The sequence below is a fragment of the Syngnathus acus genome, chromosome 12 (assembly GCF_901709675.1).
Source record: "Syngnathus acus chromosome 12, fSynAcu1.2, whole genome shotgun sequence".
Taxonomy (NCBI): Eukaryota; Metazoa; Chordata; class Actinopteri; order Syngnathiformes; family Syngnathidae; genus Syngnathus; species Syngnathus acus.
In genome coordinates, this window is record NC_051097.1 from 10,551,795 (window position 1) to 10,672,128 (window position 120,334).

A 120,334-nucleotide genomic window follows, 5' to 3' on the forward strand; every position below is an offset into this window, starting at 1 on the left:
TCAAACCAGCAATCTAATGTTAAATTGCAGTAGATATATTGGATAACAATATTTGGGCGTATATATGCATACACGTTATTTAAAAATTTCTATAAATGTTATAAAATCAAGATTACCCAAAGAGAAGCATAATCTCCCCGTTGTTGCATAACGGCGCATGCCTTCATGCAATAAAGTTAGCCGTTACCTTGGAGAAAACGTGCATAAAAGAAGTGGTGTTTCAGTGAACGGTTCTTTCTTTCCTTGAAAATCGTAAATCTACATTCTGGCTTACATAGTTCACGCCAGGAGGGAGACGCAACACGTTCACTGACGCACGGGAAGAAGGCAGTTCACCCATTGACTCGTTCGCGAACGGGAAAGTCCGGATTCGTTCCCTCACTGATCCCTTCTCGCGATGAACTGGAAATGCAACTCACTCACTCACTCACTCACTCACTCACTCACTCACTCACTCACTCACTCACTCACTCACTCACTCACTCACTCACTCACTCACTCACTCACTCACTCACTCACTCAGTTTTCTTCATTTAGTTTTACGGCGAGGTGGCACCAACTTCAATGCGCATTACCGACACCAACTGGTTGAAGTCATGAACTGGAAAAAAAACCCCGAATCACTTTAGAAAGTTATTCGTTCACTGAAAAGATTCGTTCTTTTTATCGTTCACTCACGAGCAAACACTACATATGACTTTAACTATCTCTCTGATAGGCGCGCCGCCACACCGGTAGTACCAAAAAAACAAAACAAAAAAAAAAACAGAGACGCAGGCCAACAGGCCGGCGCTTCGGGAATTCTCCCAGTTCTCCCTATGGTCAGTCCGGGCGTGCATGTCTAAATAAACATCTCTACAACCCCACCAAATGTACAGTATTTTTGCTCTTCTGTTAATGCAGTAAATACTGATTCTAAAGATTCAGTTCACTTAAAAGAACTGGAATGCACAGGCTACGTCTGTCCATCATCTTCTTCGCCAGCAATCACTCAAATGTGCTTTATGTACGCCGTGCCATCTCGCTTACGACACTATGATCCATAAAGAGAAAACAGAAAGTACATTAAGTGTTCATAAATTGTCAACAAAAGGTATACATGAGCTCTGGGTCCCACCCCATACAAAGAGTCCAGTGGACGCTAACCCTAACCCCAAACCTTATCCTTAATCCAAAAGATCAGCTCACACTGCACCAAAGTTTCCACAAAAATCTCAAAAACAGATTTTAGGTAATCAAATGTCTGTTCATTCATTTATTTATTTATTTATTTATTTGTGTGTAACATAACCAGTATACTTTATCGGCGACGTAGTTAAAGTAATGGTAGAAACTGGTGAACACTGCCACCTAGTGGCTATCAATGGAAATGACATGCACTTTTCTTTGACATTCTACAGTGCCTCCTACTCAGTAAATAAAGCTCAATTTAACGATCACTAATGCAGAGTTCAGGTTCAAATTTAACATTACAGGCCAATGATGATCATGTGGATAATGTACCAAATAGATGGCGAACAAATATATGGTGAACAAATAAGCCCTTTGTCCCTGGAGGGATGGGCCCGAGCGTCGAACTGAATGTGGATGTGTGTGTTTTAGGCAAGGAGCTGAGTCCTCACGTGCGACTCTACGATCTTTTCCTCCTGCTCTCAGGATTCCCAAAGTTGGCCGGTCGGAGTTTCATCTCGGCAAACTCGATGGAGGTTTCGTGGCCCTTCCAGTGGAACCAGTTGACGCCCTGTGGACCGCAACCATCACAACAAAATCATTAGTCAACTTAAGGAGCTTGCGTGCTCACCGCTCGTACGTCTCTGCGAGTTGACGCACCTTACTGTGACTTTTGTCTCCATATTTTCCCATCAGGTTGACACGATGGCAGTTTTTGTACCAGAAGGCTCCCTTGTAGGACAAAGCGCAGTTGGTGACGGCGATGTCATTATCGTTGTCGAAAGTGGAGAAAGGACGGCCCTGGTGGTACGTCATGGAGTCACCTGATGAGGGAAGACACTTGTAAGCTTCTTATATTGATGAAAAGAAAAAAAAAAAGCTTACCTGCTGTCCCACTGTAGGCGCCGATGTAAAGCTTATAGCGCGTTCTGGGCTCGGCAATGGAGAACTTGTCATATTGAGCGTAGGCTATGTCTCCGGCGTCCCTCAGGTCCACGCGCAGCACATACTGGCCAGCGGCGGTGATCTTGTGAAGGTTGCCCAGACCTGCAACGGTCGAGCTGATCTGGCAACACCATCGAGCAGTAACACCCTCAACAAGTCGGAGGGAGAAGAAACGTACCCAGCCAGAACTCGTCGTTCATGTTCCCAAAACCAGCGGTATAGTTCTTCCAGTTCCTGAAGAACTCGAGCCTTCCATTTTGCCGTCTCAAGAAGACCTGTGGAAGTGAGCAACATGGTTTGGTTCCTTGTCAGAGAAGAGAAATGAATGCAAAAATTCACTGGCATTGCTGCTCAAATGCTCACCAGCCATCCGCCGCCATCCGTCTCCATGTCGCAATAGACCTGGATGAGCTGGCTCTCGACGCCGGCCACGTAGATGGCATACACGCCAGATGTGTTTTCCCCATTCTGGAAGAGCTCAGCGCAGTCTCTGGGGTAATTATGCAGATGGCCCACTGGAAACAAGCAAAAAATAAAAATCAAACAGTTTGAAACAGTTTTCCACCAGAATGCAGCACTGACAGGACTTTGGGATCGTGATGGCGAAGACCTGTGCTAAAGACTGTGGTCCCGTGTTGGCTCCGCCCAGCTGTGGCGATGGCTTGCAGGTGTACCGTGTACTCTGTGGACCTGGCCAGCTGGGCCATGTTGTACGAAGAGGCGGTGGAACTCAGCATGACTTCCTACAAAATCATTTGCGACAAATTATTACCGGTAAGTGTGTCAAAGGCCACTTGCGGCATACCCGGGTGGTGCCATCTGCTGCGGAGAAGGTGAGCGAGTAACCGCTAATGGCCGTTTGCGGGGGTCTCCATGTCAGAGTGGCGCAGTCCGTTTGAATGTTGACGGCCACCAGATCTCGAGGGGGGTCCACCTCTGGGAACAAATCTGGGTTAGCAAAGTTGCAACAAGATTGATTTGATTTCCATCCGAGCCTACTGGTGGTGAATTGTGTCAGCACAGACGCGCTCATCTGCGCCTCCCTGGTGGCGAAGAGTTCCACTGAGTAGAGAGTGCCTGGAAGCAGCGAGCCTATCTGCAACTCGGTTCCAGAAACACGCTCCACGATCGGGGCCGCTGATGGGGGGGGGGGGGCACAAATCAACACGGAGACATTTTCAAGTCAAGCAGCACAACAGACAAACCTGACTCGGAATTGTACGTTATCACGTATCCGTCCACCGCAGCCACGGGGGGTTCCCATCGCAACCGGGCCGAGCTGTCTGTGATGTTAAGCGCCGTCAGACTTTGAGGTCGGTCCAAAGCTGTCGGGGTAATCCATAGCAACGGTCTCATTGGAAGATCTTCTCAGGGGCCCGAGGGCTGCGTAGACTAACCAGTGGTTATGACGTCGCCGCTCGGCTCGCTCTCCTCCAGGCCCTTCACCGCGTTGATGGTCACCTGGTACATCCTGCCGGGACTCATGTTGGGCAGCAGAGCCTGCAGCACCCCGCCGTCCACAGTTACGCTCATCGGGTTTCCTGCGGACAAGAAAGGATTAGGACTCGAGTCCTCATCCCTGTCCGAGACTCACGAGCCTCACCTCCTTCAAATGGCGCGTAGGTGATATGATAATTGTCGACTGCGGACTGAGGCGTGGACCAGTGGACCACGGCTGACGAGTCGGTCACGTCGGAGAAACGAAGGCCCTTTGGAGTAGTCAGGCCTGGTGGAGGGAAAAGGAGTTATAAGCACTTGAGAAAAAGTCCAAGGACTCAAAGTGGTCCGGGCTCAGCAAGCCTCCACCAAAGAAAACCAATTGGTAACTTGATCCAGAGGTTAGCGGAAAACCAAAGGATGAGACCAGAGGATTCCGAAAGATTAGTAGACGAGCAGTGGATCTGGTTTGGAAGGGTTCCAGAGTTTAGTACAAACCATCCAGTTCTGAGAGGTCCCAAAAAGTTCAAATAAGGCATTGGAACAAGTTTCGAAGAGGTTAGTTATAAGAATGAGGTTCCAGAGGCTGATGTAAAACCATTGGATCCAGTTCTAAGCAGAGGTTAGTAGAGAAAAAAACAGATCAAGTTCTGAGGTCTTCAAGGAGTTAGTTTGAATCATTTTTGAGAGGTTCCAGAGGTAACAGATCCAGTTCTGGGAGGTCTGAGAGTTTAGTATGCAAAACGCAGATCCAGGTTCAAGGGGTTAGTGTGGAGCAGCAGATCTAGTTTTGAGAGGTGTGTATTTCGGGTCGGGTACCTGTCTGAGCAACCCCAATGATCGGTTGGGAGCGGTGGTCCAAAGAAAGGCCGTAAAGTTCAATTTCGTACTCTGTGCCTGCCATGAGTCCAGTGATTAGCCTGGTCCGCTCAGCACCGTGGACAATGTGCTCCTGAGGACGGGCCAATCTTTTGCTGTCCCGTAGTTTGATGACAAATCTGTCAAAGAGGTCTTCGTCCGCCGCCCACGACACGCGGAAACTGTCGGCCGTGATGTCGGAGACAAAGAGGTGCTCCACCTCGGGTTCTGCCTCTGGGCCGGAAAGGAAAGTTTGTTGGTTGGTTCATCCACTGGGGATCTTCAGACAGACACATTAGAAGGTTCCTCGGAGGTCACCGATCGGGATGCAAGTGCAAGTTAGTCCGAGCGGAAGTAAGGAAAAATGGAAGAGCCAAAAAAGCTTGTCGGAGAGTTTCAATTGAGTCATTTTCAGACGGGAGGAACCCAGTTTGGTGCCATGCGTCCTCCCTCCCTCCCGCCAGACACGCTTGCAGCACATTCAAAGACAATGAAAGAGATTGACGCAAACGTCATGCTCAATGTTTTCCTTCCTCTGACAGTTTGGCTCCTTTTATTCGATTTCAGAGGTTCAATATTTTTTGTTACATCCAATTGTAGCTCAGGTTCAATGATAGCCCCGGGTTAGTAGAATGGAACAAGCTCCAGCTCCCATCGTACGCTGATGCCGAGAATAGAAGCACAAGTGTCCCTTTCAAACCATCGGAAGGAAAACACGCTGTCAAATACGCACGCAAACCAACCAGCTGGCCCGCATTTGATTTGGGGGGAAAGGAAAAAAAAAAAAAAAAAAAAAAAGGGACAGGAGCGCCACAATGCCTGCTCCTGCCAAGACCGCGTCATAGACGCTTGAAAGCAAATGACAAGCGGAAACCAGTCTTCGTCATAAATCAGGTCGGGCGGCAATACGAAGAAGCCTCAGCAGCAAAACATGGCAACATGGCAGGGCCCAGTGACCGGCGTCTTCCATGACTTCAAAACAAATAAATCAACGGAGGCGTTGCCGTGTGGCGAGCTTGAAACAAAGAAACAAAAACTGAGCAAGCAACGACTCAGAGGTCACAGAACTTGAACTGGAAGTCAAGGTAGTTGCTTTCCCTGCGGTTGGTACCTGTGAGGGCAAGCGCGGTGAGGGGCCGAGAGAGGAGCCCCGCCTTTGACACGCCCGTCAGCCTGACCTCATAGCCTATCCCGGTGATGAGCCCCCCGACGTCCAGGTGGCTCTGGCTTCCCGGAACCTTGAACTCCTGAGGCTCCAGAAGCCATCCCGAGTCAGTCACCACTAGGTTAAAGTGGCTGAAAGCCCCGGAGGAGGACCACGCCGAGTCTTCCCGCGGCTGCCGCTGCTTCACGCTCCACGACGCACGGAAGCCGAAGGGGGTGACGTTGGAAATGGTCAGGTTTTCCACTTTGGGTAAAGGTGCTGGAGGGAGGTGCGAGGAGGTTGTTTTTGTCACTTAAGTTGTCTTGGGAAAGGCCTGTTCTGGTTCTCTCTGATTTTGTGGATTTTGGTTTCATGCAGTGAGCAAGGCGTGAAGCCGGAGGGTACCTGTGACGGCGTGGACAAGCGTGGAGGGCGTGCGGCGGCCGTGGGAAAAGCCGTAAACTTCCACGTTATAGCTCGTGGCGTCCATCAGGTCAGAGACGGTAAGGTTTGTGGCGGTGCCGGGCAAACTGAACTCTCGCGCCTCAGACTGTTGCTCGGCGTCACCGACACGGACAACAAAGCCGTCAAAGTGGCCGGACGCGATAGTCCAGCTCACGCTGAGGTTATGCGGACCGCTAGACAGCGCGCTCACCGGGCCCAACACGGGGGCATCCTCTGAACACAAAGAAGAAGATGGCGGTTGAGGGGCGGCTCGGTGGTGGTGGTGGTGGGAGGGGCCTACCTGTCGTGGCCTCAGCGAATAGGGGCGGCGTGTTGCTGCCGCCGGTGCTGGCGTACAGCTTTATATTGTAGTGTGTACGGGCTTTAAGGCCGGCCATGAGCGTGGAGCGCGCGTGGCCCGGCAGAACCTGACCCATGGCCTGCGAGGGCAAAGCAGACTCTCTGACTTCTACGACAAAGTTATCAAACGTCTTGGCAGCCGCCCGCCACGTCAGAGACACTCGGTCCGAGGTAACGTTAGCGACAACTAGCTGGGACAAATCTGGCTCTTCCGCTACGAGAGGGGAGAAAGAGATATACAGGAGATGCTTGTTAAACTAAAGCTTTTTTTTTTTTTTTTTTTACATCACTGTGATGTCGTCCCCGCAAGGCCGTCAAAGGACTTTCTCACGCGACCCAAAAACTGCTGATGTCAGCAATACGATGCAAGCCCAGAAGTCAGGAAGACGATTGATTTGAAGCGTACGAGATCCTTCGCAGGGACGACAGCACCATTTTTTTCTTCGAAAATCTCACTGGCGATTATTTTAAAAAATACCTGTGGTCGCAACGACACTGACAGCGCTCGTTCGGGCTCCTTTGTACGTCCCGTAGAGGAAGGTTACATAGTCCGAGGCGGGCCGCAGCCCCGACACCTGATGTGCCGTTGCGAAGCGGGACAGGTTGTACTCCCTCGGCTTCATCAGCCAATCGGAGTCAATAATCTCCAGGACAAACCCGTCCAAGGGGCCCTCGGTGTGGTTCCAGACCACCGAGAAGCTCTCGGACGTCACGTTGGACACGTTAATTTCACCGAGCGACGGCTGAGACGCTGAAGGGAGAAAGCGTCGTTAGATCAAAATTTGATCCAGCTCTGTGTTGACTTTGGTTAGTTTTGGATTTCTGTTCTTTGTCACGTTGCAATGGTCTCCGTTTCCAAGGGGGTGCGGCTTAGCAAAAGGAGACTGAACCAATCATGCTCTCGAGTTGTTCAAACGATTGCGACAAGATGCTTTTGAGAAACGAGATCGATTTGCTTTGGCAGTCCTCGCAGCGTATCGATGCAGGGGGCGGGGCTGAGCGTCATGCACTTTGATAGAAGAATGGGACGCTTTGGGCTTTCTCTCTGCGGTTGTGGTTAGGCAGACGCGTGATTCAATGAGGTTAGGGCCATGTATGCGCGGCATGCGCCACAACAAAAGACAAAGTTGGAAGGAAAATCAGTCAAAGCTGTTTGAGCAGCTCAGCAAATAGTTAGACTTCACAAAACGTTAGCGAGACTCAGCTTTGAGCTGACATTTCTGAAAGGCAAGCATATCTTCCCTTTTCTTGAGGGGCATGCTCGCGATGATCGCCATGCACTGACGCTCATTCCAAGCTTCATGAATGTTGATGACATCATTGAGCAATTTGTTAGGGGAATAAAAAGCTAGCGTGGCAAGGCACGGGAATGGACCTGGTACCTGTGGTGGCTTGACCGTACACGGGCTCCAGAAAGGTGTCCCGGTAGAGGGGGTACAGGACCACCATGTAGGTGGTGTTGGTGTTCAGGCCCCACAGGCCCAGGCTGAGCGCGCCGCCCGACACGCTCAGGTTCTGGCTCTGCGCCATATCGTCCAAGTTTGTTACCTCCACCACAAAGCTGTCGAAGTCGCCGCCCGAGGGGCTCCAGGAGGCCGTGAAGCCGTCCCAGGTTATGTCGGAGAAGGTGAGGTTGGCCACGGAGGGCCTCGCTGAGGGCCTCGCTGAGGGCCTCGCTGAGGGCCTCGCTGAGGGCCCCGCTGAGGGCCCCGCTGAGGGCCCCGCTGAGGGCCCCGCTGAGGGGCCCGCTGAGGGGCCCGCTGAGGGGCCCGCTGAGGGGCCCGCTGAGGGGCTCGCTGAGGGCCTGGCTGCCTCTGCTGGCCAACAAAACCACAATCACTGCAATTTTTGCACGCTTGAGTTGACTTCTTGGGAGCCTCGACCAGGGATGAACAATCCATTCAGTGACCTCCATTCAAGTTTTACGAATTCAAATCATGGCTAGAAATGTTTCTTCCCCCAAGTTCAAAGGGCTCCAAGAGTACCTGTGAGGAAATCAATGGGTTACGGTGCCCCCCCGGTACCTGTGGATGCCACCAGAGTGACCGGCGAGCTCATCCTGTGGCCTCGTTCGGCCGTCAAGGTGACGGTGTAACTCGTTGCTGGCGTTAGGTCGGGCAAGACGAAGGTCGTCTCCGAGGCGGGGATCTCCGCCTCCTCCACTTGTCCGTCTCTGGAGACGTACACCAGCCGGTATCGGGACACCTTGGCGTGCGGCTTCTCCCATCTGATGCGGATGGACGTCTCCGTAGACTCGGCTTGCTCCAGACCTTGGGGAGGGTCCAGATCTGAAAGGAAACCATCAGTCATGAATCTGATTTTTCGTCAGGATCATGATGTCACTCACCCGTCGCTGCGTTTATGGTGGTTGGGAGGCTTTCCCGCTCATTCTTCACGCTGGTCACGCCGATCCCGTACTCGGTCCCTGGCTTTAGCCCTGGGCAGCCACCAGAGGTGAAAAAAATAAATAAAAAAGTGTTGTCCTCCCCTCTACACTTACCCGTGATTGTGGCCGTGGTGCTTTGTCCCGGTCCTCGCGGGAACACTTCCTCGCCGTGGGCAGCGCCAGACAGCGGGCTGTATTTCACACGATAGTTGTCCACGTCGGCCTGATTGTTGCGCCACGTCAGGGTGATGCTGTTTTCTGTCTGCAGCACGGCCAGCAACTCCCGGGGGGCGTCCAGAGCTTCACGCCATACCACACCCTCACGTTAGTCATCCGAGTAGCACGGAAGCAAAGCTTCGGGATGGAGCCCACCTGTGGTAAAGGTGACGGTGGCCGGCTCACTGCTGACATTTTTGCTGCGGGCCACCAGTGACACCGTGTACTCGGTGTCGGGCTTCAGGCCTTCCAGGCTGTGCTGCTTGTCCGGCAGGAAGATCTCCACTTCGGCGCCCTCGGAGGAGGCTCGGCTGGGCTTGTAAAGCAGCGTCACCCGGTCCGTCGGCGCCGCGGGCTCAGACCAGCCGATCAGCGCCGAGGAATCGCTCACGTCCAACACTTGGAGCCGCTGCGGGGCGTCAATGTCTGCAGACGGGAAGAGTCGCGTCATTAGAGACCGTCGGGTGAGGTCAACACTTTGAAGGGGTGAGTCAAGACTTTAAAGAGCCAAGGCAAACACTTTGTTCAAAGTTGACAAAATGGAATCCAAAAGACACAGTTAATAGTTCCAGACAAAAGTCTGACGACAGACTTGAGCTCAGGCGTGACCTTGAAGTTATTTCGGAATGCTCCGGGGAATATTCAGGAAGTTCAAATGTCACGGAGCTAATTCCCCAAATTACAAAAAAAAAAAAAAAGTAAAAAATAACTCACTGGTTGTGACTCGTTGGATCGTCGGTGGACCCCTGGTGTTGTTCTTTATAACGCTGATGGACACCTCGTAGTCCTGACCCGGGCCCAGGCCAGACTGGAGGAAGCGGTTTTGAGATGAGGGAACTGTGCTCACCACCTTTCCATTTTCTTCTTTCTTAAAAAAGAAAGAACACCCAAAAACATGCAAAAATCAGACAAGTGAATGCGAAATCATTTTCCATATGTTAAAAGAAACGCTGGCGACTAAATCAAAGGCATATTGTGCTGAGCAAAGATTTCCATGAAAAGGGCACGCTTTAGCACCTCGCACTCATAAAATCCCGGGAAAGCTTTCAAAGGAAACCCACCATGTTGCGGAAGTGGATCTCCCAGCCATCGTAGGGAAAGTTGAGCTGCTCCCACACCAGCTCGACGGAGGTCTCGTTCACAGACTTGAATCTCAAAGCTTTTGGTTTCGGAAGAGCTGCGAAGATTCAAACCAAAACCATCGGAAAAACATTTGGGAATTTTCCTAAATGAGCTGAACAGGCTAAATTTAGAATAGGTTGAATTGATGGGAACTGGTCTTTTTTTTTTTTTTTTCCACATAATAGCTTTTGGGTACCTGTGGCCACGCTGGCGCTAACCGGCACACTCCTCTCGTTGCTCAGAATGGCGTAGACCTTGATGCTGTACTCCAAACCCGGCTCCAGCTCGTTGAGCGTGGCCGTGCTTTTGTCTCCGGGCACGGTCAAGTCCAAAAGGAGCCCGCCGGGTTGGGTGGGCACATACGTGACCAGGTATTGGGTCACCAGCATGTCGTTGATCCAGGATAAGTCCACCGTCTCCGTGGTGATTTCACCCACGGTGAGATTCTTAGGACGAGACACTGGGAGGAAGAAAAAAAAAAAAAAAAGGTTCTCATGGTCCAGTGCGCACAAGCTAATGCAAGCTCCAGAGAAACATCTGGAAGTAGTGAAAGAGATGCCGAAGACAAAAAAAAAAAAAAAGTGCTCACAAGAATATATTTGGGGGGAGCGATTTTAAAAAGACTTCCAACCATATATTAGGCAAGACAATTTAAAGCAGTGGTTATGAAAGTGGCTTCAAGGAGCCGTAAAGTGATTTGCAATAAATTACAGAATGTGGAGTTATTTAAAAGTGCCTACCTACATATGGGAATGTGACAATAAAAGGAAGACACGAAACCTTGGTTACCTTCAGAGCAGTCTTCTCCGATGTAGCCTTCGTCGCAGATGCACTGACCCTGGACACAGAGTCCTCTGTTGTGGCAGCCGTTGAGGCAGCTCCTCTCTGCACAGCTTACCCCTTCGTACCCGCTTTCACACTGGCACTTTCCCTTGACGCAGCGCCCCCTGCCGTTGCACTTCTCCGGACAGGTGAGCCGGGAGCAGTCGCGGCCCGAGTAGCCGTCTTGACAGACGCACACGCCGTCGCGGCAGTGGCCTCGAGCCAGGCAGTCGTTGGGGCAAGCCTTACGACCGCAGTCGTCGCCGGCAAAGCCTTCATTGCACACGCACTGTCCGTCCAGGCAGCGCCCGCGATTGCGACAGTTGCGGGGGCAGCTCAGCAGGGCGCAGTCGTCGCCGGTGAAGCCGGCGTGGCACGCGCAGCGGCCCTCCACGCAGTCCCCGCGACCGTAGCAGTTGGCCGGGCAGGTTTTGACGCCGCAGTCCTCGCCGCCGAAGCCTTCGTCGCACACGCACTGCCCGTTGACGCAGCGCCCCCTCTGCAGGCAATCGTTGGGACAGGAAAGGTCGCCGCAGTTGTCTCCTCGGAAGCCGAGGTCGCAGGCGCAGCGCCCGTCCACGCACTGGCCTCGGCCGTTGCAGTCGTCGGGACACGCCAAGCGGGCGCAGTCGTCGCCTCGGTAGGCGTCGTCGCAGACGCACATTCCGTTGAAGCAGGCGCCTCGATTGTTGCAGTCATTCAGGCAAGCGAAGCGGGAGCAGTCGTCGCCGCCGTAACCCGCCGCGCATGCGCAACGGCCATCCGCGCAGATGCCGTTACCGTGGCAGTCGGCGGGACAGCTGAGCTGTCCGCAGTCCTCGCCGGTAAATCCGGGCTCGCAGCGGCAGCTTCCATTGACGCACAGCCCGTGACCCAGGCAATCGTTGAGGCAGAGCAGCTCGGAGCAGTCGGAACCGGTCCAGGGCTCGTCGCAGACACACTTGCCGTCCTCACAATGGCCGTGGTCTTCGCAGTTTTCAGGGCACTCCATGTCGGTGCAGTTGCTGCCCTTCCAGCCGGGCTCGCACGTGCATCGGCACGTCTCGGCGCTGTAGTTTCCGTGGCCACCGCACAGCGGACCGCTCCTCGCGTTCCTCGCTGCCTGGGCTTCGCAGCAGACGCTCGCGCCGCCCCCGCACTGGCTCCTCAACGCCGACACTTCGCCCTCCAGCATCTCGATGCGGCTCAGCAGGTCTCGGACTCGCGGCAGGTCGGCGGCGCAGCCGCAGGCCCGGCGAGGTATGTTGATGCGGTGGGTGAAGACGATCTGGCTCTCACCGTCGGCGGGAAGGTAGCGGCCGGAGGTGACGGCCGTTTCCGTAGGCGCTGTGCTCTCCGTGGCGTCCAGGTCGACAGAGCACAGGTGGCCAGCGGGGACGTTGATGTTGTAGACATGGTTAAAGACCACCGGCTGGCGGTCCGCACCAGATGAGGTGACGTTGTTCTCCTGAGGCAAGTGGCGGCGATGCCGGAGTATTTTTGTCACAAGGCCGGCGGACGAGAAGCCGAGCAAGGCGCTCACGAGGAGGCAGAACGTGTGAACTCTTGGGACCATGATGCTTCACCTTCACGTAGATCGATCTGGAATGGAAAATCAGGCTGAATTTGAAAAAAGAAAATGGATGGTCAAGAACATTTTTCTAGCCAAATCCAGCCACAAAATAATCGTTTCTGAAAGAGCATCAAACCATTCTCCGGCGTCTCGGACTGCCGCACTGTTTGACGGAGGGCCTGTCAGCGCTCCCCTTTGTCACCCCGCTAAACGCGGCCGGTAATTTCTTCCAAACAGTCGGAGCCGAGGCGCAGGTATGCGGCCGGGGCCTCTCTGGATTTTATTGTCTTGGCCTTTCACCCCATCGCTGGCTTGAACCTCTCTGTGACTCTGTCTAACAAATTTAGTGGGATGAACCCACCCTATGACGCCGACAGTGTGGTCAAAGTCCAGTCAGGTGCTGGCTGGTGCTGAAGATTTGGACTGGCGAACGCTGAAATGGCAAATCCACGAGGCTAACGATGCATGAAAAGCAGACATGCGGCTGCTCGACTTCAGTAAGCTACAATCCAGAGATTGCCGTCGCTTCCCACACTCTGGCAGACGGACGAGAACTTTCCAGCCTGGAAAGGAGATGCCGGGAATGTTGGAGCTGCAAAGGTTGGAGCCGGCAAACGGTGCGACTCGCCCCATCCGCCATCTGCATCCGATCTCCCGTTTTTAAAAAGTGACAAAGAGCTTGTGATTGCCAATCGGCCGAATTGCATCTGGAAGTCATTTGAATGCCATTCAGTGAGGCAACGCAAGAGCTCATTAACAGATTTCTCCATTTCCTGCTAAATGTAGTCAAATAGTAATAAATTCTGTTCATGCGCAGGTTCTGGACCATAACAAAACTGTTTCATTGGCTAAAATGCACTCGGTAGAACATTGTATTCCAAAGCATGGACGCACGTTTACCCAAAGCAGATTTACCTTTATTTTGATTTTTAAACAAATGTATTCATTATAATTAGTTTGAAAGTTTCATAGAGCGTTGAGAGAAATATCATAATCATATTTGTATAAAGAATTGCTGCACTGCAAATTAAATGGTGTTCTTTAAAGCAAAAAAACATGCATTGCTCTATGGAAAATCAAGTTGTAAAATGATATTTAACATTTTTATTCATTCAATTTTGAAAAATTCAATTCATTTCAAAACACACATTTCAAGATTAGGTGTTCATGAAATGGTTGCTGTCCTACCATGCAGCCTTTTTGTCCCTGGCGGTAAAGTCTCCCTCACACGTGGACGGACGACGACGACAGCATGATGGTCCCTCCGCGGCAAGGTGTCGGCTCCTCGCTGTTGCCGCTCGGCTGCTTTGCCACTGAGAGCGGGATGCAGAAATACTAGAGAGAGGCGAGAGAGTGGGAGTGAGTGTCTTTCAAAAGTGAGGTCAGAGAGCCGCTGCCTCCACACTTCAAGCGTCCCCCACCCCCCTCCCCTCCCCACTGAAGCTGGGATGTGTTCAGAACATCATACAGTACATCCTCGATGCACTTTCGATGCTTTGCCGATTATTCTTTGTCTTGTTACAGACTATGGTAAATAAATGATTCGTGGCTCCACACTCCAAGCTTTAATAGCGCCATTCGCTGGTCTCCTCGCTTAGCGACTACACCGCAGCGTTCCTGGGAATCGTGAGAGAGCGAGGAGCGCTTGCGGTCGAGAGGGGGAAAACACAAGAATGGCAGGAGAGTGATGTCAGATTTCGCTTGTTCCGCATCTGACACATTAATTAACTCCACACCCAGGATCTTCACTAAGCGGCTCGCCATGTCCTGTCCATGCCAGATGAGGCGTGGTGGGCAAAGTATGGCTGGTGGGCCGTAGACTGCCTTTTGCTACTGTCAAAAATGTCTAAACACACACTGCTCACTTGGTTGAAGATAATTTGTTGAAATTTGTTCAGGCCAAAAGACTTACTGTACGAGGTTCCACAAGGGACCCTCCGATTGAGCTGATTCCAGACCACCAGCTGCCGCCATGTTGTTCAACTTAATGCGATTAGCACCAACAATTAGCATCAATGTTTTTAATGCATCTGCTTTGCATTTGCACAGAAGACACCCCTCTGGGAAAATCCTCATTTGATCACCAGACTTTTAAATCGGTAGGAAAGAGCAGATTAAGTGGATTTGTCACTTTTCATTGCAGGAGGGCCAACAAACGCAAAGCAAACAACATGTCTGGATTTGATTAGCTTTCACAGCAAAAAAAAGCCGCATGCGTTTGAAAAGAGAGTTGAGGCAACCTAAATTTGCTGTCACTGTACGTCACCGTTCATCAAGTCAAATGTTCTCCGCGGGCTCTGGTGACGCCAGCCCAAGCAGGCAAACGGGTCACACGCTACTTTAAAGCACCACGTAGCCTGAAGCAAGAAAAAAAAGGCCGACTTGAGAAGCACAAGTCAAAGTAAAATATGTAAAATATATAGCAAACAAAAATGCCTCCAAATATTTTAATAATCAAAACAATAAGCAAGCAAGTTTCAAAGTTGCAGTAGCCGTGGCAGCGTAACAAAGAGACAGTAAGACCTTTTGGTCTCAGTCCCCCTTGGGCCATAAAGCACAAGAGAGATGAAGCCAGAGCGGCCCCAAACGCCGCCCCACACCCCGACAGGTCAAAGGTCACCACTGTGAGGCCGTTCCAACTACTTCCAGCTGAGCAACAACGCCGGACGGTGACGAGAGATGACCTCATGCTTCGGCAAAGGCGAGTCACGGACATCAAGCTGGGCTCTTGAAACCACTGGAGCTTATATAAATAGTATTGGCAAGGCACAAGCTACAAATACTTTTGTCAGGTATCGGTACTTCTACTAGAGTGACGAAGCACAGCAGTGACACAAATAAAGTCGATGGAGCACTCATTTAGGCATTGGCTTTTCCATCTGGACTTTGTTGAAATATTTACTAAGATTCTCTTTAATTATGCAGCCGCCACAAAAAGGCCCGGAGGCCACACACACAAACACGCTCTTTGCAATTGACTCGTTTATACTGTAATTGATTGAATTGACTTTGACATCACCTATGGGGCTAAAATATTACAACTGAGAATGAGAGCGTAACAATGCTACAAGGGAAATAGTTTCAATAAATTGTTAAATTGCGTCGCATTCAATTTTTTTTTTCCCCCACATGGCTGGCAGCGAGGCGTAAACACTGAGCAGAAGCAGAGCCGCAAACATGAACTAATATGGATCTCTTTTGTGTTTAAAGATATGAGGAATAATCCGCCGCAGACACTTGAACGATGGCTCTGGGCTGCAAAGTGTTTGTTTAAGAGCTTGGCAAAGCGACCGTTCCTCAACAAGATTGAATTCTGTATAAAAATGAAATGTCGTATTGATCTTAGTGACGGGGATTTTCCAATGACAAATCATTCAACACGGTGGCCCGAGGCGCACTGGTGCCGACCCCGTGGCCCGAGAGTTTAACGGGCCTCGGAAACTGTCACTGAACCAAATGTATTTATTTATAGAGAATTACAAGATTTTTTTTTTTTTTTTTTTTTTACATTGTCGTCTCAGAATTTCACGTGTCGCGGGTTGGTCTGGAACGCATCCCCCACGATTTCCTTTCCAAGTAATAACATCCAGCTGACAAGTGTCACGGATGAATTATAACTGCAACGTTCCCCCTGATGCTCGCCTCATTCAATCCAGCTGACGTCGCCATGGGAGATGTCCGGCTGGGCCGGCCAGCGTGGCGACTACTCCGGCTGGCCCAGGTTAGTGGCGACTCAGCACTTTTCAGCCAGCAGCTGTAAAAGCCTGCGGTCTGATTTGGAAGCGGACTTGGAAAAATTTGAGCAGGAACGTCAAGTGATTGTTGTGTGGGGTCCACCGTTTGTCAAATAAAAATATTTGTGGGGGGGAAAATATCCCAAGGATGAGTGAGGACGAATGCTAATGCTAACACGGTGAGGGACGATTTATGGAGGGCAAATGTTTTTCGCAGTCAAACACGATCCGCTGGAGTTGCAGCGCAAACATAAGACTTGAAATTGATTTTCTTTTTTCCAACAGAATTTCACTTGTGTGTGTGTGTGTGTGGTGTTCTTCAACAATGCCATCATAAATTAACTCGACATGACACATTACCGTGCAACCTACAAGCAAATGTTTACTGCATGAGTTCATGGAAATCTGGAAAGCTCCGTTAGAGGCAAAGAAAAACAAAACAAAAAAAGACAAATGGGATTCAACTTAATAGTCGTCAAATGGATTTAGCCGACAACATACAAGAAGAACTTAACAGACGTATGAGAGAGAAAAAAAGAACTATCGGGGTGTTTAAAGTTAGCAGCTGCACGGACGGGACGCCTCTGCCAAGCAGCTGGGGGGATTTCGGGTGATGTCACACTAGTCGGGCTACTGGAGGCCTCGCCGCATAAACACGTCTGGTGTTAGCTTAAACAACGTACGCCTCTCCATCAGAAGGAATTATTGGCGGGAGGTGAGCGGAACGTAACCAAATGCTCTGCAAAAACAGTTGCTGGGCGCCTCCACTGAAGCATCCACTTTGTTTTCATTACTTGACTAGCCAACAATAGCAAGACACTTTTTAAGAAGGTCATGTGATTTGAAGCTGGGGGGGTTGCCTTTAGGCCTTAGCTGTAAAAACGTCATATTGTTGTAGTTAGCGCCTGCTAAATGAGTGCTTATTGGTCAGATGTCTAGTCATGGATTATGACACGCATCAAGATTGGGATTATCACAATCAGATTATCAGTCAAAGTCATACTTACGAGTGAAATCCGGCTTTGAGTGTGAATTTTAATCTCTTGAGATGAGAAAGAGCCAACCCCCAAAACGATCCAGAATGATACAAGTGCTAATCTGTCCGTGGAGGATTCGTTGATGTTAGTTGGCGTACGGACAAAGCTGATATGCGAACATCCACCCCCACTTTAACTGGGTTGAGGCTGGATTGTAAAAAAATCAATAGTGCTAATAAAGCATCAAATGAGGTCAGGACTTCCAGACAGATTAAGTTTCATTAGCCCAGTGATCATTGTTACGAGCTACGTGTTAATAAACCGCCCTTATTTGGAGTCTTTTATTAGCTCTACTGCCACAAGCCTTTATTTAGACCCATGTAATCACTATTTGTTCCACTTTTACAACCTCCGTTTATGTTACACGTTTTCATTAATTGTTTGAAACCCTCAGACGCAGTTAGCGGCTAGGTTGCTCCATCATGCACTAAAGCTCACAGTCCAGGTGGAGGATGAATCAGTGGAATTGACAAGCTGGTCACGCAAAATCCAATCCAGACTGTCTGTGAAACGTAATCAGGCACCGTTATTTGGCCTTTAGGCTTTAAATGGAATGACGGACGCCAATTTGAACGAGTGCTAATGCTACGTGGGATCCGGCGTTGAACAAAAGGCCCACTTAATGGTTTGGACATATGTTATATGGAGCACGGCGCGGGGAGGCCGACCGCCTGTATCCTGTTTTTAATTATGTATCGACAAGACCTCGGGGACTGTCCTGCTTTTATTGCAAACGGGTCAGAATGGGAAAACTTTAAACATGGTCGGGAGAATGGTAGGGTAACGCGTGATACCATATCACGTGGATTCAAAGTTACTGATAGCTGCGCATACTGAAATTTGAATAGATGCTAAGGTAATTATTAGGACCTGACTGATGGACTTAGCCTTTGATGCTTCTTGGGTGTGTAAATCTGCAAATGCAGAAAGCTATCACTAGAGTTTTCCAGTTAAATGTAACATGATGTAACCACCAAGAAATATCACGCTTTTCAACTTGCATCACCAAAAATTACATTTCCTCTGACCCATTCCTGAATTGGCTGCCTTTGAATGGAAACGTGGGTCGAATTTGATCAGAAAATATTTAATGTGGAAACATTCCTGCCAATCGGAGAATAATACAGCTGCTGTTTACCTGTAAATTGTTCTGTGTACAGTTGGACAGCACGACTGGCGAGGGCTCCTGCTGAACCATTGAGACGTTCATAGCGCCCTCTGGCGGACAAAGCTGGAAGATCACTGATACCGCACATGTTAAATCGTCTGGTCGCCATGTACATCTTGGGTACCTAGGACTTGGGATAGGAAAACAATTGTTACTTTAATTTGTATTTCCATGATGCAAAAACTGTTCAAGCATGTTTGGTGTCAGAAGAGATATAATAATAGATAGAATGACTCTGTTGTCGACATGGTCGCCAGGGATGGAGATTGAACCCACAACATGCAAGTTGAGAGATAAACACTCTACCAGAGGTACACCGCTCATACATCGAAGTCATACAAAACATAATCGTGTTATTGCGATTATTTCGAAACGGCGAGGAAAATGGTGAAGAAAATCTAACATTAGATGCGATTTTTTTTAGGGTTGGGCAGAAAATGTAACAGTAAGGTCATAACGTCTTTTTGACAAGCCCTTTAAATTTGACAGCGAAGTGAAATAGGTAAAACTTCCTTTCTTCCTGTGAACAATTGAACAAAAATTAAACGATATTTACTCACATTCCTTGGAGTAAATGCGGTAATTTTGGCTACTCTTACGTCAGAAGTCGTTTTATTTCGGTGTGAAGTTGTCGTAGCTTTAAATGGCGACCTTTTAGATAAAACGAGGCTAGCAGTTGATTATATGAGCAAATTTTAACGCCTAACCGTTGTAATTTATTCCGTTTCAAAGATTCAAATATGCTAAACGCGACAATTTCATCACTCATACCGCATGCTAACTCACCTGCCATTTGATTGTGGTAACCGGTGACTTTAGTCATTAGCTGTTGTCAATCAGTGTGCATGTTCGTCATTGGCTGCGTAGCAATGTTCGCTGTCATTGGTTGTTCTAGTAAGTGTCCTTTGCGCTCATTGGTTGTTAACTTATAGCTGAAAAGTTCATCCAAAATAAAAAGGAACAATAAAGCGTGGTCAAATCACCAAACTTTATTACAGACTGCGAGTTTCTTTTGAGCGTTAAAACACATCAAATGTCAACAGCGGAATATTTGTATGGCTCTTCACTTCAAGGTACACCAATAAAAATACCCTGTTTGAACATGGAATTAATGCAAAGTGCACAAATAATTCTTTCCAGTCAACTGCATCACATTTAACACGCACACGAGTGTTTTCTTTCAATGGTGTAAAGGGTTTACATTCAGATTACATGGGAGTAAATATGAGGACATTTTGTTAGTGGGCACTTTTTTTTTTTTTTTAAATATCCTCGAGCACTCGTAGTGACCCATGCACACGTACACACACACACACACACACACACGCGCGCGCTAACTCACAAACAGCAGCTCAAGTTGAAATAACAATTTGGCAACACATGTCGAAGCATATAACACACAAATAAAACAGCTTGCAATACAACATGGAGGTAATATTTTGAGTTTGGCACAACACAAAAGCTTATTATTTCCTTTTTTCACACTGGAAATGGGACTACTTACATGCTTGTTTTTCTGCAGCTAAGAATATAATAAACCCACACAGAGCACAAGATGAAAAGTCATTTGCGTCATTTCCGCTGGCTTCGCAACCATATTTATATGGGAAAAGTACAAAGTTGCTTGCCGCAGTGTAAACAAATAGCGCTAAATAAGTCACGCGTAACCCCTGTAAACCCTTAAAATGTCATATTGCACTCGAGAAGAATTTGCAATGCGCCTACGGAATCAGCTCTGGCCTGTTTAAACCATCTTTAGCAAACAAAAAAAAACCTGATATATAGATATAGAATTATTAGGGTATTCGGTAATACTATTTTTATTATAACAGCTTGTGAGCATCCACACGGATATATAGCTTTAATATATAGATTTATGATATGAAATATACATATTTATACATTGCTTTAACAACTATAGGCCGGTGCCTTGCGACGGGCACAGCCGGATATAACATAATAGCTATTCTACCGTATTCTCCTCCAAACAAATAGAAATAAACGCGGCCACAACGGCGTGGAGCCGCTTGACGTGATCTACCAATTAAAGTCTCCCATGCACAGAGAGGCTTCAATACTGGTTGAGACTGGTTTGAAAACAGGCCAGCGGACCCCTCCAGAGAGTCAAAAATCAGCCAAGCCCGCAAGCTTGAGTGGCTATTTAGTCAGCGCAACGGGAGCAATTTCTATACATTTGCACCCCCAAGTCAGTGTACAGTGAACCCCTGCCTATTGCTGTGAGTGGAGGCGCTTCATTCAGACAAAAGTAGTGCTTCGCCGCCATCCTGGTGTGGAGGATTTATGTTAGTTGAGTTGCTTCATTTAAACAAAAGCAGTGCTATGCTGCCATCTTGGTGCCGAGGAACTATGTTGAAGTAAGTTGAGGAGCATCATTAGAAAAAAGTAGCGGGGAAGGGGGGTGAGTATTATTCGCCAATTTTAGCTATTTGTGGCGGTTCTTGGTCCTGACCCCCCCGTGAATAGCCAGGGTTCACTGTACAACAATGTTGAGCATCTCTTTCTGTACACAACAAAACAGTACACACTATTAGAATCATATCGGGGCGCCAGCTCGGCTAGCAGCGCACACATCACATATCGGACGTACAAGAAAACAACGTTCCTTCTCTCGGTGAGCGGGGGGCAGGCGTGGGAGGGGAGGGAACAGCGCCACCTGTCGAGATGCCGGCCAGCGAGTGCAAACGCGAGGAAGGGGGTGGGGGGGACTCAAGAAAAAACACAATGTCAGACACCTCGCTAACTCCACTGTATCTTCCACAGATGTACCAAAGCCCCGGTCACAACCCCCCACCCCCACCCGAGTCGGAACGAGCACAAACTTTACATAAAAAGGAACGCCTGCTTCTAAATCAAGGGTTCTCAAACTTTGAGGGGCTACGGACCCCTTACAAGGATGCATTTAACCAAATTCACTCAGTTTAACTCAATACTTATTGGTCGCAGTTGAGGTGTGGTGCTAATATGAAGAAAATGGCTGCCAAACTTAAAGGGAAAGTCAAGCCAAAAATGTTGTTGACAAAATGTTTTATGCGCCCTCACTAGTCTAAACACGGCATTCTGATTACAATCGCGTTTGTGGAATAGGAATTAAGCGGCAAATTCATCCTGTATTTTTTTACTATCTCAGAGGGCGGCCATTTTGCCACTTCATCAATTGATTGACAAAATAATTGACAGATTAAAATAATTAGTTCATGGTTTGTATAATTCCAACTTGATGGTGGTGCTGAGAGGTGAATCAAGTATGTTCCTACCTTGTTACTGGCCATGGGCCCCCAGGGGTCCGAGGACCGCAGTTTGAGAACCACTGTAATCTAAACAACTAACCACAGCGTCCTCTTCAAACTTGAGTGGACATCGGACGCCAGCGAGCATGCACATGGCGCCAAGGGGACAAAAGGGGGAAGCCTTGTTGATCACACAACTCCACGTTTGTCTATGCAAAATTTACTCAACACGAGACCAGAAAGGCTCACGACAACGACAATCTCAAGACAAAGAAGCAGAAGACCCCCCCCTCCCTCCCTCGAATTAGCCACGATGATAACCCCGAACCCGACGCGCAACTTTCCCGCTCAGTCCTTGGCGTCCCATCGGGTGTCGTCCTACTCGTGCCGCGTCCAAAACAAACAGGTGGCGGACATTTTCACCGCAATAAAAGCGGCGCCCGGGCACACCTTTGTAACCCCCCCCAAAGCGGCAGAAGGACGCTGTATAGCGGCAGCCTGGAGGGGTTGCCTCGGAGCTAAAATGAAGACCCCGGTGGTCTGGTCATGAAAACTGAGCACCTTGCGTGGCTCCGCCTCCTCTAGAGCCCGGTGAGGTCCACGATGGCCTTGATGAAGATGGCGTCGTCGCGGATGTAGGAGTTTTTGGCATCCAGCTTGGAGAACGGGCAAAATAGTGGGCAGCCACTGGCGATGTTCATCTCGCTTACCGGGCGCTGGAAAGATGACGAGGTGACGTCGGGCCGGAAGGCGTCGATGATGTGCTCCCGGTTGCTCTGGTCCAGAAGCATCAGGGTCACCTGAAGGGGAGAAAAGCAAAGCGAACTTAGTCTTGACTGAGATGCCACAAGATAGTGATGGGCGGGTCTCGCTCATGGATGATTGATTTTTTTTTTTTTTTTTTTTACTGGACCTTCTGGTTGAAGGGCCACTTGAGCAAGGCGTCGCTCAATCCCCGCATCACCACAAAGAACAAGGACAAGTGGCTGCCGCGCCCCGTCCCGTCCCCATTCAGATAGATCCGCAGACACATCCTGTAGCCGTACTTGCTGGTGTAGAAGGCTGCAAAGGAACCAGGCAGGATTTGGGCTTCCTGTCCTATACAATCATCTTGAATATTTTCTTACCTGGCGAGAACATGGCGGGAGCGCGACCGGCGACGGCGTCCTGCCTCTTTTTAGCAAAATCGGAGATCCTCCACACAAAGACGCCGTCGAAGGTCGAAGCGGACATTTCCCGAAGCCGACCTTCCATCTCTGCTACCGTCAGGTCCTTCAGGCCGACCGTCCTCTCCAGCTGCCGCACCTGCAAGAGCAGTTAGTTCAGTACTGCGCGTTTCTCTGAATTCCCGTTTTAACAATCCCCTTCCAAACGCCACCGGCAGGCTGACCTTGTTACTCAGAGCTTCGATCTTGTCTTGGTCCAGCTTGTGCTGGCGGTTACTGGCTTCCATGGTGGTGGCAAAGCGCTCCACTTCTCGGTTCAAAACACACACCACGTTCTCAAAGGTGCCCGCCTTCACCTCCAGCTCGGTGCAGCGGCGGCCCAGCTCGACGACCTTGGTCTTCTCGCTGTGGAGCTGCAGCTCCAGGGCCGCGCCCACCGAGCTGGGCAGCGGCGTGAAGGAGGTAGACACGGACAGGGTGGGGGCCAAGGTGGGAGGCAGGGGCAGGGGAGCCGGTGCCGGCGGGCCCGAGCCGGAGGACGAGGAGGCGGCGGCTCCCTGCACGGGAGGCCCGGAGGAGGTGGTGCTGAGCTGGGAGACCCGGGCCTCCAGTTCTCGGAGGGACTGCTGCAGTTCCACCAGTTTGTGTCCCGCCACCTCCAGACCCTGCGGCTGCAGCCCCTCCATGCTCACCTTCATGCCCATAATGTAGTGCAGCAGCAGGTTGAGGTGTTCGTAGGCAAAAGCCCGTTCGTGGTCGTGGGTCTTCTCCTTCTCCACCTGCCGACGGAAGTGACTTAAGAAGTCTGAAGAGCAAAATAAACGAGCCATCAAAAAGGTGACTCACCGACATGTCACAGCCCACCACGTGAAAGCGACACGGCATCCTGAATTTGCTGCAGAACTTGATGTGGTCCACGTACTGGAAGATGTGACAAGTGTCAGTTGTGGGATGAGTTGGAGAGACGCGCACCGTCCTCAAGCTCACCTTCTCTCTGGGTATCTTCTTTTTGGCACAGCCCTCGCAGATCATCGGGTATTTGGGGCAGATCTCATCGTGGGCCTGGTGAGCAATAATTCATCGGTTTGATAAGCATCAAGTCTATTGAGTATTGTGCTTTGTATTTATTTTTGAAATTTTCTTTGCTCACCTTGATGTTCTTGAAGTGAAAAGGTTCTTTGCAGTACTTGCAATTGAGCGTCCTCTCCGGGCACTCGCGCTCACTGTGCCGCTCCTGCTCGTTGAAGCGAATGCGCTCTTTGCAGGAAGGGCACGGCACGATCATGAACTCGCACTTGCCCTCGTGGCTCATCTGACACGTGCACAAAAAAAAAAAAATCCAATTTTATATCCGCCAACCAGAAGAGACCAACAGAACCGAACCGCTCAGTGAACTTCAGCTCACTTTGCCCGACTTTTGTGACTCACCTCATATTCTTTGATGGACCCTCTCCAAGAGCAACTTTCATTAACACAGACAGCCGTGAGGTTTTCCACTTCTCGCCGAACCGCATTGTCGGGAAAAGCCTTTAAAACGAAAAATGTGTGTTTAAATTAAATAGATGTATTTAAATAAATGTAAAACATTTGGTACAATGGTACTCACACATCCTTGTTTCAGGATTGATGTGGTCTCCTCAAAAATATCCTCCTTGATGCAAGCGTTGCATTTCTGCGGTCCGTTACTGCAACGACAAAAGGTAGACATGTCTAGTATGAACGGAACTACAACATTTTTTTTTCTCCATTTCCAATTTGAACCAACGACTTGCCGACCTGATGGCCAGGTTGAAGCAGTACGAGCAGAAGCGATGGCCGCACTGCGCCTGGAAGGGTCGTCTGAGGATGTTGTGGCAGCACTTGCACAGGTGCTTGTCCTCCAGCTTGTTGCCCAGGATCTTCTTAGGGAAGCCCGGCTTGTTGCTCTCCATGGACGAGGGAGGCGATGGTTCCTGGGCGGCCATGCTGTCCAATCACAAGCGTTCACACCTAGGTGGGGCAGACGGCGTGGTCATTCAATTTTGCATCATCGCAAAAAAGTCAGGAAAATCTGATATCAAACAGTTTTTCAAATTTGTTGGAATTTCCCATCCCTAGTTATTTGTTGTTCAATATTAAGTGTAGAAGTATCAATAAAGTTGTCCCGATTGAATTACGCTCCTGGCGTTTAAATGTAAAGACGGAGGAAATGGAGCCCAATATTGTGTTGCTAGCATCGTTCTAGCATCTACCAGCGAGGCCCCCGCGGCCTTTTTGTTTACATGACGATCCACTGACTGGCTGGCTGCTGCCTCCCTGCCTCGCCTCCATTGTCTCCTTGTTGCTAAGCCGTCACAGCATCCTCGAGTCAGAAGAGGAAGAGAAGTGGTACCCGGAGGAGAGAGAGAGAAAGGGGGGGGGGGGGGGCGGACTCCCCCACTCCTACCCCCGCACTTACCAGCAGCCCGCTCCGGTCTTCCTTGTCTTAATGAGCCGCCATGGCCTGGCTGTCCTTGTCCCGAGACTCGACTCGACGTTGTTTACAGGCGCGACGTAGGCGGGTTTCTTCCATCCGCCACATAACAACAACACGGACGGGCTCTCCGGCAGCGGCGGCTGTTTTCGTCCAGCGACGCCATTGCTTCCCTCTCAACGCGACCACCGGTGACGTAACACGGGGGCGGGGCTGACGATGGGCGAAATGACACACGCGCGAGTCAAAAATGACAAAACAAAAGTGGCGGAGGATAGGAACTGCGAATAGTGAATGAAAAGTGCACAGAAATGCAGCTAATCGAAAATGCATTGATATGCCAAATTACGCAGGGGTCCAATTTTGTCACTTTTTTCCTGAAACTAATATCGCTTTGTTGTGATAATAAAGTTGTATTTCTTTGGGGCATTTATATTCTGTTTATAAACACCACCCACCCGTCTGACACTTTTAATAGACACATTGAGCACAGAACTGAACAATGTATGAAAACACTACATAAAGTTGCACTCAAAATGATTTAATTCCTTACTGTAAATTAATTTTCAAAATATAATCTACAATGGGGATTATTCAGAAATGACAGACTGGAGTTTTGGACAAGAAATGCTGGTATAAAAATATATGTGAAAGAGCACGGACAAGCTATCTGAGTAATTTTTAAAATACGAGTATATACATAAATATAATTTAAAGGCACTTTTTTAAAAGTTACATAAAAACAGTACAAACTGTGGAGCCTCTTTTTTTAAAGTGCTTGAATACTACTGGTGAGCACTACTACATTGCCTGCTGGAGTCACATGATCCTGAGTGGAGAAGATGATCATCATCTTTTTTTAGGTGTCATCCAGAAGCTTCCGAAGGTTTCTTTGAATCTAAGCATACAAACAGTAACAGTGTGACGCCAAAACAACATTTGAACTCATTCAACAAAATCCGCACAAACCTTTTCGAGTTTAAGCAGGCTGGCGGAGAGCTCACCAAAGATCTCGGCATCCTGGACAGTCACTGTGTTTCTGCAAAGCAATTGGAGTCATATTTCATGCAATAATGAAAATCTAATTCTTGGCAATTTCGTATGTGTGGTTCAAAGTTGGGAGCAATCAGGTAAAATCTCTAGAACATCTCTAGATAGCAAATATCATTCTAAAATGGCCGCTTTTCAGACACGGCTACTTTTTTTGTGGGTCTACTCATGATAGACATGCCTTCCAAATTCCATACCGCAAAGTGAAACTATCTTCCATGCCGATGGCTGAAATCTTCCCAAAAATTCTTTTTGGATCCTCATACCCTGCATGCACACGATCCCGGGCGGACAGTATGACATTCAAGCGATGCTCGAGGGCAGCCATCTTCAAAGCCATGTAACACGAGGACATCACCAGGACGCCGACTCTGTTTATGGAGGAAACACAAGCGTCTTAAAACAACCTGGACAACAATGGCCTCTCGTGTTGCACGTGGTGAACGGAGCACTCACAAGAACAAATAGATTAGCAGGACGGGGAGCAAGGTGGTGTGGGGCCAGGCTTTGTCCGCTTGCGTGGCCCCCACAACAGACTTCGATGGCCCTTTGTGGCAAAACAGATACGTTTTTAAATTCCGGCCTCGAGGAGGGATCGCATTAATTACAGCGACAAGAAAAAGTCGACACACCCTTGTACACCAAAACGAAAGACAAAGGAGCGTGACAGTACCGTTCTTGGCTCGGCTCTTTTGGCCCGGCTGAAGGTGCACGTCTGCGTGCACAGACACCTCTCTGCTCAGAAAAGTGTTGGGGACGCTGGCGAATTCTGTTTGATGAAATGCGGCGTGAGAGAGAGAGACAAAGAAATGTTTAACGCAGGATTCTGCCTTGCAAAGCAGCAGGACGAGCCTTCTGAAATACTTGTCAAACCAAGCCAGTCTAAACTCTCACTTGCTATTTACTCAAACGTTTTGTCAACAAGTCTGTGCGAAACCTGACACCCGCCGCGCCTTTGCAACCTCATCCATGTTCCGTCACCCACCGGCCATTTTGTCACAATCCGGAGTCTGCGATCCAGAGCTGCTACTACTCTCCGCCTCCATTTCCTGTCGCCTCTGTCGCACCACGCCGTCCAGATCAGAGAAGGTCCGGGCCAAGTCCTGCCGAGCACGCACAGGAATATATACAATGGCACTACTGCTGAGAACAAGGGCCTCGCTTTCTATAGATGAAAACAAAAAACATTCCAGACCAGAGGAAGAGATGGTGGGCGCTTGACTCCAAAGCCATTCTCACAGGAGGAGGCCACATGACTGCTGCACGTCTTCTCCACCTGAAAAGTTGTCACGCGTTGTACTTAGCAAGTACGGGCTTTCTATTTGATGCGAGCTATTCAAATAATGACGGGGCAATTTTTAGGCCCCACGCAAAATGTGTTTGTTTGAACTGACCTCCAGATGGACGCACACGGACCTCAGAAACTTGTAGGTGGTGTTCCGGGACAGGAAGGACACAAAGACGTGCTGGAAAAACACAACCTGGGCTAAAGTTAAGATGAATTTGTACTTGGGTTATTTAAACTGTTGACACCCACAATCTGGTACTTTTTTTCAGAGCTCCTATGACACATACACACACGCACTCTCATTCGGTGGTATTACCTGCTCCCGTGTGCTTTCGATCACCAGGGCATTGGGCACCAGCAGAGCCGTTTTTGTCTTCTTGATGAATGTCACAGACGCTGCCCGGATGGCGATCTACAGACCAGGTTTTTGAGTTGTTAAGCTAGTTTCTGCGAGAACGCCCGCCATACCTTCGTATCCCTGCCAAAGACTTTAGAGTGGAAGCAGATCCAGTTTGGTGAGACGAACATTTTGCCCTGATATAAGATGTCTCTCTGCACGGCGCATGTGTAACCTGGCAATGTAAAGCAATCAACATGTTAAAAAAAAAAAGAACGTTTTTTCCAATATGGCGGCAGACGTACTTTGCGTGAGCGCCTCCTCCCTGCTCACTTCCTTGAACAACTTGTGAAACTGCAAGTTCGTCTTGGACAGCTGAAAGAAACGAGACAACTGGAATACCTGCGTCAGGCATGTTGAACCCATTAATTTGTTTTCAATGTTAACATTTTTGTTGATCATTTCCCCATCACATCCCCCCACAGACATAAATAAAAAATGTTTAAATCTAATTTTAATGTGGACGATGAGTAAGAGAGGAATATTCAAAACAAATCCATGGACAGGTAAACCAGCGGATGTCCAACCCCAAGTACCGTCTAAGTGGAGAAACGCACCTGAGTGGACGGTGACTTCTTTACTTCCGATTTTGACAAACGGAGGTGAGTGGGCCTCCTCCGGGCACTGGGGACATCGTCGTCCACCTCAAAACTGCCACAAAAAGTTAAAATATGAAAGACTTCTTGTACTAAACTTTTCATCAAGCGTCTCATAACAGAATTGAAGTGAACCAGAGCCTCCGTTAGCGCAACACACCGGGACTTGAGCGCCAGCTGGCCCGAACTCACCTACTCCCGCTGGGGTACTCGGTCGTCCGGCACGGCGGAGTCAACGGTCGCTCGGCCTGCTCGCCCATCACCACCACCGTGTCGTCCTCCCCCTCCTCCCTAGCCGCCCGCTACCGCCGCGAGGAGACATATGCGGTAACCGGGGATTTGGACCGATCGAGGGGAGAAAATATGGGAAAAGTGGCTGGAGAAAGGAGGAGGAGGAACCGGGGAGGAGTCGGCGGAGAGGCCGAAAAAGGGGAGCGAGAAGACGGGAGCGCTGAAAACCGCCCGCTTTTTGGGTGCCGGAAAGAAATCCATAATTTAATTCCTTGACACTTTATTCACAAATTCTAATCACTATTAGAACAACAAATGATAAAAAAGGGAAGAAATCCAGACTTTTCCCCGACTTTTTGGGCCACGTCAATGTGATTGACCAACATGTCCACAAGAGGGCAGCATCATCACTTATAGTCAACATTCACCTCATTTCTATGACAGGAGAGGTTATAATTTCCTTCAATATTTAAAGAAGCTAAAGTTGTTTGACTTGGGCAAGTAAATATTTAAACTTTAAAAGAACAAATTTGAAATTAAATTTGGCTTTTAGACACGGGCTTTAGGTTTTCAAAAACAGGGTTCGAGCCTGGGTTAGGGTTTAAAGCAAGGCTTAGTGTTGCAAATTAGGGTTTTAAGACTTCCAAAGTATGTTTTTTTAGTCAGGGTTACTGTGTGTCTGTTCTGTCTCTTTAATTCTCCGTTCAATGAGTCATGTTGCATATTTTCTGCGTTTGTTTATTTGTGGCTGCCTGATGACAGCTTCATGACGGTTGCAAAACATTACGGCCCACATCTGGGCGCTTCTTATGTAGGGCACTGCCACCTCTCCTCCCCCCCTCCACCCACATACACTCAAAGGCCTCATTTGTGGGCCCAGTGATGGATGAAGTGATAAAGCCTGGAGACACCACAGAACACGTACCACTTTCTGGGATTAAGAACGTCAAGAACTATCTTTTAAAAGAAAAAATATTGATACAAAAGTAGAAAATGAACACATTGACGGATATGGATCAGATACCCATGAGGAAATCCAGCTGCGATGGTCATGTGACTAACAAAGAGATGCTTGATAAAATCTTCCCACATGTCCTTTGGAGACTATTCATTCTTGACACACACACAATGGAGTCAGTGTGTGTGGGCGCGCAAGTTGCCCTCCTGAGAGGAATCTGCGATGAAAAAACAGACAAGAGAGTGGGAATCGTATTTTTGATTTATTTAACAAAATATTAGTCGCTGCATTACAACCCTACAGAGGCCCTAAAGTGAACCCCCCCCTTCCCAATAAAAAGTAGTAGAAGCATTGATTCAACTGCTGTGGATTAGGAAGAAGTAGACTCAGAAATATAATTAGTCTACTACCTGGTATGCTTTGGTAGCAAGATAAAAAAAAGGACACGGTCGATTTCCCGAGGGGTGTAACGTGACAGGCAACAAAATTCTGTGAATCCAAATGAGGGTGCAAAAGTACAAGGATTTATTTTCTCTTTTTTCCTCGTACATTCCGAATGAACTGGGTGCTCAAGGTTTGAAGTCGGACACAGGAGGTGGATCTCGTTGGTCAAAGAGACAAAAATCAATTGCAGATTCAGTGGTTGTCGGGGTGCTGAAAAGCAAATCTTGACAATTCCTCAGTGGTGTCAACATTGATCCAAAAAGTCTCCCCCCCTGCTAAAAATATCCCCTGAAGGCATCATTGGTAGTCCAGAGTCGATGGAGGTTCCAGTCTTTGGTTGTAGAAGGCATAGTGCGGGTAGCATGGGCCTGTGGTTGGCCAAGAGCGCACGGCCATGGTGTAGGGTCCGGATGGCAAAGTACTGTAGGGGTGATAGCGAGCTATTCCCATACTGTGCGGCGCTCGGACGGAGCCCCCCGAGCCACTCAAGTGGGGCAAGTGCTGATGACAACGGGCAGGTGTCGAGGACGGAACCTTGGGGTCCGCCTCCATGGCCATGTGTGCCCGCAGGTGAACCAGCTCATCAGGCGCAGTAAAGTGCTTGTCACCCGGAGCCCTGGCTGACTCCCAGTTGCACGTGTGGGGGTCGCTCGGCAATATGTAGGAGTAGAGGGGGTGTGGAGGGTGGGCAGGGTATACCAAAGGAAAGCTGCAATTGAGACTTGAGAGCTCTTGGATGCAGGGGCCGCTGCTGACATGGGGAAGGCTTGGGTAGCTGAGGCAGTAGGGATCCCGGCACAGACCCTGCATGAAGAAAGGTGGCGAGGCTCTCGCGTGTGGGATGGAGCTGGGATGCTTGGGACCCAACTGAGGCGGGTAGCCAGCGTAGGAGCCCACCATTGAGCCGTGGTAGACCACATTGGACGGTGGCAAGGGGAAGTGACGGTGCGCCGTCTTGTAGGGCGAAATGGGCGTAAGGCGCCCGGGGCCAGAACCTGCTTGGCTGCCACCTGAGCTGCTCACGCCGCAGATGGCGCTGGCTCGGGGGTGGCCAGAGTTGGCGAGGTGCAGACCCTCTGAGGTCAGCCTGCTTGCGTCAATGTCTTTTTGGGACTGTCCGCCGCTCGTACCACAGTCGCTACTTGTGCTGCTCGGGCTTCCAGTTTCACGCTCGCTATTTGGCGAGTGGCGCAGCGGGTTGGGCGTCGTGCCACCTGATCGTTGGGTGGATCCTTTCTCACCGCAGCTCGGCGAGAAAGGGTGGGGCGCGTACAACGGTGTGTTGGCTATGTGCCCACGAGCGCCGCCAAGGGCCCCGACTCCTACTTTCTCGGACAAACTGCTGCTGCTCACTTCATCATCGCCACCTCTACCAATGCCACCGCTTCCTTTGAGGTAGGGCTTGACGCTGCACTTGTCCGCCAAAGGTGGACGCTGCTCTCCCACTTTAAAGCTGGAGCGCGTGGTGCTTTCCTTGGAGGAGGCCGGAGGATCTGCTTTCCCAATCTGCGAGCATGTCTGGGCCAGCATAGCCAGAGGGCTCTTCTTCACGTCCAGCTAAAATCAAGCAACAAGAGATGTTTAAAATATTCAGTTTGTGTACTGGGTCACTTATAATAAAACATCTCTTTAAAAAAAAGCCATAAAAAAGAGAAACGGTGTGAGCAACATTCATTTTTTTGGATTGTACAGGTAATATGCAAAATAGCATCTTGCAATTCACTATTTACTACTGAGCCCAAAGCCAGAAAAGCAATGTCACACTTTGCAACTTTTTCTAAACATACTTTAAAAAAAATACATTATAAATGTAGTTTACAGTATGTAAAATATTTAAAATGACATTTATGTCATGCAAGAAGTCAAACACTTTTTAACTTTAGCAGATATTATTTTGGAATCTCTAGCCTGTGAATTATTTCCATAAACATGTTAATTATTTGCTGCAATCAATCATGCAGCCTACCTCAATGGTGACAGAGGCGGGCGTGAGCGGTTGCAAGTATTCCGGGTGGGTCAAGTTGCCCGTATGCGCGCTCAACATGTTGACCACGTGCACCGCGAGCCGTCTCGCCTCGCCTCGCCTGCCGAACGGCACGGAGGTCCGGATGAGGCGACGACTGACAGAAGACGTGCGGCGCTCGGCTCGCTGCTCAACTTCCACCGCTCAGTGGCTCTCCGCGAAGGGGGAGATTTCGTCGGACGCAGCGTAATGCATCCACAGTCCTGCCGGTGTCTTCCGGGATAACGACGAGTCGCGGGTGGTGAGTTTACTTGTGCATGTTGAACGGCTCCAATGTAAAGTTCCGAGCCCGACGAGTCCCTCATGCACGCCTGTGCTGCGTGCACTCTCGCAGCCGATCGCAGGCAGGAGGAGGCAGGCGTGACTTCGAAGCAGCCAGTGGGCGGGGCGATACGAAGCGCAATATCAGCGATACAAGTAACGATACGGTTTTGACGTGGTTTGTTTTCTATAGTTTCCCCCCCCCAAAATTAGTCCAGCTCTATTCCTGGCTGCGTTGTACTTTTCGAAGCATTTTTTTTTTCTCAACAAATAAAATAATGTAATCTACAACTAATAATACAAATTGCAGGCTATATAAATGCTGGTCATTGATTTTAGAGCATCAAAATGACCACATTTGTACAATGACTATATGTATTAGCAGAAAAGTCCAATGAAATGTAATCCAGATCCAAATGACCCATTTGTGGCAATCCAACCATTGACGACATTCTTAAATTTAGGGTGGGAAAAAATGTAGAAAGTAGAAAAACCTCACCCCCATTTTTTTTGGGGATAGATTTTATGACGCACAACCCCGGCAGGCTTTCCCCTTGTGATGAAGGCCTTTCACTAGCATTTTTATTACAGCTCGTAACCCTCCCGATGGGTTGTGCGTATTCTCCCCAAACGGACACATTTACAACACGTTTATGAGTCGTCTGTGTTGTCGGAACAGCGAGACACGGCGGGCCGCTTTTATGCGGGGAAAAGTCTGACAGGGATAATCATTGCCTGGGCAAAAGCAGTGCACCCTTGGGGGGGAAAAACTCCCTGGTGACGCTCAGTTTTTAGCATCGGGTCAAGGACACACATCCCACAAAAGTGGCAGTAGCCGAGGTTTGTTTTTTTTAGCGCACCCCCCCAAAAAAAGAAAAAAAATTCAGTACACGGTTGACAGTAGCACTGAGCCAAGTGAGCTCAAATTTCAAGCGCCTGTCAAAACCTTCACTTTACATTTCAGCTGCGCACCGCCGGCGGCTTGTGAACTTTTCACTCTTTCAGGGGGCTCATTGTGAAAAGAGCCATCATTAGCGTATCGTTAGCATCATCATGTGCTCTACATCAAAGTCAGCTCCCGTGACACATCTCATCGGAATCTGTCATGTGCTGCTTTTACCGATCTGTCACACTTCAAACAACCTCCCAAAAACCAAGCCGCCAAGAACAATAAAAGCAGTCAACCATAAGCTAGGAGGGGAAAAATATCGCAAGGGCGTGAACGCCGTTCGGGTACTCTATGTACTGCTCGGGTAGGGTGGCGCTGCCCCGGGGGGGTGCACGGCCCGAGTGAACATGCCGGCATCGTCGACCAGATTTTCCACTTCCTGTGCCAAGATGGCGGCTGTGGCCTTTTATCCGCCGCCTTTTCCTTTGAAACAAATATTACTATCAGGACAGTTTCACACAGAGACCTGGCCATTTCCTGATTGAAGCACAATGAATACTTTCTTAGCGATTTCAACGTCGTCAAAGCGCAATCTGTCGTTCTGTCTCACACACATACAGCGTCTTGTTCTTTCGCTGACCTCTTTACCTCAGCAAGGCCAAATTATACCCGGCGTGCGTTTTGATTGACAGGCGAGGCAGCGATACGAGAGGAGGGGCGTCGTCCGTTGCCGTCAACAGGTCGCAATTAGTTTACAGCTGTCTGTGAAAAAAAAAAAATACTCACTTGCCGTCGCGACCCAGCAATTACGCGCCCTGACAGCATTCTTGACTCGCCTTTTTTTTGTGTGGTTTCGAAAAACTATGGTCGGTCGATCATTATGAGATTATCGCAGTTGAGCTGTCTTGTGTGTGAAGTTCCGACCGTTGCTTTGACTTTGCAAGAGGAAGCAGATTGATGAAATCTAAATCGATATTTAGCGTCAGACATTTGTCTAGTGGACACGGTTTTAAGTTGGCAGCCGGCGGACTAAAATTCGTTTGCTTTGGAAGAGAAATTGCCTACATCGCCCTATAATCCACGCTTAAAAAAGACAAACAAGTTTTTGCCTATACAGCAGCTCAGAAGTGGACACGGCATTTTCGCTGCCACAGAGAATTACGCCATAAAACATCAAAGATGAAAGAAAAATGACATGAAAAGCCACCGCAGCTGCCATCTTTCACTCGCCAAGCGCATGTGGCTGCGACGCCTCCGAGCCAATCGGTCACGCAGCACTCGTGAACCCATAAATCTATCGCGACAGGAAGCGAGGGGATCGGCGGCGTAAATCAACGCCGCAGATGAAAAACAGACGAAAGAGGAGGCCGGACGGGAGAGAGTTCGTGGCGGGACACAAAAACATTCCAGATTGTCCGTGAAGTCCGCGGGGCACTGAACTGAGACTTTAGAGCAAGACTTGAAAATGCCAGGACTGTCTAACCTCGCTTACTCAGCGACTTGTCAACATGTGTGTCCTGGTGGCTATGTCCCAGCATCTTTGTATCCTAGTGTACTTGTGTCCTACCATCCTTGCACATGCGTATTTTCTTTCGACATGGAATTCTTGTGTCCTAGTAGACTTCTGTCCTCATGACCTACTGTGACCTATTATTCTCATGTCCAACTGGACTTGTGTCTTTGTGGATTTAAGTTCTATGCACTTGACAACTTGTGTCCTACTCGGGTCCTCGTGTCCGAGCAGCTATCTAAATCGCGCATGAAAGCGTCGTTCTGAAAGCTCGCGTCTACGGACAGGAAGTGGTCATGACCTTACTTGCTGTCCGGCACGAATGAGAGGAAGGGGATCAAGAGGACGGCAACAGCGGCGACGGGATTCCAAGCTGTTGTCGTGGAAACGGCGATGACGGCTTTGTCGGTGTCACGGCCGCTTTGCTTGAACAAAGGAAGTGGAAAGGACTTATGTCACGACAGCTACATTTGATTTCAATTAATTGACAATAACATATTCCGATGATGTGACGATTCACTCCAATTCTGATCAAACTATGACCCAATTTACTCAAATTTCAGCGCAGATTTGCTGCAAATACAAATAATTAAATACATTTGAAATGATGACAAATGAAATGATCCGCGGATTCCTCCGAGGTAAAAACACGCCACTATGGAGGTCAGTGTGAAGCCAAGAGGAATTAACACTCGTCACTCAGCCGCCGCTGGGAGGAAGGTGGAAGCTTTGACAGAAAGCGACGAGCGAGAGAGAAATAGAACATCAGCGTTGGGCTGGCGACCTTGGCAGCCTGGAAGCACCACTTTACAGCGGAAAATCCAAACGGGAATATTTGATCCCGCCGCTCTTCGCCACAAACTTATTTTAGGAACTGCGCCTGACCAACACCACATCTCGGAACGGGATGTTCTCAAAAGTGTGTACTAGTTACAGTCGGCTCTTTACCCGCCGTGGCACTCCACAAAGCGAACAAACTAAATGTATTTGTCAGCATCTCATTGAGGCGCTGACAACAGGAGTGGGATAAGTCAACTTCTGTTCAGTCATTTTTCAGATGAATACTGTCACATGACAAGGGGAGCGCATTCCTGCCTTTAGGACTTTTCTCGATTGAGCATAGAAACACTGGGCCATAAAAAAAACAGATCATCAAGTTGCTGGGCAGAATTAAAGTATGGTTCATTGATGCTGTTTTTTGAGCTAATATGAGAGGGTAAAAAATAACCGGCTTTAGCGCAAACATTATTCACAAGCGTAATCTCCCTCTTTAACTGAGCGCCCAAATAAAAATGATACAGCCCGTGTCGGCACTTTTACAGCGTGCTATAAAGCAGAACGGCACAGTTAGCGCAAACACACACACGTGCATGCGCGCACACACAACCTGCAAAAACACTTTTACTGCAGCCTGCAAATGGACTATAGTGATTTTACTATTTAAGAAAAAAAAAAAAGAGGAGGAGGGAGTTTAATGAGCGACTTTGATGTCAAACAGACAGAAGGTGATTAAACATGGCCGCCATCTGTCCTCATAAACACCGCCCGGTCAGAGGGGTTCTCGTAAAGCAGACGTTACGCAGTCCCAAAACACGTCACGACACCTGTCGTAAACGTTGAAGGCCATTCATGAACAATGGTGACCAATCAGATGGGGAAGTATGCCAGGGTAAATAGATTTTAGCAAGAAAAAGTCGAACAGGAAATTTCTCAGCGATGCTGACAGCAAAGTGTCTGCTCGTGACGTAGTTGTACAATCCACGAATCAAATGTCAATTTTTTATTTTTGCGTGAAGAAGGAAAGAGAATTATAGGACCTGGGGGTCGCCATCGATTGGCCACCATTTGTGATGGATGACGCAATAAGCGGCGAAGGAGGAGTAGTTGAATGATTGATGCTGGTCAACGCGCTGGCCAATCAGCAAGCGGGAAGACATAACATGATGGAGGACCGAGAAAGTGGATAAGATGGACGGTGGCTGGGGGGGAAGGCACACTTGTCTCTAGAATGGACCGGTAGTTATCATTTAAACCTTTGATGACAACACTTAAGTCACATTTTTGACATTCTTAATTGTCAGACGGACAATCATAGTTTGACAGCAAAGTTATTGTGCAAGCTAAATGTGCTACATTCTAACATGTCAATCAAGTACCATCTGTCAACACAAAGTGCATGAAAGAACAGGATAGTGGCGCTACCTGCTGGCGAGATCTGAAACTACCATAAATTGTCAGGATCTTACTGGGAAGACTTGATTTTAAACATTTAAACATACAAAACCACACACATTTTAATATCCCTTTTTACTGGTCATGAAGCCAAAAGAGTAATTGAATCATAATCAATTTATGTTTGAGCTTTTTCTGCACTGTTATGACCTATTTATGAATAAATAGAAATTATCATTTTTAAAATCTGTTTTGTTGCTTGATCAGTAAAATAATTGGCAGATTAATTAATTAACTATTTGTTAGTTGTAGGTAACAGTATATATTTATTCATCTATATATTTTATTTTTTTATTTGAAGACGGTGGCTCACCTTTGACGTGTCCTGTTGTGCTGTGACCATCCTTCTCTCCACATTCCACCGGCTGTCCGCTCTGCTGGTGTCCAAACTGGTAGAGGATCCTCAGCTCGCCCATGTGGCAGCGTGGGAGCACGTCGGGGGTCCACTCAATGACAAAGGGGCCGGGTTCTTCTGGGTCATCCGAGCCGGGCCCTGCTCAGGCCGGAGACAAAGGTCAAGTGCATGCTGGGGATGCTAATGCTAATTGGAATACGAGCAACTCACCAACTTTGAGGAAGGTTTGGAGCTCCATGGGCCGAATGGGCAACGTCCTATCCGTTCTAATCCCGTCCGCCGGCGCAGGTTCAGGCGGAGGTTGAGGACAGTGAAAGCGGGAGTAGGAACCGTCCATGTTGCGGACAAAACTCTGAGTGAGCTCTAACTGCAACTGGTAGACAGACGATGATAGTCCAGGCCTCAGACGCGGGGAATGTAGACCACGCGGGTTGGAATTGAGGGGTCTTACCTCAGGCGTGTCAAAGATGCGTTTGACCAGTGCGAGGTTGGTGATGTGCCAAGTATATTTGGACAGGGAGCCCTGAGGGACGCCGTCATTGTTCTCCAGCACTAAAGCCATCGAGACACATTGAGTTTGAGCTAACTTCGGTCAGCAATTAGCCTGGTGAAAAACGCAGACCATGTGGTCCCACCTGTGGTGAAGTTGGGCAGCCGCCTCTTGGAGCCCAGAGACAGGCGATGCTGCAGAGCATTGAAGAATTGCTGAGGAATGTAGTATACCAGAGGCTCGGGTTTCCCTGTGGGGTTAAAAAAAAAAAGATTCCAATTACACATAATTCGAATCTCTGTTGGGAGTCACATGAAAAATAAATATGTCTTCTCTTTGTCACAGTGACGTGCGTGCAATATCGGCCACATGCTAGCTGTCACGTTGGACTTTTGAAAAAGGAAAAAAAAATACATTTCCTACCGTCAAACTGGTAGTGCATGGTTTGCTGAATCCTCTCTGTGACGCCGGCCAACCACTGGTAGAAACTCAAGGACATTGAGCCCTCATCCACCATCTGAGTGCCAGCTGAGACACGGCAGTTCAAGTACCAGGAAAAAGTCACGGAACAATAAGTAGAAGCCATAAAATGTTTTGGACTAGTACCTGAGGGAGCTTCATCCGGGCGTGGTTTCTTGGCTTTGTGAAGATATCTGAGAGGTTCCGTGGGAAGGGGAGGGGGCCTCTCGCAGGGAACGAGGACTTTGCCGGTTGGGGTAGGTACAATGCCTGAAAGACAAAGGCGTGAAAGGGTTAATGATGTTGCATTATTGAAGATGAGGTCATCATCACATAGTACTGTACAACTTTAAAAGGCTGGACCAATCAGATGACCACTCTTACCTGTTGTCGCCGAGCTGATAAAGGTGGCAAATTCTGCCGCCAGTTTCTCATCGCTGGCAAAGGCACAAACGCAGGCATAGAAGTGCAGGCAGGGGTGTGAAGGGTCTGGGTGGTCAGTGGCGCACGACGCCTCAGCCGTCTGCGGGCGGCAGGCGCAGTGAAATGCCGCCTGCTGCTGCGTCGCCCGCCGGGTCCTTCTGCCGCCTTTCGCCACATTGGACGGTCCTACGCCGCCACCGACCGTCAGGTGTAGAAGGCCCAGGGGGTGCGCAGAATCGGGGCGGCACTTGACCACCAGCGTGTCCTTGGACACCCGTTGCACCAGGGGCCCCGGGGACTCGGTGGCCAGGCCCCACAGTTCCTCTTTGTCCTGCATTGAGGCTGTCAATGCCTCTAGGGCAGAGCTCTTGACGCTCAGAGGGGCGGCGGAGCGGCGGCACTCGATGGCAGTCTTGATATGGACGCAGAGGGTGTCGGGTAAGCCGGACTCAGACCGGTCGGACCTCGAACCCTGCTTGCAGGCCGGCATGAAGCAGCGGCCCATGTTGATCTGAGACAGCATGGGGTGCCGCTCGCCCGTGGAGATAGCGGTGTCGGTGGGAGACAGCCCCACAAAGCCCAGCTGGGCGGATCCTCGTTCTCGGTGGCACACGGAAAACACCTGTGTTGGAGGGAAAATGACCGAGATAATATCTAAGACGATTCAATACTCATGCAAGAAGATACCTTCTTTATATTTCCCACCAACCTGAACACCGCCCCCTTCGTTGTTATCCTGCTCCTTCCCCGCTCGCTCCTCGCTGTCGATGATCACTCTGACCGCCTCCACGCCACCCTTCCGGCTCCCCCTGTTCCCCGAGGTGGCGTTCCGGAGTGATATCCCGCACAGTTTGTTCTTGCAGCTGAGCCCCCGGGTGCCGTTGTAGACGCCACAGCGGGGACACTTGCGGATGCCGCGCAGGGTGGCCCTCCCCAGGTTGGAGAGGAAGGCTGGGGTTACAGCGGACCCCGCCTTGGTGTGAACGTCCTGCTGTTTGGCGGCGAGCGGGGTGGCAGACAATGGTGGGATGATGGAAGGGGACATGCCTTCCATTTTCTGACTAGTCAAGAAGGAAGGGGGGGTCAAAATAAACACATAGTGGGCTGTGTTTGGAATCATTCAGCAACCCACTACTCCATAAACACTATACAGTGAACTTTCAACATTATATATATCTAGATTCATTCAATAACAAAAATCCACGAACACGTAACCCCCACCCACCCCATTCACTTGGCGGGTTTTGTAATCCTGTATCGGTGCCACTAGATGGTGGTAAAGCAGTAAATCCGGAAATGATTCGAAACGATAAACCTGTCACACATATTAGGACTGTTCAATATTTAAAATGTTCAACTGCAACAAACCACCTTCACACGAAGGTCATGAGTAGTATTAGCTTACACAAATTGATGTACCATCACAAGTATGCGGACTAGCATGTTATTGTTAAGTCATTAATAAAACTCATTTTGATATTTGAATATAAATTAATTGCTATGAAATACAAACAAAGTGTAATGGTTGAATAAGACTACGCGGGCTCTCCACAGCAGTGGAAGCATATTTTTAAACTTAGGAAAGCACCGAGAACATGCAAATGAGACTCGAACCCCGGACCAAGGAACTTCTGTTTGAAGTGCCAACCACTATAGTGTCTAACAGCTATAGAGGAAAAACATATTCACACCCTCTTGAGCCGTTACAAAATACTTATTAAATACAAGCATTTAACGTGACAAAATGAATAAATGTCTCATCAAGTACCTGGGAAGGTTCTCTTCGGTCAAATAGGGCTATTTTACCTCCAGAACCGCTCGACCGTCGCCATTGCTTCTTACATCCCAACACCGCATTGCGCCTGTAACGACACTGCCGATAGGTCGGACAAAGTCACGTGAGATAATGTGGGCGGCAATTTCTCCTGCGTGAGGCATCATGGGACTTGTAGTAAATATCAATAGACGAGTGGCAAAATTTGTTCTTGTGTGACTGCCGTGTTTTCCTCGGTGACATCTGCTTTGGGCATACAAATATTAAACGTTTTTCTCACTAAGGGATCCTTTTAAGGGATTGTACGTTTTCACCAGTCTACACACTCAATCACAAACTTACATTCACTCACATATTCACACATACAAGTGTCCTGAATGAACGTCATTCTTTATACAGATACAATTGAACAGAGCGCTCAGTTATTTACAATAAGACTTCAAAAATGATATTACAAAAGAAGGTGGAATGCAAAACAAAACAAAAACACTTCAAATTGAGTGAACTTTTTTTAAAGTAGTTGTGCAATATTTGTCTGCCTGGTAAGTAAAGACGAGCGTGGCAGTTGTGTTCCCTGCAAGACATTGTTGGAAATCCAATTCAAACAATAAAAAAAAAAAGTCGACAGCCACTCGGTGCTTTCTAATCAAAACCTTGGTGTCGCTGCAGTCAATTCCCCCGAAATGGGGGGAAAAAAATAAAAAAAGGCAAAAAGCTCACAAGCTGAAAAAGACGAAAAATTACTAAATTAAAAACACGATGTAGTCCTTTCGTATTGAGAGGGAAGTGGGAGCGGGTGGGGTGGGGGGGCCTGACTTGTGTGTCAAAGTAGCAGTTCATGCACACCAAATCGTTCAGGCTGCTAAGTTCGTACTCTTTGCTTCTTCCTCAGTGATTTCCTACATTTCACAGAATGACTTCTGCACCCTGAGAACTGGCCAGGACTAACGGGGCGGCGAGAGAGACAGCACGGATGTGGGGCGGGGGGGAATTCAGATCTCTTTGGCTCTGCAAACAAAACATGGCGACGGCAAAGACTTTAAGCAACGTCGCCTTTCCCTAATCTAAACCATAGCTGTGCTCAACTTGTCATGTACATGTTGGTTGGTGATGGCGTAAAGGATGCGAGGTGCAAAAAAAAAAAAAAAAAAGCAAAATGGATGTCCCTAACCAGAGTGTAATGAGGCGCGTCCAGCGGGCGAGATCAGTGGGTGTGGAAGCCGGTCGTGCCGGCCATGCCGGCTTGGTTGGCGAGCATGGTGCCGTTGACACCCTGGCCGGGCTCTACCATGCCGCCGTTGCTGACGGCGCCCACGCCGGTCCACCCGGCGGCGGAAGGAAGAGGACTGAACACAAGTCAAAATTCAGGAAGTCATTTTAAGATCTTCTCAATGATAATATTTAGCTGAAAAAATGTGGTGAAACGTTAATGTGTTGTGTCGGTCTACTCACTTGTAGCACTGCTGATCCCAGCTCTGGCCGTAGACGCCGTAGCTGGGCACCTGCCAGCCGTTGTGCACGTACTGGCCCATCTGCTGCGTGTTGCCGTACCACTGCCCCCATTGGTTGTAGGGCTGCGCCGCAAAGCTCACCGTGCTCTGAGGCAACTGGACCTGCTGGATGGGGCCCACCATGTCGGTGGTCTCCTTGCCCCAGTAGCACTTGACCACAAAGCCCTCCACCGACGTGCCGTTGACCGAGACGATGGCGTGGGCGGCCGCCTCGTGAGAGTTGAACCTAGGCGGGCGAGTCGCACTTTTGAGCTAATGTTACACAATTTTGTTTTTAAAAAACTGACCTCACAAACGAGTAGCCCTTGTCGGGGAAAACGCGGATTTCCATGATTTGACCAAAAGGCGAGAAGGTCTGCCTCATGATTTGCTCTGTGAAGAGACAAGCATTCGTGCATGTGTTTGTAAAATAGTTTCTTTGAACGGTGATGATGGGTTGATAACTTTGCAAAAGTTACTGTCCCCACACACACTACAAAAATCAATTTTGGACAAAAAATGACATCCTCACCGGTGAGACCTGCCGTGACTCCACCGCAGTAGACTGTGCAGTTACTGGGACTGGACTGATTGACCACCTCGTCGAAGGACAGCTGCTTGGTGGTGCTCGCTGTCAGACACAACGCGGCATCGATGATTTTTATGACAATTTAGAATGTTCAAAAGTCACCTAAGAACCTTTTCCGTGCAACCGAGAAAGGTTTTTAGCCTTTTTGGGTTTCAATTGTTTAAACTTGAAGTGTGACTAAATAGCAATGGAATCTGATTGCATACAAGCTTGCGCATGTTGAACTTGGCCAATTTGTTTTCAATCAAGCGTCCATTTGATCTTACTTTCATTAGTTGTTTTGGGCGTGGGCTTTCTTGTGGCCCAGTTGGTTCTAATCTGCCTCCCTCCAAGCCACTGGCCTCCCATCTGCTGGATGGCGTTCTCGGCATCCTGAATGCGGCAACGACAAAGTACGTCAAGCTGGTGGCTCCGCGAATCGTCTGCAGCGATGGGAGGGGACGGAGCGGAGCGCTCACCCATTTGTTGAAGAAGGACACAAAGCCGTAGCCTTTGGACTTGCCGGTGGCCATGTCCTTCACCACCCGACAGTCACTGCACGCAGTAGCGGAAATCCAAATGTAAGCGTTTCTTGTAATAAGCAGCATGTCACTGCTTACGTTAGCATTAGGCTAGCAGGACCAACATGGCAAAGCACTAAAAGAGGTGAAAATGAACAAGAGTATTCCACTTACGATATTTTCCCAAAGGGCCCGAAAGCGGCCTTGATGTCATCCGTGGTGATCTCAGGACTGAGGTCTCCGACAAAGACGTGGAAGTGACCTAAAAGACGTTTTCAAGATTTGTACATTCCCATAGTACACAAGTGTCTTTACGATGTATCGATTTGGTTTTCTCATTTTTATGCCCATCCCTAAAGACAACGTTGGTATCTTATTTACGGTATCGATTTGCACATACTGCTTGTGTCCTTCTTTTGGCTGGTCGGCGTGGTGGCCCAGTTGACCTTGACCTCCTGTAAAGAGACACAACATGGCGAGGAGACAAGTGTGAGACATTCTCAAGGCGGAGGAGGCTGCTCATGTTCTGATTAGACCACTGGTGGTCTCACACCACTTTTACTTCTATTTGCTGATTTTGAGGTTGTTGTTTTGAATGCGGTGGCTTTCTCTTGTGCATCATTACACACCACTGCTGATTTATATCATGGTACAAACCTTTTCAGAAACTAAACACACAGTAAGAATTTAAGAATGGGCTATTCAAGATGTCACACCCTCAGAAATCAGGAAAAAAGTCAGGCAAAAAAATTTGGAGCAAAAACTGAAGGAAGTAAGGTCCAAATAACAAGGGACTTACAAACAAGTGAATTTTACGAACTTGTTATACTCCTCAAACGCTCCTTCAATACCTGTTGAGGAATAGAATATTTTCAACTGAATGTTTGTCTCGCTACAAGTGTGGCGTCTAGTGGAAAGCAGGTAGTACAGCAAATGAATTAAAAAAAAAAAAACACACGCACACACACAGCCATACGAGGCAGAAGAGCATCACCCAACACAATCAAACACTCCCGGCTTTCAAAGTTGAAAATATTTTTCTTTGCCTTTAACACACCAAGAGTGGCCCACCCAGCCCGGTCTGAGAGGCCCGCGCCAAAGGAGACAGGATCGCTTACCTTACCCAGAATTTTCCGACCGTTCATGGCCGCAATGGTGGCCATGGCGTGTCTATGCTCATAGAATTCCACAAAGCAGTACGGATCGTGACCCGCCGTCTGGATGGAGCAGGAAAAAAAAGTGGAAATACATGAAGAGATGTGCAAATCAACATGTTCAACAAAGTGGTGAATTTAGTGCTGCATGCTCAGCTATTCCATTTGAATGCCATTTATAGAGTGTCAATCGTGAAAGTTGCCATGTGCTGTTTTGTTCCATAGAGGGGGGAAAAAAACACAGGAGTCCATTCACGGTGCGGTGTTTATTCAAGTGGACAACGCAGCCTTGCGATAAATTGGACTGCCATGTCAATTACAGTATATGAGGAAATACCCCCCCCAAGCTGAATCAACAGTTAACACAACAAGGTAAGTTGACTCACTGAACTCACATCTACGATCATTTTACAGCTCTTGCAGGGTCCGATCTGGCCAAATAACTCCAGGATGAGGGCTTCCGTCACATCCCGCGACAGGTTGCCCACATACCTGCAAAAAAAGACAGCAACGTGAGATGCCTTTTTTTTTTTTTTTTAAACTAATGGGTGATGGTCGCCAACAAGTGGGCCGTGCTGAAAATGGTTTAGCGTGTCGCACATTTTGGTGTTTGAGTGCTTGGAGTGTCTGCACATTGTGTCTGCACCCCAACTGTCCTACATCTAATCACCTGAAATGACTGATGATGATGATTATAAATATCCACAACCTAACTTGAGGTTCAGGTTAATTTTCTGTCAAATTGCATGCGCCAAACACGCTCAGCCTAATTTGTGGTGATAGGCTTGCAAATAAGACAATGAAGCCATCCCAGAGAACCCAGGTTGAAGTCAAACAAGCATTTGCAAAGTAAATTTAATACGTGATAAACAGGTTTGCTACACTAGTCTGTTCGGATGTCATAAAAATGACTATAAAATTCCTAGACCAATTTGATTTCTTAGTCATTGCATTACTTAAACGTTGCGAGGTTTTAATGTACTCTGTGCATCTAATTTGACCTGAACTTACCTCGAGTTGGAAGATTTAAAAATAGCACCGAGCTAATCTTAAAACAGGAAATACAGAGCAGACATGCGGTTTTTCTCGTTAACGTCACTTTGACGTCTGGTATGTAAATGATTTAAACCGCGTATGCACGAAGGAGCAAACAATGCAGAGATGTGGCCATAAAACGGAATTTCAAGGCCTAAAATGCTCGATTTTTAATTGGACGCTTATTGAATTGAGCTCGTAAACACGCAACATTGTTCTTAGTCCGGCGGTAAAACCGTGAAATTTCGCTCCATATTTTCGGGCAACCCCTTCAACAAACGACGTTACATATGCTTGTGTCATTTTAATATGCGTCAGAATGCATTTTTAGTCTTGGTCACGTTAGCGCGTTAGCTCCGCGTTACGTGAGCAACACAAGCTGAGCTAAGCTAACAAGACAGCCGGAGAACACTCACAGGGTTTTGGGCTGGTCATCGTCCATCCTGTCTCAAACTTGCTGGCCAAGACCAAGTCGCAAACGCGTGGCGGAGGGCAAGTCCACGGCCGTCGCGAGAGGCTGCCGGTGACACCGTGTCCGCTTGTGTTTTTGTGGCGCAGTACGAAGACGATAATGCCGCCGAGACTGGGGGCGGAGGGGGGACAAGCTCCGGAGCGAACAATGGGGTAGCCGACAAAGATGGCGGAACGCGGGGCCCTCGGTTGACGAGCAATGCGCATGCGCAACACTCCGACACACTTAAAAATTTTAATAGAATAAACTAAAATAAAGTCCATTGACGATATATAAAATCACACTGCCACACATCAAATTTAGCCAGACAAATAAAGAAATAAAATGTTTATTTCTGAGGTTCTAACCCACATATATGGAGTGCTTCCTATCAGTCTGACGTAAACGCCGTGCTTACGTGGCGGTCATGTTGGCAGGGGCGACCTTCCCTTCACCAATACAATAAAATAAATCATCTTTACAACCTAAAAGTGCAAAATTGTCATGAAATGTACAAACATCTTCAAATATACACGCATGTATACTTTTTTTTTTATACACACTAAATTTATTTGGACAACACACTGTGTATGGATCAATAGGTATCGATCACATTGCTTGTAGTGTACCTCCCTGTCAGCATTGATCAAAACGGTGGTGGGTGAAGACAATACATTGGATGAAGGATAATGAAGAATAACAAATGCCAGTAAGATCACACATGTTTGGAAGTGCTATTATAACATGATTTATTCACTTTAAATAAATCCACACCAAATAAAAAAATCCTAGCAAAGAAAAAAAGTGTCCCTTCCATTGAAGATTGTCTGTTAGCTCGACAACGCTGGTTCGCACGTGATCATCTCAGTAGGCAGTTGCGGTCGGTCACGAGCTTCTCCAGCCTCTTGATCTTGCGCTTGTTCTTGGGCTTGGTTTTGTCGTACATGCCGTTTTTCAGCAAGTGCTCCTTGCTGTGATGTACCTGAGCGCCGTGCTCCAGCTGGAAGGAGCACAGGGCCTTCAGTGGCCTCAGCAGCACCTGCCATACAACACGAGAAGAACACAGGCTCGTTTGAATCCAAACTGCCTCATTTGGTTTAATTCAATTGATGCTGACAAATCAATTTTCTCCATTGGAATGAATTGCAATCCCATTAATCTTGCGCTGCAGCATACCTCTTGAAAAATGTCATTGCACTCCAGGATGGACAGAGCGACAGCAGCGCACTCCAGCGTGGACAGACAGATGTTGGTGGGCTGTGTGCGGATCACATATTGGCTCGAAAGACTTCTGTTGAGCTGCACCTGATGGACACAAACCAGTATTGACAACAATGAGAGCACAAGAGCAACACATGCAGACAATATAATAGAACACTCCTAGGCATTTATTATTTATTCAATGACTATTTTGCTGCAAATTCTGCCTAATTGTTATGTATTCCCTCCACTCACCTGCTTGGGGAGGTGCAGCATGCTGTTTTTGAGAAAAATGTTCTTGGCCTGGCTCCAGGTGCCATCTATAAGGATGATGTTATGCGTCTTGTCGCCCTCTTCTGGACGCTGTACCAACTCCTCCAGGTTCTGGGAGTTGGGGCCGGGGTACAGGATCAGAGTCCGGCTGTCCTGACACACTTCGGCCAGCTCAGGGTTCCTGAGAGACAGAAAGAAAAGGGAGGGAAAAAAAAAAAACCTCTGAAAATCTGCTATGCACTGAAGAAGCAATAATCTTCCTGTCACCTCTGTCCCTCTTCCCAGAAGTGCCACATTAATAAAATTAATCATCGAATTAATTTTAATAAACTGAATCCAGGAATAAATGATGGATCTAGTGTTCTGGCTCTAATCCCTCCATTTTGCAGGATCTCTGTGTAAAAGAGGTACAAGTGGGTGCTGCTTACTTTGCCTCGTTAAAGCGCCTCCCGATAATAACGTTGCACTTTTCTGGCGGTAAACATGCAGCGAGAAGAGGAACTGTGCGGAGAACTCTGCTCTCCTGAAAGCAAGACACGTGTAACACAATTAACAATACATCACGTTTCATGCCAAGAACCATGAGATGTTGCTAACCAAAACAGCAACACATACCGAGGTACAGAAACGATTTCACAGCAATTAATATTATGACACTATTGGAGTAGAAAGCCTCACCTCTGCCGGGTGCTGTACGATGTAGAGACATGTGGACACGTCCAGAGGTTGTGCGGGGAGAAAGGGACACAGACACACCTTCTGAGGGCGACTACATAATGGGAGGAGGAAACGTCATTTAATCCAGCAGCCATTTCTTCTCTTTAGTTTCACTACTAAAGCAAACACAGGCTTGAACGTTTTACTTGTTTAAAGTGCGCATTTTAAAAAGAATTGAGTTCCACTGGCGTCTTTGCTCTACTTGGCTTGGGGAACTGATTCGGTTAGCATTAGCTTAAGTCATTGTCATAAATCTGCTCACCGGCACCGTAAACACGTCGGTCTTCGCTCGCTAACCTCGACCGGCAGCGCTGCCAGACCGCCGAACGCGTCGTCCAAGCAATCGTCGTCACTCGAAGTATCCAGTGGGTCGTCAGCGTCCTTCGCGTGGGAGCGTGTCGGGCTAGATGGTATATGCTCCATCGCGAGGAGCTAGCTTAGAGCTCGAAAGGCAACAAATAAACTAACTTTGAGCTTTCTCGGTTACCGTAGGCACGCCAGTTCACTGTGCAGCAAGCTAGCTCTACCGGTGACGACTGTTTTGAGAGAGTGTTGCAAACAATTTTAAGATCTCATTTGTAAATGTGGGCAAATGTGTGAAAAAATATTAAAGTTTGAAACTCAATATCGCTGCGCCAGGGTCAAGTCAAAATTAAGAACTTGGCAAGAACGCGCTTGGTTCTATTTGAATTGAGCTTTCTCGCTTACCGTAGGCACGCTAGTTCACTCAGTGACACCTAGTGGCAGAGCATTGAGCTGCCACTAGGTGTCAGTATTACTCTGCATTCATCTTCCTTTTCACTATACTTGGCAATGGTTGCTTTTACCAGTTTGATACACATTTTATAAATTTGAAAACTTTGACTTCATCTTATTCTGAATGATACGTGGCTCATTTACATAATGTCTCAGTCATCATTGAATACACAAGAAAGAAACAGGTTACCTGTTTCTCCACCTCACCACTAGGATGCAATACTTTCTTTCCTGAAGCATGTGAAATCCCGTCATTTATTTTTTGAGTAAAAAAAAGATTGGAACAATGAGACTTTGTGTTCAACGTCTTTCCCATGCGAGTACACTCAACGGAATTAAAGAGAGAAAAAAAAGTTAAAGAGCTTCAATTTCCAGAGGAGGGGGGCGAGGAGGTAACAGAGGGGAGGCTTGGCGAAGAGGGGGCTGGATGACGGAATGTGTTTGCCAGATGTTTGTCTTCTATGTTGAAACAAACAAACATTCCGGGCGACCTCTCACTTTCTTTTCACCGTCTGGTTTCCATTCTCACCCGCAAACAAAAAAATGTATATATAAATAAAAAAGGGCCAAAGCTGCGTCGGACACGTGTGCCGGGGATGTTCTTGGCGTGATGAGCTGTGCCGGGCTCTCCTGCGGGCCCCGCGGACCTGCACGGACCTCTGTCGTCATCCTGCTGACTCATCGTCTTCTTCCTCGTCCAATCTACACTCTTCCTATGTATGAGCCCATTCTTCATGAATCACTTACCCACCCTCAAACACTTGAGTCTGAAAAGACCCCCCCCCCCCCCCGGAGGGCTTTCCTCCCAACAGCAGAAAAAAAAGTTGACTTCTTCTCCAATGTGGACGGATTCTGGCTTGGAGCTGCCGCCAGGAGATGAGCTAGGAGAACATCATGCGAGATTTAAGATGCAATAATCATCATAAATATCTCAATGCATACTGTGCAATGTTGGCTTTGGGTTGGCTGATGGAAATGAGTCCAAATGAACCTATTTTTGTTGGAAGCGCAACAGGATCAGAGAGAGGTAGAAGATTTGGAGGCTTTGCCTTTGGTTGAGGGGAAGTCAAGAAATGAGCTCCAACAAGAAGGCAACACTATGCCATTACCTGCTGACTCAGCTTGTCATTGGAAAGCTTGTTGCTGGAGACCCCCCACCCCGCGCCTCAAATCATGATCCCCATTTCCATGAGGATGAGCTCATGGCACTTGAGCTGATATACAACACCTTGAAATCGCCTGTTTCCAAAGTGTTTCGCAACTGCAACGTGTTGGAGCTCTTTCTCTCTCTCTCTCTCTCTCTCTCTCTCTCTCTCTCTCTCTCTCCAAGCCTGTCTCGAAGAAGGCCCTTTTTATGCCTCCATCAGCTGCTAACGATTAAAGAAGGCTGTGCATGTGCCACCGCAACACGTCCAAATGCATCCCGTCAGACTCCAGAGCGCTTGTTCCTGTTCTGTGCCCGTGAACACGCTTTTTCCCCCCACAAAGCAGCTGCGGGGATGCGTCAGCGTCTGGGTCCGTCCGTATCAGCGATAACGGAGGCTGGGTGACGACGTTAGAGTCCCAGCCAGGGAAAAAGTGTGTCATCAAAGTGAAGGCTTTAGCTTTGGCTCGGATTTAGGGATTGGCTAGCTTGATTGAGTTTTAGGCAGGGGGTTGGAGATATTCACTGACCTTCTTCTCATCTGCTCTGTAAATTGTCCAAACTCGGCTTCTTTGTACGGTGTCCACGAGCGTCCAAAAAGTTGAAGTCACGTGGCTGTTCCATCTCGAGCACATCGGCCGTCCTCCCCTTCATCAGCATCAGCATCAGCAGCGTGTTTTGCCTGGCAGAGCCGACCGAACGCAGCGTCTGGAATGGAAAGACTCACGTTACTGGTAGCGGCGGCCGCCACATGTGTTTACGTTTAACTCTTACGTAGCTCACCTGATGAAAGACAAACGGGAGGGAAGAAGGAAGTGGTTGGAAAGTGTGATTCGGTCAGCCACCGCGTCATGGCCGTCGTTGGGTTGGGGAGGGGTGGTCTGGTTCTGCTTGGACCCGGGAGGCCGACCGCAGTGGAAAGAATATGCAATCCAGACGGGGAAGACGTTAGCGTAGAGAGCGGGAACTAGGGGGTGCTTCCTTTTCCCACCATCATGGAGCCACCTAAACGAGTCAGGAGGAAGGCATGGATGGAACGGGAGGAGGAGCGCAATGGAAAAACATTGTGAATGTCTGGACGGTGTAAAACGCACAGAACAGCAGCAAAGCGGGTCCAACATCATGAAGTCATGGATTAGTTTGGTGTCACGTAGCACAGATTCGATTATTTTAGCATCGCAATTCATAAATCACAAGAAAATGATATTTGACTAGCAAAGGCTTTTAAAAATCAATTCTGGCTCTACACCGATGTCAAGATCTCAAGCAAATGTTCTTCTCATCCTTCCCAAAAAGTGTTTCGGAAACAGATGGAGCGGCTAAATCCTGTTCACAAACAAATCATCATAATTTATACAAGAAAAAAAAAAGAACACCGGGCTGCGCGCTTTTAGAAATCAATGTCAAGCGTTTCCTCGACAGGTTGGGATCTCACGATGGTTTTCACATTCCAAACATTCTTCCCAAAGAGATTCTTTGAGACAAACGATTGTATTCATGCGTGTGATTTATCACCGGAGCAAAAAGGAAAACCGGACTGGAGGAAGCTGGAAAATATCTGCTTGCCAACGGTGTCATGGATGCACTAGAGCCTGGTTCTGATCCAACCATCACTGTTGCCGGAAAGACTGGGAATTCATTTTCAGGACAATTGATAACTTGGGCAGCTGAAGGCAAGGAGACCAAGAAGAAGGATGCACAGGCGCAGTTACAAAGCTGAATTGTTGACGTTTCCTGTTGTGTCAGTAAACAGCGGGCCCACCCGGCCAGCCGGAGGCGCATCTGTGTGTGTGTGTGTGTTTGTGTCAGGCCAACTGATGGCTGGGTTGGTGGAAAGAAGTTTCTAGAGAAACTTGAGCGAGAACGACATTTAGGAAAGTTGTCACTTTCACTTAAGGAGTTTATTTTAAAATGCCAATGTATTGCACTGACCCGCAAGTTACTGCTTGAGTTACATCACTCAAGATATAGAGGATTTAGTGGCATCCGGCAAAGTGTGAATCAGAGGAGAGGAGGAGGGGTCCTCATGAGGAGGTGGTCCCGCTTTGCAAGAATGACTCACCCTCAAAGCGTTGAATGGAAAACATCCACAGCAGCCAGCCAATCAGCTGACCCAAAGTCAACTGCTAACTATTAGCTAACCTCAGGCTCCACTTCCAGTCATTTTCCTGGTCCTGATTTTCCTAATTATGGTGCGTCGGGATGTCCTTGGTATTAAGCACCACGTAAACGTTCCTGCGAGTGGGTTCGAATGTCTTTCGCCGACATTTTGTGAACAAGACCACCGGACCCCTCCCAACCCACCACTCTGACACTCTGATTGACCTGAAGTGGAAGTACGAAAAGTATTTTCGTCCGCGACCAATCAGATCAAACAATGCCCAACTAGAAACACGTGGCGCTGAAAAATTGAGGGGTGGGACTGGCTGAGTGCTCGTTTAGCTGCTAAATGGGACAATATGAAAATACAGATCAATGAGCGCCATTGTTAGTGTTTATCCTCAAGCTAAAGGCTTGACACCATCCACGTACGAGTAACCTTTCCGCAATTAGCCAACCAATTTTCAAGAGGAGAGTGGCTGTCATGAGAAAAATACTTTTATCAATTGCTGCTGTTTACATTCCGACCCTTGTCTGTTTCTCGTCCCGGAGGCCAGAGTACGGACTTAAAGGCGTCCCCCAAAGTCAACTGCTAACTATTAGCTAACTATTAGCAGGAGATTAGCGCCTACAACTGGGTTGAACTAAAGTAGTCTAAAGTAAATGGATTTCTCTGCCAGGCTAGCTGCTAACCGTTAGCGATAAGCGAGAAGACAAACCACAAGTTGGTTGTCTCAGTGAGCTTTTCCAGTCATTTTCTCTCTTTTATTGTTCCTTGTTTTATGGCCCAATTTGAGAGAACCCGAGTCGCATTGTAACATGTTTGCATTGCGCTCAAGGAGGTGCGAGGGGGGGAAAGAAAGGAGGAGAAAGGAGAAAAAGGAAAAAAAAAAGGAGAGAAAACGTGCAAGCTGAGCTGTGAGAACACGAGGCAGGCGGAGCAGGGGGAAGAGGAGCCTGGCCAACGGAATTCGCTGGAAAGTCACCACGCCGAGCAAATGCGCAGCAGTTGTTGAGAACTTGTGTTCAAAAATCAACCGCAAAAAAATAAAGAGCACGCATTTTACTCGCCTTGTTTCGAGAAAAAGCAAACAAGGCGAGGGAAAAGGAGCGTCAACGATAACGTGGGGATGATGGAGGGATCGGCTGCTGCACCGCAGCGTGCAGCACCGCGCAGCCCTCAGCCTCCCTGCGGACCCCCACGTGAACAGAACATATGTTGCCGCGATGACATGACTATAGAAAATCTGCAGGATGGGAGGGGCCGCCTGCAAGGAGAAGCAGGAAGGAGGAGCGGGATAGGCGCCTCCTAATTCCACTCGGTTTGTTCCGCCCCTGTTCAAAGAACTATTATTCAACAATGACACGTTGGGGACGGGTACCAGCGGAAAGATTAAGATATGGGCCGGGTTGGGCTGAGGTCTCGTTTTACGCTTAAGACAAGAGTCGAGATGTCATGATAAACAAACTTGTCATCATCATCGTTAAAAGGATTGCGGTGTGCAGTCTTTCAAGTTCATCCGCTAATCTCCCGCGCCATCTGGGATGAGTAAACTCGGGGAAATCCTCCCACAAATTGCGATATCACCAACAACTGCTATGCCGGCTTGATATTTTCACGGCCCAAAAGAAAATATGCGAGCCGTCTGTCCTTCCGCTAGACGTCCTGCCTCTGCTAAAACAATCTCCGTCGTCTCGTCTTTGACCAATAAAATGGAATGCCGCAGAAATTCTTTTTCGGAGAGGTCAGTTGGATGGGGATTAGGTTTAAGGTAGGATCAGTTATCTTTCTTCTTGACAAGTCCCACAAGCACCCATCCAATCACTTGGTGGACCAGAACGTGTTAGAATGCAACCCAACTATGATCTGGCCTTCCTCAGCTGGGATCCAACACTTGATTTTATGATTCGAGCGCCCTCAGTGAACCCAAAGTCCGACGTGTTTCTGCTAAGACGCCGCCAACCCAAGTTGGCGCAGCAGCTGAGAACAGCGGGAGATTGCACATGGTGCTAGGAAACATGGTGAAGGGCTTTTCTGGATGATTCCGTCTTTTTTCTAGAAGTTGATTTCAAATGCTGACTCAGCGTAAAATGAAGCAAGATAGCAAAAGGGCTAGCGTGTCTGGATCCGCCCTCGCGAGCTTTGTTCTTTGAAGCGAGCGAGTGAGTATAGTCGCTGCCTGGCTTGGTCCACGTCTTCTGTTTTTAGAGCGTCATCTCCGGATTTATGTTCTCCTCCAGGGCTCTGGTGTCTTTTCCATTCAGACTCCCTTCACCGGAGATCCCGCACGCAATTTTCTCTTCCCTTCCCTTCCTCCCCGATTGCGGCAACACGTTCGGAGCAGATGTTGAATTTGAGTGCAGACTAAAAGTGGAATCGATGAATTAAAGACGAGTCGGACGGCACCACTTTGCTGGTCATAACACATAAACTTATAAACTAACAACTTGTGAAAAGTTGTAAAGTTATCGGAGAAAGTCGTAATGTTTTTTTTGACAACAAAATAATTGGAATGTTTTGGCAAGTATGACTATGAGGAAAAATGTAACAAAAAAGGAAAATGTTACATTTATGGCCATTGATGTAATTTCAAAACACTTCTTGATGAATTCAAGTTGACTATTATTTTCGACCGCCGACTAAATATGAAAATGTAAACGCATGAAAGTACTCGCGGGCTCCTTTGTGATTGATGCGCAAGTCTCGGCCGTTGGTTACGCGTTGAACATCTTCAAAACGCCTCACGCTTAACGTCAGTCGTGTTTTGGAAAGGCCGTCATTCGTGAAATGTGCAATGGTGCAGGAAAATTGCTGATGTCATTCTTCAATTTTATCGGCTGAGCTCACCATTTGATGCCGTTTCTGCTCTGCCACTGTGCTTGCATTAATGATTTTTTTTTTCTTTCTTTCTCTGAGCTTGTGGAAAGTGCGAGTTCACCTCCCACGCCGCCTCGCTCAAACTTTTCCACTGTACAATAGTGCCGATTGTTAGCTACCTTGTATATATTCCCTGAAGGTAAAACCATTACCGAGTATGTAGGTCAGATAGAGTTGAACAGATCACTGAGAATAATGTGACGCTCTCTCATAAAGTTTTTTTTCTCAGCCCAGACAATTGTCGCAAACGTGAAGGCCTGCTCCTCATCGGAAAAGCAGCTTTGAAGCCGTAACCCCGCTTTGAGGCCGTGCCCGCACTTGCTGACCTCAACGTCTGGAGCGGTGGAGCCCATGTGGCACGCAGCTCTTCTTCATTGAAACATTCAAGGTGCCGGCCGCAGTCGGGCCGGCCGAGCGGGAGGAGACTAAGAATGCGTTACGGACCGCCTCACAACAAGACCAAATGAACAAACTGTATCGTCGTAACGTGGAGACGCCCGAGAGTCACGACACGATTCGCTCCAACGGCATTCCAACAAAACCTAACCCTAGGTAGCACGTTAGCATGAGATACTAATTATTATCATCCCATGCTAACGTGTTAGCTAGTGCCTAATCGCTCCCAGATACATGCTCCACGTCGACCGCACGCATGAAACAATGGCTCCAAAACGAGCCCGCAGACATTATCCGGAAGGAGATTGCGGAGTCGCCCTAGATTTCGTCTCCTGGTCAGACTTTTTGCGGGTGACACATTGCGGGCTGCGCAGGAAACTCTGGAAAGAGTGAACAACATGCGCTGAGTCGGCCAGCCTGCGGTGCCTAAAACCCAAGTTGGACAGACGACGGAATGACTCACAGACGCGTGACGTCGTCCCATTTCTGTGTATCGCTCACGTGCCGGAACGTTTCTCTGGGAATCCGTCCGTTTTTTTGTGCAATGAGTCAAAAGAAAACAAGAATTTTCCTTTCTCATGGCTTCTGGCTTCAAATTTTGCGAAGCGGCCTTCAGCAGCCAGTCGATAAGCGGCAGCCGCTGACTTGACGACAACGCGTCAAGTAGGGCGACGTCGCTTGTGTGTGTTTTGATTAGCACGTGTGAAAGGAGGCCCGGCCCGCTCGCAAGCGGACCCTGTTTAACTTCAACACGACAACTGCTCAACTTCAACAAATGTCAAAGGCTTACAATGACACAGAAAATAAGGCACATAGCTTGTAAAAAGTTAGCCGCCTTTATACGACAACCGCGGCTACGTCTGACGCCGTCATTTTTGGCGGTTAGGGCCGACAGTTTAAACGGTGGCTCGTCGCTCTTTGTCCCGGCTTTAATTGGCTTGAAATAATTAAAAAAAAAAAGTTTACTGTGAGTTATAGAGTGATAAATGTATTTTTAGCACTGGAGGCGTCGCTTCATGTCGCTTCTCGTCCAGCGTTTGGTTCCTGATCTTTGGCACGCTCAATCAAAAAAAAATGCATATCTCGATGAAACGTGTTTGAGACGACGTCTATTTTTTCTCTACCGATGAGAGATTTGTTCATTTCGTGCCGTGTGAGGCAAGACAAGACAACGACGCATATTTTCAGAGGCTCGTTATTTTGTCGGGCATTTACATAATCAACAGTCCAGTTGCCTTTGCTGACGTGTTTGATTTTCTTCAATAATGCATCCTTTCAGACACTAAACGATGAAATCGCAGCACGTCAAGTATGGAAACAACGTTTAGCAAAAGCAGGACACGGCCAGCGTTGCTCTCGACAGCGCAGGGTCACGAGTGACTTTCATTTATTGGCACAAGACGACAGCTGTTATGTGCAACGGCTTGTTCAAAGTTGACAATCTGACACGTACGATGCAGAACAGCAACAGTCAAAAGACGGCAACTATTTGACCCGGAGACATTCGATAATTGCAGCCCATCAATCTTCCCTTCTACTCTATTTCGTTCCTCGGGTGTCCTTCGGTACGTTGCTAGCTAACATTAGTGTTTTGCTTAACCGGCTAACGGCAACGTTTGCAGATGAAACAAGTTATGACTCGGTGATATTCTTGATCGTCCTTAAAATTGCGAGCCTGTTGATTCTTGACGTATGCAGACGACCACAGGCAACGATGCTATGCTACATTAAAAAATTGGACACGGCTGCTTGTAAGGGAGTGAAGCCATGCTATCATTTAAAATGACGCTGGGCTAGAAGAACGGCACCGGTTGTCAGGCAACACGACTTGGTCAAACAAATGGTCAGGTTTTGGGCGACTAAGTAGAGGGTTGGAGCCCACTTGACCACGTTTTGGCTTTGGCGGTCCTTGCTGGGTGAAAGGCTGCAAATTAGAAGGAGGTCGCTAACAGCGGAGTCGCGTGCGCTTAAGGGCCTGGCGTAACCTCAGATGAAGCCTTTTTTTGCCTGCTTGAGTTTTTCTAGACAGCATCTGGACACCCGCTTTTAGTTGCCCCCAAGGCTGACTGCTCGTTGGTTGTCACGTGCGGGCCATGTTTGACAAAACTTTTGTGTGCAAGCCATAAAAGCACTTGACAGAAGAGACTTATTTCACCCTGCGTCACGGTTGCTACGGTGACGACCTTGTTTATGATGGTGATGGATTGGCATGCAAGTTCTATTTACAATATTACAAAGGGGAATTTATTGGGATTGTTTATTGGCCCTTAAATGTGAATGAAACATTTGCCAATAAAGTTCATAAAAGTTTGATGATGGATGACTGGAACAGAAGAATTCACTTGTGTTACGTTTGCAAGCATGTAACATTGTCTTTTTATATGAATCCATTCCTACTTCAGGAATGACTTTTCCTGCCCCCGCCACCCCTCCCCTTCTCTTTTCCTTTTTTTCTCTGGAATTCCAAGTGCAGGAATTGTAGGCGTGAAACTTTCCCTTGCACTTTTCCCCTCCCAGCTGCCCTCCCCAACGCTCCCCTTTGCCCAATAACAGGCTCTGATTTGCCTAAAACGTGCAAGCCGCCTGCTGATTGACAGCCCGTGGTGGTGGGTGTGTGGATATTTTTTTTTTTTTGGAAGGGGGGGGGCGCAAAGTGACGGCTGGAGGCGCCTCAGAGGAGCGCAGCATCTGAGCGGGACAGGCGGCGTGTCCAGTCCGGAGGATCCCCCCACGAAAAGCTTGGGACCCTTATGGCTGCTTGAAAGCCCCCCACCCCTCCCCGCCATCAACACAATTCCTCCCCCGTTCCCCATCTTTTTTTTCTTTCTTCCTTCTCTTTTTTTGCGATCACAAGCGGCCGCGGGTCCGACTTGAGTTGAGCTGCGAAGCGCCGTGGTGCACTCAAGGCAGGCGGCCATGGATACCCCCATCAGATGGAAAGTTAAACGGAGGTTAAGGGACCCTCTGGTCTCCCTGCTTGTCATTTTGCTTTTCGTCACATCGCCAGCGAGTTCAGGTAGGATGCAAAAAAAAAAAAAAGACCATCAATCCTTTTGTGGTTGTTTTTGAGCTGCAGAAACTTTACGCACGCAGTTTAAAAGTTGTGCAAAGTCACTCGGCTGGCTGACTGTCACTCAAAAAAAGCTCTCTCCATTTTAAAGCATGTTTGGATGCCACTTTGAGTCCACTTTTTTTTTTTTGCATGGTGGAAAAAAGCTTTTCCAGGGCCAAAACAAAGCTGGGACAGTCGAGTAATTCACAATGGCGTGTCGTCATTACGCCGATACAAGGACTTTTGGAGGTTTCTAGGATTTTTTTTTTCTTTTCTTTCAAATAGTGAAGACGTTTAAGAGTCGACAAGAGGTGTGGTGGTTGACATAGCTGATTTTCCTGCCAAGTGGCCCAATGGACTGGTGAGCGCTCAGCTGCTATTGATGGGATGAGCGCAGAATGGACACATCACTTAAAGTAGGGCGGTGGCGCTCTTGTGGCTCACATATCTGATTTGGACTTAAAGTCTTACACCATCGAGCGACAAAAAAAGTCAAATGACTAAACTGTAAGGAAAGACATGCGAATAGCTTACTGGAATCTAATAAGTGGCAAAGCTAACGAATATCAAGATGGTGGGAGCGTAGTGGTTCACATAGATGATTTTCCTGCATGTAGTATCATTAATGATATATTGATATCACTTAAAGCAGGGTATTGATAGTTTGGTGGTATAGTGGTTCACACAGCCAAACCAAAATTTACGGCAAAGATCAATAACGGCAGCATGAATATACACTAAAATATGGAAAAAAAAAAGACATTGAATTTAATATAGAGCGAAACTACTCAGCCTGGTCGATATACAGACAGCCAATAAGAGAGTGTAAAATATTTGCCGTTTAAATGAAAGAAGTGAATCGCTATTTGATGATCAAACTAGTAACGTGCCTAAATTAAGGCAGGGGTCCTCATCATTAGTTGTGGACAGCACATCTGCCACAGGGTCTGATATTCCAGATCTGAATCCCTGGGGGCCCAAATACAGACTGCCAGACACCAGTCAGCTGAGATGGACGCAAACTGGAGGGGTCCCACAAAGCCACTTGCCATGTGGGGTCAAAGGGGGTCTGGCCCGCATGTATTATTAGCATCCAGCTCGCCACTCTTGGTGGTCCAACAGGTGGAGCATTGCCGCGTTGTGCTAATGGTGCGACCGCTCCATTGGTTTATCTTTGGCGTTGATTATTAGCATGTCAGCACCAGGTTATCAGAAAATTGATGCTAGTTTCGTAGTGCTAAATGAAACACCGGAGAGTCATTAGCGCCTTCACTTTTACTTCACTTTGCAAATGATGGTAGAAAAGACAAAACCAGCCTCCAGTTTTAGGGTTAGCGGCTAACATGCTAACGCTAGGCCCAATATTGACGGTACAAATTAATAGAGTCGTAGCAGATCTAGATGCATTCATGAAACCAATTGCTAAACGCATCCTAGCAGAGCTAATAGCATGTTGAGAGTTTTGGGGTTAGCCGCTCACATGCTAACACTGCCATTGTTTGTTCCAATTGAATTTTTTTCTTTTTTATGTACTGTTTGGCCAGATCAATCTGTAATAACATTCATGGAATAGCACGTCCCTGTGAAAACAAGGACGGATTTGGCCTAAAGGAGGCGGCGGTGGCGACACAAGGCGGTCGGTGTAAGAACATACATCCAGGATCCATCAATACCTTATTTTGTTTCATTCGAAGAAAGAGAGAGAAAAAAATCAACATCAGAAAAGTTGGCCGCCACATCTGGATTTGATACGCTTCCACTGGATCGTCTGCTAAAGCCTCGGAAAAGCCAGGAAAAATGTCTTCCAGATGTTTTCTTCCCGATTCTCGGTGGAAAAAAAAGAATTGCAGCCCCCCCCCCCCCCAGCCCCCCCACTGAAAAGAAAATACACCATTCTTGCGGACGCTTTTTTTTTTCCTCCGAGAAAATTCCAAATGGAATAACATCTGCAGCCTCTCAGCTGAATTTTAGATAGCACGTCCACGTTCAAGGTCATTAAAAGATGCTTTTTCTTTGGGGCCGCCATCACACGTGTTCTTAATTGCAGAATTCAAATACATGTGTTGTGTGCTGTTTTTTTTTTTCTTCCTCCAGGCACTTTCAAGTTGTTTAAAAGCGATTGACTCTCTGTAGATTTTAACGAGTTGCCTTGTTGTTGACTTCCTAATGAGACTTACAATAATTGAACACGTGTTTCCGTTGAAAGTGATAGGCAATGAGCAAAGTTGTTGATTGAAGTTTATGCATTGATCGTTAAAAACACGTGTGGATTGATCATGTCCGGAACCAACAAAAAATATTTACTCATTACTTTTTAGGAGCGGCAACTTTGAAAAACAAATCTATTATCACGTTTAGGGTTGGGCGTAATAAATGACTAAGACACATAACTAATCGTTAAAAAAATTCATGCGGAATTGATCAATAAAATAAGTCTGCAGGTTGACTGTTTGTGTCTTCTTTTGGAAGTGGGAGCCTTTAGAAATCATCGCATCCCCGTTTGCCCTGGCTAGTTGATCGTTAAGAATTCGTTTGGCGTAGGGTAGTCGTGTTGTCGTTTCGGTCGCTAGTTCTTGAATATGAAAAGATTCCGGGGAAATTACTGCACTACTTCCCTGTTTAAACAGAGCTTTGGCGCCATCTGGTGACAATCTTATGGCATTTCAGAAAGAGCACAAAGAAATAACCTGCAATCTGCGCAAAGACAGTTTTCGCAACATTTGAGCACGGAATCAATGCTAGCTAGTTTTCGCTAAATTCTGTACGCTATTATGCCTTGCGAGCAACATTTGAGCACAAAATCAATGCTAGCTAGTTTTAGCTAAGTTCTTAATGCTATTGTGCCTTGCTAGCTACATATGAAGACAAAACACGCAACCTGTGTAAAGAAAGTTTTCGCAACATATGAGCACGGAATCAATGCTAGCTAGCTAAATTCTATACGCTATTGTGACTTGCTAGTTACATGTGAACGAAAACAAAATACGCCCAACAAGATTTTGATCTACCCCCCCAACACATCACCACACTTTAGTGGCACACAAACACTTCATTCTTCACCGCATCCTGCACTGTATATCCCGCCTATTAGATGTCGTCGTAATTAAAGCTGATTGTTTGAAAGTGCTGAATGGCGCTCTGTGTGTCAAACTACACCCCCCCCCCCCCGATCGGGCCGGGATGTGCCGCAGGGAGCACAAAAGCTCCGTCGTTTCGGTTTCGGGTTACAGTTCACGGGGACAAGAATGTCCTCGGCTCATTTGGGAATTGTAGTCCGCTCACAAGAAAACTGTTGTTTTTTTTAAAGCGTAATGAGGGTATTATAATCAGCGCATGAGTCATCCTTTCCGAGCTCGCATCCCCGGGCCGAGCTTATCCGCAGTTTGGGCCGCAAGAAAACTCCAGCTAAGCACTTTTTCTGCCTTTTCATTTCCAACCAGATGAAATACAATCGTCGCCGCTTGAACATAATTTAATTTGGACGGGCTACGATGGAATAATAGCTGCTGTTTTCGTTCTGCCTGAGCTAGTTAAGATGTGTGAATATTGACAGGAGGAAAGTTATACTTCGGGTTGGAACAATCAGAACAATTGTCAGTGTAACTAATAAAACCTAACGCAGCTCTGCTTACCTTTTGGCTTTGACAAGGTGTGGGGATGTGGGCGTGACTTGAAAGTGGCCCCGGATCTTCAGCCAACTCAGCGAATACTTGTAGCCTTATCTGTCGTGATTTCGGAGAAAGCAACCAACAATTAATGAATGAATCGACAACGAATCGAATATCAAAGTAATTGACGACTGTCTATAATAATCGAGTAATTATTTTGTTAAGTTGCAGCGGAAGGAATCCCACTTAAATTTGGTGTCTTGAAAAGTAAACGATTATTCTTGAGCCCTCTTTGTGCTTTCTAGTGTGAGGGGGAAAAAAAGAGCAGCGCATTGAGTCAGTTTTTCCGTTCTAGTTAGGGGTGGACTGATTTATATCATCGGCGCTGTGAAGTAAACCATCTGGAGCTCTGCTAAAGCAATGAGACACACACACAGAGCGAAAGAGAAGGAGCAAGTCAGAGAGTCCTTGAAAAATACTCCAAAATGGCATGCGGTTCATCTTTCGGACCGCGAGCCTCAGCGTAAGGACTCTTAATGGCGGTTATAGTCGGCTCCCACCTGATGGGAAGCGGGAATTAACGACATTTTTTGGTTACATTTCAAACAGTTCCCGGGTGTCTTAATAAAAGGTCTTGGACATTGATCCTGGTTGTGTCTCGTGGTAAATTGGGCGTGGAGGAAATCAGAGTGGGGAGCGTTTATGTAAATTTGCTCACAGACATATTCGGAGAAATATGTTTTGTTTCTAATGTGGTGGGTGGGGAGGAACACCACAGACCCAAATGTTGGTGGATTAGCAAGCAAGTGGATCTTCTTCAGTTATAAATCCTTGGTGTGTCGTTCCCCAATTGATGTGGTCTCTCTCTGATTGGTCGTGGGTCTTGTTGTTGTTGTTTTTGTTGCCAGGTGTGGCTATCGGAAGAGTATTTTGTGTCTTGATGTTTACCAGCCTCCTGGCAACATGGCAGAGATGAAGACTTGGACTCAAGTCAACTCTTTAGCTTTCGGTCACCAAGAGTTTCATTTTGATCCATTCAATTCTTAACAAGAACGAGGCCTAGCTAACTAGCTAGTTATTTACATGATGTTGAAATTTAGACGACATAGAAGGCTCTTAAGGGAGCGAAAATTATATCAAGTTCACGTTAAGAACCGTCTCGTGGCTTTTTGTGTGTTGTGTGGACACTTTGACTGGACTCAACAGGATGTCCATGCGATTCATGCGTGTGCATGGGTAATGAGCCCAATCTAGCAGACGTAATGCTTGTTCTCACGTCTGGTCACATGCTAAAGGTCGGTGCTAACGCTAGCGTGTCTCGCAATACGATGCGGTTAGCTTACAAGCTTATGACAGGCGCTAACATGGCGTATTGACATCGCCAGGGAGAACCGTGAGCGGTGTTGCGCTCTCATTTGGGGGGAGGACAATCTTTTACTGGGCATTCTTGTTTTCGGAGCTCGGCTCCGAAAATGTGGCTGCTAATTAGCGCTTGCTTGTCCTCGGAGCCAGGTCAAGCATGCGCGCCTGGAGAGCCGGCTGGCCGGGCGTTTGGCCGGCCTCACTTCGGCGAGGGTCCGTGCCCATCAGGAGAAGGAGGAGGAAGAGGGGCAGTGAAAGAGGAATGTTAATCTCCTTCCCACCATGAAATTTCACGATTGCAGCTCACCTCCCTCCCTCCCTCCTCTCCTCTCCAAGAAACAGTGCCGTCTGAAGAGTCGACAATGATTGTATCTGCGTGTGTGTGTGTGTGGTGGAAAAAAAAAAAGACGGGGGAATGGGATCCACCACACATTTGGCACCGAGCCGAGACCTGGATTATGGATCCCAAGCTACTGTTCAAAGAATAAAAAGGTGGAAAAAAATGGTGGTGGGGCGAGTGAATGATATACGCATAAAGCTTCGATGCTTCATATTTGAAAAGTGTCAAATTGCCTGTCCGCTATAAACTCTGCTGACGCTTGAAAACAAGTTGCAAAAAGTCCTGTGAAAAACTGCTGAGTCGTCAGAAAGCTCGATTTTTGCTACGTCGCATCAACAAACGGAAACGGCTAGCGTGCCTGCGAGGGGAAACCTCTTGGACGTCAGGGATGTTTTTAGTAGGTGGGCCCAAAGGTGGTGGTCCCCAAGGTGCTTGCACTAAGTGGGTAAACATCACATCTTAACAAGGTGGCGACTGACAGCTTGGGATGTGGTGGCCGCGGCTTCCCATGCCGATGAATGACGCCGTGTGTCTCGCTCGTGTTTACCCGCGGACGCGTCTCGGCTTCTTTTCGGTGGTCCTTCGTGCTGAGAAAGCGCCATTGTGTTATGGTCACACCTTGGCCGCTTGGCTCACCTCCCCGTGACCTCGCTGAGGGGTTTTACATCCGCCAGGGTGCAAAAAAGGCCCGATTGTACGCCGAGGAAACGGGGGAAATTGGATTGAGAAATGTAAAGCTGAGGTTGATGGATGGAAGCGCCGCGGGCAGAGGTGGCAAAAGTATTCGGCCGCAGATACTTTTGCGTATATACATTTTATAGACAAAGCATTTCTATGGGGTTACCACTAACTACTCGCCGCCAGGTTATCAAGTAAGGCATCAGCGCCATCCCGATGGATTGCTTCCCCGACGATCTTGACGGGATTAGCGCAGGCGGGTCGGCGCGGCTGCAGGTCGTGATTCGGTTAGCATCGACTGGTTGCCCCGCTGCGTGTTATTGAGCTGTTGTTATTGCTTCATTTGTTGTCGCTAAACTAATAAGTTGACGTCTGTGTGAAGGATAAGTTCAGTTTTTTTTTTGGCGGAAAAACTCACTTGTATTTTTGTGCACTTTTTGTCATATCATGCAACAAGTTCCAGTTCCCCCGCACCCTTGAAAACAGAGGTTAAGAGGTCGCTGATGATGATTCCAGCTGCGTCACGGCGGGCATGAAGTCGCCGGCCACAAGCTCATTGTGCCCTTAAAAGGGCAGAGAGAAAAAAAAGCCAAGATGATTAACGGACAGACGGAAAGTGCAGCCGATGGCTGGCTGCTCACTTGTAAAAACAGTCTGAGGACACCGGCGAGCGTCGCTTTGTTCCGCGATTAATGCAGACAATTTGAATCTTGGACGCAGTCAAATTTCGGTTATTTGGGGATTTTACGGTGTGGTTTTCAAAAAACGCCTTGTTCAAAAAATGATGACTGTGTTTTTTTTTTTTTCCTGTAAAGCCAGACGAGGCCACAAGATAGTGCTAAAACTATGGCTACGAGGAAAGTAGTCATTGGACCGTTATAAGATCATTGAATGTCGAGGACAATATTTAGCCAGGGTTGTTAGCGGAGAGTCTATATTTTCACGCGGTAATAGCCAAAGCTCCGGGATGACAACAATCGTGACTCAAATAGCACGTTGAGAAAGAAAGCCGTGTCTACCGCGGCCGTTTAATTACCGAGCGGGGACGAGAGCCTTCCTTCAAGACAGGAAGTGTGGGCCGGATCAGATGAGAACATCCCGATTAGGAGGTCCGGCCGCTCTGAATGTATCCTCCTCGGAATTGTCAACACTGACTTTCTGTTTGTATAAACTATGAAAAAGTCGCTCTCATTTGCAATGTGAGAAAAATGGAGGCGGTATCGAACAAGCTATAAACATATTTCAACATGAAAAATTGCTGACAAAGCGAAAATCCTGTTCCGTTGTCAATTTAGCATCAATTTGTTTCGTGTGCAAGCGGGAGATTCCGGCACGCTCTCCGGCCAGCTGTGGCAGCTCACGTGCACATTCTTTTGTTTTTCCGTGTGTGTGGTCCCTTGTTGCCTGACTCCCAAGAATGTCATACCTGCACATGGGAACGCTCCGGCAGGAACAAAAGCATTCTCACTTTTGTTCCGTCCGTGCAGTAAAAACTCCACCTATTGTCCATCCGTCCGTCCGTCCCCTGTGTTCACCCGTCCTCCTAGTCCTGCCCCCCTTGTAGTGACCCCGTCTTCTGTCCACGGTGGATACTTTTATGGGAACAGATGTTTGAGGAGAGCGGTTTTGGCACGACAGGGGCGGTGCAGTACGGGTCCGGTTAACCCGATGTGTGTATTCTGGTGGCCCGGGCAAGTGTGCTAATTGCACCTTTTGGACTGCGGTGGTTTTAGCGGCGCACAGAACGGGATGGTAGCAAGTGTTTGGAACTCGGAATCGCGGCATGTTATAAAGGCTTCCCCGTCCAAACACGATTGTGGTTGTGTCAACAAGAAATAAAAGAGAATTTGAAACATAAAGCTCAGCCTCATGACCTTACAATTAGCTATTATTGCTTCCAATCATGCTATGTTGCTAAGCTAACAAGGCAACGTACATATTTTGCAGGCCACAAAGCTGACGACTAATATTTAACTGCCTTTCTTGTCTTCCTTTTGTGCAGCGGAACCAGCCAACCTCTTGACGATTTTAGATTTTCCAAGTTTACCCGAAGGCGTCACAAAATCAACGGGCTTCTGCTCAAATCGGCGGTCGGCGCAAGGACCCGATGTGGCCTACCGAGTATCCAAAGAGGCGCAGCTAAGCGCCCCCACCAAACAGCTGTATCCAGGTGAGTTTCGCTTTACTCTAATCCTGTGCAGGTGTCTCGGTCGATCCCGAAGTTTTCCTAAGTCTGCACGGCGGCAAGGCAGGGATATAACAGCCAAACATAGTGGGAGAGCAATTTCCCTTTTTCCTTTCTTGCCCCCCGGGTGGCACTTTTATAAGCTCCCGTAAATTGATTATTTATGTCGAGCCAACCAGCATGAACTTTGAATCCAGCTGTCTTGAGGAATTTAACTTTTTCTATTTTTTTTTTAACCTTCAAGTATGGATACAAAAAAAAGCTCATTTTAACTGTGCAGTTGGTAACATTACATTAAATGAAGTTGCATAACCAGCCAACAGTGTGCAAATTCTAAAAATATTTTCTGTATTTATAATTAATTTAATTAAAATTATTTAAGTAATTATTTAAGAAAATCAAACAAAAAACTTGTATTAAATAACTATCCATTTTCATGACTATTTATTATAACCAATCAAATAATTATTAATACTATTAATATTAACTATAATAGGTGTAAGCGGGAAAGTCATGGAATCTAAGAGAAATATTTCAGGGCTCTTGATAATGTAAATACTGGAACGTGGCGCGTCCCCAGGGATGCACTTTGGCCGCCCCTGGGCTAGCATGTGGGGCTTCTGCGGGTTAAATGGCGCTGACGTGGCTCTGGAGCCTCTTTTCCAATCTTCCCTCTGTTTTCCCTGGAGCGTCGTCATTTTCCAACGTCTCACATCCCTCTTTGCTTTGCAGTGTCATCCCACATTTTTTTTCATTCAACCCCAGCCCCCCCCAAAAAATGTTTTTTCTCTCCACTCTTGCAATGATTTAGCAATTGGTGGGCCATCCGCGTCAGATGTTTTTTGGCCTTAGCGCCAAGCTAGCCTGGCTAATGTCTGTAATTAACATGTAAATGATGTCCAATCCAATCTAGAAGCCATGCTAACAGCTAACATATTGTAGCTTTACAATAAACAAATAAGAACAATAAAGTTCTGTCTAAGTCTATGTCTAAGTCTAAGTCTTTAGTTACACCAAAAGAGCCTCGGCAGTGACATCACTCCATCACATTAATTTTTCCAGCTCAGCTAAGAGCTTCTTTCAACTATTAAACTCAGCTCGCTGACACCTAATCCTTGAAAAATGTCGACAAAACGAATGACACAGAGACGCTAAACGGTGTTGGACAAGGCTGCCGAGCTGTTTGCGGCGAGCGAGCGCAGACATGCAGTCATCAATCGTGGGGAGCGGATGATTGGTTTCAAAGCTGAAACAGAAGTCCTTTCTATTACCTTTACGACTTAAAAAGGGCACGCTAATTATAGCGCACGCTTCCCACGCCACGGAATGTCTGCTGAGGCAAATTAGCCAATCAAGCTACAGAAGCTAATGCGCCAGGGTTTATGTCGTCAGCGCTTTACGTTTTTTGGGAGGGTTGTAAAATGATTCCCAGCACTCAAGTCTAACAAAAGGATGAAACATTCTGCTGAGGAGAAACTCTATATTTATTTTGGTTCCCTAACACTTGCTTACTGGTCCTGAGTCGTCATCTTGATTCATTTTCTATAGCGCTAGCAAGCTTCTCCTCGGATGCTTGGAAAAAAGTCTTGATAGTACCAACTGTACTCATTTTTACGTATTCCTGTATAATTTGATAGTTGGAGTTTTCTTCTCAACATGAAAAAGCTTTTTATAAGCTCTGCCACATTTTTACTTTTCGAAGAGCGATTTGGAAGACAGCTAATTAGACTCTGGAGGTTTAACAAGCGATTGTAGCTCCGGCTTCTCCATCAGATTCTTTCCTCATGTTGCTCCAAGAAGGATTATCCGACACTTCCGTATACTCAAGTCCTCCCTCTTTTTGTTCCGTCTGTTTGCGCCACCCAAAATATGTCAGTTCTCTGACCTCTTTCCTTCACTTCCCCTCCAGGTGATGTGTTCCCTGAGGACTTTTCCATCTTGGCCACAGTGAAGCCCAAAAAGGGCAGCCAGTCATTCCTGTTGTCCGTGTACAACGAACAGGGAATTCAGCAAGTCGGACTGGAAATGGGGCGCTCGCCCGTCTTCCTCTACGAGGACCACACGGGAAAGCCCGGACCGGAGGACTACCCGCTTTTCCGGGGGATCAACCTGGCCGACGGAAAGTAGGTGGACTGGTTTGGTGTTGGGATTTGGGGCTTTGATTAGGAGTTACAGTTAGAGATTATTTTAGAGGATTTGGTCTAGTGAGTTGGGTTTAAGAGAGGCTTAAGGTTTAGTGTCGTTAAGAAATCAAAATGCAAACTAGACGTTATACAAACATGGTCCCTCGGTCTAGAAATTCTGCGGCCTGTAACCGAGCACGCGTGTGAACGGACCGTATCTGTTGTTCTTATCCAGGTGGCATCGAGTGGCCATCAGTGTGCACAAGCAGAGCATCACCCTCATTCTGGACTGTAAAAAGAAGACCACCCAGAAGCTGCTCCGATCCGCCAACCCCATCATCGACACCAAAGGGATTATCGTGTTCGGAACCAGAATACTTGATGAAGAAGTCTTTGAGGTGAGTTCTCTTTAGCAAGACATGAAAAACGTTCAGAACGCATCGAGCTGTTCTGACTTTTTTCGTGAGGCTGTAAAGGACATTGCTGCCCGTTTGAGGTTTGTGGCGACGACGGGTATTTCCCCCGCAGACGCGTCGGTGACCGAGCTCGCCCACGACCCACGTGTCGTAAATCGCAGCGTACAGTTGATTGCAACTCCCGACTGGTCGCCCGCCAGTCCGTACACATTTTTGTCCAACATTTTGACAAATCTGGCCACTAAGTACTCGACAGTTCAACAGTGGTAAAAATGTCAATACACTCACCAGATACGCCAACTTGTGCAGCCAGAAATGTTCAGCTTCGGTGGGACTGCACCGTTGGCGTTAGCATTGACATTCCACCTGTGGTGAGAAACTGAAAGAAAATAGTTAAGGATTATTATGGCTAGCAAATGAATTTTTCTTTTTGGGCTTCTAAAGCTGGACTCATGCTAAAGTTTTCGTTTGGAATGAAATTGAAATGATGAGCATGCTACATGATAGCGCCAACGCTTTGTCTTACTGTGACTGCGAGCACTTAAAGTCAAGTTGACAAACTGTTCTGAGGTTTTAGTTCACTTGTCCAACTTTTGCGTTTTTAAAATGAACGCAAATGCGTTGCAGTTAAGCCATCCTGAACTCATTAAGTCGGGAAACTTGGCCAGAACAGAGATTTAAAAAAATAATACAATCAAAAAGCTATTGTGTATTCACAGCATGTACTGTATCTTCAAAGAGACAACAAGAACTTTCCTTGGATTTTCTGACATTTCCTTATTTCCCTTTGGGAAATAAAATGAGCATTGTAAATGTTTTAAAGATTTCGAGAGGGACAGGAGAAGATATTTCTGGATTTCTGACTCACTTACTTGCTATAAAGAGCATAGCGACTCAGAATGAAGGCATGAAAAAAATCTATTGTGCGAACCTGGGAGTGTCACAACCAAAATCGCTGGTTTGGAAAAAATGGACTATTGGCATGCCAATAATTAGTAGCAGAGGCCAGTGTGACACGACAGATGCCGAGCCAGCAGCGGAACGTTTGAAATATGACATCACCCCCCCCTCACCACCAGCGTGCAACCAATCTCCTGATGTTAAATCTTCCGAAACTGTTAATCAGCGCCGAGCGCAAACCAAAACCAGCTTGCTATGAAAAATAAAATCACATTCATATGCAATTGACTCAAAGATTTTACACAGCAATTTTTTGGTGAGCAGTGCACATAATTTCTGATTTCACAAGCGCGTTAGCATCTACAGCTTGCGTACAAATTCAGGTCACCATTGTAGGAAGAGTTGTGGACCACCTGTATTGGTTTTAATGGAACTTAATTGGGATTGGATTTGGAAGCTTCCGCGGACTTGAATGGACTTACAAGTACATCTGACTCGGATCAAGTTGTGGCAACTGCAAGTCTTTTAATTAGCCAGGAAGACCCAAAGTGGGCTGCAGTTGTTTTATTGAGAATGACGTCATACCCAAACCATTAAAAATCCGAGCCGGGCTATCGGCAGTCCGACTCCCGGCTGTTGCCGTGGGAAGGGGCCATGTTTTTTTTTCTCTCGCTCGAAAAACCTCCCCCGCTGCTCGTCTGCCAGTTCGCAGGCGGGACAGACAAGACTCTGCGGGGAAAAATGGAAAAAATCCACGGCATATTTTCCAAACCGTTCTCCCCTTGCTCCCTTCACCCCGCCGCCATTTAGTCTGATTAGTTGTTTTTTTTCTTGTCTGCGTCATTTGACAAGCGTGCAGTTTAATGCAATTTAATGCAAATTATTTAGCGGGCATCCACAGGAAACTTTTTTTTTTGGGGAAATATTTGCTCTGTCAGCATGTTCTGTGCATAAATTCTCTAGCAATTGCTGTGAATGTAGTACATGCCGACTCAGCGGTGGTCACGCAGTTGTGAAGCAGTGCTACTTACCCGAAAGTAGCGTTGGTTTGTGGTTTGGTTTCTCAAGTGGATGTCGTGGTCAGTGGGACAAACGTCCATATATAAGTACGGGTCTGGTGGCTTGTCTCGCTTCCGCCGCCTGTGTCGTTCAAAGACAGAGCCGTGATTAGTACATACAAAATTTCATCTTCTGGAGGTCAAAACGTGCGAGACAGTTGAACATATTGCAAAAAAATAGAAATAAATCTGATTGGTGTTTCTAGTAACAAAGCAAAAAACGGATGTGTGGTAACAAGAAAATTCTATTTTATTTACAATTATTTATATGATATTAAAAAAATGTGAACATTCTAATTCGACATTTACTGTTATTTATCTATTATTATTATTATTATTTTTTTTTAATATTATATTATTATTACATTTATTTTAAATAATACATTTTTCAAATGAGGGCCAGTTGTGCAGCAAGCCACAAATGGCCCACGGGCCAAACGTTGGACACCAATGGTTTAAGTTTAAGAACTATGGCAGACGAACATGGGGGTGCGCATACAAAGACGGTCGCGGCCAAGTCTGGAAAATATGATGAGCTTGCAGCTGAGGTCAGTCCTGGACTGGTGACCGTATGGCATGACATCATCCGCAGGTTTCTCTTGCTATCAGCGACAGTGCCGCATGCTTCAGGTTGGGTCTCCAGAGGATAACATATGGAACCCCCAATTTGGTACTTATAGAGGAATGCTTTTCATTTGGAGGGGCTGGGGAAAACAAAAATGTTGCACACACCCACAATTAACCCCAAAGTTAATATCCCGGATTGACATCATATTTAATGTTTCTACATACGGTATAGCTCAAATGTATATGAGCCATAGTCGCACTTGGCCGATATCTCGTACCATGCGGAGGAGATCTCATGCATTTTATGAGCACGTGTGATGTAACACATGACCCAGCTAAAACATGGCCAGGCCGTTGTCCTTCAACCCATCATCCACTTTTGGGTTTGGGAATATTTGTTCCAGCACGATAAATTGCCTAACTCAAATCAGATGTTTGCGCCCTTTTATTCACTCACTAAGTCCTCCTCCATCTCAGCACTTTTTCTGGGAAAAGCCAAACACGCAACCGCCGTCTGGTATAGGAGGCAAAATGATCTGCTTTCCTTCCATCTTTCCACACCCCCTCGCAAAAAAAAAGAACAGGAAATGGTAATATGGTCCAGAGAGAGGCCAGATTAAGATCTTTAGTGGTGGAGAGGAATGGGGGAACTGAGGGACTTAAGAGAGGTGGCAGAAGTACTCACAAGAACAAGTACAGATAGTTACGATGTTTCGATTGACATAGCAGCTCCAGAAAATGTTCAAAAACCGATTTACAGCCAATGAAGTGAGCTGCCATCTGCGCCACGCTCGGGTTCACCAACTGGCCCACCGCCAGGTGTAAATATTCTGTTTATGTAGTCTAAGCCAAGGTTTGGGACCTCCTAGGGAACCAGCTCCACGGGGCACGTCAAGCCCCGTTTGACCGGAGGATTAAACTTCATCAAGCTGCTAGGTGAGGCGGAACAATTGAAACCATTGCTGGCTTTACGAGATTGGTGTGGCAAAATGGTCCCGATCCTGCAAGGGGACACGGTCATTAAGATAACACTGAGCAGTTGAGGAACATTTAGCTAACACAAGCCATTGACTCACAAGCAATCAAAGACAAATAGCGAAAGGTAACAACAAGGTAGCAACAACACAGAGCGACATGGCTGAAAACAGAACTGCGACCCCCCTGGTAGGTTGAGGTAATGCGTATAGAATAGAATAGAATAGATCTTTATTTGTCATTGTCACATGTACAACGAAATTTAAATATAGTAGACTTTTTAAACTGAACAATGTGCTATATTATAATGAACGCCGCATTGACTTGCAACAGAGACTCTACACACTTCGCTTTTTAGCCACAGAGACTCAAGTTAGCATCAAACTGAGGCATTGTATCCTTGGTGGACTACACCATGAGAAACTTGCGGTGCTCGTTGTTGCAACACTTTGTTGCGCAGCGTTTTGTAAAAACAAAAGTCTCGGGAGTGCAATCCGGAGGGCTCGGGTCCAAAAGACTCAGCCTAAATAGCTTTGAGTTGGGTTCGGGCAGCGAGACAGATGTTTGGCCGAATTTGAAATGTCTCCCCTCTATCATTAGCATATCAATCACGGTATACATGACATATTTGAACAATGGCATTCCAGCGATTTAAGAAACATGTGTAATTATATTGCACATAGTACTTCAACCCAATTGGTGCATTAGCATAGCGCCAGCTCACATCGCGCATCTGCACAACAGATGCGAATGTTGAGTTCCAAGAAAGGAAATCAGAAGATTAGCCTCCACGTTGTGCTGCGTTGTCAAAGAATGGTCCCGAAATTAATTAGGATCGCAATCCACACACAACTCTAATAAGTGAGCAAAAATCACAAGCTATGTTTCTCTGGAAAATGTGAAATTTGACTCAATAGAAACATTTGCAGGCAGTTTTCCACAGCCACCGCAGGACAAAGGCCAAGGAACACGGTCACGTTGAAAACGTTACTCCCGACCAAGTGTGAGCTCATTCCCAACTACGAGATCCCTCCGTCCCCTCAGAGCGCAGCTGCGACCAAACGCAAGCGCCCAGCCGACTCTAAATCTTCGCATAACGGAGACACGGTCACTTGACCGTTTCTCCGCTACTTCATTCCTCCCGTCTCGGAGGAAGCGTAGGGATTTGTTTTCTCGCACCCAAAGTCAACGACAGCGATAAGCCAAGGACAGAGCAGGAAACATCGGCCCCCCCCCCCTCCCACCCTGCGGACTACGAAAGGATCGCCAGGTTTTAGCGCGCGACGTGTCGACTGTGCAAACTGACACTTCTTGGGATTATCCAACAGTTAGAACAAGAAAAGTAATGAAATGTTAATTCAGGCCAAGTCTTCTCAAAACAAATAAACTGAGCAAGCCAACGTAGCGTGATACCAGAAATACTGACGATGGAATTTCCATTCAGATAAACATTTAAGTTGTGCGCCGGTCCAGGTTCTGCAGTGGCACCGCCTGGGATGAGGGGGCCTAATCGAAAACACAAAAAGTGGGAGTCCATTCCCACAGTTGTACCTCGTTCCCCCCCCCATGTTTGATTCCGTACTGGAATGATGTGTGATGACATCACTGCATTCGGAGGTGCGATGAGAACATGTTTGGACAGAAGCGATACAGTGCAGACACACACACACAGACCCAGCTCGCCGTGTAGCCCGGGGATCCGGCGGAGCCCTTGCGTTGGTTTTTCTTCTCCTGCGCTCGCCTTCCCATCACTCTCACCCGACTTGTCAGCATTTTTTCTTCCTTAAAAAAGCTGGACAGCCCCCATCCATATGATCTTCTGGAAGTCAAACTTCTGCAGGTCTGCTCACGCTATGTGCAGTCCTCCCACCACCACCACCATCCAAGATGAAGTCTTTAAAAGCTGTATAAAAATGAAACAAATATTCTGAAGTCCAAGCCTGACTTAGTTTATGTGCAGATGTCCCGCTTTGTTGACCCCCCTTCCTCCCTTCGTTGTTTGTTGAAATGCATAACTTGGTCGTCTGGCTCACTTCCTGTTTCTGGCTTTTTGCAGGGAGACATCCAGCAGCTAATGATCGTAGCAGACCACCGCGCCGCCTATGACTACTGCGAGCACTACAGTCCCGACTGCGAGGTGGCCGTCCCCGACCAGCCGCAGAACCAGGACCCCAACACCGACGACTACGTGAGTTGTGGCGATTCTCCGTAAACAAAACAAAAGACACAACAGGGATTATTTGCTTTGAAATAGTTCCCTCATTGCTTTAAGGTGTCATAAAATGTCTGCAAAGCAAAACACGGGAGCTTCTCAACTCATTTCAACAAAACATCCCGACAGCTGTTTTTGAACGGTCTTCATTTACGCTGCCGGGGGTTCATTGGGCAATGACAATGATGAATGGGGCCTGTACAAAGCGGAATTCCTGCCTGAAAACGTAGGATGTGTTAAAAGAAGAACATAAACATGACCTGTGAGAAGTCATTCTTCATTTAACAAATTGGAACAGGGGCGTCCACAGGAGGTTTCTACAAGTCCAAAGCATTCCAGTGTTTTGATAAATGGTGCACCTATTCTCCAGAACACAGAAGAGGACAGCTACTATTACGAGTACCCCTACTACGAGGACGTGGACGGAAAGACCGTCGAGTCGACATCTGATGATGAGGAGACAACCAAGGATGTCAAGGTAGTTGATCGGGAAGCGGGTCGGTCGATGAAACACTATGACACATCTGCATCTGGTCACAGGTGACCGGTGCAGGCGGCCTGGCGTCCAAAGTGGAGGAAGTCGTGAGAGCCACCGGCACGGGTGGAAAAGCGGTCATCTCTCCATCTTCCGGCTCGTCCTCCAGCACGGGCTCGTCGTCCAGCAGCTCTTCTGCGAGCGCCACGGATGACGCCGGCGCGTACGACGGTTACGACAACTACGGGACTTATGAGAGCTACGACGACGAGGCGACGAAAGCACCTGGGGGCGCCGGCTCTCGGCGCGTCACCGTCACCGGTGAGCAAGTCAAGGTGGTTGGCGGAAAGGATGACCTGATCATAGGAAGTGCCGTGGGAGGCAAGGTTATCAGTGGCGGTGGCGGATCCTCAATCACCATCAATAAAACCACAGTAGGTGAACCGCTTAGACGTGGACACCAGAATTTCTCGGGCTTATAACTTTGGTTTTCCTAGCTCGGAACCTCCTTCGGAGACTACAGTGATTATGGCGATGGGGATTATGGTGTGGACAGCCACGTGACCACTGGTGGAGGCAGCAGCAGGTAAGGAACTCCAGTCACATGACACTCCCCCCAACATATTTAAGTCCCCTGTTTTAGGACTTGGACTTGAAATCTAAGACTTGCAGTTGTGACTTATTCTCATCTTTGTGAAAATCGCAGCCGTACAGATCACATTGGCGGTGGCGGTGGCAGCAGCAGCACCATCCATCTTGGTGGTGGCGGTAGCAGCAGCAGCGGCACCATCCATCTTGGCGGTGGCGGAAGTAGCAGCAGCAGCAGCACCATCAATCTTGGCGGTGGCAGCAGCACCGTCGACCTCGGCCTTGGCGGCGGCACCATCGACCTTGGCCTTGGCGGCGGCACCATCGACCTCGGCGGCGGCGGCAGCAGCAGTACCATTGACCTCGGTGGAGGTAGCAGCACCATTGACCTCGGTGGAGGTAGCAGCACCATTAGGCTGGGCGGCGGAAGCAGCAGCGGTGGGACCACCTCACTGGGCGGCGGAGGCAGCAGCAGCAGCAGTAGCATCGACCTCGGTCTCGGTGGAGGTAGCAGCAGTGGCACCATCAGCATGGGCGGCGGTGGCGGAGGAAGCAGCAGTAGCGCCGTCATCCGAGGAGGAGGCGGAAGTAGCTCCACCGTCAACCTCGGCGGCGGTTCCGTTTCGGTCGGAGGTGGTTCCGTGTCAGCGGGAGGCTCTTCCACAGTCGGCGGTGGGTCGGCCAGTGCCGGAACCGGAGCCGGTGGTTCCATCGCCACCGGAACGGGCCTGGGCATTGAAGGCGAAGGGGACTACACTGACTTGGATACCTTCAAAGAGGAGCACATCAACAACTACGATGATTTGGATCTCAATATTTACGATAACTACGATGAGTTGGATTACCAGGACAAAGGCTCCAAAGTGCTTCCCGCCGAGACCAACGAGTATTACGGACAGGTGAGGGAAGGCAGAATGCAATGGCGAAGGCTGAGGTAAACGTCATGAGATAATGCTAATAGCAGACAATGCTAGTAGAGAACAAAGCTAGCTTGAGACATCAATACACATGAAGAGGATGATGAGGTTGAAGCCCAGCGGGAAAGAAAATCAAGACAGGACGCGGGAAAGAAGACCAGCAAGATGACATGCGGCTAACGGCCATGTTTTCGTTGCAGGTCGATGGCGTCCGTGGCGAGAAGGGACAGAAGGGAGAACCCGCTATCATCGAGCCAGTGAGTATTACCATGCATAGGTGGGCCACTCCAGTCACATGACTTGACTGGAGTCAACGCCAACTTTGTTTGGCCAGTCGATGGACTTGGTTATCATGAGAACCGACTTGACTGAGCTTCATGAACGCATTTGATCCGAGATCGTGACTCCGGTAGACTCGAGTCGACTTGTCGCGACACAAATGAAAAGGCTTGAGACCGAACTCGGTTGTCGAAGACTCAGGAGTTGTTGTGGTCAGTTACCAAGCCTGCTTGGATTTTTGCGTCTGCCATCTGTGTGCACTCATCCAGACACAAACCGCTGGCGGACGTACCGCCGAGGAGAGGCCGCGGTCATCGGGACGACAATGTAAACATTTGGAGAAGAGCCATGCGGGGCTCGTCAGGCATTTGTAAACACGGAGCGGGCAGTGCCTAAACAATTCCCTCGAAGCTTCTTTGCTCACAACCTGAGCCGCTTCACTCCCAAAACAAATGTCAACGAGTGTACACTGCGGCGTGACGGAGCTTTTTCCTATTTACACTGACGTCGTGCTTAGCTTCTTCGCCTCGCAGACAATAGACAGATGTCCTCGGTTTTGCCGTCGCGAAAACGTGCGACTTTTCATCGCCGACTACTCCGAGCAATTCAATGAGGTAAATGTTGAGAGGGGCGAGGCCCAGTGGGCCATGGAAAACCGCTGAGGTCACAGAATTACGTCCCAATGGGCCATGGAAAACCGCTGAGGTCACAGAATTACGTCCCAATGGGATACGCTTGATTTATAGTAGCCACGGAGGCTTTTGCGTTTTTTTTTTGGCGCCCAGAACACCACCTTTCCCCCCAAACGATTTTCTCTAACATCTCAATAGAAATGACGCACCCCTTCCACACTGTGCCAGTCTTTTTCCGAAACTCAGGCACTCCCAACAACATTGCTGATACAGTTGGTGCACCCCCCCGCCAGACTATATCAGCAAAACAATATCCCCTGAAAAATTGGGAGCACCTCTCTCAGTCTTGTCTTTTTCCTCAAATGTTTAATCCATTTGGAGTTGACGCACCCCTCGCGCACCGGGGTCATCGACAACAGTCTTCTTCCCCAAACATCTCAGATCAGTTGATGCACCCCTTTGTCAAATCATGCTCATCTACAAGAGTCTCCTTGCAAACCTCTGCACCCCTTTTAACACCCCATTAAGAGGTGGCGCACCATCTGTAGCACTCGGGAGATTCCCAGAGCGATGCATTGTGCCCCGAATTTTATAAGCTGTGCAGCCCTTTTGGTATAATTGACGGAAGTTGACACACCTCCAGCCCTGCACACATCAAAACAAAGTCTTTTAGTTTTGCGCACCCTCTCCTGAGGGCATTTCCAATGGGAATCCTGCGCTACAACACCGCAATGCTAGCTTGAACGCAGCCAAGATGTTCCCACCGCAAACACGTCTTTACACACAACCCGACGTGCTTGTCTTTGCGTGCACGCACACGTCGTTACTCTGGAGGTGCGCGGCGCGGTGCGCCGTGCATTGCGCCGCACTGCAGGGCTTTTTCCCCGCGCCAATTAATCACCAGCTGAAGTGACGGAATGACAGGCGTGTTAAGGCTTGACCTTGTCGTTTACATTCATTTTTCACAATTCACGTGCTTTGTGCCTTGCAGGGAATGCTGATGGAGGGTCCGCCTGGGCCTGAGGGTCCAGCGGTAAGTCAAGTCGCCTCAACATTGTCCTCCGCATGTCTTGTTCCTCCTGATTGTTGGCGCTGGTTGCCTTTCTCCCGGCGGACCGGCCTGTTTATGTTAGCGCTCGGCACACAAAACATGCCTTAATTTCCCCCGTTCAAAAAGGGAGCGGTCGCTTTCCCAGATGAGATATGGACTTGCCCAGATGTCCATTATTTAGTCCACCCTCCTTAAAGAGGCGGTCCCGATTCAAGTCATAGACATATAAAGAGCGCCGCCTGATGGAAGCCCCATTTCCCCCCCTCCCCTCACCCACATATAATACAATCAAAACATGTGTGACTACTTTTCAACTGAAAAGAAAAAAAAAAACACTCCATGTGAGAAGTTCAATGCCATCTTTCTGTGCTTATGAACTAGGGTCTTCCCGGACCGCCAGGTGCCACTGGCTCACCGGGCATTGCTGGAGACACCGGCGAAAGGGTGAGTTACACTGCAAAAAACGCTTGTGAGCTCATCAAAAATGTAAAGGAAGAAATGCTATGCAGCTAGCTACTCAGCTCGCTAGCGAGACAGCAAAAAGCGGCCTTTCAAAACAAACAGAAGCAATGACATGAGGAGTACTTGACTTACTCGAAGCAAATTATCTGCCAATAAAAGGGGGGAATTAGATTTATTTGGCAATCGTGGGAGAAAATGCTATCTGCAAAAGCCGCTCTTAAAAAAACATGAAAACAAAGCAAGGACATGTGGATTACATTACTTGATTTTGTCCAAATGACCTGCCAATAAGAGTGGAAAATTTAACTTGGCGAGGTTCCTTACGACAAGCAATGAACAAGCATAATTTGCCTAGATTTGATTCTTTTTTCCAAATTTATTTACCCCCAGTGTTTTGCAGTGTTGTATTCAAGTTTTCTTAAGCTTGCGTGTGTGTGCGTTGACACTCTTTGTTTTGTTTCCTTACCCATCAGGGTCTTCCAGGTCGTCCCGGTCTTCCTGGTGCTGATGGTCTACCTGGACCCGCTGGCACAGTCCTGATGCTGCCTGTAAGTAAACCCCAAGACAATTATTATCATGCTAATTTGACCTTTGCCCGGCTGTTCCTATTAAATTGGTGAACGTGAAAAATCCATTTCGATTCCTCAAATCAGGTGAAAAATGACCCAGAAGCTTCCATTTTGCGTTCTCGCTTCTCACCGTTTCTGATGAGTTTCCCAGATTTGAATTTACGTTTTTTTTCATCTGGACAGGAAGTCTGTCATTCTGCTGGAAAAATGATTCCCTTGAAAAAACAAAAAAAACATCTGAACACATTGAGTTCATTTGCATTTGTGATTTGGAGAATTAAACACATCGCATATGTGAAGGCCAAGCGAGTGCAGAGATTTTATGTCCAAGCAGCTAATGAGAGCCACGTCAAAGAGGGAGTGAGTCAGCGTTACGTCCACAAGTCTGGATAGCACCCCTTCATATACAATAGACACCAAAAACTCATTATGAGGCAATCTGTAAACAATTTTGCTGATATTGTGTCATTTTGGATGACGCTTTCCCGACCAACACTCGGGGGGTTTCTGCGAAATTCATTTGCATTAATAGAGTGATGGAATATTTGTGTGAAAATGATCTAATGAAAAGCTTGGACACTTTAAAATGTGAATCATTGCAATGGCATCTAGGCAGTAAAATTATAAATGTAATTATCATTAGGCAGTTTGAACCCCCCCCCCCCCCCACAAAAAAAACAGAAAGACCTTGAAATCCAATTCTGGGGATTCTTCCCCTCTTCATATTTACTTCTAATTTAATTTAGATTTAATTTGACATGACGAAATATGCACCGCAGGATCATGACTCAAGTCGTGATAGGTAAGTGGAAAGCTCGTGGAATATTCCATTGTGGTGCAACGTTGCCTTGTGGCCACTAGGTGGCAAGTGTAGCATTTGTGGAAACAGCCTGAGTTGCTGCTGCTACTGCTGCTGCCGCTGTGGAGGAAAACCTCCTTGCATCCATCCATTTTCTTAGCTGGAGCAGCTCACTTTTTGTCGACACAAGCAGTGGACGTCATGGACTGGTCGCCGGTCACCCTTGACTGGTTGCTGACCAATCTCAGCCCGCATAGAGACAAACATCTAAACTTTTACAAATTCTTCTAGTCATTTTCAATGATTTTTAGTGGCAGACATGTATGGTCAACATGTGTCTTCTCGCCACGTCTCAGTTCCGATTCAGCGCCGGAGGGGACTCGGGTCAGAAGGGACCGGCCATGTCTGCTCAGGAGGCCCAGATGCAGGCAATCATGCAGCAGGCTCGGGTGAGCCCCCTCGCACGCACACACCTCTATGTCTACATCTTCATATGCACGTTTCGATCTTGGACTGACGGTTTTGCCCCTCCCGTGTCCAGCTGGCGATGCGTGGATCCACCGGTCCCATGGGTTTGACCGGCAGGACCGGCCCACTGGTGCGTACCGAGAAGGAAGTCACGCGCCCGAGGTCACACGACCCCGTGTCACCTATCACGGTTGTCTTTTCAGGGTCCTCCTGGTATTACGGGAGTGAAGGGAGAGTCCGGAGAGGCCGGTCCTCAGGTGAATAGTTGACACCCAATAATGTGAAATCCCCCACCCCCCATTGGAAATGATGGCAAATGAAATATAATGTAACATTTCTACTGATTTGGGAATTTTCTTCTAGGGTCCACGTGGACCTTTGGGATCATCTGGACCTCACGGAAAGCCCGGCAGAAGGGTACGTGTGATGCAAAGAAAAGCCCAAACATACTTTACAAAGCATTCCATCATCATCATCCAAATTCTGACCTTGACAGGGACGTGCCGGAGCTGACGGTGCCAGAGGGATGCCAGGTCAATCTGGACCCAAGGTACGTGGACCCCCGTTTGGACATGGGTTGAAATGCAACAATCCCAAAACCTCAAAGTGCTGTAACCTCTTTTTGTTTTCAGGGAGATCGCGGCTTCGACGGTCTGGCTGGACTTCCTGGCGAAAAAGGACACAGAGTGAGTGACTGATTGCTTCCCCCACCATGAAAATGTTTGTTTTCCTGACACTATTGTGATTGGTTCCAGGGTGAAGCAGGACCCCATGGGCCACCTGGTGCACCCGGAGAGGATGGAGAGAGGGTAAGAACTGCTCTCACTTTAAAAAAAAAAAAATGTTTTGTCGTATGTGACCTTGATCATTTTCTGGCCTCCAGGGAGATGACGGAGAGATCGGACCAAGGGGACTTCCTGGGGAACCAGTGAGTCTTCATAATAATTTTATATTTCTTTTTTATTTGCAATCTGAGTGGGATTTGCAAATTTCAAACTGTACAACTTTAGCGGTCTCATTTTAAGACATTCATGCACAACTTTTGAGGGATTTTTACACTGCTCTTTGTTAACCTGCACAATTTTGGGAGGATTTACTGTCGTCTCAGTTTAAGCCCTTCAACTTTTTTTGGTTGCAGTCGCCTCATTACAACCCGCAGTAATGGGTGAGTTACGATAGTCTTACCTTCAGCCTTGCAATCTTTTGAGATTTACGGTACTTTCATTTCAATCTTCATAGTAGGCCGTCTGATATTCAAGTCATGATGGATTTTGTCCACCAGGGTGTGCTCGACTGGCCTGCTGTCATGCAAAGGCAGGGCAAGCGTAAAACAGAAACTGATCTTGAGGGTGTCGTCAACTGTTAAATTCATTTTAGTGGAAGCTACCAACTGTGCAATTTGAACTCGACTGGGACAGAGCAGAAAAGAAATTACTCATAGATCATTCTTTAATGATCTTGTATACAGAGGTTGATTTGTTTTTGGACCCACTAGAGGACATTTGGGAGCAAAGTGGTGTAACTGAATGAAATTAAGTTGAATGAAATTAAATCCAATTTTTGTGTGTGTGTGTGTGGATTAAAATGAATAATTCACAGTCTGCTAGCAATTCTGATCTCATTCTCTTTGCCTTATGCCAGGGACCCCGTGGTTTGCTCGGACCTAAAGGACCTCAGGGCTCACCCGGACCTCCCGTGAGTCTCCTCATCCTCGCCATCATGCGCTTTTTTTCACAGCTGAAGTTACTCGCTAATAATGACGGACGATTATGGTTGATGCGGCAATATCGTGTTTGTGTGGCCTCCCGCAGGGTGTCACCGGAGTGGACGGCCATCCTGGACCCAAAGGCAACATCGTAAGTGGCACAAAGCTGATTTTCAGGGGGGAGGGGGGATAAAGGCAAAAGTCTCATTTCAACTTTTGAGGGATTTGTGGCACGAGTAAAAGTCATGCTTGGAAATGATGGCTTATGTTTTCTCAACCAATCCAAAGGGACCTCAAGGAGAACCAGGACCTCCAGGACAGCAAGGCAACCCTGGTGCTCAGGTGAGCTGAGGCTCGGAAAAAATCTTGCCGACTTTCTGAAAAAATCCACGATTTTTATATTTTTCTCACTCTCCTTGCAGGGACTTGCCGGGCCTCAAGGTGCAATCGGACCTCCTGGAGAGAAGGTGAAACCTCCGTTTTTGCAAAACTTAACTATGTTTGAAGCATTAATCTGCCGCCTCTGCAATCCATTAATGGGATGCTAATGCGAATGCTAACGCTAAATCATGAGCACACCGTGCCTCTGAGGCAAAAGTGAAACACGGCCCCCCATCTACTTTTTAATGAGTCAACTATTAAATAATGCAGTTGGTTTCTTCCAACGCATGCAGATTTACGTCTCGTAGCATGACATATATTATTAATTTTTTTTTTGTACTTGCAGGGTCCCACCGGTAAGCCCGGCTTGCCAGGAATGCCAGGAGCTGACGGACCACCTGTGAGTCCCCATTTTACCACGTTCTCCCAAAGACATTTTTAGGAGCACATGACTTTATTTTAAATGGACATATTTGCATCATTTATTGGAATTATTTCAACGCCCCCAGCAACCCATTGTCAATTTTGTAGCTATAAAAAAAGCCATTCACATGACTCAATATTGTGCCCGCAACGCCCTCCCTCCCTCTTTCCCTTATCCTTCCTTAGCCTGGAGAGCACAAATAGCTCTTTGCACTTCCTTTATTTCTTTTTCTACACTTCCATTTGTTTGCCGGCGCCCGCCTGCACCTCATCTCGGATCCATTTCCTTTCCAAAGTGGCAACGCTGGAAAGCCATCAGCGTTGCAATTCCTTCCAATCTCGGCACACTCTCTGGGCTCAAATAAGGAACATGTGCGTGCGTGTATACATTCTCAATTGATACACGCGGCTATCAAGTCCAGTTTGCGCGATAAGAGCAAACTTCAAAATGAACTTTTTCATTTATTTTGTCCTCTAGTAAGATTGATGATGTCCTTTAATTATAATTTAACGTCTTTACGATGATCTCTGGCCATCACGATAAGTCTTTATGATTGTCATTATGTGTTGATGAGACGATATTTTTTGACTGTCACGATTCTTAGGGTCACCCTGGAAAAGAAGGACCTCATGGAGAGAAGGGACACATGGTAACTTCTTCACACCCACGTGTGTGTGTGTGCGTGTTTCAAGTATTAATCTTACCGTTGGTTGTCTTCAGGGACCAGCCGGCCCTCAAGGACCCATCGGTTATCCCGGTCCTCGAGGCGTGAAGGTGAGTTGCCGATCCACCCACTATTAGCGACGTTTGTAATCAGAAAATGAGTACGGGTAATCCTGGAAATGCAATAAAAGGGAACTTTATGAGAAGAAAAATACATATTTTTGTTGTGTCTCAGGGAGCAGATGGTATCCGTGGCCTGAAAGGAACTAAAGGAGAGAAGGTAAGCAAGCGCTTTAAGGGAGAATCATTCTCAACTTGTGAATGATTATTCATGCTGCGTTGTTTGTCATCCCCGGCCGGGTGTCATTGGAAGAATTTCCATTTAAATTGAGCTCCGCTCTCGTTGCCAGGGAGAAGACGGCTTCCCGGGCTTCAAGGGAGATATGGGCATCAAGGGTGACAGGGTAAGTCTTGCTTGTTTGTTGTCTTGTTCCAAAGCTAAAAGTAGCGCTTAGGTGGGTACCCCTGCTTGTAGCTTGTCACGTTGAGTCAAAATGTCCAAGTCGCAGCTTTTTAACCTTCAGTGCTGGCCTTTGACGGCAGTTCATAATAGCGAGTCGTAGACTTTTAGCGTCATTTGTAGTCCGAGTCGTAACCGAGAGTCGTAGGCTTCAAACTCGACTCGTAACCTCGAGTCAATCTTTCGCACGGAAGTGTCAGCTTGCACTTCAAACGCCAAAACATCTACTCAAATTGACGACAAAGAAATCAATGGCGCTTTGAAGCCTGCAAAGTCCCCTGGAGGGTTTCCTTCATTTCCTCAAAGACAACACGGAGATCAATCTGAAAGATCAGAGGATAATCCAACTTAAAAGATGCAGGGGAAAAAAAAAGTGTGTTGCTTTCAAATGCTGACATTTGTTTTACGCTCGCCCTCGCCCTTTTCTACTCAGGGCGAACTTGGAGCAGCGGGACCCAGAGGAGAAGACGGTCCAGAGGGACCCAAAGGTCGCTCAGGTCTCCCCGGAGATTCCGGTCCTCTCGGCCCATCTGGCGAGAAGGTAAGAAATGCTTGCGGTCGTGTAGCTAGCACGGGATGCTAACGTAGCCTACACAACGCTAATGTGGGCGTATCGTCTCACAGGGCAAACTTGGAGTGCCCGGCTTGCCTGGATATCCAGGAAGACAAGGACCAAAGGTAACAATTGCTCATTTAATTGGAGGGATAAGACTTGTAAACTAATTCTTGTTTTTCTTCATAGGGATCTCAAGGTTTCCAAGGCTTCCCTGGAGCTAACGGAGAGAAAGGAACTCGGGTATGTGCAACTCTTGTGGCGTAGGATAATATTAAAACAAAGCGTGGTAATAATATGAAAATGTAAAGTAACCAAGGGGCATAGCAAATTATAACGCAGTTAGCATAGCATACATTTCTCAGGAAATCATTTTGAAAGAGAATACAAAAAGCAGTTTACTCACTTGCTTTCTTTTCCACAGGGAACGGCGGGAAAGTCGGGCCCTCGTGGCCAGCGAGGACCGACGGTGAGTGTCTTAGTCAGCAGAGTCGTGACGCTAACAGATGGCACCATCTTGGCACCTCGGACGGCTAAAATGAATCCTGGCGGGGTGTCGCCGTTATGTGTAACTGTTTGTTGTTTTCCGCAGGGCCCTCGAGGTGAGAGAGGCCCAAGAGGACCTACGGGAAAAGCTGGACCAAAAGCACGTAAAACTTTTACTTTCAAATGTCAAATCTATGCTTGAATGGACATCTTTTATGATATTCATTATCATCATTTTTATTATACTCTAATGGAAATTTCAACTTCTCGTCGGCAGGGCACCTCAGGGACCGACGGACCTCCAGGACCTCTCGGCGAGCGGGTAGGTGACTTCCTGAGATCTTAAATGAATATTTCCAAATATTTCCTTCATAAGTGGTTTTGTTTGTGTGTTAGGGTCTGCCAGGACCTCAGGGACCAACTGGATTCCCAGGACCAAAGGGCCCACCTGTAAGTAATCAGCCCTTTCAGTTTGACCTACTTTGTGTTCCGACTGTATTCTGAGATGGATTTTTTTTTTTTTTTAAATGTCTTTAAAATTCTTGCACCATCTTGACAAAAGTGAAAACAGGTTTAGCCGTCCACTTACTATAGTGTAATGTGTGGTGCTGTAATGTGTTCCTCAGGGGCCTGCTGGGAAAGACGGACTTCCTGGACACCCTGGACAGAGAGGAGAGACTGTGAGTGGTCGCCAGAAGGGAATTGTCACTTTATCAGACTAGTCACATGAAAACTCTTCTTCTATTTGTCTTTTCCTGCAACCCGCAGGGATTCCAAGGAAAGACTGGCCCTCCTGGTCCTCCAGGTGTGGTCGGACCTCAGGTGAGGGCGTGCCCTTGGACAATGGAACCTTTGAGCTCAAAATTAATCCCATAAATTGGAATTTTAAAATAAGTTTTCCTAATGAAGCAATTGCTTGTGATTTTGTAGGGACCAACAGGCGAGACTGGACCAATGGGAGATCGTGGCCACCCGGGACCCCCAGGTCCACCTGGTGAGCAGGGTCTTCCCGGAGCTGCTGGGAAGGAAGGCGCTAAGGTAAGAGCCCAATGGAACCAGAATTCGGTTTTAACATTTGCTCTGTTATTCACTGACAACATAACTACCCCCACGCCACCCCTCCCACCATCTCCGCAGGGCGACCCCGGACCTTCTGGCCCCGCCGGTAAAGATGGCCCACCTGGCCCGCGAGGCTTCACCGGCGAACGAGGCCTCCCCGGCCCTGTGGTCAGTATCATTTTCTTCCTGCGTTGTCATTACGTAACGCTCGTGGGCTATCAAAAGCCCGGCGAGACCTTGCGTAGGCTTGATAAGAACCACGACGTGATCCCGCCTTGTTTGTTCAGAATTCCGCGCACAAAGCACTGCTTGTTATGTAATCTGCTCACACTGTGATATCGAGCAAGAAATAATCCTTTTTCAAAGACGACCTGTGCTGTGTGGTAAAACTTCTGCTTGTGTTTGCAGGGGGCTCATGGTCTGAAAGGCAATGAGGGTCCAAACGGCCCACCTGGCCCAGCTGTAAGTACCTCTGGATCTGGCATCCATCCTGGCTGTCAATACTTTGCTTAATGTGATTAACAAAATCCTGATGTTAGTTTTATTGCACCACAACAATTTGTTTTTTTGGATGAATGTCGACACTTTGTGCTACAGGGTTCTCCTGGCGAACGTGGTCCCGCTGGACCCGCCGGACCAACAGGACTGCCCGGACGCCCCGGCCCCCAAGGGCCCCCAGGCCCCGCAGGAGAGAAAGGCGGACCGGTAAGAAAGTCTTGAGAACCCAAAAATGAAACATTTGTTCAGGTGAAAAATTACCAGGTTGACGTCCCTCCAATTCCAATTTGGTTGAAAATAATTCAAGTTTTATAGGCAGTATGAAAGTGCCAGATCGAGTCTTGATGTCTGAAATTTAACAGGGAGAGAAAGGACCTCAAGGCCCAGCCGGAAGAGATGGTATCCAAGGACCAGTTGGTCTACCAGGACCCGGGGGACCCCCTGGACCACCCGGAGAGGATGGGGACAAGGTGGGATATTTCAAAATAGCCTCTAAAGGCTTCTGTCCTTGCGTTCATTCCATCTACATTTTTGCATGAAAAAATTCTGGGTCAACTTTGTAACGAGTGACGGCTTTGTTTCTCAGGGAGAACTTGGAGAGCCCGGTCAGAAAGGAGGCAAAGGTGACAAAGGCGAACATGTGAGTTCATATGATCTTTACATAAATTTTCATCATCAGTTATCATTCATTAACACGTCCCTCAAATCCAACAGGGTCCACCAGGCCCTACCGGACCCCAAGGACCAGTTGGAGCTCCTGGTCCTGCTGTGAGTATCTTGATTTTCGTGCATCAGTCTGTGCTAAATTGGCAACTGACCTGTTTATCTGCTTCGGGCGTGAAGGGAGCAGATGGTGAGCCTGGTCCCAGAGGTCAGCAGGGTTTGTTTGGCCAGAAGGGAGACGAAGGATCCAGAGGCTTCCCCGGACCCCCAGGTCCAGTCGGACTACAGGTGAGAGAAAAAATAGATCTGTTAGGGGATTTCCATGCACCACTGTGATTTATTGACACTCAACTCTTGTTTTCCACAGGGCTTGCCCGGTCCACCTGGCGAAAAAGGAGAAACAGGCGATGTTGGTCAGATGGTAAGTGACTTAAAATATGTCATGTGGTGGGAGTGAGAACAACAAATTGTGGGATTTGTGCTAATTACAATTTTTCATTTAGGGTCCACCTGGCCCGCCTGGACCAAGAGGCCCCTCCGGAGCCCCTGGTGCCGATGGCCCTCAGGGACCTCCCGGCGGCATTGGCAACCCCGGTGCTGTTGGCGAGAAAGTAAGCTTTTCTTCTTCTGTTGTTGTCCGCTTACTTTGCCTCCCACACTTTTCTTCCTTCGGCGAGTTTGCACATTCTTTGCACATTTCTAAAAGTTGTTTCCTCTCCTGGGAATCTGACAAGTTTGTGCCTTGTCGCGACTGGCCGTACTGCAATTCCACTCCATTTGCGGAGATGGATTGTGGCAAATGACAATCTCACTTCTCCATCCTTCTTCCTTTCCCCCAGACGGGGGTGAGAATTGCAAACAAGCGAGCGCCATGTCGCGGGAGTTGACTTGATTTAAGAGGAGACTTTGTTGTTTGCAAACAGTTTGCATGGCCGCTCTGTCAGTACGGCAAACAACTCGCATCTGTCGGGTGACGAATGCCGTCATTAATCCCCTAAGTCAGTTGACGCTCCGTGAAAATAGTGTCACGCAGTGATGCTTCTGTGATTGGCCAAAGAAAAGTTTGAAACGACGATAATGAAGAAATAATGTTCACCACCCTTCCTGTGATAAAAAAACTAATGTCTTGACGAGTGCTGGCATTTACCTGAAAGACTAAAAGGACCTTGTTACTAACTTACGAGTTACCATCTCCCATGATGGCAATTTTACCAAGCCGGGCTTCAAGCCCTCATTCCGTGTCGGAAGAGTTTACAGTAGCGTTAGCATAAAAAGTCAAGGGCGTATGGAAAAGGGTTTGTCAAGGAAAAATTGACTTTGTATCATTAACCACAGAGAGGGAAGCTTGAGAAATGCCTCTCACAGGCCTCTGATAGCTCAATCTTCTCCCATGCGAAATGACAACACCCCGCTCTCACATCGCTCTTCGGGCTAATGACACTTCCACCCAAATGGCACTTTTACGAGGCGGAACATCAGCATAATAACGTGCTGAGTCGCTGTCAGTCATGCTGGCACTTGGACTGTTGTCAGCAGATAAGAAGCAGTTAGGCCCAGAGGGGATGTAAAGCCACAAGATGGGGTCTTCATTCATAAAAATGACAATAGGCTTCATTCTGCGCTGAACTAGCACAAGAGTTGCTATTATTGAATCTCTCCGGAAAATGGGACTGTCAACAAATCTGAAATATCTCTCGACAGGGAGATGCTGGGGAGACCGGAGAGCCGGGTCTTCAGGGAGATGGTGGTCCACCGGTGAGTAACTTTGTCACTGACATTCACGCCGGGAACAACAAATTAAAACTGCTCTGAATATTCATTTGTGCTTGTATGAATCCAGGGACCCAGAGGAGAGCGTGGAGAAAAGGGAGAGGGCGGTCCGGCGGGTACTGCTGGACCACCTGGACCCAAGGGTCCCCCTGGAGACGATGGTCCCAAAGGCAGCCCTGTAAGTTCCCATCTTGATCCATCTTATCACAGTTTGCATAGAAATGTGCTTTAAGGTGACTGTGTTAACTTTCAGGGTCCAAGCGGCTTCCCTGGTGATCCAGGTCCCCCTGGAGAGCCTGGTCCAGCTGTACGTATGACATCCAAACTCTAACTGAGCGAACTCTGTTAATTATTGCGGGCTACTTAACTAAACGGCTTGTTTCTGGTTGTGTTGTGCAGGGCTTAGATGGTCCACCTGGTGACAAGGGAGATGATGGAGAGGCTGGTCAGGCTGTGAGTGCCATGATTGTTTAGAAATCCCACTTACATTCTTTTGGACGGTTCATTTTATAACTTTTTGAATTAGGGTTCCCCGGGACCTACTGGAGAGTCTGGGTCCTCTGGACCACCAGGAAAGAGAGTGAGTACGCTTTTCCCATACCATTGTTCTACGTCCTATCATATTCCGAGACAATAATCTGTGCCATGTTTTACCAAACAGGGACCGCCTGGAGTGACGGGACCTGAGGGAAGGCAAGGGGAGAAGGGAGCCAAGGTAAAAGATAAAAGCATGTGTTCAAAATGTAGATTTGCATTTAAAAAAAGTACCACCTTCAATTTAGTCAAGGCGACTTCACACTCAATAAATCTGACTGTTGATGGTCAAGGTTGAGCAGCCTGAGCCGAAGCTAAATTAATTTCTGTGGGTGATTTTGTGTGCGTACTAAAAGGGAGAGGCCGGATTAGAAGGACCTCAAGGAAAGACTGGTCCTGTTGGGCCTCAAGGATCTCCAGGAAAACCCGGTTCTGAAGGCCTGAGGGGAATCCCTGGCCCTGTTGTAAGTTTTAATTTTGCGTAAAACTAAATTCTGCATTCTCGTGAGCCCAACATCACTGCTTGTGTTTTATGACCAGGGGGAACAAGGTCTACCCGGTTCTCCTGGTCCAGACGGACCTCCCGGGCCAATGGTGAGTTTAACTTTGACACGTGGGTTGGTGGGTTTGTGAACCGGATACTACTCAGACTGTTCCCTCCTTCACAATCACAGGGTCCTCCGGGCTTACCTGGTTTGAAAGGAGACTCTGGTATCAAAGGAGAAAAGGTGAGGCCACAAACCATAACAACAAAGACTAATGGACTCATTTCCTATCCAATTGATCAGCTGTGTTGTTTGCCCGTAGCCATCAAACCATTAGAGCACTGGCTGGCAGTTAGATGTATGATGGCGCTAATGTCTGTGCTGGCGTGTTATTGACTAGCTGTGCGCTCTCTCTCCTCAGGGTCACCCAGGTCTCATCGGTCTTATTGGACCTCCTGGCGAGCAGGGAGAAAAGGGCGACAGAGGTCTTCCCGGTCCAGCGGGAACTTCTGGCCCCAAAGGAGACAATGTGAGTGAACAAAAGGTCGTCGTGGAGATGTCATCCTTCCAGTGTGTCCTTGCTCCCCTTAGCTCGTTACTCAAACAACTTCAGCAATTATATTGTCATCTGTCTTTGTTTAGGGTATCGCTGGTCCTTCTGGTCCTCTTGGTCCCCTTGGTCCACCTGGATTACCCGTAAGACTCCGCCGTCCATATGTCACTTTGTCTCGTTGAATGAAATTAGGGTAACATTATCGACTTTGTGTCGTCAGGGTCCTCCCGGTCCCAAAGGTGCTAAAGGGTCATCTGTAAGTTATCGGACGAATAAGAGCAGACTACTTTCAAATGCGGTATGATTGAGGGTTCCTGTGATTGGTCTTTTTTAGGGTCAAACTGGACCAAAGGGAGAAACTGGTACACCGGGAACTCCAGGCCCTCCGGTAAGGCAAGAATTCTTCACCAGCTAGATGCTAATGATTCTGATGACTGGATAAAATAAGGTTTTAGCCACAGTTCAAACATTTGAGTACCACTGGACGAATCCTTCCTGTCTTTGTAACAGGGCCCCCCAGGCGATGTCATCCACCCACTGCCCCTCCAGGCCTCCACTAAGGGCCGCTCGCGCAGAAACATCGACGCTAGCCAGATGATGGACGACGAGGCAGCGGACGCTAACTACAAGGACTATGATGACGGCATGGAGGAGATCTTCGGCTCGCTCAACTCACTCAAGTTGGAGATCGAGCAGATGAAGCACCCGCTGGGCACGCAGGCCAATCCCGCCCGCACCTGCAAAGACTTGCAGCTGTGCCACCCTGACTTCCCTGACGGTTGGTATTTGCTTCTCCGAAACAACCGGCCAAGTTCCTCATGTCGCTAACTCGGCCACGCCCCTCAAAGGCACACAAGCTACTCTTGACTCTGCTCGTGCCAATGTACAAGTAAATCTCATACGCCTTCTGACTGCACAGGCGAGTACTGGATCGATCCCAACCAGGGCTGCTCTCGGGACTCCTTCAAGGTTTACTGTAACTTCACAGCCGGTGGCGAGAGCTGCATCTTCCCTGACAAGAAGTCTGAAGGGGTGAGTAGGGCCGTTACTAATTTTAGCCTGGGCTTCAACGGAGCGGGTAACGAGAGTCCCGTGCGAGCAACTGTACGACTACATAATCAGAGCAGTGATTTTGACAGTAAATGGTGTAATTTCCGCTCTGGTACCCATGTTACCAGCCTCCATTAGAGTACAGGGAGCATCTGTGAAGGAGGGGCCGTGGGCGCCTTTACCATTCTAGCAGTCTCCCCTCACTTGTACATTCTCTTGCCTTTCTTCATTTCGCAATCGAACGACACTGAGCCCGAGACAATTTAACTCGTTTTTGCTTCAGTACGTAAAGACGAAAGCGGCGGTGCGATCCGTCTGTCGGGTGGAGGCGCTGCGTGGCGGCCATTTTAATGAGGCCGCTCGCCAAGCACCCCACTCCCCCAAACACCCACAAGCAACGCCAACCCAGCAGAGGAGCGGCGCCGGTTTGCTTAAGGCGGGAATAATGAAGAGGAAAAGACATCCAGCGCTGTCAAGACTTTGCGTTATTAGTCGAGCACTTTCTGTACAGCTGGGGGTTCTGGTATTTGTACGGCACACAATTCGCATGGGTGACTGCCTGATGCACCTCTTTGTCTTTTCAGTTTTTCCCCATTTGAGTTTTGTCCAACGTTCCTTTTAAGGCCGTTCCTTTGATCCACGTCTCTCGTTCAGATCCGATCTGATACATCCTCGCCATCTGTTTCTTGGTCTTCTTACTTCCATTTCTCCTTTGAGATGCAGTCTTAAGTTCTCCTCATTACATGTCCAAACCATCTCTGTCCGGTACTTTCTTTGAAACTTGGGGTACCTTCACCAACATCTGATGTATTCATTTCTTATTCTATCTTTTCTGGTCACTCTTGACACGAATCTCAATGTCTTCATTTCCATCACTTTCTTGGCTGGTTATCTTTGCCACTTCTTTACCTTTTAGTCCTACGGGTATCGGCAGATACCTTTCACAAGTTTCCTTCCACATTGTATAAAATGGTTCGCGTCCCGAAGCATCACTCATTAACGCATTGTCTATGATGCCATTTTTAAGACAGAGCCATAGCTTCATCCATCTGAGGCCTGCTAGTCTTTAAATAGCAACACGGCAAAGCCCCCAGCGGGCCCCGCTGTCTTCGTTCATCTCTGTGTATGCTGCAATTTTTACAGCAGCAATTAGCTGCCGACTGCAGTTTGTTCAGACTAAAACAGCACCGCGCCACTCCGGACCATTCCGGCAGGTGCGGACTCCTCATACCCACCCCCCTCAAAGGACAAGCATGAAGGGTGAACTCATCATCTCTCCCTCATGGGCAACACTAACCATTTTTCCCTTCCTGTCGATCCGTGCCCCTCCCCCCCAGGCTAGACTCACCTCGTGGTTAAAGGAGAACCCCGGCTCCTGGTTCAGTGAATTCAAACGTGGTAAACTGGTAAGCAGGACTTTACCGACTCCCTTTCCCTGAATGCCTGTTATATGGTTTTTACAGAGCAAAATGGCAAAATGGCCCAAAGACTCACCAGGCACATGGTATAGTCACTACAAGAGAGGTTCCCTGGTAAGTGGCCCGCCGCCTGCGGCCCAGGCTGGACTTGCGTGGGCCCCCAGGCTATGCATGGTTATGGTACTGCACCTCAAGTACAGTACATTACTCAGAAAAGGGCGGGGCTTTGGAGTGAAATTTCAGGATGAACGAGCCACCCGGCTCAATTTAAATACATATTTCAAGGTTATAGTGACTTTTGGCTTAATCCTGAAATTTCACCTGAAAGTCGAACATCGCCGGCTTTTTACGAGTAGTGTATGTACAATAATTGCGGCGCACACGGCTTGACTGTTATGACGGGAATGGTGACGCATGACTTGGCATGAGACGCATGCTCCTTCAGTCCAACAGCAGAACCGGGACAAATGGACGGCTTTGGTTTTTCGTCTGAACAGGTAAACCAAAGTCTCTGTTTGCTAGTTTAATGCTCGCCAAGCTTCATGCGGGTTACAACAAAAAGCTTGAACTAGAGTCAACCATTAAAGTGGTCACCAAGTCAGTGTTGGTGTGGCTACTGTGGCTCAGGAGATGCATGCGAACGAATGAATGAGTAAAAGTGCATGGAGAAGACGTGGAGACAAGAGGATGCTTTGCTCCAATGGCTGCCACTCCGCATGCGCCCAGTAAGTGTGCCGGGAAAGACCAAGCCGTAATGTGGACCTTAATGGATTTCTCATGGTTGGTATACAGATCAGAGTCAGGGCTCAAGCTGTCTCTTCATGCTAACGGGTTCTGGCTCACTGCAAAACCTATGCGAAATTGCTCAAATAAAAATATAGACATGTATATATATTAGGGTACTTGCTGCATTGAGAGACAATTAGCATATTTGTTTTGATACGTTTTAGCAACATTAGCTCACGTTAATTCTTTCAACAACGACTCGCGCTGTCCCTTCGGGTCGCAGCTCTCCTACGTGGACGCTGAGGGCAACCCAATCGGCGTGGTCCAGATGACCTTCATGCGCCTGCTGAGCGCCGGCGCCCGCCAGAACCTGACGTACAGCTGTCACCAGTCTGTGGCTTGGCACGACCAGGACGGCGACAACTACGACAAGGCCATTCGCTTCCTGGGCTCCAACGACGAGGAGATGTCTTACGACAACAACCCCTACATCCGAGCCGTGGTTGACGGCTGCGCGGTAAGCCGAGGACGGCGCCGTTGATTTTTGGTATGCGTGTACGCGGCTTTAAGTACATTTTTTGTGTGTCTGTCAGCTGAAAAAGGGCTACGACAGGACGGTACTGGAGATCAACACTCCCAAGGTGGAGCAGGTGCCATTTGTGGACATCATGTTCAACGACTTTGGCGGCTCCACGCAGAAGTTCGGTTTCGAAGTGGGCCCTGTCTGCTTCGTCGGCTAAAGACTGAGCAAAAGATGGAGGCAAATTGAAAGAAAAACAAGCGACACTTATTTTTTGTTTCGAGGACAATTCTATTTGTAAAAATAATTTTTTTTTTGGGTTGGTTTTTTTTTTCTCCATAAAGCAAAATTCTGAAGGATGAGAGGAAATAACCTTGAAACCTCAGTGTGTCTTCTTCTCTACCACATGCAAGTTTTGAAACCGGATGATCGCACGGTCTCCTGCCACGGACTCCATTTTGGCTCCTCCTAGTTCCTGTCGCGCTCATTCTTCACTTTATTGTTGGGAGCTTTGTTTGTGCATAATTGTCCCTTCCTCTTCCTGCCCTTTTTTTTTTTTTATAAATATATATAAATATATAAATAATTTTTATGTTTGTAAGTACATTCTGTATATTGATGCTGGTGTTTGTTTTATTGCTCTACTGGCTTCAAATCGTGCATGTGACTCAATTGACTGGGCGGATACGGCGATGACATCATCATCAACATTGACAAGGGAATTTGACAGATCTAAAAAAAACAACAAAACGAGGGACAAAAAAAAAAAATTGGGATTCTTGTTTGTATGAATGGAAATAAAAGGAAAGAAGAGCTCAAACGATCTGCAACCTAACAAACTAAAAGAAATAAAAATCGGATGACGTCACCCGAAAATCGGAAGAACTTCGGTGCTATTTTTCTCTTCTGTGGTGCTACACTATGTTTTTCCTCGTGGATCTTTTTTGCTGCATTTTTGTGCCTTCATTTTTTTTCCCCTCGCAACACGGCCGTCTGCTTGAATTTCGGGAACAAATCAAAGTGACATAAAATAATCCAAAGAGCATTTTTTTGTTGTTTGTTGATGTTTGTGATGAAAAAGCATGCCAAAAAAAAAAGAGAGCTTTAAAGTCAACATTTGGACTGGGGAAAGGTGCTTTTTTCTTCTTCTGAAACAGGTTTTTGCACTCTCTTACGCTTACGACCACTAGTGTCTTACCACAGAATGTTCTACAGCCCTCCACACTTTCATAGTTTTTCAAACAAATAAAAATGAATCAACAAATATGTGACTTGAACAATTTCTCCAAATGCTTTGCCATTGTTCTGTTCTCTTTTTACATTTTTTTCTTTTGCTGTTTTTTCAACCTGTATACGGACACAAAAAATTTTTCCTTTTTTTTTTTTCGTTTTCGAAATGTCAATAAATCAAAGTTTACTGTGGCCATCCACTCCTTTGTATGTCTTTTGAAGCATTAAAACTCATCTGTATGCATGAAATGGTTAAGTTTGATCTCTTGTTGTCGTCGCCATTATATATTTATTGTATTATTTAATAAAACAAATAAAAAATATACATCACAAATGTAAGTGTAAACAATGCCATTTCAGGATAAAGAGTTGAGATCTTTTGCCTTGTCTTTGTTGAATCAATCAGTGAATCTGGACGGCAGATATCGGTCGTAATCGCAGTTTTATCGGAATTGGTTTTTTTCCCGAGCTTCCTGACTGACGGCCAAAAGTTTGCAAACAGTGACAACGCCGGAGAAGGAGCTAACGTTGGATGTTGCTAACCTAGCAACGGTTCATTGTAAATGTGGTTTTTCATTTGAAAAGATGCTAACCTAGAGTAACCTGCTGGTACAAAGAGGTATTACATCAGAATTTTTGGTGACATGGTCACGGATGGGGGAAAAAAAGTCACTTGCAGGTATGATGATGAAATTCAGCCATGCCTTAACAAGTCAGGGCCCGACTGGCCTTGGCAAGGCCCGGGCGGCGAGAGCTTTATCATGGCGGCGCATCGACGCTGTTCAATCTGGAAGCCCCTTGGAGCGGAAAAGCCCGTTATTAAATTCCAGACGACGTGCAACGCTGCCGATTTGGCAGCTTATCTGATTGGCATGCAAGTGGGTCAGCGGCGGCGGGACCAGACTTCTGATAACCGAGTTTCCTCCGGCTCAAAGCAATTACGCTAGGCGCCGGCTCGAGGGGGAACGCGGCCGAGCCCAAATTCCCTCCTCCTGACCTGTCTAAACGGAACCCACGACACTCTTTAAATGAGGCATTCTCATTCGAATTTTGATGATGTCTGTAGATCCAGTGTTGCATATATTACACGTGTACAAAAATCATTCAAAAAGTGGAGATTGTGAAAATATGTTGTTCATAAATGCACTTCGTGTAGAATCAATGAATCAGGATTGGAAGAGATCCATAAAAAAAAGAAAAAAAAGAAATGCAACGCGAACATCTTCCCAGTCTAATTAGACGACGGTCGCCGTCAATCAAGATGTCATAAAGTTAAGAATAAACACACAAAGTGACGTATCGCCAATACGGCCGCTGATTAAACCGTAAATTCTGCGCACGTCTTCAAGTGCGAGCTGACTTTTTTTTTTATTCCCCATTAAATCATTTCCTGAACAAATAAACAGAAAAAGAGAATTGGGTGCGTGTTATTTGCCGATGCAAACGAGGGCACTAAAATATGATGTATGCACACGTTAGCGCCGAGAGAGGTCTACATAGAAGATAGAGATTACATTTTTTTGATGTGATATATATATCGACATGCAAGTTTACTTTTAAAAAAAAAATCCCAAGATACTGAAATTGCTTTGACCCCGACAAGAACGTCGGCCCGTTCTTGCTCTCTTTGGGCCGGTCTCCGAGCGAGAGGGCGCTCTCGGCTTCAAACGTGCTCGAGGAGGTGCCGGGGAGGGTTACGGGCTCAGGACCATCTGCTTTCCCTTCTGGCCCACCATCTCATTAAATCAAGGCTACGTTCGGCAGCGGCCCTACAAAGCGTCTCCTGTCGAGCGGAACCTCAAAGTGACTTTTGTTAAATATTCCCTTTTTGCTGCTCCAATGCCAAGTCAGCCAAGGATGAGCTGCGGCTGCTCTATTTTAAGTCTGCCTTTTTTGTTTTTCTTCCCCCTGCTCTCAAGAAGTCTCCGTTGTTTGTAACCCCCGATGACAGCGCAAACAATAGTTCCGTTTTTTTTTTTATGCATGTTAATGATCTCTGCTCCGACTTGTTATGCCACGCGTCAAGCCGACGTTGTTACCTGCCTGCCTTGCTGCAGGGGAAACACGGTCGCCTCGGGTGGCGTATTGACACATCAAAAATATCTCGTTCGCTTCCCTCGCCGCCCTCGATGCTTTTGGGCGTCTCCGCTTCCGATTTTTACCATTGTTGCTACTTTTACATTTTTTCAAAACAAAAAGTCTGGAGGGGGGCCGCCTCGATAAATTCTGAGCTGTCTTCGACTGTAAAACTTTCGACACGGTGCAACGAAAGTTACTCCTCATTCATACCTGCGCAACTGAACCGCACCAGGTGTTTAGTTTTCCATCAACACCCAAGACCAAAGTCTCGTCGTGTGAAAACAACCTGCGAGACATGCTAACACACGGTCACATGGTCAGCTCACACCGCTCAATTAGTCGCCGCCGGTTGTAACTTGTCGCCGCCGACGTTTTCTTGCGGCCTCATCATCCGGCGCCTTGACTCAACGCTCCAGAGCCAATTTACTGTCCGTTGCTCCCCCCCCCGGAGGTTGCCCACTTTCCCCTTTTCTGTCAATTTACCGCAGCTGCGGCTTTACGTTGCATCAGTCGCCGCCGCCGACTGCGGAGAAGAGCGACTGGATGGCTTCGCGCTAAAGCGAAAAAGTGACGCAATTGGTGAAGAACAAACGTCATGTCAAAAAGTTTTGTGGTCGTATTCCTGCAAATATAGTTTGCCATCTCTTGGCAATATGCGAGCGGCTAATTTTAGCAAGCGAGTTGTAATTGTGCAATAAATTGTTGACCCTCGGGTTGTTTTGATGAAAGCAAGCCACAAAGTTGTTATTGAGACACCGGGGAACTCTTTCAGACATTTTGTCTCCTTTAAATGAGCACTGGTGGCCATTTTGGTGCAGTGAGGATTTTTTGTCCTGATTGTTGCTCCTAACTGGCTCACTTGTATTTTTTTTCTTTTTCGGATTCACACAAAAAGCCCGCAGGTGGTCGGGATAAGGGCCACATGACGGAGCGAGATATCACGTCGGATTTCCAGCTGCGTTTCGTTCTTGGCGACAGCCGCACCTGTGCCGCCGTCGTCGTCGCTCTGTTGCACCCGCCGGAAACGTAAAATAAAATGTTGACAGGCTGACAAACGAGCGCGAGTTGGTCCAGTTTGTGCTGAGTATATTCCTCATTAAAGCGAAGCATATGCTGCTTTTTTTTTTTGGTCACGTCAAAAAAGTGGAACAATGAGATTGCCACGCTTGATTCATCATTTATGGGATAGAATTATCCACCGCGGCTGTGAAAGAGGAAAAGGAAATAGCACTTTTAAAGAAAAAAGCAGATCTGTTTAAGGTCAGATGGCTTTCGCAACAATTTTTTTGTTTGGATCAATTCATTCAAAGAAAAAAAACAAGGGCTCAAGGGTGCTAAGTGAGAAAGCTAGTTGAAATGCAAGAAGCTCTAAAAGGTGAGAGTCTGTCAGCGCTGGCATTTGCCGCAGTTATATAAAAGACACGCTGGCACGCAAACAAGTGTTGCGGCCCACGCGCCCTCCCTCCCTCCCTCCCGGGCGCTGCATTATTAATGACGTTGCGCCGTGCTGATGAAGACCATGCAAATGAGCAGCTCAGAACGCAATGCACTCGGCAGGCGCACTGACGCTAGCTCGCTCGCAGTCTACCCGGGGTGGCAAAAGCGCACTGAATAAATATTCTTGCCAAGTAGTAGCAGCTTCCGCAACACACACGGAGCAAAGTTGTAGCATGGATTTGTTTATGAAGTACAACTGGAGAGGAGCAAAATCACCTGAAAATAATAAAATAAATAATAATAATAAAAAATACATATATATATATATAAAATAAAAAATAATAGTAATATTAAATAATAATAATAATAGAAATAAAATAACAAAATGGCAGGCTTCTTGGGTCTTTACAGGCGTGCCGGTTTAAGATTTTGCAAAAATGACAAATTTCAAAATTACCAAGTGAAACACGATGACTACGAGGGCTGAATTCCAGGAAGGCGGGATACGTTTTGAGAGGGATCTCACCCCTACCTTGCCTTTTTTGGAAATGGCTTATTTGGCTCAGAATAAGAGGGAGGAGAAGAGAGGGGGTGAATTTGCGGGAAGCCAAACTCGCTAATCATCCTGAATCTCAGCAAGGACAGATGGCGGGATTGCCGAAGACGAGAGATTGGAAGAAAAGGCAGGCCGCTGCTTCTTCCCTCGTGGCTGAGCGAGCAAATGTTTTGCAAGGATTAAAGTTTTGTGACTAAACCCCTGACTTGAGCACCAAGCCTAGGGCAAGATGTGTCACCCGTGTCCCCGACCGCCATCTCAGCTCCAGCGAGCGTCACGTCCAAATGTGTGCGTTGGTATTAGCGTCGGTAAAGCGGACAGACGCCATCGTCACCATCTAATCTCTGTAGTATAATCGAAGAGCCTGTAAGCAAAGGCGTCGCAAAACAACGCTTAGCGCTCGCTAGCTGTGTTTGTGTAGCGTGAACGTCACTTGCATGTTAACCGGACCGAGCAAATCCGGTGGCGTTTTCTTTGTTGTTTCAACAAGAGCAAATATTTCAAGTCTGTCAGATGACTTCTTTTTGCTCCATGTGTTGTCCTTCCGAAAAAGAAAAGCTAATAACACCTGCCAAATGTGGCGGGATTTCATTTCACATAGTTGAATGTCTTTAGATTGTGTTTATTTTTTTAAATTGCTAAATGTTTTCATATTGTGCAATATTATAGCGTTATATTTCTTATAAAAAAATAAACAACTTTTTGGGAAGTCGGAACAGATTACAGGCAATTCCATTCATTTCAATGGGGACATAAAAAAATAAACAACTTTTTGGGAAGTCGGAACAGATTACAGGCAATTCCATTCATTTCAATGGGGACAACTGATTTGTGATACAAATGTCAAAACATACTTTTTGTGCTTCAATAAAGGACGGAAGACAACGTCCAATGGCGAATGCCATTTCCGAGTCGGGAACTTCGCAGACGTGCACGGCACAATATGCCCGCTGACATTTGAAAAGGTCGTTTTGAACAAACAAGTCGTCATGTTCGCGGCGGAGGGACGGATGGACGAGGCAATAATGGCCTTCCTGCTCGCCCGCTTTCATATCGCTCATAAATCAGTGGATGGCGTGCCGCCCGTTAACACGGAACTAATCAGGGCCTCGTGGTTCTTCGCTACGAGGCCGCGGCACTAAGTGAGCAAGCGGCGGGGAGGGAGGGAGAAGTGAGGGAGGGAGGGAGGGGGAAGAAGAGGAGGAGGGTGATGAAAGAGGTTAGTAATGGCAGTACGCCTGTGAGCCGAACAGAAAAATCTGTCAGGGACCTAAATTTAAACCCGCTTCCTCCTTCCTGCCATTTTTGACTCAGCCATCTTTCAGTAAAAATGTGCGCCGCTTCATTCTTCCTTCGGCAGTGCTCACACACAGATGCCACAAAAGAAAGGCATCAAAAGAGGAACAGCTTACAAGAATCAAGTTATATTTGGGGGAGAAAATGTATTATTGTGAGCAAAAAATTTTTAACATATTTTTTTTACGAAAAACTATTTTATTCTTACATTTTGTCCTTTTGCAAACACACTATTTTTTTAAAAAACATCAACTTGATTTTCACAGAATAATACATTGTCCCCAAAAATATATCTAACCAAAAAGACAACTTTAGCGCGTAAGAATTTTGCCTTGACAGTAAAATATGTACATTACAATATTATATTATTTAAAAAAATATTATATTATATTGATATTTTTCTTCTCAGTGCGTAACACTCCATTCTAATTGACCTCTACTGATTTTCCAGTCATTCATCTCTGCTGCGCGCGTGCCAGTTGGACCAGCCCTCCTTCCCTCTCCTCCATCCCTCCCTCCTCCCCTCCTTGCCTCGCTCGCTCCATCGTCAACTTCCGGCGCCTCGCGCTCGGCCAGTCTCTCCACCGGCACCATCGGCGGCGTGTCAGGGCGGGCTGATGTCAACTTTGTAGCGCCGCCACCTACCTACACCACCCACCAACCCAAATGCTTCTACCCGACGTGTAAAACGATAGCGAGGAGGTGGAGGAGGAGGAGAAGGAGGAGGTGCGGTGGAGCCGAGGCGATGCATCTGCACACGCACCGTTGCTGAGGGAAGGAAGAAGGGGGCTACCGTAAGCTCACGTTTGGCCATCCAGCTATTAAAAACAACACCGGCAAAGAAGACGCGGGGGAGAAAAACAACGACAAGGTGAAGGGGGTGGGGGGGACACCGTCCTCGCACTCGGGAAGGCAAGAGAGATGCAGCCCGCCAGCAGGCTCCTCACGCTGGTCCTCCTCGTCGTCATGGGCACGGAACTCACACAAGTAAGCTCCTTTTTGTCCTCTTTTAAAACGCCATTTTGCATCCTGTCATCCGGCCCTTTAATTAGCTCAAGCGAAAGGATCGAAACATGTTTAATGAAATTATGCGCGCGGACTCGATAGCGCTACTCATCGTCTCGAGGGGGGAAAAATCTCATTATTATTGTTTATTGCAATCAAATGAGTGTTCCAGAAAGAACTGTGTCCCCTCCCGGAGGAGTTGTGAGCATGCTCAGTGAGTCCATTAACGTGTAAACACCATCGGTGCACGCTAATAAAAAAAAAAAAGCTGACTTCCTGTGATCTCAAAAGGTAAACACTTCATCAAGGTGGGCGTCGACAAGTCGCGATAGGAGAGCAGTTGTTTTGCCAAGTGATGACATAGTAGCTGGTATTCTTCCAATAATCGCTGAGAATCACGGATTCAGTTGCAATACGATCATCAAAGCATAGTTTTGTAGGATTTACGATGCTAGTTTTTCTTTAAACGCACTTTTATAATCCAAAGGAAATTTTGTATAAACAGGGTACCGATGCCTCTCTGTGTTTACGGTCAACAAATCAGTTCTTTAATATTGTCAAATGTAGCATCTCACAATATCTACATCGGTAATCAAAGATGTGCATTATGAAATAAATGTCCAGCCGTGACGCTTAGTCGGCGGACAAAGCAGGATTGAAGAGAATTGACATTCAATATTCTTCCGCAAAACTGTTTTCTTCTTGTATCAAATTGAAATAATGTTGAACTAAGCGGTGCGCCGACGTCTTGCGCTTGACAGTGGAATGAAGTTTTATTTGTGCCACAATTTATCATTTAATTTACTCTTTCCATTTATCAGCTAATCGCCGTATCATATTATCGTTCCGATATCAAAACTAAGTTTTGCCAACGACGATCTCACACGATAATGTCACATTCCAAGTTCCTCCTCCACATTCCGAGTTCCTCCTCGTCGGCAGTCATAACTGCCGAGGTGCCCTTGAGCAAGGCATCGTCGCCGCCAACTCAGCTCGATTGGTGTAGACAGCACTCTTGGCGCCCATCTTGTCACATTCTTTTAATTCTTCAACAGAACCGGAAGCCTTCCATTCTTGCAAAGCTAAGCGCCGAAGAATACCTTTGTGTTTTCTTCCTTTTTAGAGGCGCAACAGCGATGTCGCAATAGTTGCAAGGAAAACATTACAACGGATCAATATATCAAAACAAAGGCCAGATCATCTCCCGCCAAGACAACCGCCGCAATAAAAGCGTGATAAAAAGAGCGTTGGCGTGGTGATAGCACACTTAAACGCGGCTGCTTATGAAGGCGTTCAAATGGGAATGGATGATGAAAAAAAATCGATATACTGGAAAATATCAGCTTCATTGTTCAATGCATGCCGTTGTTAATTAGCGATTCTAAATTTGAAAACTTCAGTCCATATGACATCATTAAAACGAGGCTCACCACTAGTTTGGAAAATACGGAGGTACAGTGAAAGCACCTTGACGGATATACGGTAGACATCGTCCATTGCTAACCGATCATTTGTATGACACGTACAGTATTTTGGACGGTGCTTGCAAACGGCAAAATGTTATAGCGGCCTTCTCTCTGCAGAGATGCTGACATGATCGAACAATGGAACAATTTGCAGTGAGGGGCGGATGCCATCAGTCAAATGGGGATGGGGGGAACCTACATTTCACTCAGTTTATTCGGGTCAGGGCTGAATGGAGTGTCAGCTGACTGATGGTAAATCGATAGGAGGAGGCGCTGCCAAGGGAGTGCTGGCCATTAACAATTTAGTTTGGAACCATATGAAAGATTATCTTGTTTACAATTTTAAAAAAAAGCCAAGTTCTTTAAAAAACACTAATTGGAGTTCAGTGTCGTGAAAGGTTGATAACCCAAAACTATCATTTTAAAAACGATGTGAATTGAAGCTCGAGGTGTTATGATGTGAGTGGCAGTCAGAGTGGGAGTTGCATTATCGTAGTGCACTTGTGGGCCAGAAGCGAGTGTGTGCGTGTGTCAGTGTCGTCATGGCAACTGCTCCTCACTGTAATGCACCACGGGCGATGATGTTACTTTTTAAAATCGCGCCTCGTGTCTGAGGAACTTTGAATGCTCATTTGTCAGACTCTGAGCATGAAAAATGGATTCGCTATTTGCGGAGAGGATTTTAATTGCTTGTGCTCACAGCACCGCGGTAAAGACTACTCTCCGGCCACACGCGGTGGCTGACCTCTGCTGATGCGTCACATCCTTACGCAAAGGTCACACAGGAGGCGGGATGCGTCAATGTGGCCAGAGTACATTTGGCCCAGGTTTTACCTGTAAAATGCATTACGGGCGCCATTATACGGAAACACTGCGGCTATTCCGGGGGTCTCATACATGATGCATCGCTGCCATTTTCACAGACTTATTTCACATGGCTGAACTTGGATTTGAAAAAGGGATTGCATATGATCCAGCCTACCAAACGTTAGCAGAAAGTCTATTCTGCTCTATGACCAGGTAACTGGGAGACACAGGTTAAATGTGTCTTCTGCCATCTAGTGGAAGGGCATGTCATCGTTCTGGCCGTCACTATATGCCAGCGACATAATATTTGTCATAAACGTGCACATGAGACTCTAAATTGTCCGTAAGTGTGAATGAGAGTGTGAACAACTGACTGGGAGCCAGTCCAGAGTGCACCCCGTCTCTTGTCTACAGTCAACCGGGACAGGCGCCAGTTCCCTTCGGATGGACCTGCAGTCGTTGAATACCCGCAGTACCTCGTTTGGCATCCAGATGGCGCCAGAGCCCAAGGCAATAAAAGCTCAACCTTCATTAAGGCTTGAAAGCATCTCGGCCCTTATTAGAGAACCTCGATGACAAGCTGGGAGTTTATTCAGAGGTGGATTGGAGGGTGGAGGCAGGGTTGCCACAGCAACCGTGAGCATCCCCTCGTCTGATTAATCCCTCATTGTCATCCCGGGCTCAGGGGGGGTCGAGCCACAACGGGCAGATCAAACTGCAATCGCAGATTTTTCCATGAGCCTGGCTGACATCATTGCGTCTGGAGATGGATGCATAGTAGCTCACCCCTCCTCTCTCCCTCCTCCCTCCCTCTTCACTCTCATCCACTCGGAGCGTGCAGCCTCTTAATGACGGCGGGCGGGAGGCGGGTTGTGGGCGTGAAGCAAATAGTAAAGAGGCGCAATCAGAGAGGGGGACCAGTGCACGGGAGAAAGCCGAGCCGCGTACAGGTTCCTGCGCCTGTCCTTTCCCGCTGGACCAAGTTACGTCGGAAGAAGAAAATGTGCAAGAAACGAGGAACCGAGCCGGAGACCCGGTGTGAAGCGGCGAGCCAAACCGGGCTACGCGACCCTCGTCCGAAACAAATCTTCCCCGGAGTGGTTAGGATGAAGACGGCGTGAGTGGAGGCGCACTTTCGGCAGGGCGGTGGGTGGGGGAAGAAGATGTCGGTGCCCCTGCTCAAGATCGGCGTGGTGCTGAGCACCATGGCCATGATCACCAACTGGATGTCGCAGACGCTGCCCTCGCTGGTGGGGCTCAACACCACCAAGCTGACGGCGGCGCAGGGCGGCTACCCGGACCGGAGCACCGGAGTAAGTGTGCCGCTATTTATTTTGTCCTTTGACCACAGACAAAAATCTCTTCATTTGACTTGAGATTCCAAAACCGAGAGTTTAAACCCATCAAATATCTGAAGACCGCATTTCTAGCGTGCGCTTTACTCACTCCGAGCAACTCTCACGGATCTGTCTCATCTGCATCTTCCGTCTGCTGAAGAGTATGTGGCAAAACGGGAGGGTTACATATAAGGCAAGAGATCCTGTCCCAGGTTTAGGACCCCCGAAGCATCTCTGTCCAGAGCGAATCGTCTACAAAGTGACGAGGGTATGACGCACGGGGGTTTAAGCCCATCAGATACGTAAAGAGCCGATCAGACCCGGTGGGGTGTTTGAAAACCTAAGGATCGAACCATCTTCATGTCCAGTTAGTCTCTTCGACCAACTGACAAGACATTTCAGGGGTAAAACCAATTAAAAATCAGTCAAACCTCAAGACGGTCAACGGTCCTGATCATAGGCACCGTGCTTGTCCGTCTGGGCACGTAGTCTTTGATTCATCCAGGACAAAAAGGATGGCGCGATCGGTTTCAAGTTTGGTCCACTGCTTGATTTGATAAAAACACCCAAAGCAGGTGTTGGGTTTCTTCCAGAGGAGATCTTCTTTGTCAGGAGTGCAGCAGAGCGGCAGCAGCCTTTTTCCAATTTGTTCGCACCTTCCTCCCACTGATGGAATCACGCGGGATTTGCGGGGTGATTAATGGTTTTTCCACTTGCTCAGTCGGTCGTCAGAAAATTCTCTCCAGCGAATGAATGATTCCAGCCCACTCCGAAACGATTGGTTTTGTTTGCCGGATCCGCCAAGATTCGGGACCGTGGCCTTCTTCTTTTTGCTCCCATCAGTCTTGCAACTTGGGGTGAACGATTCTGTGATACTCTGACATCTGCCTCAATTCTCATGACTCTCCATGGAACGTTTCCAATTTGGAATCTTTCCAAAACTGCCCACCACTTCGGCATCTTTCTTTCGGCATCGCAACTCAACCACCGTCTGCCTTTCAGGTGCTGCCGGCAAACCCGGAGGAGTCGTGGCAGGTTTACAGTTCGGGCCAGGACGGCGACGGTAGGTGCGTCTGCACCGTGGTGGCGCCCCAACAATCCATGTGCTCCAGGGACGCTCGCACGAAACAACTGAGGCAGCTACTGGAGAAGGTAGTCCCATTCTTAAGATGGCCTCAAAAACAAAAGGCAACATTTCACACGAGTTTGCTCGCAGGTCCAGAACATGACCCAGTCCATCCAGGTTCTGGACCAAAGAACCCAGAGGGAGCTCTTATACGTGGAGAAGATGGAGGTGCAGCTCCGTGGCCTGCAGACCAAGTTCAGGCAGGTGGAGGAGAACCACATGCAGAACATCGCCAAGCAATACAAGGTGAGAGAAATTCCACAACATCACGGCCATCACGCCAATCCCACATTTCAAAAGTTTGGGGTCACTCGGACAATTTGACGTTCTCCGTGTCCCACCTGCATGTTTCACGTCATAACCACGACCCATCGAGTGCATGGCGTTGGCGTTTTTTTCCTGTTCAAAATGAAATCTTTGCGCGTTTTGTTTGTTGTTGTGTCTGCTAGCGAGGTTAGCAAGCCACTACCAACAGCCTGTCGTTTTCTTGCTTGCAGGGCTAACTTTAAGACATGACAGAAAGAGAAAGAGAGAAACAGAAAGAGCCACAGGGAAGAAGAGGCAGGTCAAAATCCAGATTTTTTTCTCCCCTTCCCCATTCACCCAAGTGAGAGCTTTTTGGGGCAGTTCAATTAGCAGCGATTACAAAGGCAGTGAAGCCCCGCCCCCCACACCACTGATCTCTTCCTGCATGTTACTTATTGCTGTTTTTTTGCCCTCCCTCTCTACTTTGATTCCCAAATGTAATTGATAAAACTTCTCTCATTGTTGTTATTTCATTCTACTTGCTTTGGAGCTTTTTGTCAATGCATATTTGGTTACTCGACAAATCTACACAAATTAATAAAAAAAATTAAAAAAAACATCTCGACGTAAAATTCCAGTTGTGTGTGACATGTTAAAGAAAAGAAAAAAAAAAGAAAAGCATGTAATCCTTACTACAATGTTGCATTTTAAAAAGACTATGACCAATAAAGAGCTTTCCCAATTGTTGCTGGTGTACCGAGGGCTTGCTTTTTGTATTCTATTTTTGTTTGTTTGAAGCGGCTGGTCACCGCCGGGACGGAGCCTCGACAGCAAAAAAAAAATGTGCGGGTTTGTGCACACACACACTTACACGTACACTCAAATGCACAATCACCACACACAAGGGGTCTTGGTGGTAGGTTAGCGTTAGCGTAGCCAGGAAAAGACAGTTTTTTTTCTTTTTTTTCTTTCGCGGACGCTTGGGTGGGTGACGGGCTTGGTTTTGCGACGCGCCTGACACTCAACCGAGCTTATTCTAATCCTTTCAGGCCATAAAGGCGAAAATGGAGGAGCTTAGGCCGTTGATACCGGTGTTGGTGGAGTACAAGGCCGATGCCAAATTGGTATTGCAGTTTAAGGAGGAGGTCCAGAATCTGACGTCAGTGCTAAGCGGGCTGCAGGAGGAGATGGGGGCCTATGACTACGAGGATCTCCACAGCCGAGTGTCAAATCTCGAGGAGAGGCTGCGAGCGTGCATGCAAAAATTGGGTAGGCCGCAGACGCAGACACGTGCACGCACACACCTGCAAGCACCATACCGACACGCCGAAAAGATACTCAGGCACATTCACATCATGTAAAAAACACACTCCAGGCTATATTCCAAGTACATCTGAAGATTTTTTTTTAGGAGTAGAGCTGCAACTCACGATGATTTCAGTAATCGACTAATGTGTCGATTATTTTTCAATGAATTAAATTTAAAATCATTTTACAATTTTCATCTGTTTAATCAAACACAGGACATTATTTCAAAGTCAATGCAGAAATTGCACAAATAAAGTGATTTTTTTCTGGTTTGGCCCTAACATGTTAGAAAATGAGCAAAAACCATGATTGTTTTTCAAAGTAAAAGCAGATGTTGGCAAATATCTCGTTTCGATTCAAGAGTGAAGACAGAGCGTTTGCCGACACATCACATCATCTTTCGTGACATCGTTTCTCTAGAACGGTTTTGCACAATGATCATAATTTAATGGCTAAAACACAGAGGATGCTATTTCAAGTGGACCATACCATTGGGCTGTTTTGCTTTTCCGGCTCAACGACAGCATCTCAAAAGCAACGACTGAGGGAAATCATCTGACAAAAAACACGAAGGCGTCGCGGCGATGATCAATGTCTCGCCGACTCGCCAAGTTCCTTTTGCTTTCCAGCCCGTGGCCAACGGCTTCACACCTCTGTCGCGAGTCTCGGCGCTAATGGATGCACACCCACACTCGATTGAATAAGACGGCAGCAACGCGGACACGCTGCAAATCGCGGGTAGATTGTGTCCCTGTATTTTGATGATTATGTTCTACACTTTTGATCTCCGCCGCACGGTCTGAGCCAATTTCGACAACGAGCTAACGACCCTACTCAACGTTAGCCGTGTTTGCAACTTGTGATTTGCTTGAAAGTTGAAGGTCAAGCCTTGAGACGGGCGCGACTTGTTGCCTGCCACCTCTGGGCCGAAGCCAGCCCAGTTGATGCTTGCAGCGCAGTTTCTGCATGAGCACAAGACAAGAGGAGATAAAAGACGAGGTCACCCAGCCAGGGACGGCAGAATCCAGGCCCGCCGGCACTTTCATGTTAGCACAAAAGGCGTAGCGGTGCCCCCTGTTGCTGGGATTTCATTCATGAAGGTCAATAAGCTGCATGAGCATCAGCAGAACAGAAACGGGAGGAAGGGAAGAAAGGGGGGACTGCAAAGGGGGGGGGAGGGGTCCAATTCAAGTTCAAGCCGCAGTGAAGGGTCCCCCGTAATCTTTAAACGTGCTTCAAATATCGGACAAAAATTGGACAAAAGGGTGATTTCATTTGTGAAGGAGTTCAGAGTCCCAAGTGAAGAACTTATGGCGAGTCATCAAATGTTATCGCTATGCCCCACCCACCCAGCAACTCATGACATATGTAAAACTGGCTTGAGGGCTTTCAAAAATAATGATTTCCGACATTTCCTCAGCGACTGCAACAAAGGAAAAGTATAAAGTAGATTCTGTCCTTCAAGCTTTGCTGTGTACTGAAAGAGTCCTGCGGCGCAGGCGAGGCAAGGCAAGGCGGGCAGGAAATAGGGGGCGGGGCGCAATGAACATCGATCAAGCGGACGCGCCAGCTCGCCGGGCAATAATCAAATCGATAAATCACCCGCCGTCACGTCCCGACGGTGCGAGCGCTTGAGGCTAAAGCTCAATGTTGACAAATGAGGCGGGAAGTTCATACCGGTGCACCAAACACCTGCGAGATGGGACCGACTTACAGATTGACTATTAATAATGTTTATTCAATGAGGCCACCAAAATGGACTCCTTTGGCTCTACCTAGCAATGTTTTTTTCATTGCGTCGCCACCTCAGCCGCCACTTCCCGTCTGCTTTGACCTCCGTACATTCAGGCCACCGGGGGGGGGATTAGACCATCCAGACTTTAAGAAAAATATTTGCACAAATGGAGGATTTGCTTCGCAAGCAGAGTAGGAAAGCAGCAGCCGAATTATTTTAAGATGGATGCAGGATTGGAGCATATATATGAATGATTAAATAGAACATAGATGTATTACTTGATAGTAATCCTTCTGAGGATTACCTAAGAGAATCATTGCCAATACTGCGTACGACAACAGTAATTTATATGAGTGCATTACCTTTGAAATGAATACATTTTCAATTCATGCTAATTGTTTGACAAGGAAACTCCAAAACAGACATGTGAACACACTTACATTTTGGATATGAAGATGCCAGAGGAAAATATGTGGAGCACTTCACAGCAGGGGATTTTTTAGGAGGCTTAAAAGGAGTTTGCGGCTAATTTGCGCAAGACGAAAGAGGCCATCACGACTTGCTCTTTAAACGAACCTCGCCCAATGGCTCATTAGGAAGTACCTCATTCAAAGCGCCTAATTGACATTTGCTTGAGTGAAACGGCGTCCGAAGGAACGGACGCTTAACAGCAAGCGTTTTATACCCTGCCGCTAATCCGTTCTCGGCCATCGTCGCGTGGAACTCAATCATCGCCAATTAAAACCGTAGCGGATACAGAAAGTACACGCGGCAGCTCTTGGTGTGTGAGCGGAATAACAACAATTATCTATTGACCATTGCAAAGACGGAGGGGAGAGGCCAGATGGACGCCGCTTCCCTCATCCTTCAGGCAAACTCATTTGGATGTCAAGCAAATGAAATCGGGGCCTAATGAATTGGACGTTTAAGACAAAGCGGCCCCCGAATGGCTTCTGGCTCCCGTTTTCTTACCTCTTGTCCTCTGCAGCGTGCGGCAAACTGACGGGCATCAGCGACCCCATCACCATCAAGACGTCCGGGTCTAGGTTCGGCTCCTGGATGACGGATCCCCTGGCGCCTGAAGGAGACACACGGGTATGCGAAAACTTAAGTGGTCTCGATGAACTTATGTCACGTTTAACATCTGCGATTGTTGGCCTCGGTTGTTTTACGAGCAAATCGTTTGATTTCATGACTTTGGTTGGAATGGGGCCCAAAATGGTCCAGATGATGCTACGCTGTTAAAAACACCACAACAAGAAAAAAGAATAATGTGACGGCAAATACATGGTCCCATTTTCGCTCTGCAATGAGAAAACGCAAAAGATAAATCTTTGCGGGTTTAACCAGACAGCAGCCGAGCGGACAAGCAAAGGTGACGAGCGGGAAGTAAACACATTTTATTGGCGGCGCTTTATTGGGCCTCGCAATCAGCGACCCAACTTTCAATGTCACGTCGGGAGGATGAAGCGCATCCGCCGCCATGTAAATTGCTTCCTGGAGGCTGCTTCAACTTGCAAATTGCTGACCTAAGGTTATATTTAGCACACCACCAGGGCTACCTGGAAACGAATACATAATAAGCAGATCGCATGAAAGATCTCAGCACATTTGATCCGATATGCTATTTATGCGCACTCTATTCTGGATTGTTTGATGTTGGCAGAGATCTCGAACAAACCGGTAGTAGTAATTAATAACCAGCCGTGTAAAATGATCCAGAATTATTTCCCTGATTACCGCAATGCATTTCTGTTACGGACTGGTGATTTTTCTATTAGCGGGTCGGAATGATGTAGGGTGGAGCGACTTGGTGAAAAGCCGCTGCTGCCAACCGCAAAAACTGTCGACATCGATCCGTCTCCTTGAATTAGCGCTGACGAGCGAGCACGCCGCCAAAATCCGGCGGCGGTGCTGAGGAAAAGGTCAGCGTTGTGACTGCAGATAACGCAGTTTGGAAGGTGAAATCATTTGGAGGTTGCGCAACCTATGATTTGGCCAGTAACCATCAATCTGCCGCTCGCTTCGGCCAGACCCCATTTTGCTGATCAACAAATGGATATTGGGAAGCGTGACAGGAGGAATGTCAATTCTCTGTTGGTGGTTAAAGCTGTTAGCCTCCTGCAGTCCCAGTTAGGGAAAGACTTTTTCATGCAATTCCCTCTATCAACAATCGTAACAATCTACGAATTAAGTCAGTGGTGCGCTTTGTTTTGGTTCAATTAGCCAGACTAGCATTTGCAGTCTGAGGGGGTGAACAATTCTCCGACAGTGTCCTCACAAGTCTCCACATTAAAAGTCTCAAGTACCTCAAGGTCACGACGATTCTTGTCTCGCAGCACAAGGCAAAATTAAAAAAGGATATATCAACCACACTACAACTTATAACTTGAAAAACATGAACATTGGGACACTTGTAAATCAAGACACCACTTGAGATAGCTAGCTGGATCGATACTTTATGATGAATAAAAATTCTTCATGGCCATTTTATATCCGCAAGCTCAGATTGAAGATCTAGCTGTGAATCCCTCATGACCTTAATTCCCATGTGTTTGCTGTAATTCTCAGGTCTGGTACATGGACGGTTACCACAACAACCGCTTTGTGCGCGAGTACAAGTCCCTGCAGGACTTCATGACAACAGACAACTTCACCTCGCACCGACTTCCTCACCCGTGGTCTGGAACGGGCCAGGTGGTCTACAACGGCTCCATCTACTTCAACAAGTTCCAGAGCCACGTCATCATCAAGTTTGACTTCCGCACGTCGGCCATCAGCAAGTCCCGGCAACTGGACTACGCCGGCTTCAACAACGCCTACCACTACGCCTGGGGCGGCCACTCCGACATCGACCTGATGGTGGACGAGGGCGGACTGTGGGCCGTCTACGCCACCAACCAGAACGCCGGCAACATCGTTATCAGCAAGCTGAACCCCAACACGCTGCAGATCGTCAAGAGCTGGACCACCAACCACCCCAAGCGGAGCGCCGGCGAGTCCTTCATGATCTGCGGCACGCTCTACGTCACCAACGGCTACTCGGGAGGCACCAAGGTCTACTACGCCTTCTCCACCAACTCCTCCACCTACGAGTACATGGACATCGCCTTCCAGAACAAGTACTCGCACATCTCCATGCTGGATTACAACCCGCGGGACCGCGCCCTCTACGCTTGGAACAACGGCCACCAGGTGCTTTACAACGTCACGCTGTTCCACGTCATCCGCTCGGAGGAACTGTAGTCGCGCTACGACGGCGAGATTTGCGAAAGACTGAATGTACACGTAGAGACTTTGAGGAGCGAGGGGGGAAAAAAAAAAAATCAAAATATCAGATCATTACATTTAACAAAAACAATATGGAGAATTTTGTATGTTAAAAAAAAAAAGATTGTACTATGACTATCCTAGTTAGGCAATAGTTGACGTTATTTTCTAGTTGCCATCCTTTGGAATGAAATACTTTGATTGTTTACTGCGTAGAGAATGATTGTAAAAGTAGACTCCATCTATATCGATTTATATATGTACTCTATATCAGATTTAAAAGAATACAAGAGACAGATGCCAAAAAAAAACCATGCCTTTTTTATGTCATTGACTCGCATTCATTCCAATGGCTGATTATTCTGCAGTAATCAAACAACAGTCCTGAAACAAAGACTATTCTTGCTAAGCCAAAAAAATATATATAATACAAATAAATCAAAGCAAATAAAATAAAATAAAGACATATTATAAATAAATCAACGCAAACAGTTGGGTTTGCAATGGACAGACTCCTCCAAGGACTCGACAGTACATCGTGTGGTTTCGTTTTCATCGAGTATCGTAGCAAATAAAGTCCGCCGAGGACAGCAACAATAATGACCGAAGGCCCCGACTGTTGCTGGGCTCTCTCGCCGAAGCTCATTTAACTTGTGTCGGTGACTACTATTTGTGCAAAAAAAAAAAAACGCTTTCTTTGCATGAGTGTTTTCTACTGCTACTGAATGTCTTTTGCCCTAGCTATAAAAATAAAAAAATTAAAAAGGAACACGGGGTGGGGGGGAGGTTCACTTGGGGAATTTTGATATCTTTAGCTGCTTCTTTGTAATTATTTATAGCTTTGTTTGATTTTTCACTTCTGTTCTCGTCTTTGTACCACCGTAACCGTCGGCGCCACAGCTTCCCTTTTATTTCCGAATGCATGGAAGGAATCAGAAGAAGGTATCAAATAAAAAAAAAAAAGAAACATGCCTGAATGTATCTAAGGTTGTCATCCAGAATTCAGCTCATGCATTCGTGGTTGAAATTTCTTTCTTTACGTTGAGTGTCACGTGCCCGCTTGTGAAGGACCGTATTGTTTTCAATGTAATCTCCCTGGACAAAAAAAAAAAAAAAAAACGGCATTTCTTTTTCAGCTGTACTGGATGTGTTGTATCTGAGATGAGATAGAAAATGATTTGTGTCAATAAAAAAGGAACTACAGTGTTTAGATTGTCATGTTAAAGAAAAAAAAATAGCTTGGTTAAAGCTTTGCGGACCATATTTGCTCAAAGCCTCCGTTTACCTTCGATGTACCAACGGGATTGATTGTGAGCACTCATGGCATAAGCCCCTCCCCCATTTCCTGCCATCAACCCCCCCCCTCTGTGTCAACTTTGATGTCCTTTTCGTTGGCGCGCCGCCTTTCCTCCATTTTGCTCGAATTCACTGGGTTTGGCTCGCCCCCCCGCCCCCACCTCCACCGTCTTTGCTGTCCAACCTTCAGACTGTCAATCTCTTGCCCCATTCTCTGCTAAACGACCCTGTGCCCCCCCCCGCCTTCAACGCCTTTTCGTCCTGAGATGTTTCAATCGATGAATAAATGATTGCTTCTATTTTCTCCGGGAATGCTCGGCCAACACAAGCCGCTTTGCTCCTGCGGAATACGCTACGGATGATAACGTTGGGGGGGGGGATGTCAGCGGGCCGATCTGCCGACGCACACGACTGAATGAGCTGTCACTCATCAGCTGACTCCATTTGCATTTCATTTTTTCCTTTTCAGCTGTGATTGGCGCCTCAGGCCTGTTTCCTCTACCTGCTAGTTGCATTTCATTTCATCACGTCGTTGCGCCGACTCGACGGGCACAAACACGGCTTCTGTGGGGCTAATTAGCTGTTGCGCTCCTGCAATGACGGCTAAAATAACACAGCAAAAAGCTTTGACCTTGCTCGGGCCCGACAAAAAGGAGCTCGATTTCCCCAAGGACAAAAGCACTTATCAGTAATAGAAAGCCACCGAGCCAATAACGGGCTTGCTCAGATGTCGCGTAGCGCTACAAAATGGACGCCCACGTGTCACTGTGTACATTTCCGCAGACATTGGGGGGCACCTCTAAAGCTAACTTGTTTTGGAAATTGCGCGACGGGTCCTTCGATTCATTTTTGGATTCCAAACCACTGCGGGAAATTATCCAATGTCATTCGTTTCAACAGGGACTATGCCGTTTTGGTTTTTATTGTTTTTTGCATTTTTTTTTTGCTAACAACCAGCCAACCTCGAAGATGCTACGGGAAGCGTACGTCGCACAAAAACGCCACTAAAATTCCCAGTGATTTGCAAGGAACTGATTAATTTTAATCAATTTAACAATTTTAATTTAACTTTAATTCAAAAATTAATTCATCAATAAAAATGATTTCATTTAATTGATTTTATTTTGTTTATGTTAGACTGCAATGCTCCCCGGTGAGATAGTTCCGACCTCGCCGGCAGCCTTGAAATGCGGCAAGGCTAGCGATGACATCGGGAGAACGGCATCTTGTTATGTAAATGATAACCTTAAGTTGAATCAAATTTCAACAGAGGGAACGCAAACGTCTGACAATTTTGCATCGCAAATATTTCCCAGCAGGCTTCATCACGCTACACGGTTTCATTGTAGCTGTCAGCACAGGTCTGTCTAGTCTGAAATTATTACAAGCCCTTTGCGGCGTGAAATAACAGTTGATAATAAATCAATACAAGCTTTGGCAAAAAAAAAAAAGTGTAGGGGGGGGGGCGAACGATACAAGCGGGAGACGGTTTGTTTTAATGATGCACCGTAAAACGTCTCAAAAGATTCCGACGGGGCCGAAGCGTTCAGTTTGCGATACAAACTCACTCAACGTGCTAATTACTAGCTTTAATGAGCCGCTTCATGTATGTTTTTGTAAAATGCGTTCGATGCAAGTATAAACGTGATTAAGGTACGGCATAAAATAGCCAAATCGCCGACTTTTTACAAGCCGTGTCAATCCAGCCTATTAGTCTTGTAGGAAATCACAAAGAGTGTCCTTTTAAAGGCCTGCGGGTCACCTCATTAGCTTCCGGAGAATTATGCAGCGCAATTAGGGAACGAGGGATCCCGCCACCCGTCACTGCCGTGACAAGCTGTGGGAACATGTGGCGGGCAAGGAGAGGAAGGTGAGGCAGTCCGGGATGAACGCGCCAGATGGTGTTCATTGATTATTCATCGCCTGTGATGGATGTCACTGTCAGAGCCGCACGCCGTTCTCAGTTTCGGTGCACCCGAGGGTCGGGAAGCGAGGGGTGGGCGGGGTCAGGGTAAGGCGCTCTACCCGGGCATTGTTCAATCGCGGCATGTCTCGAATTGTGTATTTACGCTCATGTATGTGGACGGATCAGAGGGATTTAGGGCTGGAATGTTACATTGCGGCGGGATTAACGGAAGGCCCCCCCCGCTGATTGGTTTGCGGGCTTCTGTGCTTGCCAAGGTGGGGGGAAGGGGGGGCGTCTCATTCCAAGTGCACATTCAAAAGCATGGGGCCTTGTTGAGCAGTCACGCACGAGCTGGCCGTTTTGTCACAAAGTGCGCTGTTGCATGTGACAAGAGTTGGCGATTGGGATGTCACTTCCAATTTGCATCGGCGATGAAAGCGGCGGGGCTGGGACGGCGTAACATCTTTTTGCAAGGCTGGCATCGTGCAAGAGAGCAGATCAAAGCGCGTCGACTCTATGCGTAATGATTGCAATTTGGCCGCATAGTACATAAAAAACAAGTTGAAGAAAGTACTGGCCAAAAGAAAATGTTTGAAAATGCGGATTGATTGCTTGACGTTCCTTCCGAAGGGCAATGCCGTTCCTCCGTTTAAAAGGCGCGTGTTTTGGCAGCAGCAATATGTCGCCGTGCTGACTTGAACATTTTCTTGCTCCACTTTCCTGTTTATCATTTGAAGCAGTTTTATGAAGCGCGCCGCCTCACCTGCATCTTTTTTTTTTTTTTTGGAGAGGCGAGCTGCGGCTCCCTCCTGGCTTGACTGTTGGCTGCAGTTTAGCGCCGCGCGCATTTCAATGGGGATTTGAGTCTTGACCCGCTGACTGCCTCCCACCAGCCTCCGATCGTCATAAAAAAACAACTTAATGCCACAATTGGCCTTTCTGTCTGGCTCTTCTTTATTTACATGCAGACTGGCAGAAGGCGAGGTCCTTTCAGGTCAGCTAAATCCCATTTGTGCAATGTGACCTCCACTCAACTCCAGCGCTATCCAAAATCAATATGTTTCCTGTTTGTGTATTGGACAATAACACAGCGGTAGCGTGGCAAGTCCCAAGAATTGGTGGCTGATGAATTGCCTCTCCAAACTATTGATTGGCTTTAACCAGCGGAGGCGCTGATGTCCGCTATGGGAAGGGCCGATGGGATTTTGGTCTCAGAAGTGAGGCTCAAAAAGTGAACAAAGCACCAAAAGTGCCACTCTGGAATTTCTTTCGGTGTCAGGATACAAGGACTGAGCAAAACAATTATAATTTTTTATTTTTTTTATTTTAAGTTTTTAATTTAATAAAATATAAGCTACACAACAAACTGAAATCACAGACTAGTAAAAACTGTTTCAATATTTTAAAAATATGAATGTGATAAATGTGTCTGTGAACCACATAAACTGATGTGGTGAGCCGTATCTGGCCTTGAGTTTGACACCCATGCCATAGTAGGTGTGATCTAGTGACATAAGAATTAAATCGACACAGCGATTAATGTCAGAAGTGGGATCCAAAGATAGACACATTTTTCTGCAAAAAGCAGCGTGGGACTTGTCATCCAAGAATCAAGCCTCTGGAAGCAGCAGGCTGGCGCGAAGCAAACGAGCCGCTGCCACGCACCGACATTTGTTCGCCTCTCCATTAGCGCCCCGCTCAATTGAATTACAGCGGAGGAGCGCTTCGGATTCCTCACGTGGTTCGCCAGCAATGTTGACGATTAGGAAATTGCAATTAGGCCGCCATGTGAGATTCCGTGTTTGGTAGAGTGCGAGCTTTAAAAATGAAGAAGAAGACATTCTGCCAACCCCCCCCTGAGCGACCGCAACAAGAAATTAGGCCTGCACTTTTTTTTTTTTTAACGACCTCATCCAGGGCTGGCTTTAAAGCAAAGACGAGCTCGCATTCCAAGGCTATAAAACAGCCGGCGCCTTTAATTAAATCAGGTTTGGAAATGGCGTCCGATTGGATGGAACGAGCAGGCGGCGTTGTAAAAGTTGCGTGACAAAGACGACTTCGCTTTTGACCTCCCCGGCTGCCTTTGGGAGATATTTTGGGCACGCTCCTTCCCGCCTGGCTTTATCCTCGCTCATCAGGATTTCACATCTCATCCCGGCCGTTAATGGACAGCAGCCGCCGCTCGGTTATGCAAATGCAACGAGTTTGGTCTGATCCAAATTGGCGCTTTTATCGGGAGATGTCTCGCGCCATCTTGCACTTGCAAATGTGCGGCTGATTTTCAAGTTGAAGAGAGAACAAATTCACCTTCATATTGTTTTGGAGGATTAGTTGGGACAATCAATTGCTTCCACCATCTGCATTGATTCGACATAAAAATGATGTGACCAGTCTCAGAAAATGACTTAATATGTTCAATGTCAATCGTATCACATATCTCACATTAAAACGGCGGTACTGAGTTGTTTTTCTTTCAGGCGTAGCAGCAACACGCTAGCGTCATCATGCCACTCATTGAAATGTTACAAACACATTAGCGGAGGGCTCAATCTCCTTTTGTTCAGCACCGCGAGCGACGACTAACGTCCGCCAAGGAGATAAATGGCGCCTCGCTAGCGTTTGGCTCTCTGCGGAGCGGCGCTCCTGACGGCGGCGTATGGATTTCCACGTCCGGGGCCTGCGAGGCCCTAATGATATTTAGACAAAGTGCATCTGACAAACAAGAGAGCGATGGGCGAGACAAGGGCGTGTTTTTTTTTTCTTTTTGCGCAGATGGGATGTCGCTTTCTTTGCACAGAAGAAGGACGATGGAGAGAACATGGACGCCGATGCTGATTGCCAGGCCGCCGCTTGAGACGGATGCGTCGGATTTTACAGTCGTATCAATCACAGGTGGAAAAGTGTTAAATAATGTCCTGGCGGATTTTTTTCACACAGGGAAGAGAGCGAGGCTGAGCAAAGTGAACAATGAAGAATCTTTATTTACATTCTACACTCAGACTTCAAGAAGATATGCCTCTGAAATTATCCGCTGTTTTTTTTTTTTGCAAGGCTATAAAAAGTCTGCACACCCCAGTTTAAACGCAATCGGTACAAATCAATTGAGAGATTTTTTTTTTTTTAAATAATAACAGATGCTTAAGTGCTAAACATTTAATAAAAAAATATTTCTGCCAACTTTTTAAC

The 120,334-nt window shown here is 47.4% G+C and overlaps 9 protein-coding genes and 3 long non-coding RNA genes across 28 annotated transcripts; 2 read left to right on the forward strand and 10 right to left on the reverse strand.

Moving 5' to 3' along the window:
* Window positions 1–984: 984 nt before the first annotated feature.
* On the reverse strand, window positions 985–18,660 carry LOC119131326 (tenascin-like). Of its 5 annotated transcripts, XM_037265663.1 has the most exons (27): window positions 18,366–18,660; window positions 13,645–13,791; window positions 10,872–12,485; window positions 10,279–10,542; window positions 10,022–10,137; window positions 9,675–9,828; window positions 9,117–9,386; window positions 8,859–9,044; window positions 8,706–8,795; window positions 8,383–8,646; window positions 7,741–8,175; window positions 6,837–7,109; window positions 6,300–6,572; window positions 5,960–6,232; window positions 5,522–5,833; window positions 4,372–4,644; window positions 3,719–3,841; window positions 3,513–3,656; window positions 3,321–3,440; window positions 3,115–3,252; window positions 2,921–3,051; window positions 2,726–2,858; window positions 2,479–2,630; window positions 2,294–2,390; window positions 2,056–2,217; window positions 1,831–1,994; window positions 985–1,741 (listed from the first exon to the last, which is right to left on the reverse strand). In XM_037265663.1, exons 3-27 carry the CDS (start codon window positions 12,457–12,459, stop codon window positions 1,631–1,633), a joined length of 6,246 nt encoding a protein of 2,081 aa, XP_037121558.1. In that variant the 5' UTR covers window positions 12,460–12,485; window positions 13,645–13,791; window positions 18,366–18,660; the 3' UTR covers window positions 985–1,630. The 5 variants fall into 5 exon arrangements, with proteins under 5 accessions (XP_037121558.1, XP_037121557.1, XP_037121559.1 ...); XM_037265662.1 differs by lacking the exon at window positions 18,366–18,660 and having other exon boundaries at window positions 13,645–13,861; XM_037265664.1 differs by lacking the exons at window positions 5,522–5,833; window positions 5,960–6,232; window positions 6,300–6,572; window positions 6,837–7,109; window positions 18,366–18,660 and having other exon boundaries at window positions 13,645–13,856.
* A 704-nt stretch (window positions 18,661–19,364) lies between these two features.
* LOC119130926 (TNF receptor-associated factor 2-like) lies at window positions 19,365–25,618 on the reverse strand. Its single transcript, XM_037264911.1, has 11 exons — window positions 25,247–25,618; window positions 24,586–24,798; window positions 24,416–24,494; window positions 24,238–24,336; window positions 23,960–24,121; window positions 23,797–23,871; window positions 23,656–23,730; window positions 23,034–23,588; window positions 22,771–22,948; window positions 22,557–22,705; window positions 19,365–22,443 (listed from the first exon to the last, which is right to left on the reverse strand). Exons 2-11 carry the CDS (start codon window positions 24,771–24,773, stop codon window positions 22,225–22,227), a joined length of 1,779 nt encoding a protein of 592 aa, XP_037120806.1. The 5' UTR covers window positions 24,774–24,798; window positions 25,247–25,618; the 3' UTR covers window positions 19,365–22,224.
* A 163-nt stretch (window positions 25,619–25,781) lies between these two features.
* Window positions 25,782–28,983, reverse strand: LOC119130929 (GRAM domain-containing protein 2B-like). 3 transcript variants are annotated; one of them, XM_037264914.1, is made up of 13 exons: window positions 28,785–28,983; window positions 28,554–28,647; window positions 28,242–28,311; window positions 28,068–28,171; window positions 27,916–28,011; window positions 27,706–27,777; window positions 27,507–27,587; window positions 27,297–27,414; window positions 26,985–27,080; window positions 26,768–26,858; window positions 26,509–26,682; window positions 26,231–26,300; window positions 25,782–26,159 (listed from the first exon to the last, which is right to left on the reverse strand). In XM_037264914.1, exons 1-13 carry the CDS (start codon window positions 28,850–28,852, stop codon window positions 26,121–26,123), a joined length of 1,173 nt encoding a protein of 390 aa, XP_037120809.1. In that variant the 5' UTR covers window positions 28,853–28,983; the 3' UTR covers window positions 25,782–26,120. The 3 variants fall into 3 exon arrangements, with proteins under 3 accessions (XP_037120809.1, XP_037120810.1, XP_037120808.1); XM_037264915.1 differs by having other exon boundaries at window positions 26,578–26,682; window positions 28,242–28,338; XM_037264913.1 differs by having other exon boundaries at window positions 28,242–28,338.
* A 108-nt stretch (window positions 28,984–29,091) lies between these two features.
* Window positions 29,092–40,944, reverse strand: c12h2orf42 (chromosome 12 C2orf42 homolog). 4 transcript variants are annotated; one of them, XR_005099563.1, is made up of 11 exons: window positions 40,636–40,944; window positions 39,577–39,928; window positions 38,829–39,489; window positions 38,592–38,714; window positions 38,409–38,513; window positions 38,131–38,235; window positions 37,947–38,047; window positions 37,706–37,868; window positions 37,454–37,633; window positions 35,210–35,333; window positions 29,092–29,998 (listed from the first exon to the last, which is right to left on the reverse strand). XR_005099563.1 is itself a non-coding variant. In XM_037264909.1 (10 exons), exons 2-10 carry the CDS (start codon window positions 39,919–39,921, stop codon window positions 29,958–29,960), a joined length of 1,824 nt encoding a protein of 607 aa, XP_037120804.1. In that variant the 5' UTR covers window positions 39,922–39,924; window positions 40,636–40,944; the 3' UTR covers window positions 29,092–29,957. The 4 variants fall into 4 exon arrangements, 3 of the variants coding, with proteins under 3 accessions (XP_037120804.1, XP_037120803.1, XP_037120805.1); XM_037264909.1 differs by lacking the exon at window positions 35,210–35,333 and having other exon boundaries at window positions 39,577–39,924; XM_037264908.1 differs by lacking the exon at window positions 35,210–35,333.
* Window positions 30,284–32,590, reverse strand: LOC119130927 (zinc finger protein 703-like). Its single transcript, XM_037264912.1, has 2 exons — window positions 32,192–32,590; window positions 30,284–31,782 (listed from the first exon to the last, which is right to left on the reverse strand). The coding sequence occupies exons 1-2, from the start codon at window positions 32,267–32,269 to the stop codon at window positions 30,523–30,525; spliced, it is 1,338 nt and encodes a 445-aa protein (XP_037120807.1). The 5' UTR covers window positions 32,270–32,590; the 3' UTR covers window positions 30,284–30,522.
* Window positions 40,945–41,015: 71 nt separating the features above from the next.
* On the reverse strand, window positions 41,016–46,065 carry LOC119130930 (nucleolysin TIA-1-like). 2 transcript variants are annotated; one of them, XM_037264916.1, is made up of 11 exons: window positions 45,826–46,065; window positions 44,761–44,866; window positions 44,339–44,437; window positions 43,621–43,675; window positions 43,395–43,482; window positions 43,179–43,254; window positions 42,987–43,092; window positions 42,664–42,762; window positions 42,440–42,524; window positions 42,094–42,378; window positions 41,016–41,987 (listed from the first exon to the last, which is right to left on the reverse strand). In XM_037264916.1, exons 1-11 carry the CDS (start codon window positions 45,849–45,851, stop codon window positions 41,846–41,848), a joined length of 1,167 nt encoding a protein of 388 aa, XP_037120811.1. In that variant the 5' UTR covers window positions 45,852–46,065; the 3' UTR covers window positions 41,016–41,845. The 2 variants fall into 2 exon arrangements, with proteins under 2 accessions (XP_037120811.1, XP_037120813.1); XM_037264918.1 differs by having other exon boundaries at window positions 44,770–44,866; window positions 45,826–46,064.
* Window positions 46,066–46,409: 344 nt separating this feature from the next.
* On the reverse strand, window positions 46,410–48,515 carry dtwd2 (DTW domain containing 2). Its single transcript, XM_037264919.1, has 6 exons — window positions 48,313–48,515; window positions 48,012–48,102; window positions 47,762–47,856; window positions 47,316–47,514; window positions 47,037–47,165; window positions 46,410–46,899 (listed from the first exon to the last, which is right to left on the reverse strand). Exons 1-6 carry the CDS (start codon window positions 48,471–48,473, stop codon window positions 46,720–46,722), a joined length of 855 nt encoding a protein of 284 aa, XP_037120814.1. The 5' UTR covers window positions 48,474–48,515; the 3' UTR covers window positions 46,410–46,719.
* A 482-nt stretch (window positions 48,516–48,997) lies between these two features.
* LOC119131108 lies at window positions 48,998–69,474 on the reverse strand. Of its 5 annotated transcripts, XR_005099583.1 has the most exons (6): window positions 69,377–69,474; window positions 62,009–62,098; window positions 55,255–55,375; window positions 51,484–51,617; window positions 50,734–50,955; window positions 48,998–50,658 (listed from the first exon to the last, which is right to left on the reverse strand). It is a non-coding gene; the product is annotated as an uncharacterized LOC119131108 (long non-coding RNA). The 5 variants fall into 5 exon arrangements; XR_005099584.1 differs by lacking the exon at window positions 51,484–51,617; XR_005099582.1 differs by lacking the exons at window positions 51,484–51,617; window positions 55,255–55,375 and adding an exon at window positions 64,783–64,927 and having other exon boundaries at window positions 69,377–69,468.
* On the forward strand, window positions 57,982–96,527 carry col5a1 (procollagen, type V, alpha 1). 2 transcript variants are annotated; one of them, XM_037265119.1, is made up of 67 exons: window positions 57,982–58,340; window positions 66,367–66,534; window positions 68,459–68,672; window positions 68,908–69,070; window positions 74,645–74,776; window positions 75,171–75,278; window positions 75,341–75,709; window positions 75,773–75,861; window positions 75,982–76,762; window positions 76,981–77,037; window positions 78,683–78,724; window positions 79,124–79,186; window positions 79,678–79,752; window positions 80,929–81,021; window positions 81,114–81,170; window positions 81,244–81,297; window positions 81,404–81,457; window positions 81,537–81,590; window positions 81,673–81,726; window positions 81,796–81,849; window positions 81,924–81,968; window positions 82,682–82,735; window positions 82,852–82,896; window positions 83,034–83,087; window positions 83,168–83,212; window positions 83,473–83,526; window positions 84,155–84,199; window positions 84,271–84,324; window positions 84,449–84,493; window positions 84,624–84,677; window positions 85,167–85,274; window positions 85,358–85,411; window positions 85,476–85,529; window positions 85,711–85,755; window positions 85,879–85,932; window positions 86,050–86,094; window positions 86,169–86,222; window positions 86,399–86,452; window positions 86,541–86,594; window positions 86,703–86,810; window positions 86,910–86,999; window positions 87,240–87,293; window positions 87,429–87,536; window positions 87,692–87,799; window positions 87,916–87,969; window positions 88,044–88,097; window positions 88,173–88,280; window positions 88,360–88,413; window positions 88,496–88,603; window positions 89,694–89,747; window positions 89,833–89,940; window positions 90,016–90,069; window positions 90,162–90,215; window positions 90,289–90,342; window positions 90,424–90,477; window positions 90,653–90,760; window positions 90,837–90,890; window positions 90,971–91,024; window positions 91,203–91,310; window positions 91,424–91,477; window positions 91,555–91,590; window positions 91,669–91,722; window positions 91,845–92,112; window positions 92,254–92,366; window positions 93,722–93,790; window positions 94,812–95,045; window positions 95,122–96,527. In XM_037265119.1, exons 1-67 carry the CDS (start codon window positions 58,241–58,243, stop codon window positions 95,266–95,268), a joined length of 6,321 nt encoding a protein of 2,106 aa, XP_037121014.1. In that variant the 5' UTR covers window positions 57,982–58,240; the 3' UTR covers window positions 95,269–96,527. The 2 variants fall into 2 exon arrangements, with proteins under 2 accessions (XP_037121014.1, XP_037121015.1); XM_037265120.1 differs by lacking the exon at window positions 93,722–93,790 and adding an exon at window positions 93,848–93,916.
* Window positions 70,908–81,892, reverse strand: LOC119131111. Its single transcript, XR_005099590.1, has 3 exons — window positions 81,529–81,892; window positions 79,671–79,750; window positions 70,908–71,128 (listed from the first exon to the last, which is right to left on the reverse strand). It is a non-coding gene; the product is annotated as an uncharacterized LOC119131111 (long non-coding RNA).
* Window positions 81,924–85,917, reverse strand: LOC119131114. Its single transcript, XR_005099594.1, has 3 exons — window positions 85,693–85,917; window positions 84,255–84,386; window positions 81,924–82,341 (listed from the first exon to the last, which is right to left on the reverse strand). It is a non-coding gene; the product is annotated as an uncharacterized LOC119131114 (long non-coding RNA).
* Window positions 96,528–102,173: 5,646 nt separating the features above from the next.
* olfm1b (olfactomedin 1b) lies at window positions 102,174–115,149 on the forward strand. 2 transcript variants are annotated; one of them, XM_037265204.1, is made up of 6 exons: window positions 102,174–102,633; window positions 107,264–107,413; window positions 107,478–107,633; window positions 108,683–108,902; window positions 111,665–111,771; window positions 113,248–115,149. In XM_037265204.1, exons 1-6 carry the CDS (start codon window positions 102,568–102,570, stop codon window positions 113,920–113,922), a joined length of 1,374 nt encoding a protein of 457 aa, XP_037121099.1. In that variant the 5' UTR covers window positions 102,174–102,567; the 3' UTR covers window positions 113,923–115,149. The 2 variants fall into 2 exon arrangements, with proteins under 2 accessions (XP_037121099.1, XP_037121098.1); XM_037265203.1 differs by lacking the exon at window positions 102,174–102,633 and adding an exon at window positions 105,821–106,237.
* The last annotated feature ends 5,185 nt before the right edge of the window (window positions 115,150–120,334 follow it).

Excerpts from the sequence above, each read along its gene's own strand:
- LOC119130930 (XM_037264916.1), bottom strand. The coding sequence starts at position 45,851 with ATGGACGATGACCAGCCCAAAACCCT. Across the intron at positions 44,438-44,760 it reads TGATCGTAGATGTGAGTTCA|ACGGCGGGTCACGATCCGTA; the intron begins GTGAGTCAACTT and ends TGCTCCATCCAG. Across the intron at positions 43,483-43,620 it reads CCAAAAGAAGGACACAAGCA|GTCACTTCCACGTCTTTGTC; the intron begins GTATGTGCAAAT and ends AACGTCTTTTAG.
- dtwd2 (XM_037264919.1), bottom strand. The coding sequence starts at position 48,473 with ATGGAGCATATACCATCTAGCCCGACACGCTCCCACGCGAAGGACGCT. Across the intron at positions 47,515-47,761 it reads AGGCGCTTTAACGAGGCAAA|GAACCCTGAGCTGGCCGAAG; the intron begins GTAAGCAGCACC and ends TCTGTCTCTCAG. Across the intron at positions 46,900-47,036 it reads GCAATGACATTTTTCAAGAG|GTGCTGCTGAGGCCACTGAA; the intron begins GTATGCTGCAGC and ends GTTGTATGGCAG.
- LOC119131326 (XM_037265663.1), bottom strand. The coding sequence starts at position 12,459 with ATGGTCCCAAGAGTTCACACGTTCTGCCTCCTCGTGAGCGCCTTGCTC. Across the intron at positions 10,543-10,871 it reads CGGAGAAGACTGCTCTGAAG|TGTCTCGTCCTAAGAATCTC; the intron begins GTAACCAAGGTT and ends TCTTCCTCCCAG. Across the intron at positions 6,233-6,299 it reads ATTCGCTGAGGCCACGACAG|AGGATGCCCCCGTGTTGGGC; the intron begins GTAGGCCCCTCC and ends CTTTGTGTTCAG.
- c12h2orf42 (XM_037264909.1), bottom strand. The coding sequence starts at position 39,921 with ATGGAAGGCATGTCCCCTTCCATCATCCCACCATTGTCTGCCACCCCG. Across the intron at positions 38,514-38,591 it reads CCCGGATGAAGCTCCCTCAG|CTGGCACTCAGATGGTGGAT; the intron begins GTACTAGTCCAA and ends GCCGTGTCTCAG. Across the intron at positions 29,999-37,453 it reads CACAACAGGACACGTCAAAG|ATTCCTCTCAGGAGGGCAAC; the intron begins GTGAGCCACCGT and ends TTTTCATCGCAG.
- olfm1b (XM_037265203.1), top strand. The coding sequence starts at position 106,088 with ATGTCGGTGCCCCTGCTCAAGATCGGCGTGGTGCTGAGCACCATGGCC. Across the intron at positions 107,414-107,477 it reads TGAGGCAGCTACTGGAGAAG|GTCCAGAACATGACCCAGTC; the intron begins GTAGTCCCATTC and ends GTTTGCTCGCAG. Across the intron at positions 107,634-108,682 it reads ACATCGCCAAGCAATACAAG|GCCATAAAGGCGAAAATGGA; the intron begins GTGAGAGAAATT and ends TAATCCTTTCAG.
- LOC119130926 (XM_037264911.1), bottom strand. The coding sequence starts at position 24,773 with ATGGCCGCCCAGGAACCATCGCCTCCCTCGTCCATGGAGAGCAACAAG. Across the intron at positions 23,731-23,796 it reads AGAAGATACCCAGAGAGAAG|TACGTGGACCACATCAAGTT; the intron begins GTGAGCTTGAGG and ends CACATCTTCCAG. Across the intron at positions 22,706-22,770 it reads TCCCGCCATGTTCTCGCCAG|CCTTCTACACCAGCAAGTAC; the intron begins GTAAGAAAATAT and ends GTTCCTTTGCAG.
- col5a1 (XM_037265119.1), top strand. The coding sequence starts at position 58,241 with ATGGATACCCCCATCAGATGGAAAGTTAAACGGAGGTTAAGGGACCCT. Across the intron at positions 88,098-88,172 it reads TTGGAGCTCCTGGTCCTGCT|GGAGCAGATGGTGAGCCTGG; the intron begins GTGAGTATCTTG and ends TCGGGCGTGAAG. Across the intron at positions 91,025-91,202 it reads CTGGTATCAAAGGAGAAAAG|GGTCACCCAGGTCTCATCGG; the intron begins GTGAGGCCACAA and ends CTCTCTCCTCAG.
- LOC119130929 (XM_037264913.1), bottom strand. The coding sequence starts at position 28,852 with ATGGGCGAGCAGGCCGAGCGACCGTTGACTCCGCCGTGCCGGACGACC. Across the intron at positions 26,859-26,984 it reads AAAGAGCCGAGCCAAGAACG|GGCCATCGAAGTCTGTTGTG; the intron begins GTACTGTCACGC and ends TTTGCCACAAAG. Across the intron at positions 26,683-26,767 it reads CTGCTAATCTATTTGTTCTT|AGTCGGCGTCCTGGTGATGT; the intron begins GTGAGTGCTCCG and ends CTCCATAAACAG.
- LOC119130927 (XM_037264912.1), bottom strand. The coding sequence starts at position 32,269 with ATGTTGAGCGCGCATACGGGCAACTTGACCCACCCGGAATACTTGCAA. Across the intron at positions 31,783-32,191 it reads CCGCCTCTGTCACCATTGAG|CTGGACGTGAAGAAGAGCCC; the intron begins GTAGGCTGCATG and ends GCTTGATTTTAG.